The 144179-nt window shown below is 31.3% G+C and overlaps 14 protein-coding genes and 2 long non-coding RNA genes across 41 annotated transcripts; 8 read left to right on the top strand and 8 right to left on the bottom strand.

Annotated features, from left to right (window-relative positions):
• Positions 1–29214: 29214 nt before the first annotated feature.
• On the top strand, positions 29215–31529 carry LOC121114411 (uncharacterized). The gene is made up of 3 exons (XM_040708367.2): positions 29215–29339; positions 29391–29637; positions 31196–31529. The coding sequence occupies exons 1-3, from the start codon at positions 29231–29233 to the stop codon at positions 31380–31382; spliced, it is 543 nt and encodes a 180-aa protein (XP_040564301.1). The 5' UTR covers positions 29215–29230; the 3' UTR covers positions 31383–31529.
• A 3174-nt stretch (positions 31530–34703) lies between these two features.
• On the bottom strand, positions 34704–37125 carry LOC121114412 (protein rolling stone). Of its 2 annotated transcripts, XM_040708369.2 has the most exons (5): positions 36765–36939; positions 36577–36671; positions 35598–35943; positions 35111–35535; positions 34704–35053 (listed from the first exon to the last, which is right to left on the bottom strand). In XM_040708369.2, the coding sequence occupies exons 2-5, from the start codon at positions 36667–36669 to the stop codon at positions 35018–35020; spliced, it is 900 nt and encodes a 299-aa protein (XP_040564303.1). In that variant the 5' UTR covers positions 36670–36671; positions 36765–36939; the 3' UTR covers positions 34704–35017. The 2 variants fall into 2 exon arrangements, with proteins under 2 accessions (XP_040564303.1, XP_040564302.1); XM_040708368.2 differs by having other exon boundaries at positions 36577–37125.
• Positions 37126–42411: 5286 nt separating this feature from the next.
• On the top strand, positions 42412–44561 carry LOC121114413 (uncharacterized). Of its 2 annotated transcripts, XM_040708371.2 has the most exons (5): positions 42415–42433; positions 43327–43607; positions 43697–43808; positions 44069–44199; positions 44253–44561. In XM_040708371.2, the coding sequence occupies exons 1-5, from the start codon at positions 42425–42427 to the stop codon at positions 44443–44445; spliced, it is 726 nt and encodes a 241-aa protein (XP_040564305.1). In that variant the 5' UTR covers positions 42415–42424; the 3' UTR covers positions 44446–44561. The 2 variants fall into 2 exon arrangements, with proteins under 2 accessions (XP_040564304.1, XP_040564305.1); XM_040708370.2 differs by lacking the exon at positions 43327–43607 and having other exon boundaries at positions 42412–42729.
• Positions 44562–48447: 3886 nt separating this feature from the next.
• LOC121114414 (uncharacterized) lies at positions 48448–49724 on the top strand. Its single transcript, XR_005863260.2, has 3 exons — positions 48448–48985; positions 49052–49099; positions 49171–49724. It is a non-coding gene; the product is annotated as an uncharacterized lncRNA (long non-coding RNA).
• Positions 49725–51993: 2269 nt separating this feature from the next.
• On the top strand, positions 51994–52835 carry LOC121114267 (general transcription factor II-I repeat domain-containing protein 2-like). Its single transcript, XM_040708183.1, has 2 exons — positions 51994–52249; positions 52297–52835. The coding sequence occupies exons 1-2, from the start codon at positions 51994–51996 to the stop codon at positions 52833–52835; spliced, it is 795 nt and encodes a 264-aa protein (XP_040564117.1).
• A 24465-nt stretch (positions 52836–77300) lies between these two features.
• On the top strand, positions 77301–97640 carry LOC121114416 (dihydropyrimidinase-related protein 2). 23 transcript variants are annotated; one of them, XM_040708380.2, is made up of 5 exons: positions 77304–77535; positions 94652–94752; positions 95121–95166; positions 95278–95304; positions 95498–97640. In XM_040708380.2, exons 2-5 carry the CDS (start codon positions 94662–94664, stop codon positions 97344–97346), a joined length of 2013 nt encoding a protein of 670 aa, XP_040564314.1. In that variant the 5' UTR covers positions 77304–77535; positions 94652–94661; the 3' UTR covers positions 97347–97640. The 23 variants fall into 23 exon arrangements, with proteins under 23 accessions (XP_071742981.1, XP_040564314.1, XP_040564308.1 ...); XM_040708374.2 differs by having other exon boundaries at positions 77380–77535; positions 95031–95166; XM_040708381.2 differs by having other exon boundaries at positions 77421–77535; positions 94652–94937; positions 95031–95166.
• On the bottom strand, positions 97534–98693 carry mRpL19 (mitochondrial ribosomal protein L19). Its single transcript, XM_040708382.2, has 2 exons — positions 98308–98693; positions 97534–98238 (listed from the first exon to the last, which is right to left on the bottom strand). Exons 1-2 carry the CDS (start codon positions 98672–98674, stop codon positions 97706–97708), a joined length of 900 nt encoding a protein of 299 aa, XP_040564316.1. The 5' UTR covers positions 98675–98693; the 3' UTR covers positions 97534–97705.
• A 43-nt stretch (positions 98694–98736) lies between these two features.
• On the top strand, positions 98737–99994 carry LOC121114419 (uncharacterized). The gene is made up of 2 exons (XM_040708384.1): positions 98737–99262; positions 99332–99994. The coding sequence occupies exons 1-2, from the start codon at positions 99062–99064 to the stop codon at positions 99680–99682; spliced, it is 552 nt and encodes a 183-aa protein (XP_040564318.1). The 5' UTR covers positions 98737–99061; the 3' UTR covers positions 99683–99994.
• Positions 99995–100396: 402 nt separating this feature from the next.
• mge (translocase of outer mitochondrial membrane 22 homolog mge) lies at positions 100397–101630 on the bottom strand. Its single transcript, XM_040708383.2, has one exon. It carries the CDS (start codon positions 101253–101255, stop codon positions 100656–100658), a length of 600 nt encoding a protein of 199 aa, XP_040564317.1. The 5' UTR covers positions 101256–101630; the 3' UTR covers positions 100397–100655.
• A 4038-nt stretch (positions 101631–105668) lies between these two features.
• LOC121114420 (B-cell receptor-associated protein 31) lies at positions 105669–107495 on the bottom strand. The gene is made up of 6 exons (XM_040708385.2): positions 107222–107495; positions 106962–107162; positions 106722–106804; positions 106503–106570; positions 106272–106438; positions 105669–106210 (listed from the first exon to the last, which is right to left on the bottom strand). The coding sequence occupies exons 2-6, from the start codon at positions 107152–107154 to the stop codon at positions 106071–106073; spliced, it is 651 nt and encodes a 216-aa protein (XP_040564319.1). The 5' UTR covers positions 107155–107162; positions 107222–107495; the 3' UTR covers positions 105669–106070.
• Positions 107496–108986: 1491 nt separating this feature from the next.
• Positions 108987–111101, bottom strand: LOC121114422 (uncharacterized). The gene is made up of 2 exons (XM_040708386.2): positions 110505–111101; positions 108987–110367 (listed from the first exon to the last, which is right to left on the bottom strand). Exons 1-2 carry the CDS (start codon positions 110743–110745, stop codon positions 109604–109606), a joined length of 1005 nt encoding a protein of 334 aa, XP_040564320.1. The 5' UTR covers positions 110746–111101; the 3' UTR covers positions 108987–109603.
• A 79-nt stretch (positions 111102–111180) lies between these two features.
• On the top strand, positions 111181–114772 carry LOC121114427 (uncharacterized). Its single transcript, XM_040708392.2, has 3 exons — positions 111181–111492; positions 111544–113533; positions 113598–114772. Exons 2-3 carry the CDS (start codon positions 113351–113353, stop codon positions 114603–114605), a joined length of 1191 nt encoding a protein of 396 aa, XP_040564326.1. The 5' UTR covers positions 111181–111492; positions 111544–113350; the 3' UTR covers positions 114606–114772.
• On the bottom strand, positions 114759–116605 carry LOC121114428 (calumenin-B). 2 transcript variants are annotated; one of them, XM_040708394.2, is made up of 4 exons: positions 115828–116605; positions 115457–115766; positions 115167–115398; positions 114759–115120 (listed from the first exon to the last, which is right to left on the bottom strand). In XM_040708394.2, the coding sequence occupies exons 1-3, from the start codon at positions 116304–116306 to the stop codon at positions 115210–115212; spliced, it is 978 nt and encodes a 325-aa protein (XP_040564328.1). In that variant the 5' UTR covers positions 116307–116605; the 3' UTR covers positions 114759–115120; positions 115167–115209. The 2 variants fall into 2 exon arrangements, with proteins under 2 accessions (XP_040564328.1, XP_040564329.1); XM_040708395.2 differs by having other exon boundaries at positions 114759–115113; positions 115828–116425.
• Positions 116606–116723: 118 nt separating this feature from the next.
• Positions 116724–119402, top strand: LOC121114426 (cytoplasmic dynein 2 intermediate chain 1). Its single transcript, XM_071886873.1, has 2 exons — positions 116724–116847; positions 116904–119402. The coding sequence occupies exon 2, from the start codon at positions 117031–117033 to the stop codon at positions 119335–119337; it is 2307 nt and encodes a 768-aa protein (XP_071742974.1). The 5' UTR covers positions 116724–116847; positions 116904–117030; the 3' UTR covers positions 119338–119402.
• Positions 119308–125303, bottom strand: Grip163 (gamma-tubulin complex component 6). Its single transcript, XM_040708389.2, has 4 exons — positions 121708–125303; positions 121428–121638; positions 121155–121357; positions 119308–119513 (listed from the first exon to the last, which is right to left on the bottom strand). Exons 1-4 carry the CDS (start codon positions 125162–125164, stop codon positions 119419–119421), a joined length of 3966 nt encoding a protein of 1321 aa, XP_040564323.1. The 5' UTR covers positions 125165–125303; the 3' UTR covers positions 119308–119418.
• Positions 125304–128607: 3304 nt separating this feature from the next.
• On the bottom strand, positions 128608–130363 carry LOC139904886 (uncharacterized). Its single transcript, XR_011779144.1, has 2 exons — positions 129491–130363; positions 128608–129428 (listed from the first exon to the last, which is right to left on the bottom strand). It is a non-coding gene; the product is annotated as an uncharacterized lncRNA (long non-coding RNA).
• Between the last annotated feature and the right edge of the window lie 13816 nt (positions 130364–144179).

Here is a 144179-nt window from a genome sequence, read left to right as displayed (position 1 = left end):
CTAAAATTGTAACAATTAATTGATTGGCAAAGATATGTGAATTAAGAAAAACGTGTACTTTGTGTGTCTGTCAACATAAAAGTAAGCTAGAATGATTTTTATCAAAAGTGGGTCTTGATTACATTTGTATTCTTTGATAAATTATTGTCAATTTTCATCGACAAATTATTACCATTAACCTTTGGAAGTGCCGTCAATTGCACTTAAAGTATAACAAAGAAACACGATTTTTTTATTATCACTATTTTTTATCCACTTTATCGACCGGAGTCATCATAGCACTTGTCAAGCCATTGCTAAGCTTGAATGAAATTTTTTCTCATCAATAAAAAGTTTAAAATTAAGGAACAAAACTGTTTTAAAAATAAGAAAGGTAGCGTCACACTAAACAATAACCCTCAAACTAAAGAACAGACTGGCATGAAATTTTTGACACCCTCTCTTTTAAAGTTTGGTACTCACTGAAAAATAGGGTGACTAAATAAGCGCCATCTATGTGTGAAGCCCGGAAACTTTTTAGGCCGTACATTAAGATTCTCATTATTTCAAACAGGAACTCAGTTAGACCCTAAATCTTCGTCTCTTGTCATTTTTCCTAAATGAAATATAATTTCTTCTCTATGTTAAAATCAAAAATCTGTATTGTTGAACATGTTTAATTTAGTAAACTTTTGTTTCTATTACATTCAAAAAAACCTTAGAACCTCGTTTTTATTAATAATAATTTTACTTAAAAGATGAGGCTCTCTTCTTTGTTTTTTTTTGATAAATATATGCTTGTTATAAACGTACATAAAATTATTCTCAATGTGAATAATTATCCACCGCAGGGCCACTAAGAGAAAGGCCAGGGATAAAAACCCCCATACTCTCTAGAACCAGTCTTGATTATAGTCCGTATTATTTTACTTCTATGAGCAAGAATGTTACAATAAGTTATTACTCTGAATTGGATTAATTTTGAATGACCTTCTCAGGTCTCTGTCTTGACTGTTATGATTCATATTAATGAAACTTAAATATAAAATACTGTCAAAGAGTGCCTGCAATGTAGGACTGAATAGAGGGGAATAGAAACAAAGATTGAGAGTTAAAAAAAGAGACAGAGAGAGGGATGTAGAAAGAGACAGAGGGAGAAAAGAAGAGGGGAGAGACAGAGAAAAGGATATATATATAGAAAGAGAGAAGAGAAAGTTCTTATTTCACTTTCATTTTCGGTCAAAAACAGCCTCTTAATAATCTCAGAGGCCAAAAAATTTCATGCCAATGTACTTGGTTATTTCATACATACGTCTGTCTACATACCAAATTTCAGACTGATCTGTTTTAGATTCCCTGAAGGAAACGGAAAAAAATCAGACATATAAATATATATCAGAACAAGGAAGAATTAACAATACGGAGACATGATAGAGATGTAAAACTTGTTGGAATCTCGGCGATTGTAGAATATTAAGATAATGTATGCAATAAAAGATAGGTTAACTCAGAATGACGACATATCTGCTGACAGAGATAACTATTGTGATCCTTGCCTCCTGATAACGTGGAAATTGTCAGAATAAGGAGAAATTATTTATAACAAGACAATTATTTTGCAATTTACAAAATACAAAGAAACCTCTTTTTTAGTATCCGTAGCTTGGGATTCCAGAAATTTGTACATCTACCTTCTTGCAACGGATCCCTTTTTACTTAACGTTACAATATCACAAATTTATCCTAAGTTAATTATTTTGAATTTATTTATATAAAATATATCAATTGATAGCTACAAATAAATCAGTAGTTTAATAGTTATGAATGAAATAAAAAAATGTCTCCATCCGTACAAAAATATTGATGCTCCAAAAAAGGACTTTCACCATCAATATCAGTCGTAACTTCATATCTCAAAGGAAAATTGATGTCATGTTATACAATTATGTAATTATATAAATTACTTGCTATACTATTCTAATGTTACAACTTTCTCCCAGTTTCTTCTACATACACGTATTAGAATATGTGTCATTGAGTCCGACCGTCATGAATTTTTTGGGTGAAAAAAAACGACTATCCATTTTATATTCCATTATATCTAAATGTAATTAATCATTTTTTATTTTCAGTTGTAATTTGTATACATTTTTACAAATCATTATATTTAGTACGTTATATTGCTGAATTTAATGATTTTAGGATTTTTTGTATTTGAAATAATAAACGAAACAATGTAATTTGAATATGATTTCTTTAGTTTGTTATAAATCCTTTAAATGTTTAATTGTTTATTTACATAAATGTTCCATCTAATAGATAAAATAATTCATCCAAAGAAAACATTTTTCAAATAATTAATTAGCAAATGTTCTAATTACCATAAAAGGACCTATAATAATTGATTTATTTCTTTGAAATATCAATTTATCTTTTTGTAGAGTCCTAATTTTCAATCTTTATGGAACATGTAAAGTAATAGTTTATTTACAAAACTATCGTGAGTTGTCTTGCAGCAAAATAATACAACTCCCTGAATGATAACATGAATTGATATATATATATATTATTTATTAATTCAAATTCAAAATTGTATACAAAAATCTGTTTGGATCAAAACATAGTCATCCTAATCATGAATTTATAATCCATGCCCTAATCAATACATAGTGATGAAAATTTTGTATATTTTGAGAATAATAAAATAAATCGAAAATGAACATGGCAACCCTGACAATTTGAATAAGGTTTTGGAGAAGAGCATCATGTCTATCATGAAGCATAATTAGATCAGCTATAATCACGGCCCTCAGACAACGATGCGGCCAAAAGCAAATAATGAGTAGCTCAGGAAGAAGCACATTAGATAGTGGAGAAGCCTAGCGAGTCTCTGGATCTTAATCTTATATAAAATATTTAAAAGTGGGTAAACATACTTACTGACAGGGATCAAAAAACTTATTCTCTTCATATTTGATGTGCGGCATTTTTCCCTTAGAGAATCCAATTTAAAGGTGAAAAAAATGACCATGTTTTATGGGAATGTTTAAATAGAATAACACCTCGGGTGCTCAATTGTTTGTACACCAAAGTAATTTATTTGAAGCATGAAAAATAATTAAGGATTCATTTACAAAGAGTATGTTGTTGTCAATTGTTGAGTTTTTCATTTTCAAAAGTTGACTTAGACCTAAAAAAAAAAGATTAAACATACTCTACAAATTCAAATAGAAAATTCTCGAAAACCATATTAATCAGAAAAAAACTAATTACCTATTTGTAATTAACACATCAAGTTCTATTAAGATTGAATATGTAATTCAAAAGATTTTCCTTTACTTGATTTATTAATTGAATGGGATAATTTTTTGATTGTCACTTTCATAAAATAGAGAGTTATTAAATAACTTATATGTTTTAGGAATTGATGGTTATTTAAATAAAAAAGCACACTAATAAGGGACTAACAGGTCGTAATAGTGAACTAGAATTCAATAATGGTGTTAGATTTTGAGATATGTACAAAGTCCAGCGTATTTCAACCTTTTTTCAACTATATATTCAAAAGCCTCCAGTCAAGTCAAAATCCAAGGATGTGTATTCTACTTTCTAATCAGCTATTGAATATTTTTTAATCCTAATTTATAATTAGTAATTCTTGTTAAGATTAGAGTTTATTTCTCTGCATCCTGTTTTCACAGGATTTATCTACATCTAAGGGAAAGTTCTGGGAAATACCCCATTTAGTTATTTTATAGTAAAAGTTTAAATTTAGTTTTTAACTCATTAGAATATTGCTCCATATCTGCACAAAAATTATGTATTTTGAACATAACATGAGTTTTTGAAGCGGTATGAGATATGACAACTCATCTGTAGAATATTTTTTGTAACAAGAGTTACATAGATTCTAGTGATGTAAGAGTTGGCTTTTATCCTAAGGTTCAGGTTGTGTAGTTCACAATTATAAATCATCCAGCTCCACCAAAAACTAAGCTTGTTCATCACATACTATTTAATTATATTTTGCAAGTCGGATAGACTTACAAAATTCAAATAAATTGGACTCGTGGGCTCTAAATACCAACATGCGTACTTCTAGTGATAATGATGATACAATGAAAAACATGAAAAATGGGTAAGAATTAATTAAAATAATTTTATTTTTGGAAAGTATAAAATTAAATATTTAAATTCCACTTTATTTATTACTTACTAATGGGATTCCGATATTTCTAGGGATTCCAAATTTCAGGGACTCTGCTGAAAGACTATTTCCTGGGAAAGGATAAATCCTTGTTTAGATACATTTAATTCAGAAATACGTAATTAATAAAAGACTATTTCCTGGGAAAGGATAAATCCTTGTTTAGATACATTTAATTCAGAAATACGTAATTAATAATGAGTATATAAAACTACAAGTTAGCCCTACATATTTCTCAGAAATCATTTTTACCATTTGAAACTCTTAAGGGGAATTAAAGAAAAAAACATAACTCACATAAAAATATCCCATGTATTCTTTTTTTATTCCCTTTTCTCACTTGATACGTTATGGCTATTTCATAATTTATTTATTTTGTTAAATAAACGAAGTAATAAGCTATGCAATGCTTATGCCCCGTTTCTAAAAGGATAAGCTTACAATTTCTTGTTGATCATTCGTAGTATATACATACATATACCGGTAGTTGCATAAATACGCGGACTAATTTTAAAAACGCTTATATCTCGAGGTTCCGTGACCGGAAATAAAAAAATCCTGCACAAGCAACTCGGTAAATCTTTTGCCTTTGTTTTTGTTTTCCTTACTCGCATCAAACAAAGTCGTTTACTATGAATGACGAGGCCAAACGTCATATGGTTGCCACTCTCCTCTGCACCGGTAGGTCTGTCAAGGAGATAATCAAGGACACTGTACTATCCAGGACTACTGCATTCAAGGTCCAGAAGCTTGTCAAGGAGGGAAAAGATCTGAAAGACCTGCCCATAACTCTGGAATGACTCCGGATCGGCTCGCTGCCAACATGCCATTTTGGAACAAAAACATTTGGCTACCTCAATCACCTGATTTTAATCCCCTTGACTGCAGTGTGTGGTGGCAAATTGAAGAAGGCCTGTGCTACCCGCCACCCGAATTTGGACTCATTGAAGGTCAGCGTCAATGATCAATGGGCAGCCATGGAGGACCATTACATCATCAATGTGTGCAAGGCCTTCCGCGGGCACTTGGAGGGTGTCATAGCAGCTGATGGCGGTTATATTCATTAATTATATTAAATTTTATAGCAGAATATATTCTCTATCATATAATTATCAAAAAAAGTACGTCATACGAATTTTATTACACATTTAATTATTTGCCACAAATAGTCCGCGTATTTATGCAACTACCGGTATATTGCCCCTCTTATTATTTCTATTATGAAACTTTGGCTATCTTATAGAAATACAAATGTATAGCTAAGCTTTTAATTAAGCAATATTGTAATACAGGATCTAATAAAATACTACAAAGGAGTTTGATATTACTAAATATATATAATTCATTATAAAAATTGTGGAGAAATAATATGAAAAGGATAGTCTGAAGGAGTTACTAAAGAAATAATTAGCAGTTGTCATGACTTACCTATTTCTTTAACTACCAGATGATTTTTGATTTATTGATGTTTCTTTATTAAGGAAAGGCTGTGCAATACAATAAAGGTAATAACGTATAGCTTCAAAAACGGTGGGTTAGATATTGGAGGAGAGAAAGGTGATAAATATTTCCATGTTACTTGGATTTGATCAATGTTTGCGTTTTTAATTAAATCCTTCCATTCGAATTCAAAATTTAAAACGTCAAGTGAGCTTTTTTTCATTCGCTATGAATCCTTTTTACAACTTATATTTTTGCTTATATTCTACAAGACTTTAAAAATGGTTTCATCTCTTCTAACAAAAGAGTGACGAAATATCTAACTAGAGTTAGCTATTGTTTTGTCCATTGGCATTTTTTTTATATCCGTAGGTTTTGTATTAGAGGGGGTTTGTTCTATGGGTAGGATAAGAGGGGTGTCTTGGGGATTTTATGGCACGGAATTTTGTGCTAGTACCAGATAGACCACCTCATTGTGGACTTACAGCTGCATAATGTTCAAAAATAAGTGTCATCACACCACCAACTTCCTCAAACTTTACTTTATTAATATTATATACTTTAAAGTGTCGCACTCACAAGTGCAGTATAAAATTTATACCAAGTGGGACCAAAAGTTTTTAATTTGTCCTAGGGAGGGTGCAATTTGTATTAACATTCATACAACTACCTACATAAAATAAATGGACAATTCCAGTGTTATGAACGTTAGATACAGTGAGAAATTAGGAAACTAAGCTTAGCATTAACAAGCTATTGATTTGAATTAGGAAATTGAATGTATATAATTTAGTTACAGATATTGATACATAAGCCTGCAATATAAAATGTTGTCAACCTTGGATTTTGAGATAAGTGACAAAATACCCTGCGTTACGGATTTACGAAAATGGAGAAGTTTTTAGACTCATTGAACATATAATGAAAACTCGGTGAATTTATCTTTCAAAGACTAACAATGTTAATTATCATTTTGTAGGGAAGGGTTTGAGTCACCCTAAAATCATATTCAAACAAAAAACTCTTTTTTTTTTCTGTTAAAGAAATAATCATAAAATATTGCCGATACGGATATATCATTTTTGTGTTACAGATGTTACATGTCTTAAATAGACAAAAAATACTATCACAAATAGGGCTTACCCCAAATATTTTTAACTTCAGTGGCCCATTTAAAGGGCCAAACCAGTCTGGAGCCTCGACTCTTGTTTAGTTATATTGCTTAGTTTAGAAATATTGATTGTCAGCCAAACAGAGAGAACGAAGCCCTCTGCCGGAAACTGCAGGAAATTATTTCATTCTTTCCTGCGGAATCACATTGTTCTATCACACAAACAACTATCAACCAAATACATTTAGCCACACACCTTATCCCACTCTCACGCGGGGATATATCAGTTGGTGTTATTTTTTTATCTTTATATCCTTTTTTACAAGCTAAAAAGCTAGTCTTAAATCATACTAAAGACATATTGAAAACTTAAAATCATATTTTCAATGTGAGAATCAAAATTAATGGAACCAACAACTCCCTATGTCTCATGAAAGGTGGACACATCTTCCCACTTACTTTTCAGCTCCTGTTTATTAGTGAAGTTCTTAATCTCCACAGGAGTCACCTCTTCGAAGGTAATGTTTGGGCATCTCTTTGAAGCGACTCCGGAAAAATCGACAGGAGTGAGGACAATTCCCTTTGGGTTGAATACAGCATGCTTGACCATCCTTCCCATACCGTCGACTGCTCCCTCTCGAAAAGAAGAATAAATAATCATTATTAGCTCCATTCATAAGATGCATTCTATAAAGTAATATTTCTGCTAATTATTAGTATATTTATTTATAAATATATTAATTCTGGGATGCTTGATCTTATATAATTATAGCTGTGTCAACAAATAACGTCCCTAACTCTCAGAAATAATAATAAAAATAATATCAAGATGAGAATTGTTGCTAATTTGTCATCTTTATAAAAGTTATCTTTGCTATGAAAATTTGGTTGAAATGGCTTTCAAAATGCATGTTTAATGACAACTTTTCCTAAAAAAATTGATGCACATTACATGAGTTGTCCCATAAACGGGCGTCATAACAGCACGTTCCACCAGCCAATGCAAGGACTCAAAGTACATATCTAACTATTATATTGACACAACAGCCCTTCCTGATGAAAAGTAAGGTTAGAAGATATCCGAAGGATATTTTTTTTGCCATACTGGCCATTAAGAAAGTCATACAATTTTGTTCACTGAAAAATAAATGCTTACAGTTAGCGTCTCATCATTGCTGTGAGAAAAACATGTACTTGGACGAATATTGTGATGAGATGTATTTTGTACTGCAAAATATAGACCTTGATGATACGCTGTTAGTAAGTTTTGTTATTAATATGGCAACTATATTTTTTCATGGTGAGGTTGACATTTGGATGGAATTGCCCATATATAAAGTCAGTGGGCTGACCCACCCGACCAAACTACGCCATAACTACCCCTACTCCAGAAACCAGTGCATGGCGCTATGTTCGGCGATGTAAACAGTAATAGGTAAACAACTCTCATTCCCCATTGACTGACTGTTTTTGCCAATGTTTATTTAAGAAAAGAATAATTTACTCCATAAAATAAAATTTATAATTTTTCAAAAAATCAAAGGGTTGAACCCTCAATTGTTTTCAATTTAAAAATAACAACAACAACAACTAGTAAATGACTTGTAACTTTAAAAAAGCTCTGAAAGTGTTTATTTGACTATTTGAAACTCTATAATTATATTATAAAATTGTGAAAGGCTCAAATACAGTTGAAATAATATTTATATTATTAATACTCAAATCAGAGTTTGGTATTTATTCAAAAGGGATCAAATCCATTATACAATGTACAAACTAGTATAGGACTATCCTAAGATGTATTATTTCCTCTTAAACTGGGGGCAAAAAATCATAGGATTTATTATTTACTAACGTAGTACCGATATTTTTCGGGATCCTGTAATCTATCAATGTGTTTCTGGGGATCCCACTCACAAACTATTTCCTGCGAAATGAGAAATCCTAGTAGATAAGTACTTCTTGTATTAATAAAAATGTATTTCCCAGTATCCCACACAAATACAATTTCTTGGGAAATGAGAAACCCTAGTACATACATACATTTGTACACAATATTTCCATAGAATTTGCAAAACTTATCCTTTGGTAATTTGACATTAAACAACTGAAATCAACTCAATATTTCTATTAAATTTGAACTTCTAAAAAAATATATAATCACTTTTTTGAAAATGAAGAATCAATTTAAAACGCTTAGCCCTGAAAAATCTCACATGTTTCTATCAACACATATTTATAATCGGTATATAGCTTTACAGGGAAAAAGTTAATTTATATGTGTATATTAGCTATGGTTATGAGTTTTCAGTCCGATCTGATATCATTAAAAAATATTTTCCGATCCTATATTTACAAATCCTAGATACCATTTTTTGTAATTTTTCACCATTGGTTTGTTTCATTTTCTTCTTGTATGAACAGCCCTTAATGGTTAATATTTTATTGAACAAAAAGACTAACTTATGAGAGGGATAAAGGCCTGATTCATCAATTTGATTGACTGGTTTATTAATGTTAGCAAAATAACCGTTTCAAAAAAAGAGAGAAATTTTTAAGGAAGATTAACTTGACAAGACTTGTTAAGGAACCTTACATTTTTTACATAATGTAATGATCCAGGAGGCAAACTTTGTGTTGCACTCTTTTTAAAAAGTACATAAGTCATAGTTTAAGACGGGATTAAGAGCGCGAGGATAAGGTGGGAGTAATACATAAATAATTACTGAATTTGTTAATATCAGCTGTCTGTTTTATAATTTTGAAGAGAGAAAATGAATGAGGAGAAGCCTCTATATTTTCCATGGCATTACTGCCGGAATAATATTATAATTATATTTAAATTCATATATATTTATTTTATTATACATTTTGGAATCACTTTAAGGCAAAGCTGGCGAGAATTCTTTTTTAAGAGGGATATGTTAGCGCCCCCAAATAACGAAAATAAGAAATAGCTCACACATTAACCTTTTTTCATTTTCTAAGCGATAAACTTAGTTTTTTCTTTTCACAAATCTCTTCTTTAGTCATAAACAATGCATTCATTTATTAATCTTAGTTTGAGTACTCTGTGTATTAAGTATTTCACTTAAACACTAGTCTATTTTCCATTACCTCCTTTTTTCAAATTGCATCAAATAAAATATCGAAGTGAATATCAAAATTTCTAAGAATTTTCTTTCATAGCCATGCGATGCAAATATTGGAATATTGGATATTTTGCCCAATATATCATCTTTCTGATTTTAATCCGATATCTTAGCCCACTTCCTGTGTATATTTAGCAGTGGTTAAAGTCCTGGACATAGACCTAAAATAAAAAATAGATATACTATATTTTTGACTATATAAACTAAACTATCTGGTCTTTTGAATAAAAGAAAGCAAGCTTACATATGTTTTGGGAAAGAAGAATGTGTGCATGGAACGTTGTGTAATACCTCTAATTCTTCTTTTTTAACCTATTTTCAAAAAACATCAACATTTCTGTATTCAAAATGCAAGAGTGTCTGAAAAATAATTAAAAACATTTTGCGAAAACAATGGTTGAGGGAACCACTGACCCAATTGCTGAATGAACAAACATGGATATCAAAATCATTTCTCAATGGAATTGAATCTTTGAGAAGGACTCTGTCAATGACATGGAGGAACCCCCTGATTGATTCCGTTTTGGAAGGCTAGAATATCTAAATCCCTATCACTCTCAATGAGCTAAATAACACCCTCCTCCTAATCATTCCAAGGAAGGATCTATTTGCTTACACAGGTGCAGGTGCTAGGAATTTCGATACTAACATCCTACTGAAACACCTCAATTCTGTTCTTGCTAATGGCAAAATACACACGAGACTTTTCAATGCTCGAACCACCTTTATGCCAAAAAAAGATAACCACAAGACAACATCAAACTACTGCTCCAGATTAGTTATCCACATATGGTACTGAAATTACATAGAACTATTGATTCCAGACAACAAATCATTAAAATATCGTACTAGCAGGTGAGATTTAGAAAAATAGATGGATGCTCTAGTAATAATATGCTATTAAAGGGCCTAGTTGCACACAGCCAATAAAGAAGGGAACCAAATATACCTCTCCTGGTTTCATATGTGGAAGGCTTTTTATTCCGTAAGCCATAAGTCCCTTATGAGGGCCCTGTAAATGCACAACGGCCCTTTACCCATTGTAAATTACACAAAACTCAAATGTATTAACAACCTTGTGGGTGTTTATAGGGTTAAAGTATAAAAAGAATGGCATGCTACTTATTATTTACTAACGGGATCCTTAAATGTAATAAGATATTTCCATAATCCCACTTTACAGTAATTTCTCTGGTATTGAGAAGCCCTAGTCCATAGATATAATATAGCTTATGAGTATAATACCTTGAATTAAAAATCTACAATCAGGTCACATTCCTAAGATTCTATTCTATTTTCTAACTAACTCTTGATATTTGTGTTTGCTTCTTTTGCTCATTTAAATATTATTTGATAGCAGGTTTGGAAAAATGCCGTTTGTCGTTCATTTTCTAAAAAGTTTATGTTCTTCGTGCATTCGTTCATTTGAACTGTAGAAAAACATGAAAGATTTCTTCTTTTTTTTTTTTTTTTTTTTTTTTTTTTTTTTTTTTTTTTTTTTTTTTTTTTTTTTTTGTGGGAAAAGTTAAAATTAATGTTCCTACAACTACATGGCAACAAATCCAGTAAATTTTGAATTTGTTAATATAAATGATTACCATTACAAATGAAATATTTTAATCGAGACCCCCCACAAATGAGATACTAGGGGGGGAAATAAAATCATTGCTTACTTATTCATTTTTACCTTTATCCTGCGTCATTCCCACAATTTTTTTCTTATAAATTCAGCCTGATGTTAGAATTTATTTTTAGTTTTTGACATTTATCCTTAATTCCATACAAAAATAATGCAACAAAAATTTTTATCAAACGTAAAATTTTTTTCATTTCTTATACATATTTATACATATAAACTCTTAGATTGATTTAATGTTCCTATAATTTGTCAGAGGGAGTCATATTGATTAAGTATATGTAAACTTATTAATATTACATTTACTCTATGTGACGTATAAATCTTCTTTAAAGTCCAAATGCTTATCTAGGAACAACTGGAGCGCGAATCTACACATATTGAGTCCAAGAGAATAATTTAACCCAAGCGCATTGTCCATTGAGTTACGTTGTTCCATTTTTTCCTGGCTGAATATGTACAATCATATTATTAAATATGATTGGTGTGTCTAGTGATGAAAATCGTTTGTATATTGGGTATGTTAAAAAAAATAGATACCGAAAATCAAAATAGTAACCCTAATAATTTGAAAAATGATTTAAGGAAGACACACGAATGTTCAATCAGGTTTTGAATATAATTGAATCTGTTTAGGAAAGAAAATTCACTACTCAGGAATTAAAAAATAATGACAACTGCAAAAGAAAAGAAAATTCATTCTTCAAATTACCAATTCCAAAAAACGGGCTTGCTAAAAAATACACACGATTTAAGGCTTGCATAGGCTCGTTTACAGAAAAAAAAAAGTTGAATTTCTTTTGAAGTGATAGATTCAGAAAGATTCTAAATCGTCGTTCAAAGATCGATGTTAATACATCGATCTATTTAAAAATGAAAAAAGAACACACACTAACCGGTTTTCCTCACTTATCTATAAATTGTACTTTTTTCTACATAAATCCAATCCCTTCTTTTAAGTATGTCGTCTCTTAAATGTATCATATTTTTACGACATTATCTCAGACGTGGGATTTCGACAATTTCCACCCTTTTATTCATCAAGAACTTGGATAAATATATTTGTATTAACGTATAGCAGTATTAAACTAGGAATAGTAAAATATAAAATAATAAACCCTTCAGAATTCGTATCAACTCTGTAAGTTTCTGTCAAAGGAAGAATTTAAAAAAATTCATTGAGTGTGAGGGTGTTCAACCATTTTGATCGATGGGTCTCCATGGACTAGGATCTTGAAAAAAAGATCAAGGTGACTATATATAAAGGTGAGGCAACTAGGATCTTCTAAGGCAGTCTGGTTGGTGTTAGCAAACTCAACTGACGTAGTTACGCCACTGAAGCGGCAGTTCAGATAATTTCATTGATGTGAAGTGCACTAATTTAGATCTGCTATGCAAAAAGGCATCATATCGAGGTTCAAAGCGTGTTTGTGTCATGGCCTGTTGTATCAAACTACGGAACGCCCTATATTTTCGCATTTCCTCAGAAAAATTTGATGCTCTAGCGTCTTTGAATCTCAGTCTGCAGGAGAAAGTACCCAATGGATATTAAGAACGCCAAGGTTTGTGATAGATATTTTACATCCAATGATTTTGAGCGGAATCTCTAGGCTGAGCTTCTTGACTTAAAGGCCAGGAAGAAATTAAAAAGTGATGCAATCCCCTCATTCCATATTGCCTTTGCTTCTCCCAGATCAGATGAATCCAAATCATGAGGAAGATGCAACTGAACCACCACCGGAAACTTTAGAAGATTCTGAACTTCTTAAAGCCGAAAAAGTAATTACATCAGATACAGAAGAATCATCTCAAGTTTCCAATTATTGTTTAGACCAGGGTCGAGCTTATATTGCAGGATTTTTGGCAAAAAAAATTAAAGCCCTTTATCCAAATCTAGGAAAAAAGACTTCATATTTGATGAATAAACATCTAGTCTTTGGATTGAATTGATCACTTCGGGAGGCCTTACAATCCCTTCGTGTGAGTTTTTGAAATTTTGTCAATGTCTGGAAAAACATTTTAAAGCTTTTCATTGTAACCATGAAGACGCAATAAACAAAACCCCAAACGATTTGAAAGGCTGCATAATCAACTAATTGAATTATATCCTAACTGGCCAAAAGAAATCATCATATTCTTTGTGAAAACAGGAACAAGAATGAGAGTAAATAACCTTAATAAAAGGTTTAAACTGAAGAACGCAAGTGCTAATCTGAGAAAAACTTAGACAAAGGTGTCAATTTACAAATTAGTCTTTATTATTCATGATTGTATGTAAAAAAAAACTATATATGCTATAATTTTTACTTATTGCTATTCTTTTATTCACGCCTCTTATATTATGTAATAAAATTGCAAATTACATAATATACATAAAGCATATTAATATAAGCTTACATACAGATAATTCATTATAATTAATATGCAAATTAATTTTAGTTTGTTTGAATAATTAGTTCTGAAATTGATTTTATTATTCTATAAAGTATCAAGCAAGGATATCGTCAAGTTTCATAACAATCGTAATAAATTTTGGAAAGGATTTACTTTTATAGATATTAATATCAATAGTTGGTAAATATTTTTGCTTAAGTTTACCATTCTGTACTATCAGTGAGTTTTAATTATATTTATTTAATTTATTCAGACATAATGAATTAAGTCTGGATTTAAAAAAATATTACTACAATAGTATAGGACAGAGTACTATGTATATCCACAGTGATGTCATTAAATTTTCCTTCTTCTCTTGATAATGAAAAAAAAACACAAGTGTAGAATTTCCTTGTTGTCTCACCTTTATGTGTAGTCACCTAGAAAAAGGATGGACATTCTCCATGGGAAATTGACAGAGGTATCCTCGTCAATATAAATTATAAAAAATGTATATCTTAATAACTTGCAAGATATGAGTGTTCTTATTGATTATTTAAGCTAACCCAAAATCTTTTAGCTTAAATAAATTACTTGTCTACGTGAAATCTGTTTTAAGTGTTAGTTAGAAAAAGTGCAAAAGATGAAAAGAAAATAGTAGACATAAAGAAATTGTCGCGTGAATTAATTTGAAAAAGAGTATATGATGATAATCAGCAAGATATTACTGAAGGGATGGGATTTTTGTTGAGTGCAAGGAGAAAGTGGAGCAAGATTTTAAAATTACTGAATTAAGATCTGTAACATCAGCTGCTTGAGATATATATATTCTTTGGGGCAGTGAGAAAAATGAATTAATGCCTTACAGAAGAGGATCGTCTATATTTAATAGCATTAGTACAGGGAAAATACTAAAATTATATTCTATACATATATATTGTTATGCGTGAAATAAAAAACTAAACCAAATGTAAGTGGGAATGAACCATTCAGAGTAAGATGATAAAATTACGACGATTTATTAAGAAATGAACAAAAAAGGAAAAAGGGTACAAACACCAACCGTTTTTACTTTTATAATCTGTTAACTGTTTTTTTTTTTTTTTTTTTTTTTTCTACAAGAGGCATATTCTTAGATATTAGTGCTCCTATGAATGAACGTATTATCGAGCAAGGAGCACCATAGTTTGGGATGCGTCTTCTGTTGAGGTGAGTAAGCCGTCTGAAATTGCTATCTGGTTCCTCTGTTTCATTATTTAAGCTACTTTTTATTGATACTGACAAGAAATAAAGCTGATAGAAATGATAGTCTTACCCGTACCAACTGTACTTTCTTTCATTAAACTCAATTTTTTTGCAACCAAATTTGCACTGGTAGCTATAGCTTATAGTGATCTTGGTTAGCAGATGCATCGTCTCTCAAACACTTCATATAATTTATATCTAGGGTGTGTTATTTTTGTAAGAACACGAGGAGATGGGCGAACAACACATATGGTGTTACTGAATAAAGACTTTTGTCTATATCCGCTGCCTGATATAGGGTTTTAGGTGGAGAAAATGAATTACTGCCATACTTTTTCATTTAAAATAACATTAGTGGAGGAAAAACATTAGTATTATATTTATTCGGAATGCTTACCTAAGAAAGAGTAGTTAACACCACGACGACCTATTAAATAATGAACTAAAAAGAAGAAAGAGCTCATGTACCAACCATTTGTCTTTTTCCAATTGATAAACTGTGTTTTTTCTATACGCGGATCCCTGTTTTTTATTATATGACATTCCCTTAGGTGGGTTTTTAACACTCCACATAGGTGTGAAAATTAAAGTATGTAATTAATTTCTGTAAAAGTATACTTTTAAGGGGAGTTTCGTTGTTATTTTTTATATTTATAAGCCTACAGGGTACTCCTAATAAGGGATATATTTATAAATAAGTACACATATTTAAATTATTTTCCTGAAGGAGGCATCTATAATTTGTGGTGCGTCAACATAAAAACAATCTCAAACATAAATCAAGAAGAGGAGAAAATCCCTAGTTTTTTGTTTACTTCATATATACAAATAGGCCAATTTTTCTTGAACAATTGGAGGCAATGGTATGCTTAGTATTCAAATTTTGTGGGATGAGTTAGAATACCCAAAAAATTTAGTTAATCTTTGCTTAGACTGACCCGTTTGGGGTTTCTAATATAAATTATTAATTTTTCGTTCTTTTGTTTTGACAATCGATTTTGGCTACTTAAAGTGTAGTTTACGACAGACCCAAAGGATTTATTGATTGAAATGGACGATAATTTGTCCTAAATTCATATGAAATTTTCATTCATTTTTGTATAAAATCATTCTAGATTGTTTTTGTGTTTACGGGCCAAATGTGTTACATAACGTTAGTACACAACAATACAGTGCTCAAATCTCTTTTTTCAATCCAATATCAAATTAGTTTGTTGTGTGTTTATTTTTACACCTTAAGAGAAATTTCCGTTTTCTCTGCTCCATAACTGATTTTCCCCTATAACCCCCTAGCCTCTCTCTTTTCCTCTCTTCCCCCTCTTCTCTCCTCTTCCTCCTCTTGAGGGAGTGTACAACAACAACACACCAACTATTCATACTATAAGCATATAGTCATGATGATGAGACTCTTGTCTTACTCCTCCTCAGTGAGACTCAAAACATGACGGGAGGAAGAGACTCCTCATCCTCGGTGGACTTCATCCTTTCTTTGCACCCGTTAGTTGTTGCTGTCCTTGTGATTTCCTCGTTGATTCCTGAATTATCATGAATGGAGAAACAATTCTTTTACTCTCATGCTTCATTTTCTTCATCCTCTATGCACTCACCTATTTTGGATACATGTTGACTATTATTTGGCGTGAGAAAAAACGCCGAAGCAATCCCTATGAGTACGAGGAAGACATTCGAAGTGGGATTAGCAATAGTAGTGATAGTAGCGGTGAGAGTTGCTACAGTGGGGAAAGCGAGGAAGAAGGAGAGGAACTTCGATCCGTCCATCACCATAAGGAAGTGCTATTAAATAATAGTAATTACACCATCATTTACGAATGTGGAGGAAATGGAAGGCCGGAAGAGTTCGTTTAAGAAGGAAGCATTTAACCATTGTGGGCTCTACATACTTTTCTGACAAGAGAGACATTCTATACCTCAAAAACATTCTGGAATTCTTGTTCAATAATCCCTCATTGCAAATCATCACTTCTTTTCTTAGCTATAGTTTTTTATAGAGTAAAATAAAACTTAAAAATGTTGTATCCATGTAATCATCGTCCAAAATATATCAGTTATATAAAAAATTTACATATTTCTTATTACTCATCAGGTGTGTTAAGTAAGTCCTAGGACCACAATCCTAATCCGTCTTTAATATAAACGGTCTGATCTTTTTGACCATTTAACATTCCTGAGAACTGATTAATTAGTCTTTCAATCCAAGATATATTTTTATTTTCTTCACTCCTAGCATGGAATAAAGAAAATATAAACGAAGAAAATAATGCTTGAGACCTAGCACGTATAATACGTTCTATCCACAAACCTCATACTTTAAATCTTAGGTATCTAGTCTCTTTGCAAGATGTTATAATAAAACTTCAATAGCTGAAATGATATAGTTACCATAAAAAACCCCGTCCTAGGACAGGCAAAATTCATTAGGACCGGACTGATGGGCCTTTTTTATGTTTTTTAGACCTATCCAACACTGAGACTAATAACGGGTTTTGTCCTTGTTATAAGCCCTAGTAAAGTGTCCCATATTTATTTTAAAATGCGCTTTACATGATATCATAGTCACAAATATTTAATTTAGGTACTTGCTAACATCAGTTGAGCAATTGAATTCCTTCATTACAACTTAAAATATCTTTCATCCACTATAAAAATAGTTTGTCACTATTCTTAATTAATAACTCCAAGATAGTCGAGGTAGATTGAGGATGACGTCATATGCCAATATATATGCGTCTTTACAATTTATGAAGTACAAGCCCACTAATCAAAGAATACTATATAGATGGAATGCACAATCTTTTTTCCATATATTAGTAGTAGTAGAATAGTTATGAAATGAAAGAAAAAGGTAACATGGTTGTCTTAATTTAATTATCTCTTTTATTTCATTTCTATTCTACTAATGGTAAAATAGAAAAAATATTCTATAGTTGGTGAAAAAAAATTAAGAAATGAAAGAGTGCAGGTTCCATTTTTAGAGCATTCTTTGTACTAACTAGGTATTTTAAGAGATGTAAATCGTGAGCATTTTCTGTATCTAAAAGGAAAGAAGCCGAAAAATAAAATGGTAACCCTAAAAAGTTGGAGTGTGTTTGGTAGAAGAGCTGTTATCAAATTCAATGAGATGAGCATTGAGAGGAACGAAATAAACAGGAAATCCCACTCTCTATCTAATAAGGACATGGACAATAATGACTCCCTTCCATCCTCAATTCTACTCCGAGTCCAAGAAGGATTTACACTTACAGCTCCCCAACAAATCCTCAGACTTACTCTCTGTCTTTCATGAGTAAGGATGTAAATCCTGTGAATTTTGTAGGTCGCCCATTTCTTTGGAATTGGTAATCTGAAGAATTAATTTTCTTTTCCTTAGCAGTTCTCATTATTATTTAACTTCTGAGTAGTTAGTTTCTTTTCCTACTTAACTCAATTATATTCAAAACCTTTTTTAACTCTTGCATGTGCTCATAAAAGACGGAATGTAACCTTTAGGATTTGTTATGAAGTTATTATCGTAACTCCATGTTAGACTCTGAGTAGAGTAGAGGATCGATATAGAGTAATTCTTGATAATCTCCTTGTTTATTTCCGTCTCCCCTCCTTCGTTGTCACAGCTGATCAAATCAAAAGTCGGGACAGCTATGCTCCTCTCCTCCAAAACAATCTTCAAATATTCAGGGTAACCATATTGATTTTCAGTCTTATTTTATTACCATGCCCAAACTACACACGATTTTAATCACTCAACATCATCTTTTATAGCTATGAAGTTTTAATATAAAATAGTAGTTGGAGAAAGGCAGATTAAATTGTGTAGACAATGAAAGATGGGTTATATTTATATATTAATAAATTATTATCAGAAAAGACATGTTCCACACAGAATAAGACACTTCACACTCCCATTTCATTATCTCCTATTTTCATATTAATCGTAATTCTTGGAAATGCCCTTGTTTATTTCCTTCTCCCAATCTTCCCTTGAGACAGCTGATTGCAGCTGATTTCCTCCGAAACATTCCTCAAATTTTCAGGGTTAACACTTTGATTTTCGGTTTTTTAACATGCTCATTATTAACACGATTTTCATTATTATTCATGAGTATAGACATTAACACTCGTATACTTAAATGTTTTCCCCTCAGAATAATCATTACTAGAGATGTGAAAATTGTCGAAATCCTCATGAGCATACATTCTTTTAATGTTTCTTTAATTGGTCAGATAGAATTGGACTGGTTAAGTATAAGTAAACATTAAAGTATCACATTTACTCCATGTAACCTTGGAATTGTCTTCGAAGTCAATATTTGAGTACATTCTGTATATATTTCCTTCTCTAAGAACAACTGAAATATGATTCTACGCACATTGAGTTCAAAAGATAAATATCTCCGGAGCTCGTTCTCCATTAAGCTACGAACTATAGTTTTTGTAGTGTCGCCTATCAAAGTTGTCTACAAAAAAAAAATCTTTTTACTCTGAAGAGGATTTAGACAAAATTCAATACTCCAATAAAGATGATAGTTTTAAAAATAAAAACAAACATAAGGTTCCGAAAAAACAAAACAATTTGCATGCTAAAAAAATGCTTAGGATTCATAAAATTGTAAAACTTTTCGATGTAATTTGTTTTGTCTTTGAGAGAGAATTCAATACTCTGCTTACGTAAATGGGTCTTAAATTTCACTACTAACCTCATTATGATGAAGCATGTGAAATTAGATATGTTTTGATAGAAAAGCTTTTGATAAACTACTCACAATATATACCTTTATCCAAGAAGGGATTTATAAAGCATCATTAATTATTTAACATCTGGACATGTTATTCTCCAACCATCACGTCGAGGAAAACATTTCAATGCCAGGATATTTGTTACTCGTTAACTATTATGAATAACTAATTAATTTATAAAATTGGTCTGAATCAAACTAATTTAAAAATCACTCAAGACCGATTCTTTAGATGTATAATTGTTGACGTCACATGGGTTTCAAAATTTTAAACATCGGCAGAATAATGTGATATGAAGATAAAGGTGTTGCTTCAAGGACTACTAGGGAGAAGGACATATAATTAAGAAAGCTGTTGAGTGTTGTCCTTGAATTCAATTCATTTATTATTTTACCTTCCTTGATTTGATACTGTTTAAATTGAGCCAAATTAATACAATTAAAATCTTATATTCAGCAGCTTACTGAATTATGTCTGTAATCATTTTCTTTTGCATTCATTGGTTGCATAAATCATATTTGTACAGCCCAAGTCGTGGAGAAAATAGTTCCATACTCGTAGATTGAATCGGTCTATAGATTGAGACCGAAAAAATCGATCCACGATTTAAAAACAATTGAACTTAGGTCTACACCCTATGTTAAGAAATTGCGTTCGGCACTTAAATATCGGTCTAAAAAAAATTACTTTAGACTAAGATTTGTTCTTGGACCGAGTCTCAATACAACTAGCTACCAACGGATTTGGATCTGTTTCATTTAGAACGAACAAGTGGACAAAATAGAAGAAATAATTGGCCATAAATTTACCAAGTTCATGATGAGAAGAGCTGAAAATTTCATTATTCTTGGAAGGAAAAGAATTGAGGACCATGACATTAGTTTTTTGATTACGAATTTTCAGACTGAGGAAGTGTATAACATCAAATTGATTGATTTTGTGATTCATTTTACGGAGGAAATCTCGGAAAAGAGACTCTGTGTCAATTCAAAAGCTAGAATTGACGCAGAAGAATTTCTTACCCCTTAAAACAAGAAACTGAGATTTTCTATACCCCAAATTTAATGAAACTCTCTTTAATTACCTCATCAAAAAATTGATAAGTACTTATTTTGTTCTTAAAGTTTGTTAAAAATAAAAAATATTTCAAATAAATTTTTATCAAAAGTAAAACTTGAATATTAGATAGAGGAATTTCACTAATGGAGGGTAAAAAGGTTTTAAGGTAATCTTCATCTTTTACTAGTTTTAGCTCTACTATTCATTTGTCTTTGAACTCACAAGTCTAGCTAATATTTACTTAGATCTACCTTACTGAGTACTTCCAATTGAGTCTATTTATAAGTTTTTGGATAGTTTTGAATTTATAAAGAAAACAAAGAAATAAATATTTAAAGACTAATATCAATTTATACCAAGATACTTGGTAAATGGTGGTATACTTGGTTCAAGTATTTCAAAATTTATATCTATTCACAACAAAAAATATTTTTTTTTTTTAAATTTAAAAAATCCTTATTTATTTTCAAAAATTGGAAAAAAATTTGATAATTTCAAATATTACATTTTTGCATAAAATTAATTATAGTATTACATTTTGTGGTAAAAAAGGTTCAAATATGAAATTTTCTGGTAAATACAAAAATTCCTTTATTTTTTTTACAGCCCCTCCAGCCCCCCCCCCTGCGGACACTCCTGATAATGTTTGATAAACAGTATTATCATGCTTACGTACCCATCATCACTGTCATAGAAATCCTCTACAGTAAGTGACTTTCACATTTATTTTTTACTCATACATATATTTGAAGACACATTTTGAAATGGGCAAATCTTAATCAAAAATATAAACACAGAAAGATTTCAATTTGTGAAGGAAGTATCAATCCCTACCTAAAATTTTCCTTATACTAACTCATTGAGAATTATTCTTCATACATAATGTCCTTCTTTAGGAGCGAACGTGTATCGAACCTATGTAGATTGAGTGACAAAGATTAAATTTCAGATGCTCGTTTTTCATTGAGCTCCAATGAATAATGGTTTATATTATTTTTCACCGATTAACAAGAACAAATTGGAATTTAAACCTTCAATATTCAGAACAACAGTAATAAAAATGAGATAGAAAGATCGACAGCAGACAGCAAAAAACCTGTAAATTTCTATATAAGTCATTTTGGTGATGCATTAAGATTAGTGATGAGACGATTAAAAAAACATCCTGATGCGGATTTGATGCAATTTTTGTAAAAATTCCAGAGGCAGTTTCTGATTCTTTGATATTTTAAATAGTAGTTTAAAAAATACCATTTTGCCATCAGGGGCGCCCACACGATTATATATATATAAATATAAATTGAATTTTTGAAAAAAAAGTCCTAAAATTAAGAAAAATTAAATTTCAAATATTCAATTTTTTGAAAAAAAATGCAAATATACAATTTGATATACAATATTTATTCAAAAATCCACAACTATTGACAAAAAATTAAATTTTTGCGGAAAACCCATAACCCATAGCTATTTTAAAAAAATTAAATTTTTTCGAATATCCTTTCAAAAATCTATAGCCATTAAAAAAAAAATTCGATTTTTGGAAAACAAATTCCAAAATCCAGAGCTGCTCACAAAAAATTTCAAATATAAAGTTTTTTGGGAAAAAGTTTAAAATACTCAAAGCATTTATCAAAAAAATTAAATTTCGAATAAAAATTTTAAAAAATAAAAAATTCCTTAATTTTGAGTAAGGGGGACTATTTTTTTCATAACTTAGAATAGTATTAATGACCAGTAATAAATAAGAATCGGAATCACAAATGAAACATAATTTTCCTGATTTCAATTAAAAAAACATCCGATCAACGACTCTGATTAATCGTCCCATCACTAATCAGGATCTAAATTAAGTAGAGAAAAATTAAGTTAAAGAAAATGTAGCTATATTATATATGTTATACTATTTATAGTAAAAATATAGGATTATATTATCATGTACATATTATTTAGTCAATACGACTAACAAAAAATAATGATTGAACCATTCAAATATTTTGAACAAAAAAAAAAAAAAAACCAATTACTCGCGAATGCATAGCTGCTTGGAGAAGATTCAAGTTCATCAAACCATGACTAATTTTGTTATTTTCTATAAAATAGTTACTAATATTATGATTGAATGTTGTATGTACATAAATAAGTTTTTCACTTTCCCTACTTTTGATAGAGTTGTAGAGAAAGGGACTTAGAGGAGTAGAAGATTTTTTTGTAGTTGCAATCTGAACTGTGTTTTATTTTCTTTAATGATTAAAGAGTATACGTATAAAGATGTCACTAGTGCACGAAAGTTGAAGAGTAACACGGATCATAATTGTAACTCCTTGCTGAACTCGCAGAAGAATTAAGATTCGATATCGGAATAATTCCTGCCGTGTCTGTGCAAAATACGGAGTTGGATTTGGGGTTATTTCCTTAATCTTATAGCTGATTGCAGGTAATCCAATAAAATGTAATGACATCAAAACTACTCCTCTCTCAAACATAATGAAATTGCGAGGGTTACCATGTTATTATTAATTTTTCATACCAAAGATACTAGCAATTCACAACTATCAATATGTATGCCTATATTAGTCAGGAAACACTGAATTGAATATAGAAATATTCATATGAATTAAGTAAATGTTTTAAAATGAAACCTTAACATCTTATATCTAACCGATTTCAAAAAATAATTACAATTTTAAACAGAAAATTTATGCATTACACCATTATCATTTCAATGGCATATAATTCCTATTATACATATAGTTTTAATTTAAGGCAAGCTTTATAATTAAACATACATGAGTAAAGAATATGTAAGAATCTCACACCTATAGGAAATTACAAGGACATTTAGCCTAGAACTTTCCTTTCTTTTTTTACTTACTAATAAACATATTATTTTCTATTTTACTATTGGTTATAACAGATAATTCAATTAAAATAACCATCTAATTTATTTCCTAAACACGAAGTTTTTAATTTAATTTTATATTTTATTCCATTACTATCTTACTATTAAAGGGATGGAAAAAATAGTCTTTTTCAATAGAGTATTATTATACCAAAACCAACTATGAGGAATGCTGTTTTGCCGAATGACTACTTTGTATTCAAATATAAGGAATATATTTGATGACAATTAATGTTGCAATACTATGTAATTATGATTCCCATTCATATTATTACAATTTAATAAATGAAACCAAGAAAATAGTCATACGTTTATATTGCAAAGTGTGTCCCACAATAGATCTGAATACTTTATAAAAATAAATTGTAGTATAATTTATATTTATAATTACAATATTTAAATATTAATAAATGTATCTTTTTATAAAGTATTAATATATATTATAATTATTATACCATATTAATATATATATAAATGAAGTGAGTTCGGATAGACTATAATGATTAAAAAGGAGAAAATGTTAGTTTTAGAATTAGAAACTCGACTGGAAATATTAATATATCTGGAGTTGACACATTTTCTGATTATTCATTTTTTCATTTGTTTCTAAAGCTTTGATAAGGAACAAGAAATTGATTGAAATTATACAAAAATCTTGGTAAAAATACTTAGTTATAAGCAAAATGAAATATATTTAATTTCGGGTTTTCTCTCATCCAGGTTTGCTCAAGATCTGTAAGTAGTCAGGTTCTGTTAGGCAGTAGCATGTTGGTGTTATGTATTTAATATGTCCTTTCTGGTTTTTATCTTCTTGTATATTCGTCTATGTATTATAAGTACTGAGTTTTACGTATTATAAATAGTGTCGTCTTTGTAAATATATCAGAGTATATTTAGAAGACACAAACACAGTGTTACTTTATTCCTCCACGCCATTTCTTCCTCTCATCTCTCCCGGTCATCCTGGATTTCTCCACCTTATAAAGAAGTTTGACTTTCTCCCTCGTCAAGACGCAACATTGGCGACGAGGATGGGATCAGGATCACGTGACCTCCCTGCTGTGGGATCGTCGGCGAAGCTAGCCCTGTTGGAGTTGGGTAGCCCTTTTTCGTCAATGGGGAGAACGCTCGTTCGTCTGCGGAAGGTGGAGCAATATGGACTGTGCCTATGTTTGGGCCTCGTGGAGGAAGGAAGAGAACCTTGGTCACTTTCAAGAAGTGAAGTGTGTGTCCGGGTACGGGACCATATAATTTACAATGGATTAATTCCTACACAATTTTGGTTCTCCTCTGTTCCTACTCTCCCGTTCACATCATTGGTTGATGGATGTGGAACGGTCTCTCTTGTGGATCATCCCGAGTTGGATGAGGGTACATCGAGCAAGATGTCTCCCAGGGACGAGCAGGGTACTCGGGTCCTTAAAACCTCAACAAGGGTGAGTGTTGTTTCTCCCAGGGACGAGCAGGGTGCTCGGGTCCTTAAAACCTCAACAAGGGTGAGTGTTATTTCTCCCAGGGACGAGCAAGGTGCTCGGGTCCTTAAAACCTTTATGAGGAGTATTGTCCTCCTTTCTCCGGTGCGCGTGCTGAGAGCACGGCACGTCTATGGAGATAAACTTTTAAAATACAAGGAAGAATGCTTTGTCCTCGCCTGGACATGGATGGAGCGGATCTATAGGCTGCTGTTCATGGAGAGGAACCTGTTTAAGCACCGCCATGGATTTGGTGCTTGGGGGGTGATGTTATGTATTTAATATGTCCTTTCTGGTTTTTATCTTCTTGTATATTCGTCTATGTATTATAAGTACTGAGTTTTACGTATTATAAATAGTGTCGTCTTTGTAAATATATCAGAGTATAATTAGAATACACATGAGCATATAATCAGTGTGTAGTTTCATTCCTCCACGTCCTTCTTCCTCTCATCTCTCCCGGTCATCCTGGATCTCTCCTACTATAAATAAGCTTGCGTCTCTCCCTCGTCAAGACGCAACAGTTGGAAACCAAAATGGCTACATTTTGTCATCTAATGAGGATAGAATTACTTCTAGGCCAATCACTGAGGCTTTATCTCTTCTCCGCCGGCTTCATGATCTTGTACACTGTATGAAGGTTAACTTTCAGCCTCTGTACAATGTCAGAGTTGCTCTGGGCGTCACAAAATAATGTGGCAATCCATAACGTTTTTGCTTCCATTTTTATTAATAATTAATATATAACAATATTACATCACTTTTTCATTAGGTAAGAAACCCAGCTTCATCTGATTTAAATGAAAAACCTTGATAGGAACTTTACAAAACCTCTTAAGTCGTCGTCATATAGGAGGCAAAAAAATTTCGAACAATAAACAAATCGTCAATATTACTCTCCATCTTTCATGATCACACGTATTTTATGCTTGGATGTTTTCTTCTCGAGAATTAAAGAATAATAATAACAGTTATGGAAGCTTAAAAAATACTACTCAGATTGTAAACTTCGAAAAACTTTGCACGCTATAAAATCCATAGAATTTACAACTCTTGGTATAATATTTAAGAAAGGATACACTTTCGGTTTCTTCATCCTTAATATTTGTATCCTTTTTTTTTTTAAATCAGAAAATCATTTACGTTCTTAAATAATTTCAAATCTTACATACTTGTGCATGACGTCATATTTTATTGTCTTTGCGTTAATCCCTTGAAAAGTAACGAATCGATTTTGATCTAGCTCAGCACAAAAATTATTTGGGTCACAGTCTGAGGCCACTAAATTATTAGAGTCCTTTTCAAATGTCAAGATCGTATAAAACGCTAAAAATACATAATTTACAATAACTTTGGAAGATATTGAGGTAGAGAGCTCAAATTAGTGTCATTATGTAGGTTTAATAAAGATGCTTCAAAATTAAAAGTCAAATTTACAAAAAAAGTCAACAAGCATAATCGACCATCTCTTTTGAACAAATTGAGAAACAAACCGGACATAATCTCTCGAACAAAGAAAAGTACTGACTCAGCATGCTGACATCATCTCTATAATAAAGGAAGTTTGACATAATTTCTACAGCCAATTGTCATTATTATACCAGGCTGCCAAAAACTTTGGAGAATGACTTTAATTGCGTTTTGAGGAGTTTTGGTTAATTTTATGGAAAAGTTTCATAAACAAAATAAAACAGCTTATTACTTACCTTTTGAACCTCTTAGTTACCAAGAGTCTCTAGGATAAATATTAACTAAAATGGAGCAAAGAAGGCAACAAGTGGCTCGTTTAGTCCGTGCCGAATTAAGCAATTCTGAAATTGTAAAGACCCTTAATGTCTGCAAAACCACCGTTGGGAGGTTCAAGGTTAAGGTCAACAATGGTGAAGGCATCATTGATCGTCATAGAAATAGAAGGACGATGAAGTTAAAGCCTGAAATGACAAAAAAGCTTTTTGAAAAATCCGAAAATGACGATGATAGACTTGTCAAAAAAGCGGTAGGTGAGCTGTTCCACGGTGTTCAATGCCGTAAAAAATCTGGTGGCAGGTATCTCCAACATATTGAACGACTCTTGATCACTCAACAACATCAATTATAGAATTTGATTGGTGCAAAAATCATTACAATGACCTAAGGTATCACGGAAACCGAATTTTGTTCTTCTCCGACGAGAAGACATTTACAGTGGATCCCGTGTACAATAGGAAAAAAAGATCAGATTGTATGTTTTGGAAAAGTCAACCGCAACCTCCATGAATTGTCCACCACCAAATATCCGACCTCTGTATTTATGCTCGACATTGTTTCATCTGAAAGTCACAAAAGGAAGCCAATTTGGTTTCCCGTTGGATAGAGTTTGTCTACCAAAGATTACTTGATGAGTTTACAAACAAAAGTGTTTCCATAGGTCTGTCAGATCCCAAAGCAATCAAAGAAAGCCAATTATTGTTTTCAACAGGGCGGGACTCCTACTTATAGGGGGAAAATCATGCAGGATTGGATGGCCAAAAAAATGAAGTTCAGTCCAAAGTATTTCTGGCCACTGCCAAGCCCCTACCTGAATGCCCTTGAATAAAGCATCTGGTGGCAAATTGAAAGTAAGGCCTGTAGATAGCATCACAGCAATATTGAGTCCCTAACTCAATTAGTTGAGAAAGAGTGGCGATCAATGTCGAAGCACTACATTGTGAACGTGTGCAAAGCGTTCCGGGATCGTGTGTTGTGTGTGATTGAGGCTGAAGGTGCTCAAATTCATACATCAAGTTCTCTAATGAGTAATTAACAAGTTCCAATTTTTAAATAAATCTTTAAAATGTTCATTAAGTTCCAAGACTTTCTAACGTTCTGATAAGTAAGTTTGTAATAAAATTCATATTATGGAAAACTAATCCTGGAATATTTTTCCCCATTGTGACTCACAATGTATGTAAATACTATATAATACATATTAAAGTATGAATGCAATACATATGAAATTTCATTAAATTCAACGTGTTCAACATCACCAATTTTTGGCTTTAACATAAAGAAGAAAAGATATTATATTCAGAAAAAATGAACATAGGCGGAGGTAAGATCTTTACTGAGTGCCCATTCTAGTTGTAATTATATTCAAAAATGAGGATTGTATTATATTTTTAAAGAAAAAGTCCATTTTTCTACATTTGTTTGTACTTACAAGATATTTTCTCCGATTCAGAATAAGATCAATAAATTCATAAAATATTTTTTGAATCTGGAAGCTCGTAGCCAACCAATGAATACTAAAAAAAAACTAAAATACTTTTTTTTCAAAAAAATCAAATTTTTTAAGAATAGTTATTTAATATTGGAAATTTAATTTTTCATTTTTTTTTTCAAAAATTAAATTTTCTGTGTATAGCTACATATTTTTTAAATTTTTCTTACATGCAGATCTTTCAAAGTGAAACATAACCACGGAGTTATGTAGATGTTGTATAAAAATGTTTCTTAAAAAAACTCTGTAGGTCACAAAAGTTAAATTTTCAGACTATACAGGTCATTTACATTTTTCTCGAGCTAAAAGGACTCAGAAACACACCCTTTTGAAATTTTCTTGACTAGTGTAAGTAATTATTACAATGAATGAGAACCTCCTTCATGAATAGGGATAAATTAGAAAATAAATACGTTCGTCATTTCTCTTACTTGAGACGTAGATATCTAGATCATTTGATGTGAAGCAATTATTAACATCTCAGGTATTTAATTACATACCTAAGTAAATTTAAAAACAAGCTCTATTTATGTACCTATAATAGAATTAAAATGCACTCAAAACGCCTTTGTCGTCTAAATCTTCTACAAGAACCAATGAACCATATGAACACAAACATCAGAAGGATCTCAAACATCATTGTTCATTCCCGTTTGTGATAGATAGAATGAATGTTCTCATTCTCTTCTGTACTCTACTTATTTACGTTCCTTCGAGTAGAACGAACATAAATTATTTATTAAATGATGAGAACTGGATCATGGAGCAAGCTCTGAGTATGCTGAATATTATTTATGAATATTTTTATCTATTGCATCCATTTCCAGATGAAATAGACTCAACTCCGGATCATCCAAACTTTCCCACACATCATAATTCCTATCAAACGAATTTCCTCAATGATCAAGAGAGTCGGATCTACGGCCTAACCTTTGACTCTGAAATGCCGTTCCCTCGTAACTCATTAATTAGCTTAGGACCTACTTTAATCATTCCTTTCATTCCAACTGGAATATTTCAACTTCGACTCCCCATATTTTTTAATATCAACCGTCTAATAGCTCAAATAACCGGGTGAGTTAAATCCTTTTTAGTTCTCTTTTAAATCATCAACCGTTGGCTCAAAGTTTTTTATTCCAAATTTCCCGACGGACATCTCATTTTTTTCAATTTTGATATGAGGTGACCTTAAATCAAAAATAAGATTAGTCTTTCTCAATTTCCAAACATAATAAAAACCCTTCTTGATAAATAATTGGGTTCTTTTGATAGAATGAGTTTTTTTTTTTTAAAGAAAGGTTTATTTTCATTTTTTTATTGATCTATTTGTCCCTTTTTCCTAGTCTGTGTTGATATTTAATTTAATGATGTTTTTTTAAGAAAGTATAATTCGAGTGGCATCCCCTTTTTCCGAAACATATAGAACATGGGGAGAAGGTGTAATCCCCATCATCTTGAACAGCCCCTACCTAAGAATAAGTAAATATATAATATGTAGTACTCTCATCCTCTTTCTTCAAGATCTAAAACCTGATAAAGTAACTCTGAAGTGAATGTGCCTCCTTCTCCTTTACTCCTTTTATGTTCATTATTTGTTAAAAATCAAAAGGATGAAGAAATATTTGTTGAATATTTAGCATTCTTTAAAATGCTTTAATAATAAATAAATTCCTTCCATAAATATTGTCGCGTCAACATAAAAACAATCTGAAAGAAAAAGGAGAAATACCAAATTATTTTTTACTTCATATACGTTGTGGTCTAAAAAGTATCCAACCTCAGCGTGAAGATAGCATACTCGAAAATAAAAGCAAGTCCAATCTATCTAGCATCTGATAGACAGTTACTCACATTTCAGCCATTTTGGACGAGCAGTTGTTATACTAAAAGAGGTTGGACTGTGTTGCTGTGAGTGTTTTTGTGATTTTTTTTCTGAATATTTATTTTTCAACATAATCTCCATATAACTTTACACACTTCTCCCAGCAAAGTTACAGATGGGACGGGTTACAGAGATGGGAGTATTCCTAGGAGAAGTGTCTAGAGTTACAAGGAGACATTGTTGCAAAATAAAAATCCTGATTTTTTTTTTTTTTTTCACAAGAACATCAACTCTCTCAAACAGCTGTTGCTTAACAGCTACCCATCCAAAATGGCTGAAACTTATGTGAGTAACTGTCAACAGATGCTAAATATATATTACACGCTTTTATTTAGGAATGATTATTCAAATTTGTGTTATGATTTTAGATACCCAAGAATTTTAACTATAGTTTAGAATCTTTATTTGAATTAAGAGACTCATATTGGTTCCAATATAAGTCTCCTTTCAAATAAAATCTATCAATTTCTCATCTTTTTATTCTGCCAATCAATTTTGGCTACTTTATGTGCAATTTACACCACACCCAAAGGGTTAATTCCAATAATTTTTTAAAAGAAATGGACGAAGATTTGTAAAAGAATACAAATGAAATCCACACTTAATTTTGAGATCAATCATTCTGACTTGCTTTTGTTTTGAGGGGCTACTTGTATATATTTTTTGAAAGGTGCTCTTCTCCAAAAAAAGATTAGACTTAAATTTATTATGTGCAATAATGTACCTTCTTATTCATTTATCTTTTCTTAGATCATCAACTTCTCGAAGTTTTGCTGCGGATCAGTTAGAAATATTCCAAGGGATCGAGAATCTACTTTCCAATACTTTTTCTATTGATGGAAAAGCTTGTCTACAAAGAATCATTTGTGAGATATCCGAGTATCCAATTATTCATCGGAGTTTCCTTGGATTTTTACTTCAAAGCTTTTTAGAGTAAGAATTTGTATACAACTACAGGATATTAAAGACTCGTTTTTAACATCCTTTGTGTTTAGCTAAGGCTAAGAGAGATAGCAAGCAAGAGACTAAAGAACTCCCTGGCTCACCACGTCAGATTATTTTTTTCTCTCCAGCTGTAATTATTATTTTTTCACCCTAGAGGTGTTAACATTATGAGATTGAGTTTAGGTCTGTCTAATCTCATGAAAAACCAAGAGTAACAATTTTGATTTATTGAATAAATATCTTTTATATATTAAATACTAATAGCTCCAGGCAATGCCAGGTTACTACCACTCTTATAAAATAAAAACCACATTTTTGGGTTTTGAATTTGTCGAATAGTTTATTTACTAGATATTTAATATGGATATAAATTCAAAATCCTCCCCTACATAGAATATATACATATGTATATAAAATTTTAAGAAAAAACATAATGTAATTATTTAAAGATTCAGCAAAAAATATTGATATTTTTCGAAAATCCCATCCATTTTTTGGTAATAAAAAGTACTTTTTCGAAAAAAGGATATTAATACTTCCTCATCATTCCGTTCTTAACCTAAAAATATATTTATCAAAAAAAAAAAAGTATTAGACACATTCATAAACTTCCTTGACTTCCATTGTGGTCAACAAAACTGTTATTTTATTCAAAACTGTTTTTTTATCTAGTTTAGACACAACTAGATTTTAAACATAACATCTCGCAACTTTATAGATAATCAAATTATATATAGTCTATTTAACCAGACTTTCCGTGGACACTATATATAAGAGTGGGATTTAGAATATGTATTCATTAGGTTCGTACACAGTCCTCAAAAGGTTAAGTAGGATCCCTCAAAAATTAAGCATTTATCTTAGGGCATTATTATCACCACAAGTTTGTGGAGTTTGTAATTAAAAAAGAGCGAGAGCGAGACATATGGCACGTTGTATCCCTTGTTAACATCAGCTGCCTGATATATGATTTTGAAGGGAGAAAATAAATTACTGCTATAACGAGGAGAACCTTCTTCCTTTAAAATAAATTATAAAAGAAAAATATTATGTCGATTTTTGGTGTAGGAACGGGCAAAGCAGAACTATGGCTTATAATCCTATGGACCCTTCCCTACTGTTTGTATCGTTTTTTGCGGAGTATGAATTCGTAGTTCTACCTTGCCTTTTTGCCCAATACTCCATTAAAAATTTGCCTAAAGTTTCATCTACAAACAATACCTGAAATTGTAAAGGGTCCAATGGGCAATGAGGCATAGCTCTACTTTGGCTCCACCAAAAATAGACCTACTATAGTCATATTTAAATTCATATTTACTTATTTCATTATACATTTTTAAATAATTTATACCAAAGACAAGCAATAATGCACACATTAGAAAATAGAAGCTAACACTACGACCACGGATGATATAATGAATAAAAAAGAAGTTGGAGCACACACAACAACAGTGTTTCATTTTCTAATTTTTAAAGCAACTACTCTACTCTACCCATAGTGCACACGTCCAATATATGTGGAAAATCCCATTAATAATTATGGTCCCTGGTAGCTACTATACTTGAGAGGTAGAGGATTACTCAAATTATTTGTTTGTGCACAATATTCACTGGATATGATGTACAGCGTAGTTACATATAGTACTCATTAGTGTTTTGTCGGCCCTTATATATTTGGTCATGTCTAGTCTTGTATTAGGAGCGGTCCTATCCCTCCTTAGGACTGTCAGACCTCAGAAAGTTGCCTCGCTAACTACAAAATTCCCTATTTATTTTGTTATCAGGTGTCGATTCCCTCGACTGACTTGACGTTATGGCTATGTCATCTTTGATTCTTTTCGATAAATTAACATAGTAATAAGTTACGAGTCTAGTATGCTTATGCTCTTTTTCCAAAAGGAGAGGAATACAATTTCTTGTTCATCCCTCGTCGTAATTATAATATATATTGGTCATCTTATTATTTCTATGAATACATTTTGGCTTTCAATTAGAAATACTCTTTAGCCCGAAAGCCAATCACAGAAGATTTTACCTCATAAGAAACAGAAGGTTTGAGCGCCGGTCAGAACCCCCTGAAAATAGCATCAGAACTGCTTATTTGACACCATAAGGTCCATGGGAAAAACTTGCACCAATTTATAGTACTATTTCAGGACATCATACAAACCAAGATTGAGAAAAAAATTACTTTGGAAACTGGAGGTTAAACTCACACACACCCCCTCCCCCCACCCATAAAGTACCCCCCAAAAAACATTGAATTTACATTTTTCTTTCCCGGTGAGATATATTAATAAAAACTTTAATCATTGTATAGTACATTATAAAAACCAAAACCAAGACTTACCAAAAATTTCTATCGGAAGAGTTGGATCAGACACCCCTCCCCACCTTCCACAAAGTTGCCCCAAAAAACGTTGAATTTATGTATATAGGATTTCAATATTACAAAATATATATACATATGTAGTTAAATAAAAATTTGTGGAAAAATAATATGAGAATGTTACTCTGGGAGTACTTAAGGGATAAATGGCAGTTGGTATGATTGAGTTATATGGTTAATTACCAGATTATTTTATTCATTTTTTTCTTTTTCTTTTTAAGGAAGGGTTGCATGATACAATAAAGGTAACAACGGGCACTAGAACTGATTAAAATGACGTTGAGTGACGTCATCAAGGGCCAAACTATATAAGTTTTTAGGACTGAATTAGACCGCACTGAGACTGAATATTACCTTTTCATTTGAATAATTTTTTTAGGAGAGTTTTTTTAATAATTTTTTAGTAATATTTACCGAATAATTTTTTTTTCAAATTATATAGTATAGATATTTTTCAATTAATAAATTATTAGCGGACATAAGAGATTATCAATTGTAATTACCTCTATCTCTTACATCCATGCTAATTTGCCCCAACATAACATCTGCATTTACGGTAATTAAAGCGACACTTTTTTAACTTTTTCAGACCACAAAGAGGGAGTTTTTCTTTGATGAGCGACTACGTGGAGGCACAAAGGAAGGGAATCAATCGAGAAAACTGTTGGAAGTCTTATGGAAGATGCCCTTTTACTTTGGAAAACATTCTATCATCGCCCATAAAATGATTATCTATGATTGAAATACTATTTGAACTTGAACCCATGTCCATATTTGTAAATTTGTAATTTTTATAAGAATTTGTAACCACATGTTATAATTTATACATATCAAGCTGCATTAAAATTTCTCAATTACTAAGTAATTTTAGAAGAGCCCATCACAAAATTGGAAAAGATTAGCTGAATCAAAATCTCTTTCAAGTTTGTCGCAATAAACAATTTTCTTTGTATCTATTTCAGCTCTTTAAATTGTTACAACTATAAATTATTCAATGGTGTATGAGGAAACTATGAAAAAAAAAATTATCTGCAAGGTGGTGTGACGATGCGTAGTTAGGGGGCGCAATATAAATAAATTAAACTGGTTATTCCTTTTTAATCAATCTTTCTTGTCCCCCCAAAAAAACCAATTTGGTATTTAAATTCAGGGAGTTGTATTATTTTATGTAAGACTTTCGATCGTTTTGTAAACAAACTAATATATGTAAACATCGCTCCTCCTCCTTTTAGATTTCTTCAATTTCGAGATAGAAAGGGTATTTCATTTGGATTCTAAAAATAGATGAATATGAAATTATTATATACTTGAAGTTCATTCTAAGGAATTACTTGAGTTTCGACATTGGGATAAATAGCTCTGTAGAGTTTTAATCTCAGCTGATAGAGCAAGAAGTAAAAGGTCTGGAGGAAAGGAAGGAAAAGTGTGCCACCTAATACGACTGCCACAGCCATTCCAGGTTTATTTTCGTAGTCCAGAATGGGATATATGAAAGGATCGCATTCTTCGGGGGCGTCTACGGATGTATCGGTTGTTTCCTGAGGGCGACAGAAGCCAGTTCCACCTGCAGCCCAATAAGATACACTGAAAATCAAGTACCAAATACCAAAGATAACAGAAAAGTAAAAGTGAAGTATTCTCCAGGGACGATCACTAACGAAAAAGTCAATGATAATTGAAAGAGTGTTGATGGCGTGCATAAAAAAGTTAAAAGCCACAGCACCATTTGTTTTGAGCATGTTTGCCTTTAGTACATCTGAAAGAAAATGATGAGATTTTATAGTTATATGATATCTCAGAACAGTTCCTTTTTTTTACATTGATGTAAAAGCGCCCAGTAGACGATCGTTATGTAGATTGCCACAGTAAAAGACATGTTGGACAAAGCCCAAGATATTTTATGGGTGAGAGGCATGTGCATCCCTCGATTTGTATTTTTCTTGTCTCCCAAGTATCGGTATGTGACGAGTATGGCATCGAAGATGTAAGTGAGACAGAGGATGCTAATACCCTGTTGAGTCATGAAAATTACCCACTTCCAGGATGCCCCTTTCCATTCCTTATAAACATGGCCAATATGTCCGCAAATAGTAATTATGAATATAAGCGCCATGGACCATCTATAGATGAGATACCAAAGGCTGCATTTGTCCTCTGGGCACCACTGACATGAAAAATATATAATTACAAAAATATTTAAAAAAATTGGGTTCACACACGAAATTCTAGCCCCGTCTAACCAATTTATTACTTTTGAAAGACCGAACTAATTAGGGTCAAGTTCTCGTAAAATTCGATCTACATAAAAAATTATTCTTGATCTGTCCCACAAACTGAAATTATGTGACGGTATACAAGAAATCCCTTTAGAGCAAAAAAAAAAAAAAAATCCCGTACCGAGTCTCACCACTAATATATTTATATAGAAAATAACTCACGTATATGTTATATGTCAACATAAAAACAGTCTTGAATAAAAATCATGAGAAGGAGAGAATCCTATTTCATTCTTTTACTTCGAATATATGTATACACAGCCGTAGGTTTCATAGACATATTTGAGTCAGTTAATTTATTCCATGCTACGATCAATTGTGACTACTTTTAGTAGTGGCATTTGCGGCATACCCAAAGAGCAAATAAGAATAGGTTGTTATTATAAAATGACAATTTTTTGTCGAAGAAAAAAAGTAGTCTAGGCTGGATTTCGAGAAACCCCATTATACATGGCTTTTGTAAGGACAGGACACATACTGATATATATTGGATACGTAGGTTTTAATTTTCCCTTCCATACCTGAGATCGAGTGAATCGTCCTGGTTCTTTAGAGGATAGAGCCCATTTTTCTCGGCTGAATTCCTCTTTAAATTCCTTCAAACAGCCTTCCATAGCTAGATAATGTCTTTTGAAAGAAGGACGAAGTGATGATGATTGATGAGGTGTGCAATAATAACCTTTCAATAATATCTGATACGCTTACTCACAAAGTGATTCGACTCCTTCTCTTTCTGAGTGATACCACAAACTCCTTCAAATGCCTTATTACTAATCAATGTTGATATTTTTAGTAATTGTTACTCCTTTTGGAGTAGATAAGTTACTTTTCCTTTGCTAATGTGCTTGTGAAAAGGAATGAATTACGTGAAGGCAATTGATAATAGCAATGAACATATAACTTTGGCCTTGCACTCCCCAAGCCGTTTGTATATTTACATTTCTTTAGAGATAAGACTCCGTACATATTGTGCAAATAAATACAAAGTAAACAAAGTTAAAATCAGCAAAGTTTTCTGTTTATAGAACTTCACATTATAATTCCTTATTACTTGATTACTCATTCATAAATGAAATAATCATGGAACTTAAATACATACATTTACGATAATAAATTGATTCATATTCGTGTGTTTAATAGTAAGTGGGTGTTTTTTACCCTCACACGCCTCACGGGAATGTGAGGCGTTACCATATATTGGCCGTCAACACATAAGTAAGCTAGAATGATTTTTCTCAAAATATGGTGTGAATTACATACATTTGTATTTCTGTAGGAATTATCGTGAATTTATATGAACAAATTATTCTTAATAAACCTTTGGGTGTTGCATAACTGAAAGCTAGAAGGAATACCAAGAATAAAAAATGCTCATCTCAATATTTAACAAAAAGAAAATTCGAAACTAATAAACAAAAAATAAAATAGCGTTATTAGCAAAGGAGTCTTTTGTTAACTGAAAAAATGTTTCATTCCTTTAATAACTTCGATACATCATTTCATAATAGGGATTGTGTCTGTAATCCTTTTTCCAAATTTACGGAGATTTTTTTTTTTTTTTTTTAAACCAAGCCCTCCCCTTTCCCATGATGACACGTCTGGAGATCTACTCATATATCTCTTTTAAAAATCTGCATTTCCAGAATAGATGGTCGTAGTCTCGCTCACTTAATTAAAAAAAGGGCAACTCCTCTTCTGGTTGTTGAAAAATTTGGCCTAGCCCCCAACGTTTCCAAGATTAAGCCATTTAAGAATTACTTCTCGGAAGATGTCAAATATTTATTATTAATCTCTTTGATGCTGTTACAATATTATAAGCTTCTTTATGGATATTTATTCTTCCCTAGTAATCACTTAATGGAACCATAGGTTACATTTTGTGACACCTCCAGATTTACAATGTAGAAACCGTCGAGAATTTTAGTATGAACGGCATCAACGGTTCCCAACTGAGAGACCATTCAAATTTCCTAGTAACAACCTTCCACACTCTACATAGACGCTTGGAGTATATTTCGAGATTCTTCAAAACATTTTTAAAACTTGGATATGGGTTTTCCATAAGAAAGATTTTTTGTCTTCTAGGATTGAGGATATACACTTACGTTTCTCGCAATTTTACATTTTTCTGTTCCAAACCTTCCATATTTCCGACACGTTTTCCACAGATACTCATTCCTATTCAAGGCACCATGTAGCCTGTCATAAATGTTCTTTCTCGATAGTTTTTCAGATGTCGTTAGCTTTTGGTATCAGGAAGATCCGTCTATCAGATGAAAATTCAGAAAAACCCCATTCCCTTCTTGTAAAGAGAGAGTAGAACAGGGGTCAAGAAGTCCCGTATTTTTTTAAAATTTGAACTTAAAGCCGGAAGGACAAGGGATACTTTTATGTTGGTCCTTATTCATTCGAACCAGTTAAGTCCAGTATTAGGACCGTTTATATCAATCTTTGCAATTGGTCCTTAAGACTATAGATCCTTAGGACATTGTACTAGAACTCATTAAAGAAAGCAGAAATAAAGCTGAGTGAGGTCATCAAGGACCAAAGCTTAAAAGTTTTCAGGACTGATATGCAAGGCTGAACTGGGAGGGACTGCAGGTTTGAGTCCCAAATATGGATGTACACAACACTACCCAGGGGGATCTATTAAGCTTATCATTCTTGACTATGGCATTTTTGAACTCAAAGTCTTTCAAAAGTTTTTGGTTATTTCTTTACCTATTTCTGATATCTCAACATCATCTCTCGTTTTACACCTCAAGCAGCCATCATAACAGAAAGCTGCGTTCCTCTTCTCTCTCCCGCATTGATTATCCTTTTGGCAATCATAACATGAAATAAGTTTAGAGTAGAATTTATTGGGTTATTTTGGTTCATCTGATTTAATGCCATTGTTATCCCATACATTAATGGTTTATATTCTATTTATCATCTTCGTAATCGATATTATTAATTTTCATTTAGATTCTATATTTCAAATTGTTTTTTATATAGTTCCCCCCCCCCCTTTTTCAATGAATACAACATACTCTAAAGAAAAATTTCCATGTAATGGTTGAATGGATAACTTAGAGATTCAATCGTTATCTCTATTATCCTCATTAGAAAAGGATATTAAGTACACTCTTATTAATAAGACATTATACTACGCTTGAAAGAAAATACATGGGCAGGTATGTAGCAGATATCATAATTATATTAATCCCATATTTAAAAAAAGCGTTTCACTCAATGAAAGAAAAATTAAGTCCAATTATATTGAATTAAGAACATTTAATGTGGTTAATTGGGGGAATATTATTTTAAATAAATTTATGAGGTACTACATATAAAAAATTGGGCTATCATATTTTGATTCCCAAAAAAGTGGACAGAACAGTTTTTATTGGAGAAAATATTTCGAAAACTGTATAAAAATATATTAACACATTTTGATTCTTTTTGAAAATATATGTCGGATCTTGTTTTATTTTTCTATAAAAAACATTTTGATTTTGATCTTTCTTTCTTTTGCATTAATTTTAAAATCTATATTTAACTATATCTGAACATTTCATGAATTAATAAGATAGTTCCCGGATGCCCAAGATAGGAATTAAAAAGAAGTCGTTTCCGAGATGAGGGCGTTTGGTCATCCTACATATAAGCAAGGCTTATAGAGAGGCAAAAAATATTTTGTTGGGAGTTTGGCACTGTGAGGCCATATATATGTAGAATATACAGCTTGAGTAAAAACGACTTTGGGTGGTATTAAAATAGAATTAATCAAAGAATATTCACACAGCGTTACCTTGTTAACATAAAAATACCACAAGTATCTATTTAGTTTTCAGCTATAGATTCCCTCATCTCAGTTGATACGTCATAGTTATTTCATAAATTATTATTTTTAATAAATAAACGAACCGATTAATAATTATACTCCCTTTCCAAAAGAACTGGAATACAATTTTTTGTTGATCTCTTGGTGTATATATATATATATATATATTATATTAGACCTATTCAAATTTGACCATTTTTTTTCAAACTTTGATATTTTTACTGTTTTCCAATGTCTATTCAAACCAAATATACTAATATTATGGAATTTAGTCTGTGGATATACCCCCGAATGAGCTATGAAGATTTATTGTTGATTTGACCGTATATTGACTTCAAAATACAGGATATCATGTCTTCTTTTAACTGTAGCTTGCAATATGGTTGATGATATAGTGGTACCAAATGAAAGATAATAAAATTTGCAATTCTTTGAATGTAATGCATAAATATGTTCTTCATAAATTACAACGACCAAAATAACGTAACCAAAGACAAATAGAATACTTGTAAAAGGGGGCGGGCATTTATTATACAGTATTCAATACTTCATAACTAATACAGTATTGCTTTATAAAAAGTAAACAAAAATAAGAACATATCGAAATTTATATTTTTTGATCAGTTAGCATTTTTGAATTACTGAGACAAGTTAAATTGTCCCACGAGGTCATACAGTGATGTATCCCTTATTGGTCAACCGAGTTCCAGCATCAGGAGCTCTCAATTTCCTACTAATCGTCAGGTCTTTCAATATTACCTGCATTACAGGAATGTGAGTCCTAACTGTGATATCGGATATCTAAGTCATTCAACATTGTATGCTGTAATGCCATTCTGGAATATGGCAAGGATAAAAACATTAACTAGACCTAATACAGTCATAAATTGCCAAAGAATCCATGAAAGATACACAAAAATTGTCAAAAACAATGGAAGAGACAGCCAACTCGATAATTTTTCAACAAATCTTGACAATTTATTTGATATTATTTCAAAAAATGCTATATAAGAAATTAGAAGTAATCGCCTACTTACAATGCAGGCCAAAGATGGGCATGATAAGATTTTTGAAAATAAGTTTATTGAGAAAAACTTTCGTGAGCAAAGAGAACATAGAATGCAAACATCACTGACTGCTGCAGGAGCAGAACTTGGGGAAATATTAAGTGATGAAAATCCAAGTAAAAGTGAAGGTTCTTATACTAGTGTTCTCTCAAAATATTTTGAGATAACTCAAGGATGCTCATCAACACCATACAAAATATGCCTACATTTTCCACGTTCAGTTATGGCTAGTGAATATATTTGTTGTACTGCTGATCGTTTGTCACTATCTGACAATCAAACTACACACATGGTATTTGCTGTATTGAAAGTAGGAGATGCAGATTTACTTATATCAGCAGCATTAACTAGACAAAATAGGAAAAATATCCACTATAGATTTTGGGTTAAACATTAGTGAAAAAACTATTAAATATTTTCCTTAGCAAATTTATTTAGCTAAATTTCTTATATTACAAAGTTGATTATTACACAAAGTGTTTAAATGATATTTACGTTTTAAAAAAAACTGTATACGATTTCTTTAGTCAAACAGCTAACATGTGCGACCCTTGCAACTCCACATTTCTCAAATTTAAAAAATAAGCTCCACCCTAATCTCCCTCTGAAAGAAGAATTCTTTCCTATCTTTGCTGTAAATTAAATATATGAATTTAAATATTAATTATAGTATTTTCCCTACACTAATACTATTTTATTTGTAGAAAATTCTCCTATTTATAGCAGTAATTTATTTTCTCCCCCTCTCCCCCGAAAAAAAAATCACGGTAGCCGATATTAACAATGACATACTATATGACTACACACTATGATCTATCTATGAGTTAAGTGCTACTAGTCAATGAGTCCTTTCGAAAAAGGCTTATTTTTCTTCTTCTTTTGATCTATAAAATGCTGAGATACAAAAGTAGATTTAAAATTACGTGATCTACAAGATGCAAAATTATCAAAACGAAAAAATTCGCAGAAAAATTACTGTTCATATTAAAATTCAAGATTTATTTACTCGGAGCATAAACTCTTTTGAACTTCTGAGTATTTCATATAAAGACAGAAAACTATTTCCTAATAAAATTTAAAAAATCAAACAGTCGATTTACGAAATAGAAAATTAAATTGTTGCCCACTATTCTAAATCATTTTTATTTCTATTTTTTTGCTACAGAAGAAAATAGGAACAAACTTGACCAATGAGCTGAGATGAGGTCTATCTTAATTCATATGAAATCACAGATTATGTTTATTTATGCATGAAATTCTATAGGCAAACATTACATACAATTTCTCTAAAAAAGAAACAGAATTGCCATTTTTAATTCATTAAATACCAGACATGATCTCATTATTCCCAACTGATCCTATCTTTTATGTACAATAAATTTAATTATTTTATCATAGGTACTTGCCTATTTGTACGTATATAAAAGAACAAGACTCAGTTTCCAAATATCTCATTCATCATTTAGACCCCTAAGCATGAAGAAGGTAATCTTAATTCCATTAGTTCTTCATCTCCTCGTGCATTCCTCGGAAGGAGACTTCATGACGACAACAAGGGAAAATGATTTGAAGACCACCATTTGTTCTCCTTTTAAGCCTCTTTTCGATGCATTGTCGTCGTCAATGTCCAATCGGAAGAAAAGATCAACCATAGCATTGCCTAATACTTCTGCTTTTGTTATTTCAAATAGACTCAGAATTCCACAGCCTCCATGGGGATTTTACTTGATTTGGATTCAATTTAACTTTTTCATTAGACCCATGTTCAGTGACACTGTTCTGTAAGTGCACGCTCGATTTTTCTCTTTCAGTAGTCCGATATTTTGATACAGACTGCGATCTCAGAGGGAAGACCAAAATTGAATCGTTTTTAAAATCATGGACCGATTTTTGAGTCTTAATCTATGTAACGAATTTCTCTCCTATCCTGTTTTTTGAATTGTACAAATAAGATTTATCGAACACATTTAACTTCATTTTTCCGAAGTTCAATACATTGAAACACACACATGACATTCTCAACAATTCATCTATAGAATTGGTCTAGTCTTAATGTTAAATAAAACATTTGTTTGTTTTTTTGCAAACCCAATCCAGACAAAATTTTACTTTGGGACTGATCTAAATAGAATTTGTTTCTGAGACTTGTCCCCACTAAACTTCTTTAAAGAACCGAATGAGCTAGGTTTACTGAAAATTATAACGGTTTGGTCTAGGATTTTCAGACCGGAACTCATCCCTAATAATTACCTTCTTGTTGAAATGAAGTCTCTAATAGAGGGCCAATGTTTTATAAATTACATTTTTGACCTCTCAAAACATTAAATGCATCCTTAATTTTCTAAGATAAACAATACTAAATTTTTCATGATTTCTAGACTACTGATAGGTATTGCACAATTTTTATCTTATGCATGGGAATTTCCTTCATCCTTGGAGTCAAAGTCCCAGTAAAGAGACTTCATTCGCGACAAAGAAGATTTGTGGCTCCAGGAGCTTTATGGGATGTTCGGTTGGGAATCAATATTCTTTGGCCCGATGCAAATTTGATATTTGATATTATTCTGAGACATCAATTGGATGATCTCTTTGGAGGATTAGATATACTACAGAATCGTCTCATGACTAATTCATATGAGGGTAGAAGCGGAGGATTCAAGTACACTTAATTTAGAAAAATAAAATGATCTTGGAATTCGACTCAATCTAATGAATTTTAATCAATGTCCTTATATTTTTATACTTTAGGACTAATTCATCAAATCTAAACGTGAATCTCATTGGTCGTAAGAAAAGAAATGCCGAAGATGATAATTACCTAGTTCGAAGTCTGGAAGAGGATCAAGTCTCTATTCTATCTGTAGGTGAACCAATGGAATTATAGATTATGAGCAGGAGAACCTGCTATTGTTCTGAGTCATTAAGTGTACATAGAAAACAGACAATCTTTGTTTTTAAAAGTATAGTCATATGGATATGTACTCTTCTTTTCTTTTTTTAATATGGGGCGCTGAGCTTAAGCCTCACACTCTCGTTGTTAAAATGTTTCTTCTACAGACAAACAAACTTTACTTTATTAATATAGAAAATCTATTTTGTTTCTCATTTTTGCACGTCAAGAAATTAGAAGAAGCCATTACAAAAGGGGGTATGAACGGTCGCCATTGCGTTCTTAAAGCCATATGTGAGTTACAAGAGACTCCAATTCATGAATGGAGCGTTCTGGGGGAAATGATAAGCGTCTTATTTAGGTAAATATCCCCTTTGGATTAAATGCATTTTTTATTAATCCATTGCATGACAGACCAAAGAAAGGATATCATTCTGAACTCTTGGATTACAAGAAAGCTGAGAAACTAGGTTCAGAGACTGGAAAGTGTTGGTCCCACTATCCCAACTGTCCCATCTCTATATTCAATATTATTCCTGATCTCTATACCAAGGATGATGTAGTGAACATCAACTTTGATGGTGGAGTTGAGTCAGAACTGCCCTAAACAAAGTTTTACAAGAATACACAAATTTTTAGATACCTTAATATTTATATATCTTTGATTTATTTATGGAGTTTCAAGGTTCAAATATACTAAAAATACTTTTTATAAAACAACCATTTTTTATCTCGTTTTAATTATAAATAATTAGGAATGGGATTTTGTAGAGAAAAAAAAACAATAAACATAAGAAAAGTAAAAATGTTTGGTGCTATTGTTCTTCTTTTTTTTTTTTTATTCTTTAATAGATTTTGGTGGTGTTAACATGTCTTTTTGAAAGCAGACTTTCTACGTACATTTGGTGGTCCTATGAGACCTTGTGACGTTTTTGGCTTTCGAACCTTTCATCTTGAGCAAGAAAATCCATGAAAGTCTGCATGTATTTTTGAATATTTACCTAAATTTTATCAAGGCAAACAAAAACTCGGGCAAAGTTTTGCTCTTTTCTAATGATAATATTTTCACTCGTTGATGCCACTACAAATAAGCAAAACAGCCTCTATATCACAACCAAACATCTCGACAATGTCTCAGCTTCAGTGAAGCATGCCTTCGGAACAAAAAATCCAGTCGGGACCTTGATCTTGGGCGTTTTGGAGTCTGCCTTCCCATTTTTGTAGAGGGGAAGGAGCGTCTCAATGCAAATACTTACATCGAAGCTCTGGAGAAAATGCTACCTTAGGCTCGAGAAAAGTTTGGGACAACTTTGTTTTCACTCAAGACGGAGCTCCGTGTCATCACGCCGCTAAAGATCCAGGCCTTCCTGAGAGACAACTTTCCGGAATTTTGGGACTTCAACATGTGGCCACCCTCCTCTCCAGACACAAACCCCTTGGACTACTCTATCTAGGCGGGTTTGGACGAAAGGGTGTATGCTACTCCTCACAGTTCAGTGCCCAGTCTCTAGAGGCTTCCGTCAAGAAACAGTGAGCAAATTTCGATTCTCACTACATAGTCAAGGTCTATAAGGGATTTAGGCCTCGTATTGAGGCAATTATTAGAGCTGAGGGCTCACATATTGAATAATAGTTGTTCCGAGCACTATTTTCACATGAGTTTCTTAAATAAATGTTCTATCAAAATGTTTAGTTTAAATTTTACTCTCGAAACATTTAAAAAAATAAAATCATACAATGTGTACCACTAGATAAGATCAAAACTGTAAATATGTGGATTATAAATGAATTTCTTAAACTCTGGAGTTCTCTGACTCAAATCTTTAAAACTGAATCAACAATTTTAGAGTTTTCAAGTGGTTGGAGAGCCAAATTAAATCAAATCTACTCAAAAAAGAATTAGAATAACTATCTTAGTATGGCAATTAATCACAAAAGGAAAAGAACGTCAATGTTTCCAACTTTTAGTAGTATATACTGTTAATAGTCTGTTAAATTATGTCATTCAGCACTTAATTTATATTCTTATCTTTTCATAAAAAATATTTTTCAATTAATCTTATCATGTCGATTACACTAAATGAAAAATATCCCATGACTTTACTCCTTTATAGGAATGAAAAAAGTACCTATGAATGAACATTGAATTAGTCGTATTTCTACCTGAATTATGATCAAATAAGATAATCATAGATTGTAGTATTTTATACATCATATTGTGAGGCCGGATATCAGACATCAGTGACAGAATAAAAAAATTATTAAAATTACGCCCCTGGTATCACTATTTAAGGATGTATACTAGAAGTTCAGGAGGGAAAAAATGTAGCAATGCTACGTAGTAGTTATTAATCATTATATTTGATATTGATTACCTTTATAGATGAGATCGAGCCAAAATTAAAGGGAGTAACAGACTAGTTTTTGAAGAATGAAACCTAGGAAAATGTGTTTTATTTGCAATGTTATTTGATTAAATGATGCATTAAAGCTTACCATATAGATTATAAAGCATATATATTTTAAACGCAACATTTCCTTTATGATGTATACAAGATAATACGATTGACATTAGACAATATATAGTGTCTCTCTCAACCTCTCATGATCTTTGGTGTAAAATTATAACAATTAATTCTCATAAGAAGCAACATTACTTTTAAGCTTTTGCTAGAGCTATGTTAGAAAATGTATCATTCATTGATCCCGAAAGAAATTTTGAGCCATCAAATATACAAACTATTTGGCAAATTAAGAAAAAATAACAATCAGTTTTTTTTGTAAAAAAAAAAAACTGATCTATGAACGGTTACTAAAACAGCCTTCTTTGAATAAACTCAATTTATTGAACCTTGATGTTAAAGTCTCAGGATTAGTTTTGTGAGACTAAGACTTTTAATTAGGTTGATTATATTTTCTTGATTTTATGGGTCATGTGGATTTGTTTGTTTGTTTAAATAGTTTCTGGCAAGCCTAGGTATGTGGCATCATTTAAATCATTAGAAATTATTGGAATTGGTGATTTTGGAGACTTTGGTATACGAGGGTCCGATGAATCTAGTAATGGATAACAAAATAATTAGATAAGTTATACAACATTCATTTCTGCATTCATTCAAAAAATAAAACCCTTGCGTGATCTGGAGATTCCCTTCAAATTTTTGTGATGACAAATTTCATTATTATATTTTTACCCATCTATCAATCTAAAGATATAGAAATTAGAGCAAAAGTAAAAACATTGATATACAATTTCATAAAAAGTAATATTGAGAGTGACACGGAGCTCAAATGCAAACTGAGCAGTTCTTGGTCTACCATCTACAGTAGCCATACATCATGCATAATTTGGATCATCTTATTATAAAAGAATATTACTTACTATTGTTTATTTATAAAATTATTTGACACAGACATGCCATATTTCAATAATATATAATTATACACATAACAAAATGTGGGACCACTAATTAATACATTAACTTGAATAATAAGCATCTTTAAAATAGTTTAAATCCCCCGGCCTCTTAAGTATCAATTATGTACTTATTTAGTCTTCATAATCAGTTTACTTTTATTTTTTAATGGTTTTATATTTAATACAATCTTACAAGTAAATATGAATTGAAAACAAATTAATTTTAAAGAATCAATCAAAATCGACCTTTGATTATGGAACATTTGTTAAAAGTTAAATTATAAATTTATTAATATAATTTTAGCATTTGAAGACAAGATTTTAAGAAATAGTAAATTTTAAGTATGATTTTTAATTTGATTTGGTATTTTTGAGAGATTTAGACACATTTCCTATAAATTATAGTCAAGATGAGGTAATAGATAATTTATTTTTCAAATACTGCTCTATTTTTATCAGGTGTTATGAAATTTGATTTTCATCTAAATAGTTATTTCTCATCAAAATAGGGCTCTGAATCGTATTTATACTTTAAAAAAATTATTTTTATGAACTGATTCTTTAACCAAACCTTCTTATTATTAATAATGGTAATTTTCGTGTTCTACGGTAAAATAGAATAATAATTGATGTTTTAAACTACTGGAAAAAATGCTTTAGCATAGTGAAATGTTTATTTTAACTTTTTTAGAAAGACAACGATATCTAATAAATATTTTAGATTAAAACTTAAAATGTCTTCTTGATAAATAAAAATTATTTAAAAATATCATTTAAATCAATTATACACTAATCCCCACTTACGGATGTATCCAATCTAGAATTGACATCTAAACCAAAAAATGAACCGAAAAATATTGAATTCAAATAACTTAATAGCACATACTTTGGATTATAATTCAAAATAGATTATCATCCATTATATAGTCATAAAGTCATTATAAGTCATGAAATTATACATGAGACTGTAGCATTATCAAATATGATTATATCATATATTTTATGATCATCAAATAGTTATAAATATATTCATAATTGGGATAACCAGCAAGGAATGTTAAGTAGTTGACAAATTGGACACAAATTTCGGAAGATTTTTAATCTATGCAATCCCTCAACCTTGACGTGACATTATCTGGGCTGGACTAATAAAAGGGGGCGACTGATAAATTATTTTGATGCTCTACAACTGGAGTCGAAAGATGAGAGAAGAACAGCTGTATCTATTTTCATTAAATTTAGTCTCTATGTCACTAAAACAACAAATAGCTATTTCATAATTAGGCAAATGCACTATAGAATGACGTCATGATACAATCATAACTAAAAATCGTGGCAATTTTAAAGAGTGATCTAGTGCTAGAGTTGAAGCAAAGTGGAGGAAATGCCCACTTTGTGTTGTGGTCCGGGATGTGGATCAGGGTATTCTACTGAAGGCAAACATAATCATATAGTTTTTCAGCGGTTCCCTTTTAAAAATGAAGAACTTCTTCATAGTTGGGTTCGTGCTATACCAAGAAAAAACTAGGAAGCGAACAAAAATTAAAGATTATGAAGCAAATATTTCTAAAAAGAGGACTATAAGGAGGGAGGACTGATTTCAATCCTCTCTGTCGTCGTTACCTTAAGCTTCATGCTATTCCAACTGTGTTTGAGAACAGTGAGGACTTTGATTTTATATGTTCTTAATCTTTTACTCAAGAAATTGTTACACTTTTTAAGAGATACTGTGAGTATTTGTAATATTTTATTGCTTGTAAATAACTTTTGGGCTTGAAATGTCTAAATTAAATAGGATGAGACTTGCAACGATCATCATCAGAATCCCTTTAACTTATCCCTGGTAAGAAATATAAATGATTCAATTTCGAATTTTGCAGCTAAATCAAGGTATCTTTTTTTACCTTTTTTTAGTCATGATATCTCATGACAGATTAAGATTAGGTCGACCGTAGCCCTAAGCTTCCAGAGGCCATTGGATAACGTAACAGAGACGTTTTTGAGTATACCTCAAGGGATTTTATATATTAATATATGGTTGTGCTTGGAAAAAACTCCAAAAAACCAGTCAAGGAGAGGAAGGAAAGGGTTTTTACGATATTCACCAGAATTATTCATTCTATTTACAACCAAGGCTAAGATTTTGTACTCGGACGAATACTACCTCGTTAGAATATAATATAAATATAAAATTGCATATTTTATGTTGTTGTTGTTTTTTTGCATAATCTTTAAAAATGAACTATCAGTACCGGATCGAAAGAGCGGGGATCTTGGAAACACTATTTCAGTATAACGATTTCCTTCAGGATAGTTATTGCAATTACAGCAATGTTTTGATTGAATTGCTGTTACTACAGGGATTAATTTAATTTTACATGTTCTTGAGTCTTTTATTGCTATTACCAAGATTGGGCATGTTATAGTAGTGTGGAACACAAATAATAGAATAAACAATATAAATAATATATATTTTCTATAAATTCGCAATACCTCTTTACTATAATGGGAGTTTTATTTTCCATCATAATATGAACTCGACCTCTACAACCATCTCGCTTGCATTTCCAATAAGTCTTGTGAGATGTTTTATAAGCTACTCGATATATGTGGTTGCAGTCATCTACAAGTTATACACCGTCTCTTCTCGTATTTATAAGATATACCATATCTCTTACTCCACTTTTAAACATGAACTAACCAAATTGTTCGGTTATCATTAATAATGTATTTGTAAAGTAATCCACTTTAGGGTGGTTCCTGACCAACATAAGTCTAACTTATAGTCAATAACAATACAAAGCAAATATTGAATTTGTAAGCTCTGAAGCAAATAATTGACTGCCTTAAATTGAAGTACTTACCACAGTTCGAATTTTACTATACCAATTGAATAATTGGCTAGACAGTGGAAGAGGATCCCCAAATACCTGAGTCTACTGAAAAATAAAAGTTAAGAAAAACTATGTTTTGATTGTAGATTTCTAAAAATCTTAATACCATCAGACGTAAACGTCAGTTATACAATAAGAAAGTCAAAATGCTCCAAAAATTCATCTGAAGATGATGAGGAAAATGAAGAAGCTTTAATAATAGTTGATGAATGAAAAAATAATAACTACACCTTTATACGTATTATTTTTACAATTGAAGAGCAATGAAAATGAAAACAAGGTTTATTACGATTTTAACTCCATGTCTCCTGCTATTGATAGTTTAATTACTCCAACTAGGTTGAGTTAAACATCTTTGATCTAAAATATTCGAATCCAACTCCATACCTCTGACTAAGTCGTTAGCATTTTTGACTTTTTTTTTTTTTTTTCAGATCATAACACCAGTTCTATTTAAACTATTTTATAACTGGATTGTACAAACTAATAAAATCAACCATTTAAACATAAATCATCTTACAGTTTGCACATTTTCTAGATTTGCACTGCCGTATCCAATGATTTGTTCGATCATATCGGACTTCTTCCAATGGAACAACAGAAATTTTTCCCTGATTAGACTTTATTCCATATTTCTTGATAAAAGTACAATAATAGGCCTATTTATTGTTATATGAGATTTTGTGTTAGTTGAATATTGTCTTTTTGTGGATATTGCTAATGATCTAAAATTGGCCGCAACATTCACAGTCTTGTTATCATTATACTTCATGACAATAATATTTTCTGTAGTCGAAAATTGATGAGAATCCTTCGAAGATTTCCTAAGCTCGCTATATTTAGGAAAAGGACAGTCGATAAGTCTATTGTCGCGGAGAGTTCCTGACGCACAAATATTCATCCTTGATAGTCGTTCTAATAGCTTGATTGAAGAGAAGTAATTATCAAAATAAATTATGTGGTTTTTCCTTAAGGTACTTTGGCTTTTGTTATAAGATCCAAGACAACACTTCCTCCAGCTCCTAAATCTGGAGTTTTATCTTGTTCACTCCTTCCATATAAATATCAAAGGCTACATATACCCCGATTCCCTGTGATTCAAAGAGCCCTTCGAATATCCTAAAATATAACCCAGCTAACGGGTTGTTTATGTGAACCACTAGGAGCGTATTATGTTTATAATATACATCAAGAATCACAATATTCCGCACACCCTGAATACCCACCTCCAATATTTCATGAATACAACTACATTGATATTTCTTAGATCAAAATATGTTTATGATAAACATACATCAAGGAGCCTTATATTCAGTGCACCCCCTGACTGTTTTTCATACATACATAAAGATGTTTAAACTTTGCTTTATTAATATAGGTCAGGGGCTGGCAACGTGTGGCCCGCAGGCCGCACGTTGCCATTTATTTTGTGGTCCTTCCTCCTCTCCGAGTAATTTATTTATGGATATTTACTCGGGAAAAAATTAAGCATATTTTAATAACTATGAAAATATTAATATTATACAAATCCAGAAAAAAGTTAGAAGCTATTTTACCTTTTTGAAATGCAATTATAGGTACAAATAAATTTTTAGTCAAGGATGGTGATTACAGCGGCAATGCAAAGAGTGTTAAATAAGAGAATATACACACAGAAATACACGTTGAAAAAGATATTTTTCCTTCCTTTTAGAACCAGTAGAGACTTTTGGATTTAATCCACAAGAGTTATTTACATATTTATCTAGTCATCGTGTACTAGATATAATTTCAATTAAGGTGTTGGGACTCTCATGGTCCGTCGGTCCCGAAAAGTTTAACAATTAAGTGCTGTCTGGTTATCATGGCTACTAAAAGAAGAAGAAGAACTGTGGCTAAAGAAAACAGGAAATTCAATACTGAATGGAAGGATAAATACTTGTTGACATCAGTAAATAACAAAGCTATGTGTTTAATCTACCAGAATTCAGTAGCTCAAACTAAGGAATACAATATTAAGAGACATTTTGAAACAAATCATGGTGAAAAGTATGGCAAGTACAACATAGAGGAGAAAAGACAGCTAGCAGAAAAGTTGACCAAAAATCTACAAGGCAGCAGCAAGTGTTAACCCGATCATCTGAGGGTGACATTGCCAATACTATAGTGAGCCTTGAGATTGCAAAGATTCTCTCCAAACACCAAGTGCCATTCGCTGATGATCAAATAGTGAAAGAGTGCTTACAGAAATTTGCTGAAGTTAAGTGCTCACAAATGCTATGTGTTTCAGATGTATCTCTTTCACGCCACACTATAGTCAGACGAGACGAAGATATGGGGTCAGACATACCATATCAATTAAAGGTGAAGCTTAATAATACTGAATGCTATTCACTTGCATTAGATGAGAGTACAGATATCAGAGACACAGCACAGCTGGCTGTATTGATTCGAGCTGTAGATAAGGATTTCAATGTAGCTGAAGAACTGCTTGACTTGAACCCGTTGAAAGGCACTGCAAGAGTTGTAGATATATTTGAAGGTGTTCAAGCATCACTACAGAAAATGGGAATTGAGGACTTCAGGAAATGTGTACCACTATGTACAGATGGTGCACCCTCTATGATTGGCTGTCAAAATGGCCTCATTACCAAAGTACGTGAGTTCAAGCCAGATGGCATTGCAGTTCATTGCATCATACACTAGGAGAACCTGAGCACTAAACTTATCAATATGGGTCATGTTAACTCCGTTGTAGTTAAAAACAGTAAACTACATACGCTCACGAGGACTAAACCACAGAGAGTTTCAAGAGTTCTTGAGAGACAGTCAGAGGATATTATTTATTTCACAGAGGTTCACTGGCTAGCAGAGCATCAATATTGCAACGTTTTTATTAGATGAGATCATTCTGTTCCTGAAGTTGAAACAAAAAGAGGTTCAAGAACTGTGTGATCCTCTCTGGCGAATGTGCCTCACGTTCTTAAATGATATATCTCAAAAATTATCTCAGCTGCTCAATCTCAAGGACAAAACAAGTTACTTGTTTCCTATCCAAGTTGTACATGCTATTATTTCAAATTTAAATAAAAACAAAAATACCAATTCAGGGTTTCGTGGTGCACCCCTGACAATTGTTGCATTCTGAAAGTTGGCCCTGCTCTTGAAAAGGTTACACACCCCTGATATACATAATATGAAATTAGGGAGTAGGGGGACAGCCCTTTTATTTGTTGGCCCCACTTTCACATCCTTTAGTTCAATTTCCCATAACAATTAGGAAAAAAGGATTAGTATTGTTATAAAACTTTGTTGCTTAGGCTCCCAAAATGGCCTACATCAACAATGATGACATCAAATGAAAACAATCTATAGCTTGTACTAGCGTCTGTACTATGCAATTTGTAATTTACCCTTTATTAGTGATGAAAATCCTGTGCATGGGCGTGTTAAAAAAATAGAAAAACGAAAATAGACATGGTATCCCCGACAATTTGAACAATGTTTAGAACTTAGCTGTCATGAAATTTCATTAGATCAACTACGATCATCTGTTACCAGGGAGGAGGTAAAGAGGAAAATAGGTAAGAATTACACGGATGCTAATCTCCAATTCTACTTGGAGTCCAACAAGGACTTACAATTATAACTCTGCAGCAAATCCTCAAGACTACTCTTCGTCCTTTATGAGGACACATAAAAATTCAATCAGGTCTTGAATATAATTTAATCTATTAGGAAAGGAAGTTAGTTCACTACTCAGGAGTTGAATAATAATATCAACAGCTAAGGAAAATAAAATTCATTCCTCAGATTACCAATTCAAAAAAACGGGAAAGCGAAAAAATACAAGGAATTTACAGCACTACCCTTTATTCAAGTTTGAGGTAGTTTAACCGATTTCTCAGAATTTGAATAAAAATCTAGTGATTTAACTCAATGTTGTTAATATAAGACTCTGAAGTACATAAATGAATTGCATTGACGAAGGGGAATACTTTTGATTAAAAAGTATTCAGTTAAGGTTTCATTCAGTCCTTCAGTACTAATAAATGTATTTCCATTAGGTGGAGGACTCTTTACATAATAATATATTATCATCATGACGACCATCTCATCATTGAAAAGAGTAAAACAATAGAATTCAATCTTTTTGTTTACTATAATGACAAAATAACAACTTCAAATAGAAACAATTCCTTTATCATTCCTTCCCCTCTCTTGTAGTGACATTGATTGTCAAGGATTCATTAACAATACTGTTGTGAATCCACCTTTCTTTATCTTTTTATTTTTGGTATATGAACCTACATATCTGTTTTCTTTATTTTTAATCAAAAAACCATATTAACAATACTAATTTTATGGATAGACCCTCTCTCTGTCTGAATATGTACAATGTACAGGGTGCCCTAGAATTAATGTTCTATTAACTTCAAGTTCATTCAATGAAAAGTAGTGAGCGTTTTCACGAGACGTCACAATTTTGATGTCGTCTATTTCGGGGGACTGAAGAAGCAAGTTTTATAACAATGAAAATCCTGGTTTTCATTAGTATTAAGAAATATAGTAACCTATTGGATATCAAAATGGGATCTACAAATAGAATGAATTATACCATAGTGTGTATAAAACATTTATTGCTTAATCATATATATATATATTTATATTTTGTTTTTAGGGGGAGGGGTGATTTAAAAAAAAAAAAAATCCATAGCTATTCACACCCAGATCATTTTTTTGTGGATAAAATTTCAAAAATCCACAGCTGTTCACAACAATTAAAATTTTGGAAAAAAAATTCAAAATTGAAATGTCAACTATTAAATTTTTCACGGATTTTCAGTATAAATTACTTTGGTTATATACAAATATCAGTGTTTATCATTAACATTAAGTAGTATTCAATGCAGGTGTAAAGTCTGCTTTATTCATAAAGTCATTTTATGGAGTTTTTATAAACGTATATTGGAAATTTGTCATTTAAAGTAGTAAAAATATCAACTTTGCCCCCCCCCCTCCCCCAAAAATATGTGTATTTTTCAATATCTTTCAAAATGCTCTATTAACTGTTGAGCTTTTGCTATCCAACTCCAAAATATTGCGACAGCAGGGTGGGGAACCAGTTCACACTGCAAATGAAGAGCAAGAATGGTGCAAATAGGTCCATAACTACGGGGAAGGCGGGAATTACACCATCTGACTGAAATCTAGTTGTCAAGTTTGTTGAAAAGACAGCATTTTTGTCAAAAAAAAAACAAATTATGTTGTGAAAATTTGGATTCTTTTTGTCACAATTTGAAATTAATAATATTCATGATTGTCAGCCATTTTTAAAAAATGGCTGAAAAAAAAAATAATTGTAACTGCCTCGCGTTCAGAACTAGGGCAAGCGCTTTAAATGATATATTCATCAAATGGGGGACAATATGAAACCTATGACAAAGTATCAAGACATATACTAATAAAAACCATAATCTGTATGAGTAATTTAATTCCTTTGATGGGACTTCCGTACCACTTGGTTCATATATTCAACCTCAACTCTAATGTCTGATTAGTTCAAATAATGATGAGACATGAACCCATATGCTACATCAATTTATATGTATGAATATGCCAGATGGAATCAGATTATTTAATGGAAAATATCCCTGAAGAATGATTGCCGTGTCGAATAGTTGTAGACTCATTTATTTGAATTGAAAAAGAGTCATATAGTATGTAATATTTTTTATAATGTAGACATACATTGAGTATATTTTTTGACTCCATATGGTATGTGTAAATAAACCACAAAATCCCCTAAATATAGCTATTTATGGAAGGAAAAAAAAAATAGATGTATCATATATATATATATATTTGCGTCAATATAATAACAATCTTGAACCAAAAACCTAGATAAGGAGAAAATCCCAATATATATATATTTTACTTTATACGTTTATGTACATTAGGATGTATTGTCCAAAACAAAAGTTGATATAGCAAAGATTTAACGATCGCTAAAGCTGCGGTTTAGAAACGAACGTAGGTAGCTCCTTCCCCTCCGTTTTGCGCTCAAAGGTTTCCGATTAAGTAAAACTTTTTTAATATGAATGATTTAAAAAAATAAAATTTAAATTAGGATAGTGAAAAATAGTATTTTCTTTTGCAAAAGGATCGAAAATGTGTTTTTTTCTTCCTTCTTACTATCAAATTATGGAAGTCCTACTTTCTATATCAGATGGTGCGCGCGCAAGCCTTTATTGCTCCTTGAATCCTTCAAAAATGTCTGGGCAATTTTTTAAAAAAATAAGATACTCATTATATACTAATACACATATTCTTTATTTCTGTTTTTTCTTAAACGACACACAACAAAAGAGTATTACTTCATACATAAACCTTTGAACGCAAAATGGGGAGGGGGTATCCCGATAAATTCTAAAGCCCCCTCTCCCACCCTACCCCCCAAAAAAAAAAAAAAAAAAAAACAATGTTGTACAAATTACGATTTCTGTATAAGTTGCAACTTGCTTAAGCAAATTGTGCAAGATACAATTTATTTGTCTTAAAATGAATTATTAAATTAGAACACCCATCATTCCAATGACCAACTATACATTGATACTATTCATTTTGATCTATTCAAATCGTATGGTAATTATGTATTTATGAGTAATATAATTATGGTTATTTGTCCTTTATAATGTGCCATAGATTAATTAAATTTTAGTAGTTTGTATAAACTACTCAAAAATGACAGCATTAATACATCTATTATCATCCATGAAATATTGCATTATGCCCATATGAAGTACTGTATTTAAAATTATTCATCTCATTTTTAAGTTGCAACTTATACAGGTTCCTTATACAAGTTAAAACTTGAACACAACAAATAGTATACACCAATTTGTACTAATTAACTGTATTACGGTGTTAATAACTTGGAGGCTAAGTTCCCCCCCCCAAATAACGAAAGGTAGCATCACTCCTGCAGCCCAATATTATATAGACATATTACAGAAAGACAGTTGCAACAGTAAAAAAATTATCGAATTTGAGTTAGAAATTTAAAAATTAGACTAAATAGCATTTTTGAGTAGTAAATAACTAGACTTTTTATGATGTTGAATTATTAAATTTCAATGTATAATAGGAAGTTAAGATGTAATCACTGATATGTAATATAGATTGGGTATATTCACTCTCAAAAACTTTTCAGGGTCTTGCATGGCTACAGAAACATGCTCTCTATGAAGCGAAAACATATTTAATATCATAGATAAACAATACTTTACAAATTACAACACTTGTTGCCAATTAATCCTTTCTATTGAGTGTTACGATATCTCGAATATCTCCTCAATGAGTTTTGAGTTATGATAAATAATTATATACAATAATAGAAAAATGAACTAGAATGGGCATTCGGTGGAGCACAAAACCTCTGATTAAAATCAAATTGAGTTATATATCTCAATTTCCTAGTAAGTTATGGGTGATTATACATTTTTAACGTATTGTATTACGTTGACTTCGACCTATATCCTTGATTTCTCAATAAATAACTTTTACCGAATATATCAAAGAAGAGTTTACAAAAATAATATTAAATTAAATTAATTCACAGTAATCTGCATTATATTTTACAAATATAATGTATATATTTGTTAAAAAAATATGAATGGAATAACGTAGCTCAATGGACAAAACACTCAGGAGAAATTATGTCGGTATGCTAAAAAATAAAAAGTAATGTCATTATGGTATTATTTGAAGAATGTTTTGAAGGAGGAAAGCTGCAAGCAAATATGGTAGTAAGGAAATAAACATAAATCCCACTCCATATCTTGCAGGGACTCGGAATAACTCTGTTGTCGATCCTCAATTCTACTCTGGGTCCAACAACGACCTATAATTATAAATCTACAACAAATCCTCCGAGTTACTATTAATCTATCACGCAATACTCATTACTTAGATGTTCTCTCTTCAAGAATGAAATAATAATGATAAAAGCTTTAGAAAATAAAAACACTGTTCAAGAAGCAATCTCAGGGTGTCTACAAGATTATATATATATATATATATTTTTTTTTTTTGGGAGAGAGGTGGGATTTTGTATTGGATTTTGGATTAAAATTTTTGAAAAATAAACCATTCCAAAAAAAATTTCAAAAATTAAATTTTCTTCTAAAAAAGAAAAATTCTTCTTTTTTTATGGTTTTGAGCCTGTGGGCTACAGATCCTCCAGCCCACTCCCTGCAGACTCCCTTGAACCCACAAAAAGTTTATCTCTTGTCCAATGTCATATTTTTTACAACTCATTTAATGTACCTTAGTTTTGTGACTTTAGTTTTTTTAACTTTTGTACAAAAGGGGTCTGTTGTAACTGTCTCTGGTCTCTACTACTTTAAATCTAAAATTATTATTCATAAAGATTAAAAAAAATTGCAAAAGATTCATGAACCATGCAAAATTGTTTCATTTTATTTTGTGCTTATCAAAGTTGATTTTACGATGGAAGATATTATTTCTTGTGCTTTATGTTCTATCATAATTATCGATGATATGAAGATGTAATTTATTACATATTCTGTTCAAATCCAGGGTAGTAAAAACGTTTTATTTATTGATATCATCTCACGTACAACATACGTATGTATATTCATCGCCAGGTGTATATGTGTAATAAAGACACTTTGTGTCATATAAAAATCACTGGTCCAAAGGATTATGATAATTTTATTATCCCTTGGTGTAAAAAACATGTGTGTCATGAGGATGGTTTTGAATAGACCGAGCAAAGTCCAAGAGATGGCAATAGTGGCACCCGTCGACGTTATTTTTAGTTAGTAGTATCTCTTGCAAGAACGCACTCCAACTTTCACCCAGATCGGTCTATTTCTTTCTTTTCAGTGTTCATTTGAATCGAAGAATCGTCCAGAAAGGTCATGGTGACTGTCTTTTGGATTTCCAAGGAATAATTCTCATCGATTATCTGGTAAAGGGTAATAATATTACTGGTGCATATTATCCATCGTTATTGGACTGTTTGAAAACTAAATTGCAAGAAAAACGTTGGCCCACAAAAAAAGTCCTTTTCCATTTCGACTATGCACCAGCTCACACCTCAGCAGTTGCGGTAGCAAAGTTAATGAAAATAGGGTTCCAAATCGAGAAGCCCACAGCACTAGCAATATCAAGCATCTTCACTCTTCTATCATCCATCACAATATCATGGAGTTAATTAATTATCTCTGGAGTTGTAAACTCAAAAGAGCGTCCAGAACGTTCAGCGTCACTTGTGTCCATATGACCACTCTGAAAATTTTGAAACCACTTATAAACTGTACTAATGGAAGGCACAGATTCCTCATAATGTTTATCTTGCTTCTTTTTAGTCTCTTGATGCGTTTCCCTTTCATAAAGTTTTTTTAATGAGCACACGAAATTTTTTTAAATCTATTTTTTGAAAATCACTCCACTGTGTTCTTCCAAGAGGAGATGCTACTAACTAACTCAAAACCCATCAAATCATGTTCTAATTCTCTAAAAAATGAAAATCATTTCTAACTTATAAGTCAATGAAAATTTCTGATATTTTCTAAGGAAACTAAAAATAATCTGTTCTTCTTCAAAAGTACTTCTTTTTTTTTGGAATATGTTGTTTAATAATATTGCAAATATTGGTAATTACACATTGCTTTTTTACGTTCACCAAAACCCCTGAGAAATTAGAATTGGACAAGAGATAAATAAAAGATTTGTATTAACTGCAACGTTTATAGAAGGTTATGTCATCATGCAAACGGGCTTCCTATAATTTTCAATTTGATCTACCGATCCGACTGCTGAGCAAGACAAGCAGAAATGACGTCATAGAGTATATAAGGCGCACTCTAATAGAAACAATCAAGAAAGGCGACATATAGCTACTCTTGGTAAGAGTTACACTCTTTGATGTAACTCTTAAAAAGCATGATGGAAGTCAAACATTTGTAGGAAAAACGTTATGGTTTAATCTTATATTTATACTAACTTTGCATTAGCTGCAAGGTGTTGTGACAGTATGTGGAATGGGGGCACAACGTAAATAAATTTTCCTTCTTCCCATCTTTTTTCCCACTTGAGTCATAGATCCTTCTTCTTCATTATAAGAAAAAAAGATTAGCCCAACATCTCTTGTACTCTTTAAACAATACAAATTAATAAGATGTTTTTAAAATATGATTGCATACATAATATTAAAATAAGAAATACTTTTTTTTTAAATAATAATATTGTGTCCTTCTGCGTCATTCAAATAAGAAACTTTCGAATAGGTAATTATAATAGCCTTACTTTATGGCATAATTTAAATATCCCTACTTAAATAAGGATTATTTTGCAATATTTTCTTTAAATAAATCTGATATTCATATATAATTATGTTAATTAGAAGCATAGAATGTATATCTAAGATTTTATGTCCTTAACGGTTCTAGGAAGATTGCCTACAAGAAAATTGTCGTCTGCGGTCAATTACCGCAATTATACTATATACGTAGTGATTCATCAACTGATCTGTCCCATCTAAGGATCCGTAGATAGTTTTCCCATCTAAAAATATATATACCACATCTTCAAGTGGCACAAAGGCATTAGTTGAAAATTTTACCTATATAATGGCTGCATTGTAAAAATACTTATTTATGCAAAGCATTCTTGAACATAGATAGCGACCGTCGATGCTACTTTAAAAAAAAAATAGGAGGGGTCTTTTATGCTTCTTTCATGCGGTTGTGTGGGATTTTAATATGCCTAAAGGTCACAAGTTTATACTGAACACCCAGTAACATGAAGCATAGACAATTCTTGCAATTGGTAGCGGTGGTTTTAAACCTGTTTCGAGAACCATTCTTCAATAATTTAAAAATAAACAACGTTTGCGAACAATTGATACATAGAATGAGGACCGTTGCGACGGAAAAAGAGAGTGATGCCTATGACGTATCAGGAATAGTGTTGTGTCAGTCCTTATTTATTCGGTCAAGTACCAGCCAGATCTACAAACGGTCATATCAGTCCTTTGGACCAGTCCTTCGGATTTCCAGTACTAGAAACTGATATAAAAAAGTTCGACTGACGTCATCAAGACCGAACTTTATAAGCTTTGGAAATGATATCTAGGAGTGAACAGGACCAGACCAAGACTAACCTGGACGGGACTACAGTTTTCACTCCTTAATAAAGTCCATCACAACACGAATCAAAACTATGAGGTTGTAATTTGGAAGTGATTATTTGTGGATTAACTTCAAAAAAATTGAAAGGAAGGCATTTTGAAGTAATAAAATAAACTTTTTTTTGTAGAAAATGACTTTTTAAAATAGATAGAAATATAATTTTTTAATAAAACGGTCATTAAACTAAATATCGACAGAGCCTTGTAAAAGGGATCCAAAAATATCAAAACATGAACCAAATTATTGATCCAAAAGAATATTTTATTATTTAAGTGAGAAATTGAAAAGGCCCAATCTTATTATTTTTTATAGCCACCTCTTATTAGAATGGGAAAAAATGAAATTTTGGACGGAAAAAAACAGAATAAAATAGGACTGTTCTTGCGTGAAACCTCTCGTAATTGTATTCCGTATATTCTATATAGGTGTAATTGTTGGATATCAGCCTAGACTGTTATAATTTGGTCCGATTTTGGTCTGGGCCGATCTCCTAGTAAAATTTTGCCTAAACAAAAAATCTATCTTCATCGGTCTCACAAAAAATGACAATATTTTTTTGAGAAATGGAATTTGTTTTTTCAAATTCGGTCTCGGATTGATTTTCAATCAATTTAAATATGTAGATATGAAGTAGTTCTTTAAAATTCAAGTCAATTCAACTTTCTATAATTTAATATATATTTTTTTAATATGATCGAATGTTATATATCAATGTATATACATTTGGCTACATCAAAATTACAGTTACTATGGAATTTTTCACATAAGACAACATTTTGTCGGTATTTGGATGAATTAAAGCCGCTTAACCACCCTTGTAACTAAAAAGGGTACTTGGTACTGGTAGAGCGCAAGCCTCTCACTAAATTGAGTGATGTATCTCAATTTTTGAAGCCGAAATTTAGTTGACTAAAGAAATTGAAAATATCGTCAGTTTATACATTAATCACTCCCGATTTTGTATAGAATTTTCCTATACTTCTATAAAAAACAGTGATGGAAATTCAAATATTTGAAGAGCCCTCTATATTGTTAACATATCTATTTATTACTAGTACATTCAATTTGAATGTTTTAGTCAACTATCATGGGGTTTGACTACTTATTCAAATCCTTACTCTATTTTTTTTTATCTCTATGAGTTCGTACACTTATAACTAAGGGTGATAATTTTGGTAAGAATAGAAAAGCGTGCGAGGAGAAGAGAAGAAATACTTATGGCATCATTGATTAAATAATATACATCCTCTTCTATCAATCAAGAACGTTATCATTCCCGCCTTTATTATTCAATATTAATATAATATTAGATGGTGATAGTCGATAGAGAACTGAATAAAATGCCTAAAATAACGTCGCCTTCTGTCTGGATTTCTGAAAAAGGAGGCCCAGGAATTTGGGAATTACTTACCAGATGATAAACAGATGGTTTGTCGGATTTGTCGAAATAAATGTGCCTTTGGTCTCCTATCTAGAATTACACGCCACTCATTATTCCCATCTCATATCAAGAGAATGGATATTCAACTAAAAAAATCAAGTTAATGATGAATACATCAAGTCAGACTTTAACTCTGATCTCACAAAGATGCTTATTGCATGTAACCTTATCAATTGCTAATCATCTATGTTCAAAAAATTTATGGAGAAATGCACGAGTAAACCTATCCCTTCCCGAGGAGCCATCATTAATTTAATGGAGGATGTTGGTACTGATGTCATTTATAGAAATACATATAAAAATGTTTTGAGTCGTCCACGCCAAATGACGATCAAGTTATCAGTAAAAAGTATAAAATATTTACTAATTTCGAAATGAAACTCTGAATTTTGTACATCTAACAGTAAGTATTCAATCTTTTTTTAAATCTAACCCTAAAATATGATTCTATTTTAGCTAAACATATCAAGAATTATGATACACAACTCATTAAATAGTAAAAATAACTGCTTAAATGGTCACAACAACGGGGGTAGTAGCTTTGGATGGTTCGCAACTAGTTTGTCTGAGACTAGTTTCTTCACTTAAAGACTTGGGTATGATCATTAGGTTTTCCAATATTACATAGTCAATAAATGTTACTTTTTTATCACTTAAGGCTTAGCTAGGGTTGATAGGCTCCAAGAAATGGTGTTCAGAAAACTCATAAAAGGCAAAAACAACTGCTTAAATGGTCACAACAATGGGGGTAGTTGCATTGGATGTAGCATTATAATTACCAATTGTGTATATATGTTGTTATATAAGCATAAATAGCGGAGAAAAAAATCTTTTTTGATGCTCTTAATAAGGAGTAATCTCGCCGGACATTACTACATAATTAGCTTTTGCTCTAAATCTTTACGATGTCATGTTAGAAAACTACAATAAGTCAAGAATGGTTGCCTGAATTGTCTTATCAGTTAAATTTGACTGCATGGATTAACTTTTTTTTTTAAAGATAAATATGAAATAAATGAAAGTGGGATTCTAAAAGCTGTTCTTACTAAGATTGGAAGAAGATATGGATTGAAATCTAACATTATTTTATGATTAACTTTATTATTAATAATTATTAAAATCTCATCGGTAGAAATATATCTATCCTGTGCACAATTGTATATGCAACTTGCACATAAGGAAAAAAGGTCTTTTTGATTAAACTCCACGTCTGGCTTGTATTTTGCAACCTCAAGTTATGACATATTGAACTGAATTCCGATGTTAGAACAAGAAGATATTATTTGGATCAATCTATTATTTCAATATTCTGTATTTATAATTGATTGTTATTATTAGTTATATGATTCTAATGGTTTAATTTTGTATATTTAAGTTAAATGTATGATGGTTTATTTTTTAGTATGTAGATTATATTTAATTTAAGCCTTCTATTTTAAATTTGGAACTTCAAATATATTTCGAAATACTCTTATTTTGTCGTTTTATTAGTTATTTTTCTGAGAATAGGGTTCAAAATAAATTACTATTTCATGGAGTGTGACGTTTCCAAATCTACTGTAACGGATAAAAATCGTCTAAGTCAATTATATGTATTATATCTTTATTAAACATTTTGCTAATAAATACTTTCGTTACACCCTCAAAAATCATAATAAAGCAGGCAACTGATAAATACTGATGTGATTATCACTGATAATCACATCAGTATTTTAAACAATGATACCATGTGTCTTTCTCCCCCCTGTCTCCTCGCACGCGTTTTTCTCTACAATATTATCAACTATCAAAGTTAGTTATAAGTTATAACTAACTTTTACCGCATGCGCAGGTAAAACTTTGTTTTTTTGTTTTGGCAGCTAGCCAAAAGCGTTTAGCGTTAGTTAAAAAAAATGGCATCGATCAACGAGGTATTTATTCAACAATATTGGAAATGGCATAGTGTCCTTGTTACGATCTGTGCCAGACGAAACGGTGTTAAGATTTCAAACTTCTTAAACAAGTCCTTTGTCTGGAGAGTAAGGAAGGAACTTGAAGAGATTGAAGGTGAGTATGAATCAACACCCTAGTTTGCTGATCAAAGGATGAGGTCATATTTTTTTTACCTTGTTGGACCCAGTATTTGACTTCCAAGCTCACCGAACCTCAACTCCTTATCATGGACTTTTTTTGTGTTGGGTTACGACACACCAATAGATCTTCCATCTTTACAAAATCCGATCTGATTTCTAGGATCTGATAAAAATTCCGGAGTCTGTCAAATGAGACTGTCATCAAGACTTGCTCCCGTTTCCGAGGCTGTTAATGAGGTCAATAGAGATTATTTTGAATAATAACTATTTTTTATTCAACATTCATTACACTTGAGTTGAGTTATTCCAATTAATTCATACTTCTGTATATTAAAGTATAAGCAATTGGTTACAAAACGAAACAAACTTGAGCTCTCTACCTTACATACAAGTCGAGAAAATGACACTTGAACGTGATCGTAGTCAATATTTATTCGTGCACTCCATGCAATTGGGCGTCTCAAGGACCACCGTCTACCCCATCAGCCAAGAAAGGAGAAAAAGTAAGGAAACCTATCTCTTCAGTTGCAAAACTCTTTTGAATGAGTTTTGAAGTACTCTTTTGTGTTCTTTTCGACTCTTTTTTTGACAATTTTGACCGCCCTATAGCCCATCGACTTCACCTTTTGTGTGCATATGGAGGGTAAGGCTTGGAGTGTCCGTCATCCAAACACCAACGCTATCAAAGCCACTGCCAGCCAGTACTGGGACGACAAGACTATATCTGCAACGGATGCCAGCCCTTCTACCGTCGCCTGGATGACATCATTGCCGCTTTCAGATTTTAATGGATCACTTAATAAAAATTGCACCCTATATTTGTTAACTACGACAATTTAGTACATCAACGCCATCTATCGGATATTGACATCTTATAAATTTTCTCATTACCTATACAAGCATTTACTCAATTTTAAATTTAAATACTCCGTTAACAAACAAAGGAAATATGAATACCTTTACATACATTTCCTTTCTAACATTCCTGGTAATATAACGAAGGGCACTCATTGATAACTCAACTTTACGTTTGTTGTATAATTATTTGCTTTATTTAGCTTTGTAATAACTAACAATTATTTAATATAAGCTAAAGCTTTGACTCATCTTTAAATTTTAATCATCAGCTGACAAATAAAGGAAATATGAAGGATTCAAGAAAACGTAAATATCTTCCTCATATCTCAATATGCCCAAATTGACATCTCAGAAATATTATTTTCCTACATTAGCTTAAATTGACCCTAATAACAAGAAAGAACTGTCTTTCATTTAAAATTACATTGTGCTGAGACAGTCAAATGGACATATTAGTGATGGGACGATTCCAAAAAAAAAAAATCCCAATCCCGATTCCAATGTGATTATAGTAAATATTCCAGATGCCAATTCCGTTTCTTTAAGATTTCAAATAATAGTTAAGAAACAGGATTATATATGTATATATATTTTTTTTTTTTTTTTTTTTTTGGGGGGTTTTGTAAAAAAATTTTAAAAAATTTAAAAAATATCTAAAAATATAATGGGATATTTAAAAAAAATTCTAAAATCCACAACTGTTCACCAAAAATTTAATTTTTTGGAAAAAAAAATCAAAACCCATGGCTATTCTCAAAAAATAAAATTTTTTGGGAAAAATTTTAAAAATAAAATTACTAATATAAAATTTTTTGAAAAAAAAATCCAATAATAAATTTTTTTAAGAAAAATTTCAAAAATGCATAGTTATTCACAGAAAATTAATTATTTTTACTACAAAATTTGAAAAATTTTGTAGTAAAAAGTAAAATTTCTCAATTTGGGGGAAAGAGGCTATTTTTTCCCTTAACTTGGAAAAGTAATAAATAGTTAAATACCAATAATAAATAAGAATCAAAATAGGAAATTAACATTATTTTCCCGATTCCAGAAAAAACACTCGATTATCTCATTCTTAATTCGTTCGAATGAATCGTCCCTCCACTAGTACATATAATTGAAATATAAAATAATACTTATTCCGTGTAGGAACATGATGATGACATGAGGTTAGTGACACATGATATGTATGTAGATATAACATATATATATATATATATAAGGACGGAATCATCTCATAGTAGATACGCAGTTGTAACCTTAGTAGTTGCACAAATTTTCACAAAAGATTCGATTGAATGAGAGTTGATATTCATTTCATAAATTATTATTTTTATCTTTATCAAGGACTATTATTATGAATGACGTTGACACACAAACAGAAAAATGAAAATACAATACTTTTGTTCATAAAAGTGAAAACAATCATTTAGAAATCTATTTTTATTTATTTTTTTCATCTCTACATTTAATATTATTATACAATTATTCATTTCCAGTTCCACATTTATCTAGCGATCCGTTTGCGGAAGTCCAGAGTGTTTGTAATAAATAAGCAACCAAGGAAACCTTGTGAAAAACATCATTTGAAGTCACATACAAGCAATAGGCCTAGGACATTTAAAATGTCTATGTTGCAAATCATGGATGTTATGTTTCAAGACATTTTTCCTGACATTTAATGTATCAAGATTACGTCTTATTTCTTTCTTAGAAGATTATTAATCATTATTTTTTTAATGTACAGAGTCCTCCATAATTCCGAATCCGAATTAAAGGCTTTTAACTCTCCTATTAGTTATCTGAGTGAACTAAAGACAGACGCTATTGGAAGGAATAGAGTCTGCCATTTTCAAAAGTGCATTATTTTTAAAAATCAAACGAAAAATAAGTAGATTTTTTTTACTGAAAACTACATGAAGTGTTCTCAATTTGTGGCCAGCACCTACTTATATCTTCTCTGACTTTGTCACACGCCTCCTTGATCCTAAATGTCTCCAAGATAGTATCCTAGATCCTGCTAATATATCGCCCTTGAGAGCTGGAATGTGTGTGTGCCTCCTTGCTTGAGGGTATCGCCACTCCCATCTTGCACTCAGTCTTGTTACGATTGAACTAGAGAACCCTGATGATATTATTAATGCTTTTCAGAGGGTACCCGATAGGTTGACAATCTGGTTTGCCATCCTCATGTATGGCCGGGGTGACTACACGGTTAGCCCAGAGTTTGGTTTTGTTGCTGTTGGGGGTCACAGTTACCATACTAAAAATGACCAAAATCACTAAAATGCTTGCGTGATTTTCATCATAAAGAGACCTGCTTAAGGTCATTTGAAAGATAATTGTTTTATTTTTAAATTAATTATACTTAAATTTGCATAACATAGTTTTTTTTGTTACCAGATACAGCCATGGAGCGCTTTTGGTTGCCGAATTTGATCTGTCCTAGCTCAGTAATGTTGTGTTACAGTTGTTTTTGTTTTTTTGTAAAGTATTTTAGAACAGTTGCTTATGTGCGAGGTTCAGGATTCCATATTCAATACTACCTTCACAAAAATAAACTATGGTGAACTCTATATATGTCACATAGAAGTTGCAATTTTGTACAGATTATATTGTAACATGTACGAAGAAATTGTACTAGCTGCAATAGAAAAAGCGAAGAATAATTTTATATCAAGTTCTTGTGTGAGCATCATGCAAAAATTGAAGAAACCCTGGATGTTTAACAAATACTCCTTTGATCAAAAATATAACTTTGTTTTCCAATTTCGAATTCAATTCTCAGAAATTTTTTTATGTAACAGTGGCGTTCTCAGGATTGTATTATTATTATTTTTTTAGGGCTGGGGGACTTTGTTTTTGTAATTAATTTTTTTTGGAAAAAAGTTTAAAATATTAAACTTTTTGGAAAAAAATTCCAAAAATTCTCAAAAATTTCAAAAAAAAAATTTCAAATATTAAATTTTGGGGGAAAAACTTCAAAAATCTATAAATATTAACATAAATTATAATTGAAAAAAAAAATCGGGAAAAAAGTTTAAAATATTATAAAAAAAAAAAAAATTCAAATATTTAATTTGTGAGGAAAAAATTCAAAAATCCGTTGCTATTCACAAAAAAATTAAACTTTTCTGAAAAAAAATCAAATTTTTAATTGTTGACTCTGCTGCATAATTTGACCGAATGACCTTATTTTTAAGAGAAAGAAAATAAATCTTTCATAAAAAAAAATTATTCCCCATTTTTACGTATTTTTTTTTTTTTTGGGGCAAAACAAGAATCATTTTGCATTGTTAGTTTGTTTTTGACGGATAAAAAGGTTACACGTCCTTTGGTGTGATCCGGAATTTTCTACTATTGAAAAATATGGAAAGAAAAAAAAATAATTTAGGAGAAAGTTCTTTAAAATACTTTTAAAAGATTGTGTCGTTTTTTTTTTTCTAAAATAGTAATGTATTACAAAATGCTAAATTTATAAGAATAAACAATCTTGCAAAAAAGTTTTAAAGAATTTTCCACTAAATTATTTTTTCTTTTAATTTCTTAATGACAAAAAAACTGCAAAGCAGAAACAAACTAACAATTTAAACGTCTTGGACATATATTTGTGTTTCATTATAATAAAGAATTATATATTAAAACGGAATTTGGAATTAACAAATAGCTATATCTTTTTGATCAAACCTCATATGTGATGTAACTTTTGATCCTTTCATGAAAATTACTAATTGGTAAGTATTCTGTGTTACATAATAAAGTTCAACTGCCCACAATTATTACGAAAGTAAATAATTTTAATAGAACAAAATCAAATGATAGCATCAATTAGTCGTAAAATAGTTTGTAATTAGAATGACTCATGTGGTAATGAAATTTTTATGAAAACGAACTTGTACAATGTGTTTATACCAGCTGCAACTCGTATATAACATATATACAATGTTTTGAATGAAATGACTGAGAATGACTCGCATATTTACTCCTTTAAAGAAACTAAAAGTAGAAACATATCTACATATCTGTACATAAGGAAGAGGAAAGTCTACAACGTGTGAAATGTATTGTATATGTTTATGCAAGTCATCAATTTTGCAACTTTATTAGTTATTTAATCAATTTATACTTGAAGATATTTCATTAGCTAATTGTTTTTGTGGGCCATGAAGCAATATTTACTACTTGTGTTGACTTTTGGTTTGAAAATCTTGGACCGCTAGGATTTTTAGTTGATCGTTCTCATTTGGCCCTTTAAAGAAGTTTGGTATGGACTTGTCCCAAAAAAATTTGGTCTAGATCGGTCTCACAAAAAATATATCTAAACCAGTTTCATTTAAAATTTGGTATAGACTAATTTTTTAGACGAACTTTTGATGACGTCAGTGGTGTTTCAAAATTATTCACATTGACCTACAATGACCTCCTATGAACTAAAATAAATTGTATAAATCATATTTGTACAACTCAAAAATCAGATTAGGGGAGAAAATGGATACCTAAATTGAGGCCCAAAAAAAAGGTCAACAATTTGAAAACGATTATATATCCATTTTCGGCCTGAGATCGCAGTCTGGAACGAAATATAAACTACTCCAGGATTAGTATTAGGTTTTCAGGGGCATCTGCAGGGGTGGTCTGGAGGGTTTTGTAGCCCCCCCCCCCAAAAAAAAAAAAGATTATAAGTTATATATATAATAATATTAACCTTACGGATGACCTTGATTTTATGGGAAATTGAGTCCACCACTCCAAGTCTCTTTAGTGTAAACAATTGAACCCTACACATTGTACATATCGTGGACTCCTCTTTCTACCTTTTACATAAGGTCTTGCTAACAGTAAAAGTAACCCTGACTACTTGAGTATGCTTGAATTCTAAACAATATTTAATTTCAAACACCTCATTGCAATATCGAGTGTATCGGTTATAGTTATACTCGGTCAAGGTATTAAACTCAGTTGCACTTTGCTTGTAATTTTGAACTGAATTGTTCGTAATTAAATGTAGTATGGAATCCAAATATTTAAGCTAGTCATTAACTATTATATGTAACCTATTAATTAGTCATTGCCAATAACCGTCAAAGTTCAAAATGTATACTACTCTTTTATAAATTGGTATTTGAAAGGGGGTGGATATTTTGATAGTCTCATTTCATATAATAACTATTATGTATTAAGCATTGTATGATAAGTTTAATGAATTTATTATTAGATATAAGTAATCAAAACTTTTATAAAGGTTGAATGAAAACATAGGGCCCAAACCCATCATCGTGAGTATTATGTAATCTTTGAATATATCAATCTTGAATTTAGAAATACTTATAAATTCCCTCGTCTTCGGGGGAAGTTCTCTCAGTTGTCTGTAAAAATCCCTTTCCAATTTATGAATAAGCCATATTAACTAGGTTGATAATTTTGGTAAGAATACAAAAGTCTGCGAGGAGATGAGAAGAAATACTTATGGCATCATTGATTAAATAATATACATCTTCTTCTATCAATCAAGAACGTTATCATTCCCGCCTTTATTATTCAATGTTAATATAATACTAGATGCTGATAGTCGATAGAGAATTGAATAAAATGCCTAAAATAACGTCGCCTTCTGTCTGGATTTCTGAAATGGAGGCCTAGGAATTTGGAAAATATTTACTGGATGAGAAACAGATGACTTGTCGGATTTATCGATATATATATGTATACCTTTAGTCCCTTGCCTAGAATTACACGCCACTCATTATCCTCATCTCATAACAAGAGTATGGATATTCATCTATAAAATCAAGCTAACGATGAATACATCAAGTCAGACTTTAACTTTGATCTCACAAAGATGTTTATTGCATGTAATATAACCTTATCCATTGCTAATCATCCTACGTTCAAAAAATGTATGGAGAAATACACGGGTAAATTCTTCCCTTTCGGAGAAACCATCATTAATTAATGGAGGATGTTGGTAATGATGTCATTTATAGAAATATCCCCATTGTAAATTGTGAAGTTAAGATAATTTTCAGCATTTTTAGAGTCATCCACACCAAATTATGAAATGGAACTCTGAATTTTGTACCATCTAACAGTAGGTATTCATTTTTTTTAAATCTAATCATAAAATATGATTCTATTTTAGCCAAAATTATCAAGAATTATGATACACAACTCATTAAATGAAAAAAAAAGTGCTTAAATGGTCACAACAACAAAGTAGCTTTGGATGGTTTGCAACTAGTTTGTCTGAGACTATTTTCTTCGCTTAAAGACTTGGGTATGATCATTAGGTTTCCCAATATTACGTAGTCAATAAATATTACTTTTTTATCACTTAAGGATTAGCTATGGTTGATAAGCCCCAAGAAATGGTGCTCAGAAAACTCATAAAGGCAGAAACAACTGCTTAAATGGTCACAACAATGGGGGTAGTTACATTGGGTGTAGCATTATAATTAGCAATTGTGCGTATCCTTCATGATAATAGTATGTTGTTATATAAGCATACCTAAATAACGGGGGGAAATCTTTTTTGATGCTCTTAATAAGGAGTAATATCGCCGGACATTACTACATAATTAGCTTTTGCTCTAAATCTTTACGATGGATTTAATTCTAACATTTTTTTATTAGTATATTTATTGTCTAATTTTATGATTTTGACATTTACTTTATTATTAATAATTATTTAGATCTCATCCGTTGAGATATATCTATCATGTGCACAATTGTATATAGCAACATCCACATTAGGAAAAAGGGCGATGATCTTTTTGATTAAACTCCACGTCTGGCTTGTGTTTAGCAACTTAAATATATATACAACTAGTTATAACATATTTAACTGAATTCCGATGTCAGAACAAGAAAATATTATTTGGATCAATCTATTATTTCAATATTCTGTATTTATAATTTATTGTTATTATTAGTTATATGATTCTAATTGTTTAATTTTGTATATTTAACATAAATGTATGATGGTTTATTTTTTAGTATGTAGATTATATTTAATTTAAGCCTTCTATTTTAAACTTGAAACTTCAAATATATTTCGAAATACTCTTACTTTGTCGTTTTATTAGTTATTATTCTGAGAATATGGTTCATAATGAATTACAATTTCGTGGAGTTTGACGTTTTCAAATCTACTCTAACAGACTGTAATTATACGTAGTATATCTTCATTAAACATTTTGCTTCAACATTTATGGCAGTAAAAGCGAAGGGAAAATATTGTAAAATTATATCTAAACATATATATTACTATTTAATTACACCTTTTTTTAAATGTACCAAAAGAAGGTGGGAATTCATCATTCAGAGTAAGAGATAACAACACGACTATCTATTAAAGAATGAAAAAAATACTCCCTACAGTGTTTCTTTTTTTAATCTCAAACTGATATTTTTTTCGACGTTTTAGTCATCCTTGCGTATATGTATCGTTAAGGCAAAGTTCATCGACGATTAATAACTCCTAGTAATGCCGGATACTTTCAACATTAGGCAGTACGAAACTATTGTTCTTTTTTTTTTTTTTTTTTTTTGTACATATTATGTCTCGTATTGTTCAAATAACCATACCATTAAAATTACGCACTGTCTTTTTCTTTATCAGATGGTAAACTTGAAAATCACAAAGGTATCAAATACTCATTTAATCCATTGCATATTAAACCTTTTTACAATCAATTAAGCATCCGATGCATAGCTACAAAAGGGATATGTGTTATGACGCGCTAAGCTTCACACAGGCTCGTTGCTGCATTGTTATTTTTTTTTAGATCAAGTAGTCACGGTGTTCAAAAATATTAAGCGCACTCTCAAAAATGAGTTCTCCACAGACTAATATAGATATTAAATACGAGGTTTCTTGAAAAATTTTCATAGGGGCAAGGCCCCCAACAAATTTCGATGGATAAGCCGTAATATATGTACACTCTATTTGTATGTATACCAAGTCATGGTTATTTATCGCTTATTCAGAGCATTCATACATTGAAGATATAAATATGGATTTACGTCAAGAATCAATTTTTGAAGTCTCATAAAATAAATTATAATTTATGAGAATAAATTTATTTTATGAGTGTACTATGTCGGAATGTGAAACCCTAGTTCTAATCAATAAATATTAAATATAGTATAAAAAAGTCGTTTTATCAAAGTGGAGAGGAAAGGGAGCATTAATTTGGAGGCAATCCTTTTATACACAATTATAGATGCACACTTCAGAGATCCTTACATCAGGGCGGCGTCTGTAGGATTTGTTTTTTATGACCTTTTTTAGAAAGTAAATAATTCAAAAGGTTTTTCATCCTCTGTTTTCTCATGAAAATTTTTCTTCCAGAGCGATTATTTTTCAAAAATTCCTTGATTTTGGAAGGCTGCATTCCTTCCAGCCACCCTTTCCTGCACACGCCCCTGTACATATTTATCCTTTTGAATTAAAAGGGCTGCAACTTCTAGGGAATTTAATTTCTTGTAGTGATAAATTATATATTATTCCATTCACTTGTATCTTGACTCTTTTTTAAATTGTTTGAACCAATAATATCGTAGCAATTAAGAATATGACTACTCACAAAACCTTATAGGGTAAAAATACCTTTTACCTGGAGTCGCCTGGTAATTCTGATTTATCAATGATTTAGATGGATTTTTTTAAACGGAACATTCGAATATATGTACGTGCACCCATTGTTCCAATGAATGCGTAATGTAAGCTGATTTTGAGAGTGAGTAAACGTAAGGATTTTTAGAGGGAGCTCTGCTTCTGATAGATAATCATAGGAAATAAAGTCAACGTACTTATATCAAAAAAAAAATAATGATAATAATCCGGTATATACGTACTCTTAACTATGGGCAAATACGCATATAAACTTGAAAATCTTACAACCTTAAAAAAGTACAACAAATAGCATTAATTCCCCCAGCAAATGCCTATATTAAATCATGCCGATGCAATGACAGCACCCTCAAAACTTTACCACTCCATATATTCTGTATGTTTCCGATGTGACAACACACTTTGATCATGATTCATAAGAGCTGTTTATGATCCAGGGGCGTGCGCAGGATTATATATATATATTTTATTTTTTTGAGGTGGGGGGGAAGAAAACACAAAAAATAAAAATATTTAATTTTTTCGAAAAAATGTAAAATAAGCCATAGCTATTCACATAAAATTAAGTTTTTTGGAAAAAAAAATTAAAAATTAAATTTTTTGTAAACTTTGATAATTGGGAGGGACTGCAGCCTCTCTATCCCGGCTCTTTGGGGCGCCTCTGTAACCAGAGAGGCAACTCTTTGGGATATATCCCAAGATCATGGGATATTGACGTTAGCTTAGGAATTATTTGTATCAAAACGTGAAAATCTTGAGATTTTATAAATGCAACAATAATTGATTACTTTCGTTTGATGATACTGATTATATTTTCAAACTTTGATCATCTAAAGCGTTATAAGTCGTTTTCAATTCATTCTTATTTCATCCGATTTTAAGTGCGTCTAAACATTATATTAGAAGGAATAGTGGAACATGTTCGAACTGGAAGGGCCTCATATATCCTTATAACCAAAGCATGGTTGTTTATCAATTATACAAAGATAGGCTTAAAACTCATAAATAAAATCCTTTTACAGACTTATTAGCAGATATTATTGAGGAATATGAAGTACAACTGATTCAAGGTGAATGTCAAACTATATTGATATTCTGTAAACAATTATTATTTCCTTGGGTTTCATTGTCGATTCTTGGGATTTCTAGTAGGTAATCTTGGGATATTATAAAATTATGAACCAAATGATTCTAGGAATAATGTATGTTTAAAGCTTATCAGATTAATTTGTGGGAATTTATTTTCTAATAACTACCATTTATGAATTCACTCATTGATATATGAGAAAATTCTTTATTGATTGACCAAGGTCGTCTACTATGAATTTAATAATTAGTTAATCAATACTTTGATCCATTTATAAAGTCATAAATACGAGAAAGAAAATCAATAAAACTTAAGTAATTAATTATTATAATTCAAAAATAAATAAAATTTTATTCCTACTCATAGTTTGTGTTGAGAACTCTAGCCTTCCAAGCTTCCCTCAATCATCCTCATCTGCAAATAATGGCAAACTTGTAACTTTAAAACAAAAAATAATTAGGCATAATGAAAGTTTAAGAATTAAGCCTCCAGATTTAATACATTAACTACTATTAATGTAAGTATGAATTTGTGAATTACAAGACTATTCAACCAAGAATAATTTATGTAAATTAAGAAAAATAATTTTTTTGCTAGATTGGAGAATAGTGATATCACACATTCATGATTAACAAGGAATAGCCAGGATATTTAGAGACATAGTAGATAGGTACTATAATAAGCCTTAGTTATGGAATTATTGATACGTTAAAGTCTATCAACGTCATTTTTTTTTTTTTTTTTTTTTGTACCACTTGAATCAAAGATCCTTCGTTTTTTATAAACCGTATACATAATTTGTATTTAGGTACATTTTTCGTTGATAATTCATCCGTGGTATGTAATAAGTTTTTTGCTTGAAAAAATAATCATTAAGATTAAAATTGTGAGGAAGACCAATCTCAGGTAAAATTTGTGTATTAAAACTTTAGAAATGTCAAGCACAATATTTTCACCGGATATTTTAATGTTATTAATTTTTGTACACATCACAAAAAAATGACTCATTTGGGGAAAAGACAAATACCATATTTATTCCAGGTTTATTAAGAGTTCTAGAAATCTAAATAAGTAGTACTTGTTACGAACATAGACAATTTTTAATTTGAGTAGTAAAAAATACTGTTGCTACACTTATTCTACCTATTATATAAGAACAGCCGCTGGGTGTAAGGAAAATGGGGATTTTAAATTCTTTTGATTCGCAAAGTTTTATAATTAACCAGACTGCGATTTAAACAATGTACTTAAATTTTTATTCGTAGGCTAAAGTTTCTTTGTACCAAATTAGTTCGGTCAGACTGATCTAAGATTTCCTTACAAAAACCCAATCAGTCTTTCAAAACAAATCTGTCAATTTATATATATTTTATTGTGAAAATTTGAGGGTCCTTCAAAGAGTATTTAAGAGCAATTTGTTGATAGAAATGGATGATAATTCGTCGATGAATAGAAATTTAATCCAGATTCTCCCTTTTGAAAAAAAAAACATTCTAGCTTGATTTTTGTCAATTTTAGTTATTATGGATATTAAAAAAATCCAGGTAACAGGATTTGGGTGAAATGTGTGTGCATTTATTTTGAGATACCATCAAATGGAAGTTGAAGCTGAGCATGTAAGCCCTGCAAATAGATTTCAAAAATAAATCTACAAGAGAGTTTTGTCTCGTTGCATCTTGTCCTCAATTGTTTATATATCAGTTATTATCAATGTAACTATAAATGGACCGGCGCATGTGTTTCTCCTCAGTGATCAATTATAAACGGGGAAAGCCTTGTAACTAAAAGTTGCAGCTCTCTCTCTTCCTCTCTCACTCTCTCTTTCTAACGAAATACTCCCTTCTCTTTCTTTTCTTTCTTCCCCACCACCAGGACCGACCAACAGCACCTTCTCTTGGGGAAGCAGCAGGTCTGCGGAAGAAGAAGTTTTCCCAAATCCTTTCTTAACATACATAACTATATTATACACATTATAATAGAGGGAAAGGGGACTACGTACTGCTGAGAAGTAGTTGATTCATTAGAGTCTGCTGTTGAAGAGTTAGAAAAACACCGTCAAAAGTCTTCTCCACATTCATTCCTGTCTAGAAAAATAAGGTATAGTTCATTTTCTTCTACACTGATTTTTTGTTACTGGGCATAAATAATCCCCTATAAAACACAACTTTATTCAACTAATCATTCAAAAATTGCATGCATCAATCAATAATGGGTGCGCCCCGTTAGTACTGGGTTTTTATTTTATTGTTCTCTTCCTCTTCAAAAACTTGGATTTTCTTCTCAAAATCCTTATAAACGCAACTAATAATAAAACATATTTTATTATTATCTTTTAAATATTTTGGCCGTCAACACACAAACAAATAAATTGAGTCTGGCCTACATTTGTACTCTTCCACAAATTTTCGTTAATTTCTATCAAGAAATTATTCTTATTTCCCCTTTGGGTGTGTCACAAATTGCATTAAAGGTAACCGAAATAGTCCATCACAATAAAAAATGATAAATAGATCGATTTTATTTGAAAGGGCATATCGGGCCCAATATAAGTCTCATAAACCAAATAAAAGTTTTAAACTATAGTTAAAATTCTTCATTATCTTAACTCATCCCGCAAATTTGAATACAAGACCTATAATTGACTCGAATATGTATATGAAATATTAAACAATTAAATTGGAATTTTCTTAATTTTTGTTCCAGATTGTTTTTATGTTGATGGGCAAATTATATTTGGTAGGGTCCCCATTTTTTGATTCCCTAAAAAAGATGATCCAAATCTAAAATCTCCGTTACTCCCTCCCCACCTCCCTTATAAATTCATAAAATGTCTGTTTTTGTGAGGGACAAATCTGGTATCTGACAAATACATAGATTTAAATTGTAAAGTAATTAAGAATATAGTCCAAAATACTTTTTCTTAAAGAAAGATACACATTATATTTTCAAAACAAAGCAAAAAACCAAGGATTTGTATTCTTAAATTTATTCATTTGAAAATATGAAGCCCATTTTTTGATCATTCTCATTCTAAACTAATCCATGTGCAGCTGTCGGGCTAAACAAGGAGAAGGATAAAATTGTGAAAGTAATCAATGTAAAAATCAAGTTATAAATTTGTGATTCTTGATTATTAAATATCAAAGAAAATATATTTTTTTTAATACAATTCTTTGATTTTGCATTTTTATATTATATATATTTTTTATACACTATCTACAAAAAAAAACTGGACATTTCTATTAAAGCCCCTGTACCGGATGTAAAAAGAGAACAATTCCTGCTTTCCTTAACCTCAATTGGGGAGTCAAAGTCGATTCCATATACATACATAGAAAAACCCCATGAGGGCTGACTAATATTATATACTTTAACAAATTAATTTATGTATAAATATGTAAACCTTGTATATATATTAGTTATATAATAATGTAAGGTCTTTGCAGAGTACTAAGTTGCATTTATGTCCAGTCAACACTAAAGCAAACTATGAATTTTCTCAAAATTGAATCTCGTAAAATTTCTTATTGGATTGAGACTATGTGCTCCTGATTGTTTTTACCTCAAAAAGCTTGAAAATGGCCTAAATTATAACACAAAATTTATGCTTAAGATGTGGTATATCTTCATTTTACAACAAAACTATAATTTTTAGCATTGTGAAGTAAAATGAGAAATTTTTTTTAATAATTATATGTCATTTTCTCCGAATCAGAAAATGACAGAGAAATAACTAAAACATTTTTGAATTTGGATACATGCATCTACAAACTTAATTTTCTGCTGATTTTCTCTTATTCAAATCTTTCAATGAGAAAAATAACACCAAGTCGTGTAAATATTGTAAAAACTTATTTTTCAAAATAACTGTTGACCGCAAAAGAAAGACATTTTAGGCCATACTGGTGGTTTTCATGCTTCTCAAGCAAAAATAAATATGAATTCGCAATCTTCTCAATCCAAAGGCAAAAAGGTTTTTTTGACAAGTAATATCATCATAATATGTATTTTACAATCTGATATCCTAATTCTATTAATAAACAATTCTGATCGTTCCTTCGGACACACTGCAAATTACACTTAAAGGTCGCCAAAATAACCTTCCATAATTTAAAAAAAATTAAACGATAGATTCTAATTGAAAAGGCCCATATTGAGGCCTAATTTAAAGTCTCATAAATCAAATAATTTTTTTAAACTATAGTTAATACATTATTGGGATATTTGCCTCCATCGGGAAATAATGAATATTAAGCCAAAAATGACTGAAATATGAGTTTTTTATGAAAGAAAAATGATCAATTGAAGTATTTTGTTTTCTTGATATTTTTGCAAGATTGTTTTTATGTTGATGCACCAAATTTGATATAGGTTTAGTTTATCATTGTATAAAGTACGTTTCATTAGGCCTCTTCAAATTTGACGGGCTTATATTTTTATTATTGACGTTTTGGAAAAACGCTGCTAAATTTATATTATTATATCCTTGTTTTAATTGAGGATTCTCAGAGATTGATGCTTTAGCTGAAGAAGGGATTTGTGTAAGGAAAAAACTAAGTTTAGCAATTAATAACAGGAAAACAGTTGTTGCAAGTGCTTTTTTTTTTTCTTTTTTTTTCCGTTCATTATTTGCTAGGTCTCCTTGTTGTTAACTTATCTCTCTGAAGTAAACATTCTCACATATCTCTGGTGTAAATTAAATTAAAAATGCATAGTAAAATAAATATATCTAAATTTAAATATAATTATACTATTTTCTCTGCACTAATGCTATTTTAAATATAGAAGGTTCTCCTCGTTATAGTAGTAATTCATTTTCAAAATCATATATTAACAAAGGTTTTAATTTCATAGTTCTATATGTCTCACTCCTGTCTTCTTTTTGCAGTCTTAAAAAATCCCACCTCTCCGGCTATCTCATTGAAAGGGGTACCAAATGAAAGCTAATAAAATTTTCTTTAATATAATTGTAAAACTTGCAAAAATTTCAACTAATTAGTTGTGTCTTTGAAAAACGTCAACAATAAAGCTCTTAAGACAAGCATAGCCAAAGACCAAAATCTAAGCAACTGGTCTATTTAGTTAGTTTAGACTATGAAAATGGGCATATTATTAGTTTACATATGTTTGATAAAATAATTGTAATTTTAACTAGGTTTTTTGAATAGAAAGGTTTAAATTAAATCTTAAACATACGTGCCTGGAAATATAAATTAAAAAGATTTCAATATATAGACAGACACCTTGGTTGCCTATAGATCTGTACAACATTTTTCCTACTTTTATCATCTTGATTGCTCATATCATTTTAATGCAGATACGAGTCATTTTCTGCATTAAACAAATTACAAAGAGTAATTTCACTCAAAGAGAGTGTATGAAGTCATGTATTTATATAATACGTTGTGTTCATGTCGTGAGGATTTGTAAAAAGTTTTAACCCAAAAAATGTCATGAAGAATTTTAAATAAAAAAGGTACAGCTTACTCGTCACGAGATAATGGAATATTCCAAGAGTAATCAATATATTAATGATGAAATTTTTGACTTTTTTTCATGAAAATCACTAATTAATTATGAGTATATTGTTGTGCATTAGATAATCATACAATGGTCCATCACATGGGCATCTCTATCTATATGAATAAAATTAAGAGTATGCCTGTATGCAACAACCCCACAAAATAGCGAGCTACGCCGCAGATACTTTCCTACTCACTTTTTTAGAGCCTTGGATACCGCTGATAGGAACTTGAGCATCATCCTGGCCATGTCAGCAATTGAACAATTTGGCTATTTCTTGAAAGCCGACTTCAGGTGGTTGACAGACGCGGAAGGTTTCCACCCTTCTCCTGGAGAGTGCATTAGGTCCTCCACGATCTTCAACCGGATGAATACATTGTAAATCGTATTTTTTCGAGGGAGCTCTGAAACCTCAATCCTCTTCTCTTACTGTGTACTCATGGTGAAGACTAGAACAATGTCTTTCTTATGAATGGACAGCAAATTTTATGTTCTACAACATTGTTTATCGGAACATTGTAAGAAATGACTCTTAACCTCCCAAAAATTGCATAATAGAGATGAGTAAATAACAATGGTTGGCCCAAATTTTTTTCCTTCTTTCTAAAGCTGTTCTTAATATTATTTTATCCTTCAGGAGATAATGTCTAAGTATTGAGTAACTACGTGTGAGTGTGCACATAAACAGCAGTGAGTAATACTGAGGATTCTCTTGGTTATTAATTTTGCATATTTATAAAACAAAGTTTGTCTGTTCGACGACACCTAATAGTACAATGTACTATCCTAATATTTAAAGAAGGGGTTTTATGATATGTAAAAAATGTATTTTTGTAAAATTATTTATACAAGTTGCTCCTTGACACAGAAAGTTAGAGGTATTGGAAAAGTCCTTATATTGCCAGTCCAAGTCTTGTCCTTAAATATTGATATCGAGTCCAATTAGAGTCCCTAGAAATATAATGAGCTCATTTCAAGTCCATAGTTATTACATAGGATCCAAGGTTTTTATTGAGTTCACTATACATATACTAGCTATGAAGACCAATCGAGTTGGTGATCGTAACAATCGAGTTCAAGTAAAGACAATAACCTTTGACGATGAGATGAAGTTGATTTAAGGGTCTTGAGTCCAAATCCTCATCTCTGCAAGATATAAGAGTAACACAAAATATGCAGTGGTTAAAACAAATCAAGTTTTAAGATAAAATAATTAGTATTATTATTTGATGCAATGTTTCTTGGAGTTTCTTAAGTGTATATAATTTTTACAATGGAGTGTTTTTTGTTGTTGTTGTTTTTTACTTATTACTGCCGTAACTTTTAAAATAATTCCTCAGAGACAAAGAAATATTCTCCCCTATTGAAGTGTATATACATAATAATTTAATTTAATAGATTTTCTAATATGTGTTTTATTAACATATACATATATATAAACAAAATATTCCACCCTAAATAAATATTATATACATATGTAGTAGAGTTTCTCATTTCCCGGGAACTTTCTTTTTGAGCAGGAACCGGAAAATATACTTTAAGAAGAAAAAATAAGTATATTCTCATTTTCCTCATTTCAACATTACCAATTATAGTGTACCTTGGGCAGGCTTGAGCACTCCTAAATGTTTAAAAAGCCTATTTATAAAAGTAATAACATAACGGTGTTGAGAATGCTGAAAGCTAACAACACCCTTGGTTCACAGGTTGTCCTTTTAGATCTTTATGAATTCCATAACCTGATCCGATCCACAACAAAGAAAAACTTGAAGAGTAAGTAATGAGACGCTGATTTTTTGTGTAGCTGGGAGTTGTATAATTGTGAAATGCACAACTCCAGGAGCGTCCACCGGATTATATATTTGTGGGCTTGGTTATTGGAAATTTTTTGAAAAAAAATCCAAAAATTATTATTATTTTTTTTATAAATTTTATCTTTTAGAAAAAAAAATCAAAAATTTAATTTTTAATTTTTTTTTTTCAATTTCAAAAATGCATAGCTATTCATAAAAAATTAAATTTTTGGAATAATTTTAAAAAATTGACTTTTAAATATTATATTTTTTGGAAAAAAAATCTAAAATCCACAGCTGTTCACATAAAATTAAATTTTAGAAGAAAACAATTTCAAATATTAAAAGTTTTCGAAAAAAAGTTCAAAAATCCACAGCTTTTTTTAATTTCAATTTAATTTTTTGGAAGAAAAATTGAAGAATTAATTTTATTTTTACTTTTTGGGAGGCTACAGCTCCTCCAGCCCACCACCTGTGTACGCCCCTAAGCTCAATCCCACGGGCTAAAAGTCAACACTAGCGCATAGTATTGTGTTGGTCCCTATTTAGGACTTAAGATTGCAGTCCCGTTCGGCTCAGTCCTGTGCTAATACCAATCCTAAAACTTATAAAGTTCGGCCATTAATCGCGTTACTCAACTTTATTCCTTCTTTTTTTAAATCAATTCTAATACTAACAATCTTAAGGACCTGTCCCAAAGGCCTGCATGGACTAGTCCTAAGTCTGGACTAGACAGATTTAATATGGACTCACACATCACTAGGTATGCATAAACAATTACCTAAACCTTACATGTATTATGAAAAAATTAAATGTAGGATTGTGCAAGAAATCCTAGAGAAACAGGATCCCGAGATGCATAAATCCTATTTTATGCTGTACATTGTATATATTATCATTTATCGTTAAATCGGGCTGATGGGCTGTTATGAAAGGCTAAATACAAACGTTCATGTACATACATATATTGTATTATACATAATATTAATATTATATATAACATAGAATGGGAAAATTCTATTAAATTTAATTACTAAAACAATTATTACCCCTTAATATTTTGTTAAATTTTGTAAGTGGTTTATATCTCTATATTATTTATATACATAAGTGTAGGACGTAGATAGTCGATTTAGATATACATATATTTATATCACTAACATCAAAATGGACTGCTTGTTTTGTTTGTCAGCTGTCGATTTTTCTACTTTTCATGCTCCATTGCTCAATAATGTTTAATTTGCGATTCCGATTCTTATTTGTTACTTTCGTAGGTTATGAAAAAAAAATACACCCCTTTAAAATAAATTAATTTTGGCTTTTTAACTGAAAATTTATAATTTAAAATTTAATTTAATTTTTCCAAAAATTTAACTTTCTGTAAATATTTAAGTATTTCTTAAATTTTACGGCGAAAAATTTAATATTTGATTTTTTTTTCTTTTTTTTACAATTTTTTAGTTTTTATTATGAAAAATTCGGTTTTTGGGAATTTTCTCAAAAAAAATTAATTTTATAGGAATAGCCATATGTTTTTGAATATTATTTTTTTTAGATAATTTTTTGTGAATCGTTGTAAATTTTTTAAAGGAATTTAAAATCAAATTGTAATCTTGATTTTTTTTTTTTGCAAAAATTCAATATTTGAAGTTTAATTTTTCAATTTTTTGCAAAAAAGTCCCCTTAAAATATAATACTGTGGACGCCCTTGATAGTAAAATTGCATTTTTAACCATGATTTAAAATATTAAATAATCGGAATCCGTAATTTTTTACTAGAATTGCATCGGCATCGAGATTTTTTTTTTTGGAATCGTCCTATCACTACCATAAATGAAAAAAGTGATGCATATCTTACTTCCATATTGAATGTTTTTTCTCAATAAAGTATAATCAGGTAATACTAATTATTTGTTACTCTAAATAGTTCTTGTGCCTTGTTTACTTTCTATGTATTCTACTACGCATAAACAACAGATGTGCTACCTATAAAAATGTTTGTATGTATATACAATGTACCCTACATATTTATGTGTACTTACATCAACTTATAAAAAGTGGCCGTCAACACAAAAGCAGGCTAGAATTATTTTTCTAAAAATCTACCTTGGATTACCTTTGTATTCTTACACAAATTATCGTCGATTTCTATCAACAATATACCCTTTGAGTGTACGACAAATTACACTTGAAGTAGCAAAAATTCACTGTCACAATAAAAGAATGTGAAACAGATATATTTTATTTGAAAGGGCCCAATTCGGAGCCAATCAAGTGTCTCTTAAATCAAATAGGTTTTTAAACTATAACATAATTTCTTGGGTATCTTCGCTCATCCCCCACAAATTTGATGCAGGGGCGTCCACAGAGGGTGGACTGGAGGGGCTGTATCCCTCCCAAAAAAAAATATGGAATTTTTGTGTTTTCTTAAACAAAATTTTGCCATTCCGGCAAATTTTGGAAAAAAATTAATTTTTTTAAATATATTTTAGAAATTTGTTTCCAAGAATTTTTTTTTTTTTGAATGGCTTTGAATTTTTGAATTTCTTTTTCCAAACAAAAAATTAACTTTTTGTGAATAGTTATCAATTTATGAAATTTTTTTTCTAAAAATGTATTATTCTGTGACTGTTTATGGATTTTTTTTTTCTAAATAGTTTAATTTTTTGTGAATAACTATGGATTTTGGATATGTTATTCAAAAAATTTAATTTTGGGATATTTTTTCAAAAAAATCCCAAAATCAAACCCCACCCCCTCACCCTAAAACATATATATATATAAACCTGCTATAATATGTCTAGGAAATATTTGGATACATCAATATGCTTATATGAAGTTAAAAATCAAAAATTGGGATTTTCTCTTATTTTTTTGTTCAAGATGGTTTTATGTTGACGTACTACATACTATACAGTTAATTTATATTCTAGTATACTGTATATATATTGTATATGCAAATTAATTATATAGACTAATTAGTCTTGCAACATTTAACTTATTGTTTTAGTCTTATTTCCAGCCTCTAAAGTCAAAAAGTATCATGCTTCAATACATAAAAGAATAAAGGTATGATTATATATGTTATCCTTTTTTTTTTAAAAGTTGAATTGCCCTCAAAAGAGTCTTTGGCAGCTTCGGGGTAAGATTTACTGCCCTAACCCTTTGAATACGATCCTTGAGGTCGGGCCTATCTTCCAGGCTCTTTCTAACTCGGTAGATAGTGTGGCGGTTGGCCCTTAGCTGCTCGATGATGTCTGACCTGTCATGTTTGGCATGGATCAAAGTTGCAATCCCCAACCTATTTTTTCCATCTTTGTCCAAAAGTGAGATACATTTCTTTGCAATATCTTGTTTGAAAGATAATAACAATAGCTTTCTATTATCGTTTGCAAATTTATAGTTAAAATTCTCTGCACCTCTCAAAATATAGTTAAAGAAGTGATACAAGCCTTATTCACTACGAGGTATTTGTATAGATATTATCTTTGCTTCCATCATTCTAAGAGATTTGGGACTTGCTTACTTGTCTACAGTGCTTCTGATCCACCCTCCCCCTCAGAGTTTTGATCATTCCTCACACAATTACCTTTATTGTATCTCACAACCTTTTCTTTCAAAAGAAATAGAAAAAAAAGGTCCAAAATCAGTTGCTACATAGTTAGCCAACTCCTCCCAACCATGGAAGGATTATTAAATAGTTACAATTAACTTAAATTTCAAAGTATTTATTATTTACTATCTCATCCCAGAATTTCTGGGATCTCAAAATTGAATAACTAGTGTCATAGGATCTTGATGTAGGACACTTTCCCGGGACACAAAAATGCTTAGTAATCGTATCTATGTCATGAAATCAATAAAACGTCTACTTGTATTTATTATAGATTAAAAAAGTAAGTTTCAAGGCATTCTAATTAGGACATAATTTGAAATATACGGTAGAGTGACAGTCATTTTACGAGTAATATGTACATTGTATACATATATAGAATGAACTATTTATGAAACCTTATACAAAGCCATTTTTTTTTTCAAGTAAAAGCTGAGTTATAAAAGTGTTCCTTGCTCCCCATATCATAATAATAACTAATAAATAATATTTCAAAGAAATCAAATATTAATATATAATCTATTACATACATACATGAATTCATGACTTGGAAATGACTCTACCGTACAAACATGTATCAGAACATGACTTCCCTTGTAGTATGTACAACACTGAAAGAAAGAAAATGGTATAAACAAATAGACCGGAAGAGTTAATTAATATTGAAAGGTTCATAAAGTCAGTTAATTACTCTCTCTCTCTCTCTCTCTATTTTACTTCTCTAAAGCCTCAAGTCCAATCCTGTGGTTTTCGTTCCATCCTATCTAAAAACAATTCATATATTGAACCTACCTAAAAATAGGCACATATCACTAATATACCTGTCCTTTATGCTCTTTTGAAGACCACCTTATCCTAGAACATGGAAGTAGTTGGCAGTGAGGCCATGTGAACCCCCAATATTGACCCTCACTCCCAGATCATAGGTAAAATAGAAAGCGTACACCGAGCAAAAGCAAGGAATTTGTTTTGAAGCCGAAAATTACTTGACCAAAACAATAAAAAATATAGTTATTTATCAATCAATCGCTCCAAATCTTGTATGGAATCATCCTATACTTCTATAAAAACTGAAGAGATCCACAAAGAAAATTATAAATAAATACATTGAGGATCGAACATAAAAATATTTGAAGAGCCCTCTATGTTGTTAAAATACCTATTTATTACTAGTACATACAATTTGAATGTTTTGGTCAACTATCACGAAGTCAACTTCTTATTCAAATCATTACTCTATGTTTTTTTATCTCTATTTCCAAGATTGACAACGTTTTTATGCCCTTGAATCAGGGCCGTTGACACAGGAGTGGATATTTCAGTGAGGAAAAAAATAATGCGGCAGTAGAAACATTTTTATTCACTGCAAAAAAAAATTAAGAAAATTCCTAGCGTCAACTCTGCCTTGAATACACTCCCTACAGTATAAAGATCATATCTAAGCCCCCTCCAAATCCAAGACTATGAAAGATCATGATCAAGACCACGGTGTTACTCCCCTTATATAAAAATTTATACTGTATTTTTTTGTCAACTGCAATTTTTTACTTCTTCTCCCCCATTTCAGTGTTATGAACGTCGATTGGTTGAATTCCAATTATCTCTTGTTAAGTAGTGAACAATTAACTTGTATGAAATAAGACCTTAAACAAGTGCAAGACTTTTTATAGCTGCAAACAGAACAGTGTTTATTTTGATTTTTCAAAGCTGTTACCATTATTTTTTTAACCTTGACAAGGGGAGCATCTAAGTATAAAATAATCACTAGTTTGTGAAAGACAAAAAGTAAGCCTGAGGATTTATCGGTGGTTCCAACAGTTGGACTCAGAGAAGAATTGAGGATCGACATCGCAATAATTCCTGTCTATAGCCTTGCTAGATATAGAGAGGGATTTGTGTTTATTTCTTCATCTCACAGCTGCTCGCAGCTAGTTTAATGAAATAGCTGCTCTCCTCTCAAGGATTCTTCAAATTGTTGAGATTACCCTCTTGATTTCTGGTTGTTGTTGTTTTGTTTTTTTCAGCAAACCAGGAGATCATATTTTGTATAAACTCTAATGGTTGGTATCTAGGTATTTGATCTTTTTCCAACGTCCAGGAACAACGCACCTTTGTGATCTCATTGTACTGAAATTTTTTATAATTAAGTAAATTATAATTATAATAGAATGGAATAATGAAGAAAAAACATTTTACCTCTACTTTGTGGTTAAGCTATTTATGTACTTATTTGCTAATTGTCTATTTTTAAAAGATAAATAAAAAAAATATATTCGTTTGTCATGATGAAAGATTTGTTTTTCCCCTTTGCACATTCATTAATTTACATGATATTGCGGACATCACACAACCTTCATATTTTATGACCATGGTCTTTTAGTGGCCATTCTTTATACATATCACATATTATGAAGATTGTTTATTTATATTAATGTACAAGGTGGTAGTCGTCTAGAATTAGAGTAATGAAATTAAGAGTTAAGACTGCAGTCCCATCCAGTTCAGTCTCAGTCCGGTCCAGTTCAGTTCTGCATATAAGTTCTAAAACAGATCAAGTACGGTCCATGATGACATTCCTCAACTTTATTTCTTCTTTTTTTAATCAGTTCTAGGAATGATAGTCCGAAGGACTGATGAGACTGGACCCAAAAAATAAGTACTCACTTAACGCTAGGTGCTAGATAGTGGTAGAAACATCAACATTATATAATTTGACTCCCCCCCCCTCCCCCACCATAGAAAATATTAGTAACAATCCTTTCAACTGATCTTAGCCCCCCCTTAACTTTGGAAAACAATGTATGGCCGAGGAGGAAGCCAATACAGCTCCAGCCACAGGAACTGAAGATTAGCCAGAAAATTGTTTGGAACGATTTAAATCGGATAATCCTACTATGTTAATTTTATTGTTAAAATAAGGCGAAAAAATAAGTGCTCATATGCCGGTCCAACAATTTCCATTATTTTATTCATATTACCAGAACGCAATTGTTGGATCCACAGCTTTGCTGTTGTATTCGATACTGTATTGGGCCTATAAAAAACCAATTTTTGGCCATCTAATCCGCCTTTTCACCTTGGTCATAGCGATACTGAAGAATGTATATGATTTTTTTCTTTTTTTACATCCTTTTTGGAACGCTGTAACAAACAACTGGCATCACCAAACACAAAACTGTAGATTAAGTTTTTTAAAGCGTACGCTTAACCTTTAAGCAATTTAAGGTTTTTTTATGCAAGTATTAATCTTGAGATATAGCTCGCTAAAGACATCTTGGAAAAAACACTCAGAACTATCCACTTAACTTAATATTTATGCTACAAATTTGACTTCCGAAACAGGCATTTCCTTGTAGTTGTTGTTGTTGGTGGTGGTAAATAATAAATATAAAATATAAATATTGAAGACACTAAAAAAGGCACTAAGTCAGTAAGTACTTTTTTCTGTAATAATGCGTTTGCGTACTCCCGCTTTTCATAGTACATTTTTATAAAATTCCTCTTCAATACATAAATATGTACAATGATACTATTTTTTATTATTTTTTTACTTAATGTTGTGTGTATATGTGTGTAATAGTACTTAGTGGTAGCTCCTTTGAGAAATCATAGATTCATTTGTAGTTTAAATGTACATGAGAAAAGACACACAGCACTTAAAGTCTCCACAATCTATAATCTATTTTCCTCAAAAAAATAGGAAGTGAAAATTCAAACTATTGAACTACCCTCAAGTTTCTATAATTAAACAGGTAAGTTGCCATTGTTGCTCTTGTTGAGCTTATCTGTCTTTGTTTTGCAAATTGTTCTTATTATTGTTGTTGTTATTATGTGGCATCATTATTTCCTCATCAGTCAATTAAGGAAATCATTCACCGAAAATAAATCAGATAAGTTTTGTCTTCAAACTATCTCTTTATTTTCATATATAAAGATATTATGTTTAAAATTCTTTAGAACACGTTGTAGCCTGTATATCATAGGCACCGTTAGGGAAGAGAGGGGGGCATGCCCCCCCCTCAGATTGTATGTAACCATAGACATAGAAAAATATAGAGGTTACAAGGATTTTCAATGGACAAAAAATTTCAAAAATCCACAGTTGTTCACAAAAAGTTGGGAAAAAAAATTATTAAATTAAATTTCAAATATTGAATTTTTTCAAAAATAATTACAAAAATCCATAGCTATCTACAGAAAATTAAACTTTTTGAAAATAAATTTGAAATGTTAAATTTTCTAGTAAGAAGCCAAAATTTCTTAATTTGGGGGTGGACCCCTCCAGTCCACCTCCTGTGGACGTACCTGCATAGCTAAGTGAGAAGCTGAAGACAATGGAACAGTTTTTTGCTTACCTTGTCACCTCTATATATTTCTTCCCCCATGTATGTAACCCCCATCATGTCCCGTTTCAAAATTACCCGTGACTAGGGCCGCATTAATGCAAGGACTAACCGGATTGAAGCCCAGGAACCCACTGATGAGTTGAAAATTTGTATTTTTTACTATATATCAATGATTAATTAGCTAAAGCGGCCTTGACATAAGTAAATAAGTTTATATTGTATGCAGATAGGGATTATTGATTATTTTAGTAAGAAGAAGGGTAAATGATTGAATGAATATAGGAGGGATTACCTTTAGAAGAATATCCCTTTCAAATAATCATTTTATTGCTTGCAGAGTTTCAAGAAAGAGGACTTTTTAGTAGTTTGTATACTGTTTGCTTTTCTCCTTTTACCACCAATGAACAAACAAAATATTATTTGATCGATATAATTATAGTTTTATGTATGTACATATCTATCATAAAGTTCCTTAATTCATTTGCAATGGTACTTTGTGGTCAACTTTCACAAGTGTTCATACTTTTGTACATCATTGCATCCCTAGAGTATTATAACAATACATACATCATGCTAAGTACGTAGACATAGTGCATGTTAGTAGCAACGTAACCATAGAAGCCAAGGGGCCATTACCCCCCCCCCCTCTACCACATTTACAGAATTTATATAGTTGTCGGAAGAAAATAAATCGTATTGTTTAAGAAATTTTAAATGTTACATTTTTCGGATTTTTCTTTTTTTTTAATTTGTCTTTTAAAAGAAAACTCGTCAAATATGTAAAATTTTCAAAAAGGCCCCCCTTTCCCAAGAAAAAGAAAAGAAAATCCTATTCACAGCCCTGCTTCCCACAAAAAATCCTCTATACACCCCTTATGACGTTACTAGGGGCGTTGCTAAGTTTAATCATTCGGGGCTTAGCCCCAAAAATGATTAATATCTTGATATAATTACTTATATAAATAAGTTTATTTCATATATACGATAAAATAAGACGGACTCAAGTGGCACTGGAACCATAGGGTTCAGGAGAACATTGACCCCACCCTCACACTTCCTGAATTTTTATAGTTATCACAATAACAAAAATTTATATTGTCAGAAAAATTCCCCTTTTTTATAAGATTGTAATTTGTCTAAATTTAGTCTCTTCTGAAAAATTTTAACTCTAAAATTTAAATAAATTTTTTTTGTCTCTTCTAAAAAAATATTGCCAAATTTTGTATTTATTAAAAAAAAAACAAGCTTTTTAGTCAATACCGTCAAAAAAAGACCAACGCAGCAGCTTTTTTGTTGGAGGGGGGCAACAAAAAACCTGCAGACGCCCCTGATGACGTTACCATTTTATGATTTATAATTGTTATAATTAAGGGGGGGCCTTACAAATACTACATTCCGCGGCCGGTAGGTAAGTAGTTGCCAACCGGGGGTCTCGAAGACCAATTGCTCAGCAGTGCATTGTCGAAGGGTCCGCTAGTGTTTTACATAAATGCTCAATAAATATTTGATTGAGCATATTTAAGATATTATAAAATACTATAAGGCTCCACAGAGTTGGAAATGTTGTGAATCACTGCCTGGTAAATGCTGATATGATATTGCGTGTATATTAATCCTAGAAGCACGTTCGTTACTTTCTCAGAGTTTTTTACGATGTTATATTTTTTTTTAGAACAAATACTTTCCTAGATAATAGATTATATTTATATACATAGTCTAAGCGATCAAACTGCTTTAACACGTTAAGAACGTAAAATAATATATTAGATTTGTCACTGACATACCTTGAAACATGCAATATCTTAATACTTTCTATTTCGATTTTTGGTAGAGCAACGGGTAAATAGAATTATACGGAATCTTCTCAATTGTCGCTGAGTCTTTAGGTCGATTTTTGGTGTGAAGTTCTATCAATTACTTACTTAGGTACCTATGTGCTTGTAGAAATATGTATATAATTTATTCACCTTGCATTCATAAATCGTGAGAATTTCCTTGGAAGAGAAATTCTTATGCTGTCCGAAAAATGCTTTAGGCCGGAATGGTGAAGAAAGAAAGAAGGATCACCCATATAATTGATGTATTATGACTTAATTAGCCAATTTAATTGTGTGTGAAAATCAGACTTTCTCCCAGTTAATAAGACTATAATTTTTATTTTCTTGCTAAATTTTCATGGAATGTCGAAATAATATCTATTATTTCCATATTACAAATGATATTTCCTGGTATGAGACTCTTTCAATCGTCTATGAGAAAAATACAATCGTTAAGAAAAGGTACACACTTACAAATAATGATAAATAGAACAATATAGACATCAAAAATCATTGAAGCAGTAAAATATGAAAAATCATGTTTAATAGCAGTAGTAGAGAATAGAAATCTTTTATGAGTCACGTGATATTGTTCCGATTTAACGTACAAGAGGATCAAGATAATAATAATTTATAGTATAATCGTGGCACACAAAAGCAATCTATAATTATTTTTCTTAATATTGAGTTTGTATTTTTTGACGAAATATCACATTCTTATTGACCCCTTTCAAATTGCACTTAAAGTAGTCAAAATTGATCGTCTCTATAAAAGAATGAGAAATTGATCGATTTTATTTAAAAGGGGCCATATGCCTAAGTCTCTTAAATTAAATAAAGGTTCTAAACCACACATACAATTGGTGGGTATCTTACTCATCCCAGTAATTAGAATACAAAGCTAAACATATTTATGAAATATTAGGCTGGACACAAGTATATGAAGTAAAAATTTATTGGGATTTTCTCGTTTTCTTTATTTTTGTTGAGATTATTTTCATGTTGACGCACCACAACTGCTGCTCTTTTATTGTAGCAGACTGGTCCTTCAATTCAATCTTTGTAGGCCGTGTCCCCCTTTCCTCAGAACGTTCATTATTTTAGCGGGCTTTTTCATTGTGAGAAACATCAGTGAATGAGGATTGAAAGTAAAGTGAGGCCGTGATTTATTGAGTTCGTGAGAAGTTTTAAAGATCAATACAAATAGAACTGGATCAAGATAATTAACAAGTCGCATCAATCTCGCACAGGACCCAATAAGAGTTTAGTGTGTCGCTGTTGTAGTAGCACATTATTGGTGTTTGTTTACGTTCAAAACTCCCTCCCATGTTTTTCAATTCAAGACGATGAATTTGGGTATTAATAAGTAATATAAATAACTTAATTAATCAGCTTTATAACTAAATAATATAAAATATATATGTATGATTTTGTTACGTTCTGTACCTAATGAGTGTTAAACTATGTATTACGTGCTTAGGGTATAGAATATTTGATATCAATTATCTTTTTGTGGTGTGTAATTACTAATTTATAATGACTTTGTGTGTGTCTGAATCATGCTTAATATCAAGGCATATTCACTTTAATCACATCTTGGGGGGAGGGGGGATCATATTACGTGAACATGAAATTAATTATTCTTCGCCATCCAGAATTATTTCCATAATACGGCTTATAGTGGGTTACATTATACATATAATATAATAGTTAATACAATACTAAACTTACAGACGTTGTGAATGTTCCATGGGAAATTGTTTAAATATTATTTTTAATTATAATAAGGAACATTTTTGTTTTTCGTGGAAAAGTGAAATTTCCTTCCGGAGAAAGGGGTTAGATTCATTATTATTTAAGTATGTTTATATATGTTAACGTGTTTTTTTAATTATAATAATCATCAATTGTTTAATACATAACTAAACATCAAATTGTATTTTATTATCATTATAATTAACATACTATTAATGATATTGCTGTTACTTGTTAAATACAAATCATTCACTGTAACAAATAACTGTTTTTGTAATAGATTTTTAATTTGGATGATTAATTAATCTTTAAATATGTCTTCCATTAAATCATTTTAATTCTTATGATTGTTTCCTTCGTTCGTAGGACAGACGTCATGTCAGTGATGAGTAGTAGGAGAGGAAATTTTTACCAGGATGACGAAGAGGGAGCCATTCCTGTTCTTGGATCTAATCGATCTAGGCCACGTGAGTAAAGTTTATATTTTATCATTTACCTCATCTTTAATATTCAGTTCAATTATTGAAATATATAGTAGCAAGTTTTTATGCCACTAAATATATATTTGTCACATCTTCTTTTGCACGCACACTCTTTTTGGATTTGTAATGGTTTGTTCTTATTTAATTTGCGTTTCACAATCACACTTTGTGTAAGTAATTACTTCTTATGTCATCTCTTATTAGAATAGCTATACATTGTATTTTTTGTCAACACCATATTTAATTTCATTTTGTATATATAGATTATGTGAATGGTGATTTTTTTGGGATTGTTGTGGATGATGACTACTGTGCTTCACCAATTTGTTCATCAACGGACTCAATATGTTCAGAGAGTTCGTCTAATATTCTAGGAATAGGGGACGATCATGATAAAGAGTTGAGTATTGTTTTTAATTTTTAATTCATTGTCTTTTCTCTCAATCTTGTATTGTTCTTTCGACTAATATTCCGTTATACTTTTTTCTTATTCCTTTAATTTTCTATTAGCATCATGCGGGGAAGGAGAATACCTAAGTAAGAACCAATACTTTCAAACCCAGAGTAGTTATATAAGTATGGGACATGTTGAATTGATAATTTTCATTTGATTTTTTTTTATCATTTTTAATTGAATATCTTTCATTAAAAGATATAATTTAATTTTGTTAACTTGCAAATTCTATTTTTGGACTAAATTGTAATTGTGTCATTTTATAATGTCTTATAGGACAACCGGAGACAGTAGCCAAATGAGGGCAGTTTTTGGGTTGGACGCCACGGTAGCATCTGTCGATGAAGCCAAAAATAACGAATCTTTTAAAGAAGCCTCTACCACCTTAACTTCTCTGCAGTCCCTCCCAATATTTTCTGCAACGTATGAAAATACTTTTATAAAAGGAGGCAGTATTGCGAATGATGATGGAATCATAGTCGGGGATATACTAATACGCAATGGAGTTATTGAAGAAATTGGAGAAAGTTTAGATATTCCTGAAGATTCCGAAATTATTGATGCAAAAGGAAAGTATGTTATTCCCGGAGGAGTTGATATTTCAGTTAACTTAGGCATAACTGATGATATAGAAGATGGAACTAAAGCAGCTCTTGCAGGAGGTACAACTTTTGTCATGGATTTAATTGTTCCAAAAGAAGATCAAACTCTTACAAACGCATTTGATAACTATAAAAATAAAGCAGATAATGAATCTTATTGTGATTATGGCTTTAGAGTTGCTATTCCGCAATGGGATAAAAATGTATCTGAAGAAATGAGTCGCCTGATCGACAGAGGAGTAATTTGTTTTAAAGCTTATATGTCAGATTCAATGAGTCTCTCCGCAAATGAAATTATTGAATTTCTCAATAAAGTTAAATCAACTGGTGCCATCGCACAAGTACACGCTGAAAATGGTGAAATAATAGCTGAAAATCAAAAAAGATTGGCAGCTAAGAATATTACAGGTCCTGAAGGACATCTTATGTCTCGACCCGAAGAAGTTGAAGAAGAAGCTGTTAACACACTTATTAGCTTTGCTAAAGAAATAGTGGTTCCCATTGTAATATCTGGAATGAGTGGTAAAGATGCAATTGACTTAGTAGCTCAAGCCAGAGATACTTGCAAATTTATTGTGGGAGAACCGTCAATCTCAGCTATGTGCGTCGATGGTAAGGGAATTAATAATAAAAACTGGAGTCATGCAGCTGGTTTTGTTACCTCTCCTCCTATTCGTGAAGATTCTTCTACGTCAATGAAATTATGGAGCGAAGCCATCAATGGAAATCTTGAAATTATTTCATCACATCATCACACGAACTCTATTTCAATTAAGCGCTCTAATGGAGGTGATCAGGATTATAGGAATATATTCCCTGGAGTAAATGGTATTGAGGAGCGTTTAAGTCTCTTATGGGAAAAAGTTCATTGGGGAGAGTTGAAAATTGAGGATTTTGTCAAAATTTCAAGTTCTAATGCTGCTAAACTTCTTGGAATCTATCCACAGAAGGGAAGAATTGAAAAAGGCTCCGATGCAGATATTACTATAATTAATCCTAAAAATATTAAAAAAATATCATCTAAAACTCAAACGAGTACTAAAAGTGATTTCAATATATTCCAAGGAATGAAAGTTCATGGTATTCCTGAAGTAGTAATTCGAGGAGGACAAGTGGTTGTCTATAACTACGTTCTTTGTCAAGAGCCGTCGATTGGAAAATATATCAAGTGCTCCCCCTTCCCTAAGTATATTTATAATCATGTGAATGACTATGAATCTAGCTCCAAGTATGAAAATATTGAACGTAGCGTTGAGAATAACGAGGAATCCTTTTTGACAGCTTCATCTAATTATAGCCAACCGGATGACTTTGGACTTACTACACCTCGCAGTCATAGTGATGCAGCGCCAGTTATGAACACCAGACTCGGTATTTATCAACGTCCTGTAAGCGCCCATGGAATTAGAAATCAGCAAGATTCGACATTTTCCTTGTCATCAACTAATGATAGCGAAAAGAAGAAGCCAGGAGTTAAAATCACGGCTCCATCCGGCGGCGGTTATTCCAGAGGATTTTGGTAAAGATGTGCTATTAATGTGTTGGAAATCTACTTTCTAAGTATCTATGAAATAATGCATTTATACCAATTGTGCTTGATCCAATACTTTAACTGCCTAAAGTAATCCAATATCAATTGCTTATATTATTTGTTTTGCCCAGTTTAAATATTTATGTATTGGCACAAAATACAATAAAAATTACTGTGAGTTATTAGTGTACTTTCAATGGTTTATGTTCTCTAGATAGTTGCGTTAATATAATTATTTAAGAAAAGCATTATTTTATAATGCATGGAATAAAATGATAAAAATAAATTATAATTAGACTCTAGTGTTTTTTTTATATGTATATAAATATATTATCAAGAAAACGCTTAAAATTAACCATCTTTAACGGGTTTGACAAAAGCTTTTTGTGCAGCTACTTTTCTCATAGCAACATTCCGATTAAGAAGCACTTCACCAACTTCATTCCAAATAAGGTTTTGTTCCTCAATAGGAATAGTGTTCTTATAGTCTCTTAATAAATCATACTGAAGGTATTCATTTCGCCAGCCTGGATTCAGCTTCTCATAATTTCTTTCAAGACGAGCCTCTGTTTGCATATCCATATGACCAATTTTAAAACCCTTTAATTTATCAAGATAAAGCTCCCACCTTCGAGTCCATGGTCGTGGGTTAAGGGTTATGACTTCATCATTAAAATGAGAGTAGGAACCCTCTGGTAGTATGAGCGGATCTGTGTCGAACGGAATAGTCGAATATTTGAGAGGTGCATCTCTTAGGTAATAAAGCTCATCATCAAGGCGTCTTTCCAGTCTTAAGACTTCGATTTTATGTAACACAGGAGAGTAGAGATCATACATTATTTCAATGCCTTCTCCATCAACAACATTACGAAGTATCATCCATGCTATAAATAAAAGAAAATATAAATTATTAATTTAAGTCTTAATAATGTGAATCTCTTGAACCTTCTCACCTCGGAGACCCGTTCCTCCTCTGTCCATCACTATTCCAACAAATTTATTGAGCTGAGTATTCTGATCTGAAACAGTGACAGACACAACTGAGCCGACATAGAACTCAGGCAGCTCAGCGACTTCTCTTCTCCTTAGCATATCCTGCCGAGCGAGTTTTTCAGCCAATGCATTTCGAAAATTAGGATCTGGATCCGGCAAAAACTCAGGAAAAGCAAATCGAAGACTACGATATTTCTTGAGTGCTGTTGTTGATGAACAAGAGCGCTTTAAACTATTGAAGATAGCACGAGAAGCGAGAAACATCCTCGAAGCATGAGATCCTTGAATCACAAAAATAGTGCAGCCAATGACGGCACCAACACACATTGTTGTTTACATCTGGATATAAATCTACGTCACAAAAAGGAAAAAATGAAAATCAATATTCAGTGACCGAATAGATTTAATTATTTATCGAGCTTATATCCTTACAATTGAGGAATTAAATTGAATTGACATTAAATCCACTTAGTTCCATGTACTCTGTTGATGATATTTATGGCTAATTTGTGACATCCATACCTGATTCATGCGTAGACACGATCCAATATATTTTGAATGGGTTTGTGGCTGACGAGGTTGAGTGACAGAGCTAGGATTTTATGCTACTCTTTGCACAATCAATACAAAAGAAATACACGTCGTGCCCTTCATTAATTCTATTCGGTTCCTTATCAATTATCATATATCAATCCACTACGTCTCATCATCATCATGTCAGAGGAGGAAGTTCAAGCCGAGCCTCAATCAGAAAATGACTCTGAAAACGAATCTCCTGAGGATATCAGTTTTAGTGCATCCAAAGAAAAGGCTCTTAACGCTCTAAAAACAGCTGAAAAGATCGTAAAGCAAGAGAAGGTTCGTCTCAAGGAGATCCGTCGAAAGAAAGACAAGTTTTACAAAGATCAAAAAGAGGTAGAACACATCATTTGACCTTATTCCTTCATCATTATTAATTTTTCTACACCTTTTATTTATAATTAGGCCTCCAAACGAAAATTGCTGGAGAGCAGCGTGTTGGATGACCTCCCTTCTACGGGAGAGCTCGAGTCGCCCTCTCAAACAGAGTCATCTCCTTCTCCAACCATCAAACATCCTAATAAAATCACTCGCTTTGTACAAGATACCCAAGAGCCCATTCTGATTACAAGGTCTACAGACTTTCACGTTCGTTCATCCAGAGATCAAAACAAGATCAAAACCCATGCCTCAAAGACTGCTCTTGATTTTAAACGATCCAAATTATTTTCATCAGATATTCGCAGAGTGTCCACCGAGGATAGAAGGCGTGGAGACCAAAAATATATGGTGGGCCACGTTGAGGCTACCCATTAATTTTTCTCTTATTATTATTATCATGTACACAAACCATAATTAAATATGTTCTAATTATAAAATATAAAAAAGACTTCATTGTACATTTGATCTATAAGTATCTCGGGTAAGAATTTGTATTACCCTTAAAACCACTGGGCCATTTATTAAATTTGATTGTTTGTTACACTTCCTCTACTGGTCTTGAGAAAATCCTAATTTTGCCACTTTGTATTTAGGCATTGAATGAAACAGGTTTTTCATTTCCCCATGTTTCATATTATATTATACATACTATATATTAATACAAAATATATCATGTCTCAGTATAAATATATTTACTTCACTTAAAAACCTATTACAGAATAAGCGGAGTTAAGGTAAACTAATTCCACCTTTTAGCTCAATAAACTATTTTCAATGTTAGCTACTAAACGGGAGCAAAGGGTTATCCATTACAAGGCAACTATTTTGTTCTCCCTATATGATTTTTCATAGTATTTATCATGAATTATGATTCGCTTAGGAAGGAAATTCGTAATAATGCGCATATTTTGCAATGATATAATAAAAAGATGCAGAAGAATGAATATGGGTCTAATAAACCTAAGGTAAATGAAGTAGAATACATTACGTATTACTGAAGGAGACTACATCCACATTGCATACATGTTGAGAGACGAATGTATTTATATTTAAATAATAATGAATAACGGCTCACTAAAAAGGATCACGAAAGTGTATGGGTATGTATAATTTGATACAATGCATTCCTGACATAAACATATGACATTTTTAACATATTTTATAAAAACAATACGATCAATCAGGTTTTTAATTAATCCAGGAAAGGAGGGCCACCACTTCACATACAAACTAAGTTCTATGTGGCCATTCCTATACAAAGCAATGGAAAAATGAATCCACAGAGATGATAAAATTTGAATTGGTTCTAGAGAAACTAATCGAATGAAGGAAGGAAGGAAGAGATAAATTAAACAACTCCAGAGACGGCAGCACCAGGCCCTAGCAGTATTTGTCTTTGCTGTTGTTTTTCCGCCTCAATGATCCGCGATCGCTCTGATTCGATGATAATGGGTAAGAAAGTAATTCCAGCGGATGAGAACACGCCCCAAGACACAACTTTGCTCATAGTCAACATCCATTTAGCGGCATTGACGCTGAAGGAGCAGAGGTTGGAGGAGGCCAGAACAACTCCGGCGGGGAACATCTCAGTCAAAGCTACGATTCTTTCAACGAGGCTCTCATCGTCAAAGTCGTCCTCCTCGTCCTCGTCTTCATCCTCTTTGGCCTCAGATACCTTTGCGAGCGACATACTTGAGATATTCTCTGCTGAAGAGGGTTCATGGGTTGGAGGCGCAGCAGGAGCAACAAGAGGAGGAGAAGAACGCTTCACTTCTTCTACTTCTTCCACTTCTTCCTCTCTTTTTAAGAGTTCAGGGCTATCCGAGGAAGGAATCTCCAGGATCTCAGGACTAGAGTCAGATGGACCAGGAATGTCTTCCTCATCTTCATTCACCTCAATAATGGAGTCATTATCTTCGTATTTCTCATCTTCCGTAATAATAGACATAATGTTGGGATCAATTCACTTTGAGTCGTGAGAGTAGAGGATCTTTAATTTACAGACAGCCGGGGCACAAAAAAAATGAGATCTCACGCCGTTACCTTGCCTATATTACACCACGCAACCTCTCATACAATAACAAAAGCCAAAAAATACCCAAAATCAGTTGGTAGCTAGTTAGCCAATTTTCGGCCAATTCTGCTAACTATGGAAGTACTATTGCCTATAGTCTACTTGGTATAGTACAAATCATGGTTGAAAAGTGCTCAGAGCTTCAACCAAATCAACGTTCACAAAACTGAAAGAAATAGAAACATCAATTCAATGAGTTCTAAAACTATCTGGAGGACACAAGCTCTGGGTATCCTGTATAAGTTTGTTCGTATGTCATACTTTCTCTTTCTATCTCGAGATTGGAGACAGCGACAGAGGAAAGTTGAAATTAAACTCTCACAACCTTTTAACACGTAAATAACTTCGGTACGTTATGCGAAGGAACGCGAAGTGAAGAGAATAATATTTTGACGGATAAAGATATGGATCTTAACTTTCTCTAGTTATTCGGATAATTTGCACTCGGAAGGGTCACGAAATTAAATAGAAGTTGTGTGGAGGAAATTTGGAATTTAGCTCATATAGAGTATTTGAAAGAGGATAGGGTAGGGGTTCTCTCGGAGGCCATCCGTTAACTGAGGGATGAGGCTGGAGGAAATCATATCTAATTATGTTAGACATAACGATATTTTCTTATATCTATCATGAATCATGACAGTTGAATTACTTTCAGGAATACTTTGCGTGGGATTCGTAGTAGCTTTTTTTTCTTCTTGTTCATCAATAAACTCGGATAAGACTGAATTCAAAGCCTAATTGGAGTATTTTTACCTTTAGTTTACAGTCTATAATCATGATCCTTATTCATACTTAATTATTTGGTACCTAATAATAAGTCTTAATATTATATTACATTAATTATCATTTTTATTTTGTTATGATTCTATCGATCATAATTGTTGGAATAAGTTACAGGTAGAAGTAATTATACAATCATAAGAGCTTTTACTGTATATTTCTATAACTAACAACTATACAATGATAGTAAATAAGCAATAACTAAAAAATTAACACGTCTATTATTAATAATGTCATTTAAATGAAGTCACTTATTTAAAAAATATGAACAAATCAAATTTTATTATAGTAACGCTTACCATCACAATTGTTCGAATAAGTATTTGTTTTTTACTGGGAACAACATTCATTTCTGACGATTGGGCAGCCTATCACAACCTTGGGAATGAGTTATATATGGTACACTTTACTGTTGTGCATAAGTATAACTTTGTTGATCCATTAATTGGAGCTCATACTCAGACGATTGAGTCTTTGTGGAGTCATCTCAAGGATATGATGCTCAGACAGTTAGAAGTAATGAATACCTCTAGAGAACTTTTTTAGACATCTCTCTACGAGTATATGTGGAGGAAGTGTCTCAAGGATATTAGTTCTTTTTATTTAATTCTTGACGACATTATGAGTCAATATCCGATATGAGGTTCTTTCATACTTTTTATTAATTTTTTTAAAAATTATCGAATAAAATAACTCGCAATCCTTTCCTTCATCCGTCAAATATTCTTCACTTCGTGTTCCTTCACTTGATGTACCGAAGTCATTTCCTTATTATTAAAAGGTTGCGAGAATTTAGTTTCAACTTTCATCTGTTGTTATCTCTAATTTCGAGATAGAAAAAGAAAGTATGACGTACGGGCCAACTTATTCCGGATACCCCAAGCTCTAATCACGCAACATGTTGTGGTGAAAAACATTATTTTTGATGATAAATTAATAAAATCCTACTTGGTGAACTTTGTACAATTATAAGGAAAATATTAGTCGCGTAGTTGTAATTTTCTCTCAACATCACGTGGTATTTTAAGCAAGCCTTCCATTTTAGTATGATATTTAAAATCCTAAAATATTGTTTTTGAGCAAAAATGAGCCAATGTATACAACTCAAAATCAAAGTAGATATATGTTAAAGGGTTTTCTAAAGTAAACTTTAAAAAAATCAATAAATAATCATTTTAAATATTGAATTTGTCCTCCAAAAATCAAGTGTCAACTTCAAATCGGTTTTATACATGATTATGTTATATGTAGTAAACTTCATTCAAATAATATGAAGTATTATATCCTCCATTGAATATTAATGTAATTAATTCATAATTAATGATTATTTGTATTTTAGGGATAGAAAATGGCATACAATTACTGATATCCCCAATTCAAGAGTTCAGAAAGACAAAAAAATCTAGTTGTAAGTAATTACAATTAATTGATCCGAGAGTTAGTAAAGTCGCATGTATTTACGCATGGAGTTGAATGGATTTGGAATTTGAATAAGTTTTATTCAAATAATATGAAATATTTCCCCATTAATAGAAAGAGTAGAACAGAATTACAGACTGTATTTCTACGCTTTTAATAAAATATCACATTAATCAAGGAAATCTATAGTTAGCCATAGACTTCCTTACATTAATGCAGTAGACTTAGTGAATGTCTACTATTATAATGTAATTAATTCATAGGGATGAACAAGATTCTTATATTTGATGCCAAAATAGAACCAATTGGAGACATTAGTCAGACTGTATCGATTTTCTATATTCCCATTCATGAGCTTAATAGGATCAAAATAATTTAATTTTTACTAACTAGGTACATCTAATTCCCAAGAAGTAATAATTATGGTTGATGAGTGAGCCGGGAGTCAGAAGTGTCACATGTATTTTTTACCAGAATCGGTTTGGAACACAGAGAATCTGTATATTGATCTACGATTTGGAGTCACAAATTTTAAAATAGCTGCAGATTCGGACCAAGGATTTCTAAATATTATAGATCCAACCTCCAGAAACTATTTGAATCGTACTCTTGAAATTAAATTCAAATTCTCAGTCCCTAAAATAATGAAAAACATAAAAAATTTCATTAAAACTACACATATCTAAGAATCAATTATTCTTAATTTATAAATTGGAATAATCTTTTGTGGTTTTGGCTCTAAATCCAAACCATTTGAATTCTGCGACTCCAAATCCATTTAACTCATTGTATAAATACACTTTACTCTACCGACTTTATGAATTAGTTACATTAGGATCCAAAAATCAATCGAAGACTAAAATTTCATATTTTTACTTAATTATATAACTTATTATACAACGATCTTGTACAACCCCGAACTGAAGTTGTTAATTTATTTTAGAAGGACCAATTCATCAGTTTAAATAATTAGTTTGATAATATTTTGAACATTTACGCTATAAACACTTTAAAATAAATCTACTTTGATTTTGAACTGAATAAATACAGTCAAGCTATCCTTTTTTGTTAAAGTACAAATTTTTGGGATTTCAATTATTATCCCAAAGAGTTGCTAAAAATACCACGTGATGTTTGGAGAAAATTACAACTACGACAAATATTATAGCTACATAATTGTACAAATTTCATGAGTTTACCAAGTCAGATTTATCATCAAAATTGAAAAAAAAACGCCACAAAAAATAAATTTTGGAGGCATATATAACTAAAGTGCTTCCAAAATTTATTTTGTGGGTCGTTTTTTCTCCATTTGTATTTTAAATTACAGAACCTCTTGATTTTGATATGCAGAATTGTTGAAGTTTGAAGGTATAACCATTTCAATCCCTTCGTCACGTTTTATCTTTGATATATATATTATAGTCTCAAAAATGAATTTAAAAAGATCAAAATTGAATTAAGCTTTGTACTTAGAAAATGTATAGCAATTCCTTACTATTCTTTTTTAATTGAATATTGTTTTGGAAAGGGAATTTTATGATCTTGCCTCTTAATGGAAAATAAAAGAAGTTCTATGTGGCAGAATATTGACCCAAATAGAGATTAAATATATTTGAAGAAATTATGCCCTAATGGTTATTGCTATAGTTGTCACAGAATATATGTTCGTCCTCCCAGATATTCTATAACTCCAATAACCAGGTTTGCAACATTTATAAAATTATTTATATATCCAGAAATAATAAGTTCAACGAAGCGATCCTTCTTCTAGTTTACGATCGATGGTTATGATAATAAATATTTTAAGAAACATTCTGAGGGCTCGGAAGTAAGCAGATATCCAAAATTACGCTAACATGGAGTTAATTAAAAAATATACTTTTTTTCTTTGTTGTAAATTTTTAGTGTAGGAGCGCAGAAATTTACAGATGGTCTCCCCTTTCAAAGTCGAACCACTTCACCACAGATCTATAATAAATCCTTACAACATATAAGACGTAAATTCGATGGATAATCCTGCTTTAATACGTAAGAAACCTTTCAAGTTCAACATTTTCTATTCGTATAAGTAATTAGTTAGGAGTATAAGAGTATTTTAATTTTTATTATATCATATATTTATTCGATGAGAAATGATTAAATAGTTTCAATACAGAAGATAATTAATTTTTTTTAGAACTTTACAATATATAATATAAGTATCACGAAATGAAGCCGGGAATATAGATTACGAAGCTCAAGATACATAATAGTAATAAAAAAATATACATATGCATATTTAAAAATAACTTTAGAATGTATATCAAGAGTGAATAATAGGTGATTAATAAAAAACCTTCAATTCTTACAATTTACTGAAATAGAGGTTTCGAAGCGATGACTTCCACCATTTCCGCATATCCAAAAAAACTTACAAGATTAGAGTTAAGGTTATATTTATTGACAACTTGATCAATTAAAAAGAAGTTTGGGGAAGATATTGATTAATTAATCATCTTTTTTATCTCCCATGGTACTCAATCTCCTTTCTAACTTATCTTTTTCTTCCATCAATCTGTCGTACTCTTCGGTCAAATTCTTAGACTGAGTTTTCATTCCTTCAACGTCCTTTTTGGCCTTCTCCAACTCTGTTAATTTAGTAAAGATAATATTTATAAAAGGTACTCATAATTCATTCATTTCACTTACCGTCGAGTGTTGATTCCAACTTTTTTTTCAATTCACTATCTACACTTTCGCCGGACATAATTTGTTCAGCAGCTCTGGAAGCGGAGGTTGCTTGTTTCATGGCAGCAGATTTTTCAGCTTCAAGAATAGAATTTTGACTGAGTAGACCAACCATTCTACGAATAACCCTATAAAAATGTTATAAGTAAATCCATCAAGTCTCGTGTCTCCAATATAAAATAATGTACTTACAAGCACAAAAACAAGGAGAATCCACTGATGTAAAAATTTCTTTGAGAGCGGAATAGCCTTAAATGGTTCTTTTTTTTTTTATAAAAAATGGTACATATTATTATTTTTATATTATGATAATTATTCCAGGGGAACAGTTCAACACCTAAGAATTCGATGAAATATCATTAAATTCCTAGAGTCTAAGAGATTTGGGACGGGATGAAAAACAATGAATACCTGCATTTGTATATCCATATGAGCCTTTCCATGACCTTCCATTGTATTTTCATCATTGTATTTAATCATTTCGCGGATTGCGTCTGAAATTTATTAGGGATTTTTATAGTATTATATTTAGATAAATTTGGAGATTAGATATGGAGTAAGAAATATGAAATAGCCATAGGTTATGAAAGAAGCGAAATGTAATAGATAAATATATGAATGATTAGTCATTCTTAATTAAACATGAGTTACCTAAAAAGAATAGAACAAGGATGGCGAGAAGGACATAGAAATAGTAGACCAATTGGTTTTCAAGCCCCTTAAGGAACTTGGACTTGAAGAATTTGCTCCATATTCTTGGGGAGATGAATGGGAATAGGAGAAGAGCAATCACTCCGATTTCGAGATATAGAAAACCAGCTATTAAATTCCAATGTAAACTCATCTTGATGTCTAGAGATAAATAATTATTAAATATTTATAATGATAATTACATTTCAATGGACAATTACCCCTTTCTGATGAAATATAGCCTACTTGAATGAATTCCAAGAATAAAGAAGAATATCTGAACGATGACGACAATTACTTTTAGTTCTCTACCACAAGGTGAGATGAGAGGTTGCGTACATTTATACTTACTTTTTAGTTGTATTAAGTATGAACTACACTCTAAATAGCTACGTACTCTACGTTAAATTCTATTATCTCCTTTTAAATGCCAAGTCTGATAATAAGAAAAAATTAATTCACGTCAACTACTAATGATGAGCTTTTATAACTAGTGGGGGTATAAAGCGTTTTCACGTAACGTCAGCATTGTTGATGTCGACCATTTTGGGGGTCTAAACATCCAAGTTTTGTAACGAGGAAAACATTTTTTTTTCATTAATATTGAGGAAAACATTTTTTTTTCATTAATATTGAGGAAAATAGCGAACTATTGTATGTTAAAATGGGACCAAGAAATAAAAGACTAACTGTCTATAAAAAACTATCCCTCTATTGCCTAGTTTTATTATATGTATATCAGACCCTAAAATGTATTTAAAACCTGTTAAACAATCTTATTTTCATATTTTAGATACAAATTAACTATCACAATCGAAATAACAGAATTGTATCTCTAATTATCCTACTTTTATCGTCCCTAATAGTACAAATTTAGACATTTCATAGGGATTTTCCGTACCTATTACTTTGATTATACTCAAATATCAGTGTTAAAAATTGGCATCAAGTAGTATTCAATGCAGTTATACATTCTTAAAGCCATTGGAGGAAATTTTATCAAGATTTATTGGAAAATTGTCCATTTTATCTACTAAAAATATCAACATTCAGCTCCCAAAGTGTCTCCTTCAATTATGGGCAATATATGACGACAATAAAAACGCTCTATAATTAAAAAACTTTTTAAAAAATCAAAGAAATAGGCGGACATCATTATGATGGGTTGGGTTAGCAAATGTCAACAAATTTTATCAGTCATAGTCTGAAAATTACCAGATGAGGGAATTCCTAAATACCTTTGTATGATTCAAATTAGGATGTACATCCAACAATGATATTTAATTTATCTTTCATTCTGGCCCTGATACACAATATTATAGAAATAACACTAATATTTAACTTATTTTTCTGTTCCCTTTTTTAGCAGATTTTTCCTTAAAACTATTGAATGAACATTAACTAGATATGAAATAAGGTAAAAAATTAAGAAAACATTGTATTTATCCAAAATTTCTTTTTAAAATTCAGAGATTATTTTATCATTTACATATAGTGTACCTTAATAACAATGTTCACTACTTTGATAAATAAAAACTTCAAATTCGGCCATTACATCTGTTGGGTGTTTACCTTTATTTATGAGTTATAACCCATGAATAAATATAGATATCTCTGTAACATTTTTTTCTATGTATAATCACTCCTCCAAATCCAGCACGGATTAATTTTTAACATTAATCTATTATTTTCTACGGATGTGAAAATTGTCGAATCATCATGAGCATACATTTAAAATAAAGTATAAGTTGGAAACTTGCAATATATTTATTAATTTCTTCTCCCTATTTCGAAAATTCAAATGTATTAGCGAGCAGGGATAACTTTAGTTTTTATAGTGATCTCTGTCAGCATATATGTCGTCTATTTAAGTTGCCAAGATATATTTTACTATTTGATTTACACTCACAAGTATTTAGACAATTTTCCCATTCTTAATTATATCCTCAAATTGAAAAAGTATTAGCTGCTTGTTTAAGATATGGATTAGTTTAATAGTATTTATTAGCATAAAATTAATAAAACAAAATATTTTCAAAATCGTCTAACCGCATTCTATATGTACTTAATTATTACAGACTAACTAAGTTATGTAAATAGTTGAGAACATGTTATTTTATCAATAAGTGGCATTGCCAAATGGAACGATATACGGGATTAAAAAATGGCAGTGTTAAAATACTATCCAATAGTTATTAGATCAATGTATTTTTCTAAAATTGAACTTTTTTCATATTGATAAAAATACATATTATTATTCGGAAATTTCCTATACTACCTTTTTTGTGAGTCCCATAGGTTGTAAAAAATATTAAATGATATAAAATATGAATAGAGTAAATTGAATATATAAAAAATTCCGCCTAATAAGATATTAAGGTTTAACAGTGTTGATAGAACGTCACGTCATATTATCTTATATTCAGTGAAAGAAGAGCTTACTAAATAACATTATAGATATAGGTAAAGAAATTAAAGACAACGATGATAAATTATAATACTGATAAATCAACGAAACATATGTAGTTACATAATACAAACTTACAAATAATTAATTCAATAAATAACATGTCATTTCTTTCTTAATATGAATGATAAATATTTCATTTTATGAGATTAGATTGAGAATTATCTTTGGATTGTAAAACCTTTTTGTGATGTTTTTTCCCTTTACAATGAGCCTCAAAAGAGGCCTTATTTGGAGTAACAAGACAACAAATTTTGCAGTAGAAGGCATTACTCCCAGAGATCTCAACCATATAGTGTTTGAGCTTAATCAAATGAGGTTTCCCAGACAAATGTTCCTTGAAAGACACAGGATTTTTCAAATCTGCTTTGCACACTTCACAGTAATAGTCATTAGTTAACATTTTGGATGGATCCTCCTCCTTTACGTCCCTCACACTTGAATTCAAATTTGAAGTCTCTTTTAACTTTTTAAGGGCCTTGAGATGTTTTTGACCTTGAAAGTGATTTAGAGAAACAATGGGAGAGCTTAGACTCACTTTACACATGTCACAGTGATTAACAAACTGTCCAGTTAGTATTTCTTTCTGTAGAATTTTTGATCGAGAGATGCGTCGAGGTATTTTTGCCGCTCCTGAGCCCAATGTTAGATAGATTTGATTGAGTAAGTTGTCGATTTTTTTTAAATGAGCCTTCCCAACATAATGGGTCTGAGCAGACATGTCCGATGTAATGGAAATGTCGCATAGTCCACAATGTGTTTCAGTGCAATTTTCAAAGACTTCATCTGGAAGGGATCCCGTATAAAACTCTTGAATCCACTTTTGGCCATATAGTTCCTTTATGGGGGGAGGAGAATCTCCTCCTGAGATGGGAGGGTCAATGGCTTTCTCGAGTTTATCTGAAGGAAATACATAAAGAATAAAAGAGTAAGGAGATTGTAATTAATCAAGTTATATCATTTACAGTGATTAATTAATAATTAGTACAAGTACATGAATGAATAATAACATCAATATTGAGAATAACATGTCCCACCTAAGCCATTCTTTTTCCCCTTGTTTCCCCCATAGTTATAAAAATGCAAGGGAAGACTTTTCTTCCTCTTGTGTTGATCTCCATATCCTATCTTTGGCGAGGAAGGGAATTGAGAGTTGGACAATGGACTTTGCAGTTCAGTGCTTAAATCGGAAGAGGATTTCTTCTTAGGGATCTTGTAGGTTTCCTTGAGAGGAGCCTCCAGAGTGTCAAAGAACTCTTCTGCATCATCTTCATTCATTTTATGACCACTCGAACAAATAGATATTCTAGCTGGAGTAGCTAAAAACTAGACTAGATGAGTTGAACTTGATGGACCAAATTCAATAAGTAAAGTATCACATTAATCATGGACTACTAGTTAGTCTCTAGAAAAAGACTGAAAACAAAACAAAGACTACTGCTGACTGCAGTCCTCTTATTCTTTTTTGCCTCACTTTTATGACGTCACAAATAACAATGAGTAATGAACTAAAATAACTCCAGTCAACAGCTGACTCAATTCTGTCTTTAGTCCTTCTCCTTAGTAGTCCCTGCATAAATTGATTTCCACTTTGTTTACCTCTGACGACAGAGGCCTTTCCTTCAAATTAAATAGACTATAAGGGAAAGAGGCGTCATGTACATCAATCAAGAATGTTTTTTCTTATCTCTAATTCTGATTCTTCTGAAATTCAGTATATGCGCTATTTACAACTCTTGCGCAGTTCATTGATGATAAGTTATCACTGATAACTTATCAGTTTATCACGTCTCTTTTAACATCCATTAAAAATCAATTCAATCCAATGTATTTTAATATAAATAATGGTGATGTATTTTGCCTTTAATTACATGAATTAGAGTGAAACCTACAAATTAACTTCAGGTTCTACTCCTCCAAGAATGGTTTCCTATCTGAAGGCTAAATTTGCTGAAAGCTATGAATAAGCACTGCTAGACGTCCCAAATGTATTCCTACGGTATGGATCATTCAAGACATTACAATGTAAGGATTCTTGTTAAATATTTACTTGAATAACAAAAATACTTGTTACAGGCTCACTTTGAAGATAATATGTTTCGTCGTCGAATTTTAGAAGGACAATGGCTATTGACATGACACACGATGCAATTCTAACTATTTTCGATTATAAGAAGAAAATGAAAGTCGAAAACTTTCATTAAATAGGAATAGAGTAGAAAAAAAACTGAAAGAAATAAATGCAACCTTACTTAATGTAATTCATTCTCTAATAACTTTTCATGCTCACCCAATAATGATAGTGAAGAAGGCAATTTACTGATCAACTATGTGAGCAGTCCACTCATGATGAATTGACGGGTAAAGGGAAGTATCTGTCGTTGTAATACAAAAAGATTAACAAAGTCCCTCGGAATCATGTACAAATTATAAATATTTATTATGGCTGAATAAAGTTGTCTCATAAAAGAATGCACTGATTGAATCAAATCTAATAAATATTTTTTGATTAATAATATGTTATGTAATACAAATATAGTTTTTATTTAAAAATGTAACTAAAGTAAAGAACAGGAGCATGAGTAAACATAATATATATGAATTAATGCAAACATTATTTAATAACTTATTGAAATAGTAATAAGGAAATAATAAAAAAATATATATCGTATTTGTGGAATGATAGCACAGAGATCCTATTAAATTTACATCGATTTAAATGACTCATAATTTATTTTATAAAAATAAATAGATCATTAGTTGAGTACGATAAGATATTTCAGTAATTAATTTATAGATCCTAGGGAGTTTTATGAAACGTAGAGCGAATTTCATCATTTCAATAGATTTATCCTATTAGGCCATATTAGTGTGATAAATTAATAAAAACGCTTTGTTTTTTAATTATTTTGAATAGTTCATCTGACTGTAGGTGTTTAACTTTATCTTCTAGTTACGCATATCCTTCATAAAAGTTATTCACTGGACCATATCTTAGAGGAATTATCTATATTCAGTATTACGAATTAAATTAATTCATATGTTCAATATATATTCAAGTGTGATAAGGATTAATAAGGAATAGTCATTGATAGACTCGGTTGGCACTAATTTTGCATTTACTCAGGAGATGATAAAATGTATTATTTATATTTTTAAAAGAAGAAAATAACTAATCTACATTTTGACTAAGATTCATCTAATGTAATTTCATACTCTAAAAATTATAAAAGTTATTTTAAAACAAAAATACACGACCCTTATCATTTACAAAAGGTATTTATATTCTATATTTTTTGATTGAGGTTACGTGAATCCTGAACATAATTCATATACATGGTCTTTGTTTACTTTTTATTTCAACCATCTTGTCTCCTCATTCCTTTTCAGTCTCTTTACTTCTAATCAACTAGACCAGATGTAATTAAAGAACCCCTTTTGTCAATTATAAAGAATGGGTCCTATCCTTCCACAAAGAGACAATCAAAATTAAGGAGAGGCGAAGGAATATATCCCATGATGACAAGACATGTATTATATGATATAATACATTAGATATAATTTATATCTAATATTTATGCGTGAATCAGGAATTTGTGCTGGAACAGAAATAAAATTAGCCATTATTCATTGGCCGGATGATAGAGTGATGTGTGTGGCCGGGGGGGAGATGACGTCAACTGTCTCATTTATGAATGATGCAATTCTTTACATTTCAAACTTCAAAGGGACTGAGCTAGCTGGCTACATAAAAATTAATATTATTATTTATAAACATTGACGAATCACTAATGACGAATCGGGATAGTTCATTGAGACGTATTTCCTAATAATCTTTGCATCCAGCGTATTAGTATTATTTATTAATTATTACTATCTATCTATGGCAATGGAGGGATTGGACTCGAGGTTGGATGCAGTAGGATTTTCTTACTTGGACCAGGTCCCCATTACAATGAATCCCATTTTCACACTCTCTGTTAATTTAGATGAAGTTAACAATCTTCTCAACACAGAACTCCTGATTCTCCCCGTACACTGTCCCTATGACTGGGAAAAGGAACAGGTACTTAACTTCACTCTTTTTTCATTTCGTTTCTTATTCTTAATTATTTCTATCCTTGTTTCAGTCAGCTCTCAAGACCCTATTATCAGACATTGAAGCTAGGAGTATTGCTCAGGCGAAGGAAGTGGAGACACTGGAACGGGAAGTCCAAGAGCGACTTCAAGCCAAACAAGAAAAAGAAAAAAAAGAATTGGAATTGCAATTGTCAAATTTAAAGTGTTCCCCTTCCTCCTCTTCTGAAGAGTCAGACCAACAGCCTCTTCAGCAAAAAGAGGTCACACAAGTCAAAGAGGAAGAGCCCCTCACTCCTCTATCCCCTCCTTCTCCTATAAACTATAGTGAATTCGAAGCTGCTGCAGATCCATTTGAATCTGCTGAGCTTCAAACTATCAATGAACTTCATGAACTAGCTGCCTGTTTTCCTTCTGTTCCTCAAACGCCACCCAAATGTTACTTTCCCCAACCTCTGAATAACCACCAGCTCTTTCAACAAAATTATGTATCTCATCCTCAACATCAAGAGTTAAAAAGTTCAAAAAGTTTCGGAGACATTGTGGGAGAGATCAAAAGGGAAGAAAATCTTCACCAGAACCACTATGTGAAATCAATAAAACCCTTAGGACCAAGCTTAACTCCACCTGGCTCTGCGTCTAAGACAAAGGGGCTAGAAAACTGGACTCCTTGGCCAAATTTAGATACTTTAAATAAAGAGGAACTGGATCCTTTTGCAGATCTATCTGAGACGGAGCGAAGTGTTTGTTCTAAAATCAATGAAATGGGGTTTGCTAAGCCTCAGTTAGTAAAAGGAGTCAAACATCTTGGAATAGACTCTGAAAAGTTGATCAACTTTTGCTTAATTGTGGATGAGTTAGTAAGTGAGCGGAATTGTCCTAAAGAGGTAGCAGAGGATGTTTTACTCAAGAAGGACCTCGACAAAGAAGAATCTCGGAAGTATCTAACGACCTTTATGGAGTTAAAAGAATTGGGATTTGAATCCAGTGAGATGTGTAAGGCCATTGAAGAAGCAGGCTATAACAAGGATGAAGCTCTCAAGGTTTTGATCAAGGATTAAGTTACAAGTGCATTGATAATTATTTTTATAACTATTATGAATGTTGTTATTTAATCAACAGATGTGACCTACATCCTTCATGATTTATGTGAGCATTATTACATTTAGAAGGGGGAGTTTGGGATCATCTTTCCCCACCCAAATAAACACGAATTTTTATACTATTATATAGGTAGTGATTATAATTCTTCTATAGAAAAAAATGAAAACAATACAATATAAAATATAATACATAAAAAATATGATGAGTAATAGAATGAGTAGGGAGAGAAGACTTATATTTCTGTATTGATCATTTAAAAAAAATAGTGACTATCTGAATGTTGCATATACGATCAAAAAAATGCATGAAGTTATGCTTCATAGAATAATTTCAAAAATAAAACTGATGAGTGTTACTGTTGCTTATTTAGTACTATATGAGTATGAGTAGGTTTGGTATTTTTATTGTTTCTTTGACCTTATACGGAAGACATAGGATCCTTTTAAAAAGCATGGAGTTATTGTCCTATAAACTTTTTTTCAATAAATAATATCTTTAATATTTGAATAAACCCATACCAGCTTTTTGATATTTTTAGGTAAAGAAGGATTTTTTTCTTTCTTAAAATTCATCATGCCTCGTAAGGGCTTCACCAAAGTCAGTGGCTTGAGATCCAACGAATAAATCGTATTTATCTAAAATTTCGATTTTGGTTAATTGTCTATCATTGTCAGAGTCTGACTCGAAAATTAAATGTTTGGCCTCGGCTTCACTATGATCGAAGTCGGCTGGGACTATCCAATTCTTGACCTATTGTGTTCATATATGATGGTTATTATAATTCCAGATTATATTCATATCTACTTACTTCATCGTGGTCCATGAAACCATCTTTATTCACATCCCTAAATTCTTTGAACTGTTCCCTCTCAGATTTAACCCAGTCAGGTTCGGTCTCGTCAGATTCACCTTTGTACATATCGCTAATATATTCTTCAAGAGAGATTTTCCCATCTTTATCCTTATCTATGTCCTCTAAAGTTTCTGTGACAACAATGTCTCTCATATGGTCTGAATCTTCCGGATGGAGGAAGAATTTAAATTCCGCGGATTCCAGAGCTCCATCTTCATTCTGATCTGCAGTTCTCCAACGGCGTTCATCCCTGGATTGCATTTGCCTATAAAGAAATGACTGTGTTCATGCATATACTTAATCCTGACTAAAACTGTTCTTTTTACTCATAGGAGACATTGGAGGTTTCCTCCTCATTTTCAGGATTCTCTTGGTCATCGTCCAGAAAGCCGTAGACAATCTTCCGATAATCCTCCCATTTCAAACTGGATTTCCCGTCAGGATTGTGTTGTTCCCACTGCTTGTCGACATCCTCGTTGATGTATCGCTGTTGAGTGAATTGGATCCATCCTTGAAGTTCATCTTGTGACACATAACCGTTCTTGTCCGTATCAATCCGATCTACAATGGCAGCAAGGCGAGCGCGGCTTTCTTCAGGACTCAAATTATCAAATTCGTCAGATTCATTTCCGAGAAAAGCGTCATGGTCATAGTCGCTGTCATGATCTCCATCATCATCGAAATGACTTGTTTCACTTAATTTATCTCGATGAAGGATTCGATCCCCATGCTCCATCACAGCTCCAAGAACAGGGGTTGCTCCCACGAGTCCAATAATATACGCCAACAGAAGGAACCTCATCATGATTTACACTTGGGTCCAGGATCCAGAACTAGTCAACTCAGTACTTGATCGGCACTAAAATATTTAAGCCTTCGCTTTTTAAAAAAAATACAATTTCCTTTTTTTTATTTTGAATGCTCAAAAGTATTCCACAGAAGAAAAAGTGTTCATTTTCTAACTATTAGATCCACTTTCTAGAAATTAAATTTCTATGATATATTTATTAACGAATATATATGTTCCTTATCCTCTGTTTCTTAAATATTTATTTGCCTTTGAGATGACGTGTTGTTCAACAAATGGGGAAGGATTATATCACTATGTACCCATATGTGCTAGAACAATTATAAGTAACGAAATGGGGTTCAAAGTTCCAAGAGCATTACAAGTCATTTATCCTCCTTAAGGTCCATTCTCTTAATAGGCTAAAGCATATTTATTACATTAACCAGAGCTACCTGATGAAATATTTGTAAAAATATATAAAATGTAATATTCACAATTAAATCTTATTGATGGATGGATATTATCTAAAAAGTAAACTAGGGCATAAATTAACACAGTAATATTTATTTGCTTAATTAATTTTATCAAATTTGTATGATTAATTATACTCAGGTATCCATAGCCTCTAAAGTTGACCTGATTTTCTCAAAAAGGACTTTCTCCGTTTCCTCTCTATATGATTAAACATTTTTCAACATGAACTCTCGTACTCGTAGACCAAAAAAAACTTCCCTCAAGGATGATTTACCTAATCATAATCGGAACAAAACTACAAAGGACAACACCAAGGATCACAGATCACTCGAAAGAAAAAAGAAAGTGTATGAAGAAGAACAGCTCAAAAAGAAAAGAGGTAAAACTAATGTTAAACCAATTAGGGATTCATCCCAATCTAGAACTAAAATCAAGCCACTACCAGAGAGTAGAAAAAAATACCGTCAAGGGAGATAGGGTTCACGAGAGTAGTAGTAGTAAAGAAGCAAAACCCTCCAGGAAATCTGAAATAGTAACAATTGAGAAATCCCCTCAAATTCAGGCCTCAATTATTACTAAAGATGAAACTGAAATCGCAGAAGAAATTGTTCCTGATAAAGACTCACTGTCTGGTGATATTGAGTATGAAGATGACTTTGAAGACTATGAAGAGGATTTTGAATCAGATGATGAGGACGGCGATATGGGGGAGGAGGAATTGGTGATGATTGATAAGAAAATGGACTCTGGAAATTTTGATGTAACTCCAAGATTCCTTAAAGAAATAGCTGAGGTAAAAAATGCAATCATGGAAGAAAATTGTGCGACCAAAAAACCTAAGCATCCAGTACCTGAAGAAACTCCTCATACTGATTTGACCCAGAGTCCAGACCGTTCTCAAACATTAGTTTTTAATTTTGACGCAGCAAAGAAACGAAAGAAAGAAATCGACAAGTCCTCCAAGACCAAAAAAAGAGGAAGGGAATTATTGAGTATGATTCGCCTGGATACAGTTACTATAGACATTTTGAATATCCCACCCATCAGTTATGAAAAATTTATGACCACTTTTGGAAAGGGGCGACAGGCTATTGTTCAGACAGGGGAGGACATCTTTGATAAAGGAGTTCAATGTGATGGTATTGAGTCTCTCAATAAATGGACTCAATTTCCTCCATCCACCAAATTTGATGCAGATCTTCCAATTCAGAGTATAATAAAAGGAGTCGGAGGAGAAGGTCAAAAAGAGGATGAAAGAGAAACATTTCTCAATTCCATTGATTACACAAGACTGGACACATTAATTACATCTGGTGGAAAGGTTATTCTGACTCTAATGCAAGAAAAGGAGAGTCAGTTCTTCGATAAGACTAATAATCACCTTAACCAAAGTGCCACTGATTTTTCATCTAATATAATCAGTTTACCCATTTCTAATTACCCTTACCTCAAACACATCATATCAGTGAAATTTGCTTTACATCAGCCTTATCTCTTGATAACGTGCCATTATGACTTAGAATCAAAATCTTCATATCTGGCTATTTGGGATTTAAATGCTCCAAAGGATTCACCTCCTCAAAAATTACTCACAGTTAGAGGACTAGTTACGACATTTTGCATTTATAATTACAAAACCTCTCTAATATTCGCCGGACTAAGTAATGGCATAATCGTACTATGGGATCTTAAAGAAGAAATTGGATTGCATTCTAAGAGAGAAAATGAATTAGCGTCACTAAGATCCCCGACTTACATCGATGAGAAATCTCATGAGTCGTCCATCACTGAAATAATAACATTACTTGATGAATCAAATTCAGAGCCTAATTCCTTTCAAATTGTATCAATCGAAGAGCAATCTAAACTCATCATTTGGACTGTTTTGGAAGAAAATTATAATAAAGAGGAATTCTTAGGACTAGCTTATTGGGGCTCAATCAGACTTGTACCCAGCACGACTCTTAATTATAATGAAAAGTTACTTTTTTTGGATGTTTGCAGTGACAAGGATGGAAGTAAACTTTTCGTGGCAACAGACAGTGGGCAAATTCTACACTTTTATAGAAGAGATGCAGGCTTTAGACGCCCAACACCAAGTGTCTTTAAGTCAGAGATTGAAGGACTATCTGCAAGTTGCAATAAAGTAATCTATTCAGCATTTGAATCGTATAAATTGCTTTATGCGGGATTTGATGATGGTTATGTCCGAGTTTACAATATTACTAATGAAAAACCAATCCTGGTGTGGCCAGCTGCAACACAAGGCTCTCCTTTGCTGGAGCTCAAGCTTTCCTTTTTCCGACCAAGTATATTTTTTATCATCGACTCTGATTCGAATATAGTAGCTTGGAATTTATTAAACAATACCACTTCACCGGTTTGCTCGTTAAAAAACACTACAGCCGTTTCAATGGATCTTAACCAGGGTCAAGACAAGGAGTATAAGTCATTGATGGCGGTAGGTTTAGCCAATGGTAACGTGGATATTCATACTTTAAAGGAGGAATTTACCTCAAATAACAAGAATGAAATGGAGATGTTCAGTCAATTTATTTTTTTATTATTATAAAAGTTATATTTTAGTAAATTCTTTAACAATAAATAAAGTATTAATAAATTATATTATATACCTAGTTTCTATAAATATCATTTAATCCAACTTCTGATAAAAGCCGCTGAAGTTCAAGCGTAACATGAGATCGTGAAGATGATGTTGATACCCACGAGCTGACAGTTTGGAGACGACTAAAAAAGACGAATAAAACAGTTGAAAATAAGGGCGCTATGTATTTTCGCCTAAAAATATTTTGCTTCAGATCATTTTGCCTTATAGTCATTTCCCTCAAGGATATTTCTACTCAATATATAAATTAATGATATTTATACCTCGTTATAGTTTATTTTTGAATGTTTCCTTTGATTTTTTTTACATCAAAATATGTAATGTGGATTACTATGAAACACATTAAATGGTTATTTTCTCTTGGAAAATGATGGAATCATGCCCCAAAATTTTAATGCATACACCACAAAATTTAACTATGTAATGAATTCGAACCAGAGACCAAATAGGCTAATAAATTAGTATAATAAAAAAATAAAATAAAAACAAAACACGGCAACGATTCGAATGGAAGAAATACTCATCACTTCTTTTTCATTATCAATTATTACTAGACATGATGGATTATTCATCTAGAAAATACTCATGGATTGACGAACAAGCATCATTATTTTCACAGAAGATGGAAGAAATTAAATAAGGTTGCCTATATTAATTTCCTATTTCACGAGGGAGGTAGATATACAATTGGCATTTTATTAAAGCATTTTATAGGAATGGCCATTAAATTTTTTTATTAAAAATGAAATGGGAACATCCATTTCAACCCAAAAATAATAATAATAACGACCTATAAACTTCATTAATCTATATATTAAGTCGATATATCCTTGAAGCAAAATAGCGTTAAGGCAAAATAGTTGAAGGCAAAAGTATCGGGCACCGTAAATAAGATAAGAGTGGTTTCAGAGTTAGGAATATATGTATTATGTAGACAGAAAAAAAATGATATTTTTATCTATACTGGTGCATTTACCTGAATCGTTTTTTAGACTGAAATATCCATACTGAGTGCAAGCAATAGAAACAAGAAAGAAAAAAAAGAGGACAACCTCTAATTTAGTGTTGATTAAAACAACAAAAACAAGTGTTAGATATATATACGTGAATAATATTTATGATCACCTGAGACCATATTCCCAATGGATGAACAAAATTACAATTCGGATTTTAGTAATTTTTATCTATTGTGTACAACTACTGTATTGATTAAATAAACTGATTTTACTATTGGACTCCTTAGATTTGAAAAAAAGAATTATAACGAACCATATTAAAAACGGCAAATTCCAATTAATTTTTCTTTCAATTTAAAAAAATAAAACTGATATATTTGAGGCACATAGTGGAACGTTTGAGGCAGAGTTTCTGGCTATTCTAATATCAATTTATGCATATATCATAATATTTAGTCAGACACGAAGAAAGTGAAGTAAAAAAAAAAAAATTCAAATATTAATTTTGCCAATAAAACATTTATAATAATAAATGTTCTGAAGCACTTTTTTAAACTAAACACTATGTACTAATACAAATATATGTATAGAATAACTGTAGAAACTCCACCCTTCATTCGAAAGAAGACCCTTACATACATTTGACAAACCTTATAAAGTATCTATAAAAATGAGTAAAGTGGTTGTAATATCATAATTATAGAAGTGCTCTACTACTTAGCGTAAGAAACAAAAACACTACTAGCCCCATACATAAAGAATGACCAGACAAACACCGGTAGTACAACATAAATAAGTACATCTTACCTTGGTATAAAAAGGAAGAATAATCTTTAAAGACATTGAAATATTCGTCCAATTGAGGAAATGGAAGAGACTCTTTGGGAGATTCATCTCCATTCGGTGATTTTTTGGATGTGTTTGTCAAAGTCAAAGAGAACTTAACAATAATATTAAAAATATCATTAATGATTTTTTGAACGGGCTTAGCTTTTTTATTCAGCAAACACCTAATTAATAAGAATGGTAATTAATTAATCATGTAAAACTTAAAGAAAATATCAAGTTAATTATCTCTACCTAAACAATGCTTTGTTCAAATATTTCTCATGTGCTTCATACAATTCATCAAGTGACTTTACTTTATTCTCTAAATCCTCTTGAAATTCCTGCCAACACAAATCCAGAACCTGTGTAGAAATGTATCCTTGAGCCACCGTAATAAAATTGAGCATTTCGTTTCGCATAAGATGAAGTGCATGAATATTTTGAGAATCGGCATAGGTCTTTCCTATTTATATATATATAAGAAATGGAACATAAACATTAGAATGAAAAGCCTACTTTTATATTCACTCACCTATAAATTTCAAATGCTGATGAACTTGTTGGAGGGCCCAGACAGTTTTTTTGAGCTGAACTAGAAATTTAAAGAGCTCTCCATATTTTTCTAATGCTTCGTTTGTTAGAATTACATTATACGGCCACTCAGTACGATATGTAAGGACTAAATGATTTAAAATGTCATCAATGGGCTTATTCAAATTCATAGATATTTTCTTGAAACCAACATTGTGAATACTCTTGGAATCACTAGATCTACAAGAGCTAATAGCATTATCCACCAATCGATTGAGAGTAGCTGGATTACATATGTCCTGGCTCTTTCTACAGTTTGATATTTCATCAAAAATAGAAAATGATAACTTGTGACCAAATTCACCATCATAAAAAAGAAGAAAATTTCGACATGCCTCAAAATGATTTAGAAGCCCAGAATCAACAAGCATATAATGGAGTAATGCTTGATTCACGAGGGATTTCTGCGTGCGAAGAGGAATTAAAATTGAATTCTCCATTAGAATACTTAGAGGAATGAATGTATTCGATGAATCTTGAACATTAGTCATCTTAGGATTGGTAGAATCTATGATCTCCTTTTTTGAGCTGAATAGTTGATCTGAGAAATCATTTCCAATAGGTAAAGAAAATAGCTCTGAATAGTTTTTTGTATACTCATTTACATTTGATTTAAAATTAAAATTAAAATCAGTAGAAGGTGGTCTTAGGAAATCATGCTTTGGACCATCTTGATTTTTAGAGTACAAAACATCTTCTATATGCCTTGAAGGAGGACGTTTTCTTCCGTCAATCACAGATATGTCATTTTTCTTCACAACCATGACTTTCTTTTTATCTTGTAATTCCAGCTTATCAGAAAAATCTTCGAAAGTAATAGAAGAAACAATCATTTTATTTTTATTAGTCATCCTGTTAGTTAAGGTATTAGATGGACAAGTCGAGGGTTTCGATTGAGTTTGATTATCGAGATTTTGAGAAGAGTAGTTCTCTAATAAACGCTCCTTAATCCAGCCTGGAAGATTATTAACATTTCCGGCTGATATAATCAAGGTTTGCTCTTCACTAGTGAAAGAACTCCAATTGGATACATTGATACTAATTACATTAGATTCCTCATCTTCTAAATTAAGTAAAATATTATTTAAATCATCCGTTTTAACAGTTAATAACTTCCAAGTATCCGTTACATTATTTTGATTTTTCACCTCTAGAGAACTCAACGATGTCAAATTATTCAGAGACTCTGTGTCATTGATTTGATTTTGTAAATGATTTTTAATTGTTTGATTCTCGATCCTCCAAAATTTGATTCGTAGTTGTCTTAGAGCGTGTCGTTTGAGCTTCCATTGAGCAACCTTTTCTCTTCTCTCAGCTGCATCAGTCAAAGAGCGATAATGGTTCTCAATTTCCTTCCTCACTAACTCTTCTCTTAATATGGTTTCACTCTCTTTTTTCAGTGCCATTTCCATCCATTCTTTATCCTCTTTGGCTTCTAAACTTCGTTTCTCTTCGCGCTTTTTGATTCCTTGCCGAGCTTGTTCTTTCAAATCTTCAAAAATGAGGCGTTTCTTCTCGTCTTTCTTAAACTTCTCAGCTATCATATTTTTTTCAATCCTTTTCAAATTTTCTAAATGCTTGTAGCGAGCAATTTTAGCCAAACTCTTCTTCTCATTTTCTAAATTAAGCTTATGCATTTTGATGCTCAGCGATTTTTCCTCAGCAATGGAATTCATCATTTCTGTATAATCTTTTACTTCTTTCTTTAGCTTTTGCTCTTCAACAAGAGAGACGAGTAGTTTTATTCGAGGTTGACTTTCAGGAGTAGTACAGCATAAAAAATGATTTGAACAACATAGTTTTAGAAAATTGAGAGCCTTTCCACACTTATAAATTTGATTCTGAATATCAGCAATGAATCGTGCACCACTTATAGTTCCAGAATCTTCATTTGGTATATTTTCAACAATATATGCATAGTCCCAGTATCGACGATCCCTATAAGAAGCAGCAGCTCCATGTTCAATCAAGCCAAACTCGGAGAATTCATCATAGCAGACACCTTCAAAAACCCAACGCTCTAAGAATCGGAAGTAGGGTCTAGAAGTTATTCGCAAAATAGAAATTAGGACAAAATATAGATCCTTAGTGTTCACATAGTAAGTCATGTCGAAAAGGTAACTTAGTAAACGAATACCTCGAGGTAGATCATCATTATTTTTTAGTTTAGGCAATTTTGTTACTTTACAAAGTTCAGCAAGGAAAAAAACGTGTTTACAAAGAGGTCTTAATGCTTTTGAGAGTTCTAGTAAACTATCTTTGACGGAAACAATTTTCAAAACCATAGCACGGAAACCATCCAAGTAATTTTGAATACCAGACTGAAAGCATTGAAAGATCAACCCTTCTAACAAGTTTCTTTTCTCTACAAACCTCTCCAACCTTCGAAAATGTGTTCCACAAGTAATATACTCTTGAGTATAAGAAGAAAATGTTTCAGGAGTTAAATTTTTCAGAGATAGTCCTGGTGATACAAAGAATTCCTGTGACGAAGACTTGAATCCAAAACTTCTTGAGGCAATCCCTATCATAAGATATCCAATATCGATAATCAACTCTTTTTCTTTCAATACGATGAGAGAAGGAATTTGAATAAGGTCAGGATTTGATAGTTTCAAATTATGCCATCCAAGAGCCCATGCCTTTAATACCCCCTCTGAATATTCAGTTATGTATGGTAATTCCTTAGGAGGGTCAATGACCGAAGGAAACTCCCAATTCCGTCGTAGACCCGAAGAAGGTGCTTTCATTTTCATAATATCACTCCAGGGAAATGGTAAGCTTTTTTCATCGTTGCAGGAGTCGTATCCTGCATCTTCTTCACAATCCCGTGAGGAAAAGTCAAATGCAGGCTCTTTTCTTGGGACACGGATTCTTCTTTGTCCTGAGCCATTGAGAGTTGCCGCTAAAGGTGGAATCGGCACTAACGTTAAGTTTGTAACGGGTTTTAAATTAAAGAAGGAGTATTGAGACACGGGACAAGTGCCACTTTTGTTGAATTTTTCATTCAAATCCTTGGTGAAAAGTTCTTTGGGGAAGGAAGGATAGGATCTATGATTTGAGAGGGGTGGGATTGAGTCTTTTTTGGGGGATGGAATGGATCTAAGAGTAAATAAAAAACTTAAAACTGGATGTGCACTCTGGGGGAGAGTATCACACAATTTCTCGAGATCATTGCCCTGATCGATGAACCACGACTCTCTTAATTCATAAGCGGCAATAGAAATGGAATCATAGGGGTTTATTGAGGAACTTCCATCTTCTTTATCAGAGGATTCCCCATTATTGTGATAAATAGTTTCGAATGAACGACCTTTCAGTTTCATACGAATCCGAGCCTTTGCATCCGATTTTCCAGGAACATACTGTTCCACAAGTTCCCCCAATAATGAAAACATTCTCCAATATCATTAACAGCACACAATTCGATTTCCCAATCCTCGCATCACTCCGTCTATATTCCAGCTATGCGAACGTTTCAAAATCAATGTTACAATTCAACATTTTCAATGTTTATTAGTAAAATGACGTCACTCTAACACATGTGACGTAGTAGCTGAGTGGTCCAAATTAAAGGACTCGAGGTAAAGAGTGGACGCTCAAGGTAAGGGAGTTGGGATTTAGTATTTCTCAATTCTGATTAGCTTAAAGTTAGAAACTGCTACATGTTCTTCCAGACACGCAGCCAGTTTGAACAGGCTGTCCCCTTCTTAGTGAAAAAGGAAAAATTAGGACGACTACATCACAGCAATAACGTGATATTGTAGGTCGGGGTTAGGAACATAATAGTCTTCCTTGTTTTTAGATTCAATTGTTTATTTTTCCCTTAACCGTCTTTCACTAGAGTCCTTTAGTACAAATCATAAAATATGCTTAACTAAATTATATAATAAATACTATTTATGTCTTAATTTTTTTAATTAATTAGTCTTTACACGTAACGACAATGAATACATACAAAAAATTGTTTTCTATTGCTTTGTAATGTAAAAAGAGAAGGCCCCGCAAAGAGGAAGGCCACAATTGAGAAATATCAGCACATAGAAAAGTGGGGGGGGGTAAGGCGAAAATACAGGGTTTTTTTTCACCTTCATAAAAAAAATAAGATCAAAATCAAATTCTTCCTTTAAAAGAAAAATATTCAGGGATGGGGGCAAAACGACTTAGTTACATTAGTACTACCATTGCCATTTATGGATTTCAAATTCATCTCCCAGTTATCAAGAGCGATCGCAGGATTATATTTTGGGGCAGCTTGGTTTTTTTCCCCTAATCTGATGGAATGACCTTTTCTAGAAAATAAATCCTTAAATTGTTTTTGTTTTTTTTGGAGGGGGGCTAATTTTCATTCCATATTAATTATTTTTTTAAATTCCTCGATTTTTGGGGGAGGGAGGCTAAAGCCTGTTTACTCCCCCCTCTGCAGATGCCCCTTGTCAATGACGTAGTAATAAGGTATATAGTGGTCACTGATGTATATCATAAAGATATTTTGATCTAAGACATAACAATGTCGTAGTAATAAAATATTGCAGTTTTATGCATATAGCATCGAAACATGTATACAGAGTACACTCATCCATCATCAAATCACATTTTTTTTTTCTCAAACTCATATTTAAAGTTGATAATATTGTAGATTAAAACGCGTGCAAGGAGAAAGGGGGGGGGGAATACATATGGTATCATTATTTAAAATACTGATGTGATTATCATCTGCCTGCTTTATTATGATTTTTGAGGGTATAACGAAAGTATTTATTAGCAAAATGTTTAATGAAGATATACTACGTATAATTGACATAGACGTTTTTTATCCGTTACAGTAGATTTTATAACGTCACACTCCACGAAATTGTAATTCATTATGAACCTTATTCTCAGAATAATAGCTAATAAAACGACAAAGTAGAGTATTTCGAAATATATTTGAAGTTCCAAGTTTAAAAAAGAATAATCTACATACTAAAAAATATACCATCACACATTTATGTTAAATATACAAAATTAAACAATTGGAATCATATAACTAATAACAATAAATTATATATACAGAATATTGAAAAAAAAAAATTGATCCAAATAATATTTTCTTGTTCTGACATCGGAATCCAGTTAAATATGTCATAACTTTAGGTTGCAAAACACAAGCGAGACGTGGAGTTTAATCAAAAGATAATCACCCCTCTTCTTCATGTGGAAGTTGCTATATACAATTGTGCACAGGATAGATATATCTCTACCGATGAGATCTAACTAATTATTAATAATAAAGTAAATGTCAAAATCATAAAATTAGAAAATAAATATACTAATAAAAAAAATGTTAGAAATAAATCCATCTTAAAGATTTAGAGCAAAAGCTAATTATGTAGTAATATCCGGGAATATTACTCCTTATTAAGAGCATCAAAAAAGATTTTCCCCGTTATTTCTGCTTATATAACAACATAATATTATCATGAAGGATTTACACAATTGCTAATTATAATGCAACACCCAATGTAACTACCCTTGTTGTTGTGACCAACCGTTTTTGTCTTTTATGAGTTTTCTGAACACCTTTTCTTGGAGCCCATCAACCATAGCTAAGCCTTAAGTGATAAAAAAGTAATATTTATTGACTACGTAATATTGGAAAACCTAATTATCATACCCAAGTCTTAAAGCGAAGTAAGTAGTCTCAGACAAACTAGTTGTGAACCATCCAAAGCTACTACCCCCGTTGTTGTGACCATTTATGTAGTTGTTTTTGCCTTTTAATGAGATGTGTATCAGAATTTTAGGTAAAATAGAATCATATTTTATGGTTAGATTTAAAAAAAATTTGAATACTTACTGTTAGATAGTACAAAATTCAGAGTTCCATTTCGAAATTAGTAAATATTTTATACTTTTTACTGATAACTTTATCGTCATTTGGGGTGGATGACTCAAAACATTTTTATATATATTTCTATAAATGACATCAGTAACAACATCCTCCATTAATTTAATGATGGTTCCTCGGCTTACCTGTGTATTTCTCTATAAATTTTTTGAACGTAGATGATTAGCAATGGATAAGGTTATATTACATGCAATAAGCATCTTTGTGAGATCAGAGTTAAAGTCTGACTTGATGTATTCATGATTAACTTGATTTTTTAGATGAATATACATGCTCTTGATATGAAATGAGGATAATGAGTGGAGTGTAATTCTAGACAGGGGACTAAAGGCACATTTAAATCGACAAATCCCACAAACCATCTGTTTCTCATCCGATAAGTATTTCCCAAATTCCTGGGCCTTCATTTTCATAAATACAGACAGAAAGCGACGTTATTTTAGACATTTTATTCAGTTCTCTATCGACTATCAGTATCTAATATTATACTAATATTGAATAATATAGGCGGGAATGATAACGTTCTTGATTGATTGAAGAAGATGTATATTATTTAATCAATGATGCCATAAGTATTTCTTCTTTTCTCCTCGCACGCTTTTCTATTCTTACCAAAATTATCATCCTTACTCATATTTATAGTTGATAATATTGTAGAGAAAAACGCGTGCGAGGAGACAGGGGGGAGAAAGACATATGGTATCATTGTTTAAAATACTGATGTGATTATCACTGATAATCACATCAGTATTTATCAGTTGCCTGCTTTATTATGATTTTTGAGGGTGTAACGAAAGTATTTATTAGCAAAATGTTTAATAAAGATATACTACGTATAATTGACTTAGACGATTTTTATCCGTTACAGTAGATTTGGAAATGTCACACTCCATGAAATAGTAATTTATTGTGAACCATATTCTCAGAAAAATAACTAATAAAACGACAAAATAAGAGTATTTCGAAATATATTTGAAGTTCCAAATTTAAAATAGAAGGCTTAAATTAAATATAATCTACATACTAAAAAATAAACCATCATACATTTAAGTTAAATATACAAAATTAAACAATTAGAATCATATAACTAATAATAACAATAAATTATAAATACAGAATATTGAAATAATAGATTGATCCAAATAATATCTTCTTGTTCTAACATCGGAATTCAGTTCAATATGTCATAACTTGAGGTTGCAAAATACAAGCCAGACGTGGAGTTTAATCAAAAAGATCATCACCTTTTTTCCTTATGTGCAAGTTGCATATACAATTGTGCACAGGATAGATATATTTCTACCGATGAGATTTTAATAATTATTAATAATAAAGTAAATCATAAAATAATGTTAGATTTCAATCCATATCTTCCTCCAATCTTAGTAAGAACAGCTTTTAGAATCCCACTTTCATTTATTTCATATTTATCTAAAAAAAGAAAAGTTAATCCATGCAGTCAAATTTAACTGATAAGGCAGTTCAGGCAACCATTCTTGACTTATTGTAGTCTTTTAACATGACATCGTAAAGATTTAGAGCAAAAGCTAATTATGTAGTAATGTCCGGCGATATTACTCCTTATTAAGAGCATCAAAAAGATTTTTTTCTCCGCTATTTATGCTTATATAACAACATATATACACAATTGGTAATTATAATGCTACACCCAATGCAACTACCCCTGTTGTTGTGACCATTTAAGCAGTTGTTTTTGCCTTTTATGAGTTTTCTGAACACCATTTCTTGGAGCCTATCAACCATAGCTAAGCCTTAAGTGATAAAAAAGTAATATTTATTGACTATGTAATATTGGAAAACCTAATGATCATACCCAAGTCTTTAAGTGAAGAAACTAGTCTCAGACAAACTAGTTGCGAACCATCCAAAGCTACTACCCCCGTTGTTGTGACCATTTAAGCAGTTGTTTTTACTATTTAATGAGTTTGTATCATAATTCTTGATATGTTTAGCTAAAATAGAATCATATTTTAGGGTTAGATTTAAAAAAAGATTGAATACTTACTGTTAGATAGTACAAAATTCAGAGTTTCATTTCGAAATTAGTAAATATTTTATACTTTTTACTGATAACTTGATCATCATTTGGTGTGGACGACTCAAAACATTTTTATATGTATTTCTATAAATGACATCAGTACCAACATCCTCCATTAATTTAATGATGGCTCCTCGGGAAGGGATAGGTTTACCCGTGTGTTTCTCCATAAATTTTTTGAACATAGATGATTAGCAATTGATAAGGTTATATTACTGCAATAAGCATCTTTGTGAGATCAGAGTTAAAGTCTGACTTGATGTATTCATCATTAACTTGATTTTTTAGATGAATATCCATTCTCTTGATATGAGATGAGAATAATGGTGGCGTGTAATTCTAGATAGGAGACCAAAGGCACATTTATTTCGACAAATCCGACAAACCATCTGTTTCTCATCTGGTAAGTAATTCCCAAATTCCTGGTCCTCCATTTTCAGAAATCCAGACAGAAGGCGACGTTATTTTAGGCATTTTATTCAGTTCTCTATCGACTATCACCATCTAATATTATATTAATATTGAATAATAAAGGCGGGAATGATGACGTTCTTGATTGATAGAAGATGTATATTATTTAATCAATGATGCCATAAGTATTTCTTCTCTTCTGCTCGCACGCTTTTCTATTCTTACCAAAATTATCACCCTTACAGTCATATTATTATTTATTATTCTTTCATATGCAGAGCTTTAGTCTGCTCTAAAAAACTTGAGCGTGCTCCCGCTCAGTTACTAATTTTGTTAGCGCGCTTCACTCCCGCTTGTTTTTTAAACTAATGAGCGTGCGCCGTTCAATGAAAAATGGGAACTGAACTCTGTTTGCTCTAGAATTCGACTTATTTATATATATATTTGAAGATAAGTGACTAAAAGAAAAAAATAATGCCCTTGTTTCATTATCGTTCATAATTTCGATACAAAGTTTTACAGTGTAGACACAAGATAAATAAATTATATTAGAAGGTGGAACTAGTCAACCTCTATTATTTATATTTTATCAAATTTCTTTTAAATGGTTGAGCTCTATCAACTTGCACACATCATTGGATAAATAAAAAATTGTAGTAGTTTATAACATTCTTGGTATTTTCTGACTTATATAATGGACCTTATTGTATATATCCTGATATGTAAAAGACGACTCCTTTACATCTTGACATCATTATCAGAGTCGTCGATGTCAATATTGCGCAGTGCTTGATTCACTATTACTACAAATTCTTAAGGATGTTTTAAAATGCAATACTAAATTATCAGAGGTTAGAAGATGGCCAAATGACAGTATAACAATAAAAAAATCATCACAAAATAAACGAAGGCTTTATCAATAACAGCGGATACTTTAACTCCAAAAATGGTTATATAGACTTGTCCTAGATCAAAATATTAGTCGTGGGAGAAAATAACAATACATGCTATTTTAATATAGATTTAATAGATTTATTCTGTGTAACTCTGGATAGATACAATAAATATTATTAAGTAATAATCATTTTTATACTAATTTAATTAATGAGTTTTTATGTAGCTGATACTACAAGTATTATACCTGGTGCCTAATTTCTTGGAATTGCTCTTTTCTATTTATTAATCATTATTTGTCAACGCGAAAACTTACCCACAAAAACCATCCTTCGAAAGTTTGTAAACATAATTATAATATTGATTGCTTGATTCTATGCGAATAATAACCGCATATTTAAAAAATACTAACTAAGAATTTTACGACAATAGAATTAATATTCAATTAAGAGAAAGTACTTTCACATTGCACAGTAATAAAGATTGAAGGTACTAATGTCGGTTTAAAATTGATGTACGCCGCATAATCAATTTTTTTGAAAACTTTACAAAATAATAGAAAAATAAATTTTTTATAGTCCATTGTGTTTTTTATTTGATCCATTATACATGTTTGGGATTTGAAGGCTATCTTGAGATAACTTATTTTCTAGCAAATGGTGCAATTAAACGAAGCAAACAACGGATTGAAAAAAAACTGGGTTAAAAATTTAAAATTTATCTACATTAAATATAAATGATATCAAATTGTTTTTCTCAATTTAAGTAATAAACATTCAGCACTTAAACGGGGGTTCCCAAAACAATTCTAGTTTTCCACGCACGCATCTTGTAAAATTTTCCCTCTCCGTAAATTGGCATTTTGTAACATACCTACTTTATAATTGCAATAAATTAAGAAAATTTATTCCAAGAAATGAAGAAAAATAAGGTACAAGAATAAATAAAACTTAAAGATATAAAATTATATATAAAATAAAAAAAAATCAATAAAATCATTTAATACTACGGTATAACTATGTAATATTATTCAATGACAAAAGTAATATTTTTTCCAAAATTTTCGTCCTTTTAAACTTTGGCATCGATCTTTAAATATTTGACCACCTTTTGAAAACACTCTCTCAACAGCCGCTGAGAACGGAAGTGTTGTATTATTGTGTAGAAATATTTTTTGAATTTTTGGGAAAGATTTTAAAAGATCTAAAGAGGTGTCTTTTAAATTCATAAAATTTTCTACAATTTCAGCGGCGGTTTGATTTCTTTTGAATTTTTTCTTCATTAGAAAAAAGCTTGATGTTGACTCAATTGCTACTAAATTCTCAGGATTGTCACTAACAATCTCGGTTTGGGCGAGAAGGCTAACTTCATCTACTAAGACTTTATTGATAGCCCCAGATTTGTTTGGCCCCAGAGCAAGAAATGGCATGGGAACAAGTTTACTGTAAAATTTCATATAAATCCCGTTGTTGTTCATTTTTCTATTGCATTTTACTGACCATTTTTCTAAAACTCACAATATTACGGGACAAAGTGCGTCCTGTTTCAGCTCAATACGGGACTGGTGCTTTTGTTTCAATACGGGAGGATTCTGTTTTTCAAGGGACGTTTTGCAACCCTAGTTGTAGTGCTTAGGACTATGAAACCGAAACAATCCTAGTAAACATAATTACTTAATTTATCAGTTTTATCTCTTTTGCCTTTTCATCAAATTTCATCATAAAGTTTTGATCATAATCAATTAAATTTGCCTAATATTAAGCATTATGATAAATGAATATGTGACGTAGATATGTGTTGCGTTAAAATAAAACAATCTAGAACTAAAAATCGAGAATACGAGAAAATTCCAATGTATTTTTTTTATAGCCCAATATTTCATAGAAATATTTGAGTAAATTATACGCATTGTATTCAAATTTGTGGGATGAGTTTTTTACATCTTGTCTGGGGAGATTTTTTTTGTAAATTCATGAAATATCTCGAGGATTTTGTGGGACAAGTATCACTTGTTGATTATCTACTCGAAAGTAAAATTAATTATCATTTACGCCCATAAGCACAAAAAAAAAAATCATCATCATAAAATAAAATATCTGGGGTGATTCAACATAAGAACAATCTTGAGCAAAAATCAAGAAAGGGAATAAATCACATTGTATTTTCTTACTTTTTATTAGGGATGTGCAGAACTCGTAAATTAGAACTCGAGTTTTATGAAGTAATAAAAAACAACACAAAAACTCGCCTCGTAGGCATAAAAAACCAAGTGTTACTCGGAACCAGTGATGGGGAAGTTAATTTATCTTTTTAACTAGTTGAGTTAAAGTTAATTATTATTTTCTTTTTTGTAACTGGTTGAATGAAAGTTAATTTCCATTTCTATGAAAATTAACTAGTTAAGTTAAAGTTAATTTCCAGTTTATTTTTTTAAACTATTTAAGTTTAATTTAATTAACTTTAGATTAATTTAAGTTAAATTAACTCACCCGACCTTTGTTAAATTAAAATTAATTTCAAAATTAAAAATAACTATTTAAGTTAAGTCATTGAGAAATTTATCAAGGCTTTATAATAAAGATTATTCTGTCTGTCTCTCTGGCTGAAATTTTCTCCACTTTCAGTTGAACAATCAAGAAAAAAATACGGATTAAAGTTACTAGTAAAATAAAAGTCAAAGACATCTAACATTTTATATATTTGTGGTTCTATCTAATTTTAAGCCATATATAAAATTATAAAAATGTCGGAGATAATATATAAAACGACATATTCTAACACACTGAGAAAATATCCTTTTTATTGGTTTGATGTGAAATGACCCAGTTGAAAAGTTTAATAAAACAGATAGTGTCGAGCCAGTGTTTAACTATGTAAATCATCGGAGAACTAAGGGTTACTTCAAGACAGTATTTTAGTATTTAAACTTAGAATAAAAAAATTAATTCAACTTTAACTAATTAACTTAATCAAGTTAAGTTATAATTAAGATAATGCAGTTTAAAAGATTGATAAATTCAGTTAAAAGTTAATTTTGATAAATAAAAAATTAACTAGTTAAGTTGAAGTTAAAATAACGCTGTTTAAATAATTAACTAGTTAAGTTAAAAGTTAATTAACTTAACTTATCTATGTTAAGTTAAGTTGCATTAACTTGCCCAACTTTGCTTAAAACTCGTCAGCAGCTCAAAATTCGACAAAAGCTCGGAACCCATCAAAACTTGGGATTCTCTTTGAAATTTAGAGTTTATGTTTTCCTACTGGTAACACTAGTAGAAATGTTATGACTTTTGTGCAATGCGTACTCTTAATCTCAGTTCGTTTTCAAAAGTTATCATACCTTGATTTTTTTTAGAATAGCAGGAGTGATGGACATTGATTGGAATTACGTAGTTTATTAAGCAAACGCTCAAAAGTCCTCCTCATACCAATACCCTTACGATAAACTTGGATGTATTAATATAGATAAATGAATATTTATAAATCCATGAATAAGGGGTCATTATTAAACATAAATTTGAATAGTCAAATTTGATTTTAAATCTACTAGCTACTAATTCTTTTGAGAATCACTTACGATTTAAGCTTTCACATTATCCCTATTTCAAATATTAAACTCTTTGAGAAAATTTTCAAAATCCAAAACTATTCACAAAAAATTGAATTTTTGGGGAAAAAAAAAATTTAAAACCTAGAGTTGGTCAGAAATATTTGATTTATTTTGTCAAAAAACTTACAAGATTCTATTTCAAATATATAGAACCTTTATTTGAATGATGAAACTTATATTGGCCCCGATAAAATACAATTTATAAATGTTATATTATTTTTTAGAGACGATCAATTTTGACTACTTTATGTGTAATTTGCGACCCAACCAAAGGGTTAATAAGGACAATTTGTATATAGAAATTGACGAGAATTCGTCGAAGAATACAAAAGTAATCCACACTCAATTTTTAGAAAAATAATTCTATCTTGATTCTGTGTTAACGGCATGTAACCTACTATTTGCTCGGAATGATATAAAATATATGAGTTCCTCGACTTAAAAAACCTCGTTCATTTTTATGTAAGTAACCTTAGGTTAGGTTGATGCTTATAGCAAGGATTTTATTGTAATATGTAACATATTTTTTCAGATTTTTGCCTGAGAAAAAGTGATAGATCAAAAACCTCTTATTCTGCACATCAAGAAAATAACAAGCAAGGATAATTTTCCGCAAAAATGAGCTTGAATTATATATATTGTATTTCAGTTACTATTAGAATTTTCTATATTCTTATTAATACATGGAAAGCGGAGCTACTTCAGCCGCGTCTGCAAGGGTGGGCTGGAGGGGCTGTAGCCCAACCAAATATCAAAATTTCTACAAAATTTAATTTTTTTTGTTTTACCAAAATAATTAATTTTCTGTGAATCGCTAGGGATTTTTGGATTGTTGTTTCAAAAAAATCCCACCTCCCCCAAAAAAAAAAAAATATATATATGTAATCCTGGGGATGCCCCTGTAGTTACATTTAAAGTAAGCTAAAATTCATTGTCACTATTTAAGAATTAGAAATGAATAGATTTAAGTTGTAGGAGACCCTTTCAAGACGAAATCAAGTATAACAAATAAAATGAAGAGCCCAATATTTCATATACAAATTGGAGTAAATTCTATAGTTTGTATTAAAATTGACCAATTTCTGATGAATTTGGTATACAAGAATTTTAAGTATAGGTAGTCAAGAACCTTTATTTGAATTATGAGACTTATATTGTCTGCAGTGTATGAGCTCTAGCTCTGGCATATTAAGGAATTTTTGCTCTTTACTAGAAAATTTTGTATTGAATTTTTTTTCCAAAAAAATTTAAAATTTAATTTAATTTTTCAAATATTTTTCGAAAATTTAATTATTTTTTAAATTAGGTATTATAGGTTAGATTAGAGTTCAATTTTCTACATACCCATTCATTTCTTATTTTTATTGGAAAATACTTTAATAAAATTTCAATTTTATTTAAAACACGATGGTGAATGTAGTGCAAAATCAAATACCAGCATGGTGATGAAAGGTAGAAATTTTTTGGTTCCCCGAAATGATTGGTAACAGATTATGTATCACCAGTGCAGTGATGTTATGAGTAATGCTGTTGGCTATTTGGTTAATATTTGGTAAAATTATCCCTATGCCTGGATTGAAATGTATGGAGGCCATGAAATTTGAAGCTACTCAACGGATGACAACAAAATATTTTGTTGAATATGCCGATGTAAGTACTCTTACAGTCCCCCATCCAGAGTCAAACGACACTTAATGTCCTCGTCCCACATCAAGAATATGAATGCATACGAACAACATTTGACTCTTGATGATTCTGACAACTTTAACACCGAACTCTTAAAGATGCTAGTTTCCTGTAATATATATTTTTTCACTCTGGAGAACCCCATTTTATCAAAGTTTATGAAGAAATATGCCAATAGAACCGTCCCTAGTAGAAGGACTCTACATAGATTAATGGAGATTGTCTGCAAGGACGCATTTTCCAAAATTAAAGGCAAAATTGGAGATAAGGATATTTTCATAGTTGTTAATGAGACTAAAGACAACCAGGAACGATCAATTACAGCTATATTGAGTTTCTTGAGTCGTCCTTATAACATAACTTATGAGCAAGTAGGGTGTACGAAATGAGGTCTCGAAATTTTTAAATAATGTCATAGATTATTTTTAGTTCGGATTCGGACTTTACTGGATTTGTTACCATGTCGTGGGAACATTAGTTTTTATCCTTCCCACAAAACCTTATTCTTCCACGTTTTGCTTTTTGACAGTTCAAAAATTAAATAATGAACGTAAAATAGGTGGACGGGTCCAAGACTGGTAAAAGGTTTCGATTTTTTAGATTTGTATACGAGAATTAACTTTATTTGAAGGAGTTTTTTTCTTCTGACTTCAGGGAAAGCCAATATTTTCAATATTTATTCGATAGCGACAGAGTTGTTTAATTTTGTTTTACTCGCTTTTTATTAAGTTATAGACAAGAAAAATTGAATATTATGACGACACATGTAGAGTACATAGAAAATATATACTCTTGTTCCTAGGCTTCTCTTGTGTAATCCATCTCACGTCTTAAACCTTTATTTTATCTTCCAACCTTTACTAAAAAAAAATCCAAAATCAAAAGGAACCTTTTTTTCGACGACAGTATTCTCCATAACTCTTTTGTTTTTGCAAGTACGAAAAAAATATTGGTAGGATTGTGTTCATATTTATAATGACAATAAATTCTATTCTCTACTTTTTTGTAAAATTTGTACAAAAAAGTAATTGACAATTCGGTTCTAGGAGGATTGGCCTTGAACATGTTTGGCTTGTACGTATTCGCATTATGACGTTTTTGCCTTGTACTGTTTTGCCTTGCAACGTTCTCGTCTTGAGACTTTTTTTGCCTAGGAAATAATAGAGGGAATAATACTTCTTCTTAGTTATATATTTGTTTTGAATTTTTACCATTGTATTCCAGCTTTGAAAAATTAGAAATAAAAAGGTAAACAAGTTAGACAATAACAATGCTTCAAACCTTGATTATATATAATACGTTGATTTCAAAGCATTGGGAAGGAATCACAGGGTGCTACTGCTACGTTTCGTTGCAAAGAATCATTAGCATTCATATGCAGTCCATTTCTTCATCAAAATGGCATGAAGAGATATTTAAATCTCTAGTTGCATTAAGGATTGTACTAGAGTTATAGATTTAGATCAAGATGGGGATCTCAATTATCACAGTAATAGATTTTGCTGTGCTCGCTTCGACCCTTCACTTGTGCTTCCCTCCCTGTGCCTTGGGAGTAAATTATCTTGCAATCTTGTGTGTTTATATCTTATGCATATTAGCAATTAACCATCTTCATGTTACTGTGAAGATTTTGGAACGAATGAAAAAAAACACCATTTTTCCAAGATCCTTCATAAATAGGATTTAATAGGATAAAGATATCTTCACAATTTGAGGTTTAAAATTGGAATATCATTAAGGAATACTAATTATAATTATTATTTCACAGTCAATTTCAAACTTATAAAAACTCAGAGAGTCCATGCCTAGGATGCAATATGGAACATCGGTGACTATGAAATTTTAAGGAACTTAAGCCAATCCTGTAATTAGTTGACTAATCTTCCTAGAAAATCAAGAGGGGGACGTTAGAAACTTTTTATATCACTCATGGGCAAGAATTTATAAACTTGTGTCGGACAATTTCATCTTTCATCAAAGCCCTTTTCTTAAGGGATACAGAAGAATAAAATCATCAATTTCCATTTAGAAGCACGAAAAATTGTTCCTGAGTGAACTATTCCGGATACTCAAACGATCTCAAACAATGTATTGACCTCTAAATCGCATAAAATGAGTATGTGTGAAGGTGTATAGTATAGATATAGATAGTGAGAACCCCCTTTCCATTGTATAATACAATAAATTGTAATATATTTAACCTTTACTTCTCTATTAAAAGAAACTGATTTGAATCATTATAAGTAAATCCATCAATATTAACAATTTCATAAAATATATAACCAGAGCATGATTCAGAATAATTTATTGGTTCCAGTTAATTTATATTCAACTCTTATTGTATAGGAGTAGATAGTATAAAAAACAACTTTGTCAATTTTATATAGTATAAAATATATAATTTTAATATCACCATAAAATGCCTTAGAAATTGTATTTATATATATATTTTTTTAGCTTATATCTGAGCGCAATTAAAATGTATTAATAACTATTGCTATTTCCATAAAGATAGTCGTTACTTGTATAAAGTTTAAAGAAGTGAGGGACATACCTCCATATGGCCCACCGGTGGCATGGAACTTGTAGTACAAATTGCTTCTTGATTTATGGAAAATATAAAATTTATCTTGAGTACAGTATAAATACATAGCTATATGTCGCAAAAAAAAAAAAAAACAGAAAGAAAATTATAGTACAATTTGATATTAACACCCCTTTCGACTACTATTTCCCAGATGCACATGACAATTTTAAAGATTATATGATATTATCAATAATTATTTAATAAGATTTTTTCAAATTTATTAGTAAATGACCAGTGTTTGAACTAGAACCCTACATATCCCTGCAAAAATAATGAACGACCATATTGGCTTTTCTTATGTAACGATATTTTTAGGTGCAATAGAGAATAAGGTTTGATAATTATTTAATACCATGACTCTGATAAGTAAAATATATAATTAACCGTATCCTGTACGAAAGAGTAATATATGTTTTTTCAAGTATTAATGACTATAACAATCCTAAATTAAATTAATCACGATGAAATTTATGTTCAAAAAATTAAATGAAACTTTAAAAAAACCTAAATATAGAGTAAATTTGTTTATCAACTGAATAAGTACTTCGTTACCCTACATAATCTAAGAGAACTTGCACTAAAATGAAAAAATACACCTGATTTCATATATAAGTTATAACAAAAAAGATTGGCATGAAATATGGTGATATGAAACGCCGTGGCCTTACCTAAGAATAATTTAGGTAATAGCTGAAAGATGTACATAAATCTAATTTAGTAGAACCTAGAAAAATATACCTCTATACCTAAAAAAAACAGACTATTAGTTTTTTTTAAAATCTTAAGTATGTTAACATTTTAATAACTTTATATAATCGACTAATTCCAATTGATGTAGTTAAATAACAAATACAGAAGGGAAATACTGGATTCGAGTAATCTTACTCAATAATACATCCAATGTAATACATTAATAATTAAAAAGGTTATCGGTGTTATATCTGCAATCCATCTAAAAATATCAAAATCTAAAGACCAAATGAGATATCTTACTCGATTTAGGGTAAATATAATTATTATTATATACCTACAGATCCCAATCTTGGTCTTTATTTTAGTCAGACGCCCTTCCCTCTATTTGAAGGAACTTAGTAAGACGGCTGGAAAGATCGAGGTGCCAGATCATATTGTCCGACACAAGTTTATAAATTCTTGCCCATGAGTGATATAACAAGTTTCTAACATCCAGCCGTGAAAATTCTCTTGATTTCTTAGGAAGATTAGCCTATCAATTGCACGATTTCCTTAAGTTCCTTAGAAATTTAAAGTCGGCGATGTTCAATGTCCCATCCTAGGCATGGACTCTCTGAGTTTTTATGAGTTTGAATTTGACTATGAAATAATAGTTACAGTTATTATTATATTTATATATCATATTCTGTATTCACAAATGCATGTAGACTTTCATGAACGAGGCCCCCATATTGATATTGATCCATAGCTCTAGTACAATCCTCGATGTAAGTAGAGATTGCATATGAATGCCAATGATTTTTGTAACGGACTGTAATTCTGTGATTCCTTCCAAATGCTTTGAAACCTAGGTGTTAAGGTTTGAAGAATTGTGATTGTCTAGCTTCTTTACCTTTTCAAAGCTGAAATACAATAGTAAAATTCAACTAACAAATATATAACTAGGAAGAATTCAAAGTGATGGAATGTTATTTATCATCTACCACCTTGGAAGAAGTTGTATTCATTCTATTATTATCAAAGGCAAAAAAGTATCAATGCGAAAACGTCACAAGGCAAAACAGTAATGATGTATCGCTCGCGAACATAATGGCTCTATGAGCCGTCTCTTTAAAGTGGAAGACCGGAGCCAGCTCCCCACCAATCAGAAGCCGACTCACCCCAAATGATGCAACTTTTGCTTTTTATTATAACTCGTCATGTTCCATTTAAAAATTCCTCAAAAGGGGGGAATTCAAAAGTTTAATTCCGATTTGCCTCTTTTAAATTTATTACATTTATAAATTATATGTACCCCCCTCCCTATACCATAGATGCCAAAACAGGACGGGACGACAATGGTCCCTCACTTTTTAACGACTCAATAAAACTGAAAAGTTGAATGATTAATTTATCATCAATATATGATGTCCTTTTTATGGTTCTAGGAAAATTAGACTTTTGTATCCCCCACAATGAGGGATTTCTATACTAGTGACAATAAAAAAATGGAACATGGCAAGTTAGCAATGACAATGACAATAAATCAATCAGAAGGTCAAACATTTAAAAAAATTGCTCTGTTTTTATCAAAATCAGTATTTTCACATGATCAATTATATGTTGCATTTTCAAGAGTGTCAAAAAGGGGTCAAATTTGATTATTTTTACACCAAATGGACAGAAAATAAAGACAAAAATGTTAGATACAAGGAGGTTTTACAATAGAAATTTAACTAATTTTTGACTTAATAAACATTTTTTAAATAGCGTGTTCGTGCTAGTATGATATTATAATAATTAAGCTCCTTCAAATAAAGTTAATTATCAGCTGCAAATCTTAAAAAAACGGAATCCTTTAACCTACTTACTCCCTTGAATATGATATGAATGGATAAGTTAATATATTATTTTGTAAGAACTGCTTCACTCTTAAAAGGTATTAATCTTTGAACTTTAATTTTAGTGAGTCTGTAGGATTGTTTTATTGCACCGGGATCTAAAGCAGGTCATTCGGATCCCCATCGAATCTGAAGGAGAGATAAATGAATAAAGACATCAAAAAAGTTGGTGACAATTAGGATTATCCAATAAACAGAAAGAACCTCTAGTACTTTTTCCTTAAAATATTTAATCAGGAATGTTATATCTGTTAGTTTGATCTCTAAGCAACTTTTATGAAGAAATTTGGAAAAACAATATCCCCCCTATAAAATTAATTATTATATGAAAATTCGATAAGGAATCAATCTTTATTTGCTGCTGCATTAGTCAGCAAATGGATTTGGAACACTTAATACATATAATTGTAAAAGAAAAATACAAATTTGGTAATAATTTCCATAACAAAGTGGGAGAATGTTCTTTGTATTCACAATAGACTCTTGTTTCTATCCTTCTCTTGTGAGATCCATTATCTCACGTCTTAAACCTTTATTTTATACCTCAACCTTTACTAAAGAAACCCCCAAAAACGCCCAAAATCAAAATGTATATTCTCGGTTAATTCTTTCAAACTACGGAATTAATATTTTATAGAGCGTTTTCAGTTGACGTCTGCAGTATTGCTGCAGGGTATCTTGAGGGCCTAACAACAAAGTTGTTTAAGACTAAACAAACCAATGATGGGCAAGTAAACTTATCTTTTTAACAGGTTAAGTTAAAGCTAATTATTATTTCATTTTTTAATGTCTAGTTAAGTTAAAATTAGTTTTTACTTAAATAGTTAAGTTTAAGTTAATTTAGTTTAGAGTAATTTAAGTTAAATTACCTTACCAATCCTTGGTTAAGTTAATGTTAATTTATTTATTAAAAAAAACTAAAAAACTATTTAAGTTCATGTAATTGAGAGATTTATTAAGGATACATAATAAAGTTTATTCTGTCGGCCTGTCTGGGATTTTCTCCACTTCCAATTGAACGATCAGGAAAAAAGTACAAATTCAAACTCCCAACAACAATAACAAATGAAAAAGCAATAAAAACGAAGCTTACCTTGTATAATAACTACCGGAGGAGGCTAATGAGGAATATGTTCAACCACGTCTCTGCAAATTTTCACTTAAACTTTAACTTAATCAAGTGAAGTTAAAGTTAAGATGATTCATTTAAAAAAATAACTGGTTAAGTGACCAGTTAATTTTGATAATTTAAAAATTAAATGGTTAAGTTATAGTTAAAATAACGCTGTTTAAATAATTAACCAATAACTAGTTAGGCTAAAAGTTAATTAACTTATCCAAGTTAGGTTAAGTTACATTAACTTGCCCAATTCTGTAAAAAAACCATTTTCATAAGTAATGGGTGTTATAATGTCACCTCTTTTTTTATAATGCCTGGCAATTAGGCTGTATAAGTAGTAGTAGAGTGGGCGGGATTTCATTCTACAGACGAGACTCCAAAGTTTCCTTGAAACTACAGTTAATTACTATCATGCTTCGGAGTAGTGAGTAGCCGTCGAGTATAAATATTGCCAAAAAATGGTTCTACATAATATTTTATAAATTATAGTAATTTCAAATTGGGCTCCTGAGTTTTTATTGGTGCATTTTATGAAAACCAATGAATTACTGGAATTCAATTCCATAATTTGAAAATTGTTTGAATACAAATAGCTACACAGAGAGCTAAAAGTGATACCATCAGACTTAATGTTATTTTAAATTGGTGCATTTTGTTCACTTCGAGTAATTCAAACCAGATTTATTCGGAAAAAACTAATATTTTTAAAGCTTTTTCAAAATCACTAATTACTACCAATCAATACCAATTAATTTTGCATGCTTTAGGTTATTATAGTTGCACTCTAAAACCTTTCAGTGAAAATGTATCTAAAGAAAAACAAGGCAAACAAAAAATAGCCAGGTACTTAAATACCGAAGTTCGATTTATTTAATGTATGGACTATCAGAAATGATTTTCAAAACTCTTTGAAACAAAACATTAAATATTATGTACTATTATTATAAAACAAAAATTTATAACTTTTATGATTTTTATATAAAACTTGTTTTAGTGCTCTTTGGAAATAGGAAGTTTTGTTGTCACAATGGTAAACTATTGCAGTTTATTTAAATGTTAATGTGGGAGCAAGAAATAAAAGACCTTTAACCTTACATTCTATCGAAAATATATCCCTTTAATGAATAGTTAATTATATATCAGACACGAATATGTTATTACAACGTAATACAATCTTATTTCCATAGTGTAGATAATCAATTAAATATTAAATTTGCAAAGATATACGTGTATTATTTTCCCACAAAATTATCTTACTTTCCTTGTCGTTAATCAATCTAAAACAAAATTAATTGTAAGAATTTAAACATTTCATAGGGATAATATTACTTTGATTTAATTCAAACTAGAGTAGGCTTGTCCGGAGTTACCCGGGACATTAAGAAATAAAAATTGATTAAGAACTTTTTGCTTAATATAAAACAAAAAATAAAAACTGTAAAATTTAAAAAAAAAGATTCTTACGTTGGTTTTATGAATATGAGTATATATGCATTATATTGTATATATCAAATTGGTATCATGCAATGTAAATATTTATTAGTACCTACATAAATAATATGAAAGATAAGTCTTATATTATT

The sequence above is a fragment of the Lepeophtheirus salmonis genome, chromosome 3, assembly GCF_016086655.4.
Source record: "Lepeophtheirus salmonis chromosome 3, UVic_Lsal_1.4, whole genome shotgun sequence".
Lineage (NCBI taxonomy): Eukaryota > Metazoa > Arthropoda > Copepoda > Siphonostomatoida > Caligidae > Lepeophtheirus > Lepeophtheirus salmonis.
Note: the sequence above shows the minus strand (reverse complement) of the source record. Positions and strands in the feature narration are given on the sequence as shown.

Excerpts from the sequence above, each read along its gene's own strand:
- LOC121114411 (XM_040708367.2), top strand. The coding sequence starts at position 29,231 with ATGAATGTTCTCATTCTCTTCTGTACTCTACTTATTTACGTTCCTTCG. Across the intron at positions 29,340-29,390 it reads GATCATGGAGCAAGCTCTGA|ATGAAATAGACTCAACTCCG; the intron begins GTATGCTGAATA and ends ATCCATTTCCAG. Across the intron at positions 29,638-31,195 it reads CTAATAGCTCAAATAACCGG|ATCATCAACTTCTCGAAGTT; the intron begins GTGAGTTAAATC and ends ATCTTTTCTTAG.
- Grip163 (XM_040708389.2), bottom strand. The coding sequence starts at position 125,164 with ATGTTTTCATTATTGGGGGAACTTGTGGAACAGTATGTTCCTGGAAAA. Across the intron at positions 121,639-121,707 it reads TCAGCATTTGAAATTTATAG|GAAAGACCTATGCCGATTCT; the intron begins GTGAGTGAATAT and ends ATATATAAATAG. Across the intron at positions 119,514-121,154 it reads TTCTTCCTTTTTATACCAAG|TCGTCTCCAAACTGTCAGCT; the intron begins GTAAGATGTACT and ends CGTCTTTTTTAG.
- LOC121114412 (XM_040708368.2), bottom strand. The coding sequence starts at position 36,669 with ATGGAAGGCTGTTTGAAGGAATTTAAAGAGGAATTCAGCCGAGAAAAA. Across the intron at positions 35,536-35,597 it reads CTGGGCGCTTTTACATCAAT|ATGTACTAAAGGCAAACATG; the intron begins GTAAAAAAAAGG and ends ATTTTCTTTCAG. Across the intron at positions 35,054-35,110 it reads ATCCCAATGTCGAAACTCAA|AATCCAAATGAAATACCCTT; the intron begins GTAATTCCTTAG and ends ATCTATTTTTAG.
- mRpL19 (XM_040708382.2), bottom strand. The coding sequence starts at position 98,674 with ATGTGTGTTGGTGCCGTCATTGGCTGCACTATTTTTGTGATTCAAGGA. Across the intron at positions 98,239-98,307 it reads AGGAGGAACGGGTCTCCGAG|CATGGATGATACTTCGTAAT; the intron begins GTGAGAAGGTTC and ends TTTTATTTATAG.
- LOC121114267 (XM_040708183.1), top strand. The coding sequence starts at position 51,994 with ATGGCTACTAAAAGAAGAAGAAGAACTGTGGCTAAAGAAAACAGGAAA. Across the intron at positions 52,250-52,296 it reads CAAAAATCTACAAGGCAGCA|TGAGCCTTGAGATTGCAAAG; the intron begins GCAAGTGTTAAC and ends CCAATACTATAG.
- LOC121114427 (XM_040708392.2), top strand. The coding sequence starts at position 113,351 with ATGGCAATGGAGGGATTGGACTCGAGGTTGGATGCAGTAGGATTTTCT. Across the intron at positions 113,534-113,597 it reads ATGACTGGGAAAAGGAACAG|TCAGCTCTCAAGACCCTATT; the intron begins GTACTTAACTTC and ends TCCTTGTTTCAG.
- LOC121114426 (XM_071886873.1), top strand. The coding sequence starts at position 117,031 with ATGATTTACCTAATCATAATCGGAACAAAACTACAAAGGACAACACCA.
- LOC121114413 (XM_040708370.2), top strand. The coding sequence starts at position 42,425 with ATGAAGAAGGTAATCTTAATTCCATTAGTTCTTCATCTCCTCGTGCAT. Across the intron at positions 42,730-43,696 it reads ATGTTCAGTGACACTGTTCT|GACTAATTCATCAAATCTAA; the intron begins GTAAGTGCACGC and ends TTTATACTTTAG. Across the intron at positions 43,809-44,068 it reads ATCAAGTCTCTATTCTATCT|AAATTAGAAGAAGCCATTAC; the intron begins GTAGGTGAACCA and ends TTGCACGTCAAG.
- LOC121114419 (XM_040708384.1), top strand. The coding sequence starts at position 99,062 with ATGTCAGAGGAGGAAGTTCAAGCCGAGCCTCAATCAGAAAATGACTCT. Across the intron at positions 99,263-99,331 it reads TTTACAAAGATCAAAAAGAG|GCCTCCAAACGAAAATTGCT; the intron begins GTAGAACACATC and ends ATTTATAATTAG.
- LOC121114422 (XM_040708386.2), bottom strand. The coding sequence starts at position 110,745 with ATGAATGAAGATGATGCAGAAGAGTTCTTTGACACTCTGGAGGCTCCT. Across the intron at positions 110,368-110,504 it reads GGGGAAAAAGAATGGCTTAG|ATAAACTCGAGAAAGCCATT; the intron begins GTGGGACATGTT and ends TATTTCCTTCAG.
- LOC121114416 (XM_071886874.1), top strand. The coding sequence starts at position 94,280 with ATGGGAAATTGTTTAAATATTATTTTTAATTATAATAAGGAACATTTT. Across the intron at positions 94,390-94,651 it reads TTAGATTCATTATTATTTAA|GACAGACGTCATGTCAGTGA; the intron begins GTATGTTTATAT and ends CTTCGTTCGTAG. Across the intron at positions 94,753-95,030 it reads ATCTAATCGATCTAGGCCAC|ATTATGTGAATGGTGATTTT; the intron begins GTGAGTAAAGTT and ends TTGTATATATAG.
- LOC121114420 (XM_040708385.2), bottom strand. The coding sequence starts at position 107,154 with ATGAGTTTACATTGGAATTTAATAGCTGGTTTTCTATATCTCGAAATC. Across the intron at positions 106,571-106,721 it reads ATATGGATATACAAATGCAG|AACCATTTAAGGCTATTCCG; the intron begins GTATTCATTGTT and ends AAAAAAAAAAAG. Across the intron at positions 106,211-106,271 it reads GTTGGAATCAACACTCGACG|AGTTGGAGAAGGCCAAAAAG; the intron begins GTAAGTGAAATG and ends CTAAATTAACAG.
- mge (XM_040708383.2), bottom strand. The coding sequence starts at position 101,255 with ATGTCTATTATTACGGAAGATGAGAAATACGAAGATAATGACTCCATT.
- LOC121114428 (XM_040708394.2), bottom strand. The coding sequence starts at position 116,306 with ATGATGAGGTTCCTTCTGTTGGCGTATATTATTGGACTCGTGGGAGCA. Across the intron at positions 115,767-115,827 it reads ACCTCCAATGTCTCCTATGA|GCAAATGCAATCCAGGGATG; the intron begins GTAAAAAGAACA and ends ATTTCTTTATAG. Across the intron at positions 115,399-115,456 it reads GTTTCATGGACCACGATGAA|GTCAAGAATTGGATAGTCCC; the intron begins GTAAGTAGATAT and ends TGAACACAATAG.